The 121,896-nt window shown below is 40.1% G+C and overlaps 6 protein-coding genes across 11 annotated transcripts; all 6 read left to right on the forward strand.

Moving 5' to 3' along the window:
- Nucleotides 1-2,139: 2,139 nt before the first annotated feature.
- LOC128474525 (leukotriene B4 receptor 1-like) lies at nucleotides 2,140-4,727 on the forward strand. The gene is made up of 2 exons (XM_053456880.1): nucleotides 2,140-2,264; nucleotides 3,565-4,727. Exons 1-2 carry the CDS (start codon nucleotides 2,253-2,255, stop codon nucleotides 4,648-4,650), a joined length of 1,098 nt encoding a protein of 365 aa, XP_053312855.1. The 5' UTR covers nucleotides 2,140-2,252; the 3' UTR covers nucleotides 4,651-4,727.
- Nucleotides 4,728-6,792: 2,065 nt separating this feature from the next.
- On the forward strand, nucleotides 6,793-8,944 carry LOC128474537 (leukotriene B4 receptor 1-like). The gene is made up of 2 exons (XM_053456889.1): nucleotides 6,793-7,033; nucleotides 7,540-8,944. The coding sequence occupies exons 1-2, from the start codon at nucleotides 7,022-7,024 to the stop codon at nucleotides 8,632-8,634; spliced, it is 1,107 nt and encodes a 368-aa protein (XP_053312864.1). The 5' UTR covers nucleotides 6,793-7,021; the 3' UTR covers nucleotides 8,635-8,944.
- A 9,665-nt stretch (nucleotides 8,945-18,609) lies between these two features.
- On the forward strand, nucleotides 18,610-21,115 carry LOC128474547 (leukotriene B4 receptor 1-like). The gene is made up of 2 exons (XM_053456899.1): nucleotides 18,610-18,859; nucleotides 19,251-21,115. Exons 1-2 carry the CDS (start codon nucleotides 18,848-18,850, stop codon nucleotides 20,343-20,345), a joined length of 1,107 nt encoding a protein of 368 aa, XP_053312874.1. The 5' UTR covers nucleotides 18,610-18,847; the 3' UTR covers nucleotides 20,346-21,115.
- A 15,377-nt stretch (nucleotides 21,116-36,492) lies between these two features.
- NFATC4 (nuclear factor of activated T cells 4) lies at nucleotides 36,493-57,335 on the forward strand. Its single transcript, XM_053468491.1, has 11 exons — nucleotides 36,493-36,548; nucleotides 37,050-37,293; nucleotides 43,675-44,773; nucleotides 45,610-45,772; nucleotides 49,207-49,406; nucleotides 49,792-49,964; nucleotides 51,034-51,174; nucleotides 53,754-53,809; nucleotides 54,941-55,067; nucleotides 55,264-56,376; nucleotides 57,008-57,335. Exons 2-11 carry the CDS (start codon nucleotides 37,191-37,193, stop codon nucleotides 57,064-57,066), a joined length of 3,234 nt encoding a protein of 1,077 aa, XP_053324466.1. The 5' UTR covers nucleotides 36,493-36,548; nucleotides 37,050-37,190; the 3' UTR covers nucleotides 57,067-57,335.
- Nucleotides 57,336-60,984: 3,649 nt separating this feature from the next.
- Nucleotides 60,985-75,227, forward strand: RIPK3 (receptor interacting serine/threonine kinase 3). Its single transcript, XM_053447951.1, has 11 exons — nucleotides 60,985-61,101; nucleotides 64,696-64,857; nucleotides 66,582-66,903; nucleotides 67,749-67,894; nucleotides 68,405-68,454; nucleotides 71,187-71,345; nucleotides 72,998-73,080; nucleotides 73,349-73,472; nucleotides 74,057-74,163; nucleotides 74,331-74,355; nucleotides 74,755-75,227. Exons 2-11 carry the CDS (start codon nucleotides 64,724-64,726, stop codon nucleotides 75,225-75,227), a joined length of 1,623 nt encoding a protein of 540 aa, XP_053303926.1. The 5' UTR covers nucleotides 60,985-61,101; nucleotides 64,696-64,723.
- Nucleotides 75,228-90,609: 15,382 nt separating this feature from the next.
- ADCY4 (adenylate cyclase 4) lies at nucleotides 90,610-113,683 on the forward strand. Of its 6 annotated transcripts, XM_053468498.1 has the most exons (27): nucleotides 90,617-90,635; nucleotides 90,787-90,979; nucleotides 97,838-98,240; nucleotides 98,556-98,753; nucleotides 99,376-99,540; nucleotides 99,964-100,113; nucleotides 101,279-101,424; nucleotides 101,588-101,699; nucleotides 102,748-102,875; nucleotides 104,085-104,243; nucleotides 104,344-104,476; nucleotides 105,119-105,295; nucleotides 105,413-105,456; nucleotides 105,733-105,810; nucleotides 105,901-105,970; nucleotides 106,436-106,533; nucleotides 106,878-106,962; nucleotides 107,318-107,455; nucleotides 107,634-107,723; nucleotides 110,855-111,039; nucleotides 111,152-111,236; nucleotides 111,566-111,724; nucleotides 111,898-112,044; nucleotides 112,167-112,274; nucleotides 112,369-112,483; nucleotides 112,765-112,889; nucleotides 113,379-113,683. In XM_053468498.1, exons 3-27 carry the CDS (start codon nucleotides 98,058-98,060, stop codon nucleotides 113,529-113,531), a joined length of 3,231 nt encoding a protein of 1,076 aa, XP_053324473.1. In that variant the 5' UTR covers nucleotides 90,617-90,635; nucleotides 90,787-90,979; nucleotides 97,838-98,057; the 3' UTR covers nucleotides 113,532-113,683. The 6 variants fall into 6 exon arrangements, with proteins under 6 accessions (XP_053324467.1, XP_053324473.1, XP_053324468.1 ...); XM_053468492.1 differs by having other exon boundaries at nucleotides 90,610-90,635; nucleotides 105,119-105,456; XM_053468493.1 differs by lacking the exon at nucleotides 90,617-90,635 and having other exon boundaries at nucleotides 90,772-90,979; nucleotides 105,119-105,456.
- The last annotated feature ends 8,213 nt before the right edge of the window (nucleotides 113,684-121,896 follow it).

Here is a 121,896-nt window from a genome sequence, read left to right on the forward strand (position 1 = left end):
CATTACCCACTACTACTACTAAGCTGGTTTTGTTAACTGTAGGTAGGCTTCTGATAACATCTGTAAATTGATATCATTGATGTATCTCATTCATAGAAAATAATTTGATCACTTACATTGGGGTTTTATGAGAGAGACACTCTCTTATTTATTATTTACAGAAATGTATACATTGTATTGCAACCCATCTGCCCAAGTAAACACATCAGGTTTTCAATAAAACCACTTATTAAGGCAGGGATGTCCCCTGACACATTCCCAAAACACTATTAGACACATTCAAATTTACTTTTGACTGGCGAACAACCTATATATATTATCTAGGTCTTCTCATTTCTAGGGATTTAAGTAAAATGTATGATTATAATTTTGTAAGAATAAACGTAAATCAAGATCTACAAAAACTTATCTCACATGACTGGGTAGAATTGCAGCTATAACATTGTTGTTGTAATGTTAATTAACATGTAAACTATGTTTTCATATTTAATAAAAACTATGATTGAGAAAAATGCATTTGTTTTTATTTGCTTTTATTCGCCAACCTGCCCCCCCAGTTATGCACATTTGCCCCTAGACTTGCCACTCTGCCCCCCAGATATGCCCTATACCCCCTTATATACCACTCTGCCTCCCTGAAATGCCTTATACCCCCTTATAGGCTACTCTGCCCCAGAAATGCCTTATACCCGCTATATGCCGCTCTGCCCTTCAGATATGCCTTATACACCCTTATATGTCACTCTGCCCCAGAAATTCCTTACACCCCCTATATACTGTTCTGCCTCCCTAATATGCCACTCTGCCCCCAGATATGCCTTATACCCCTAGGTACCACTCTGCCCCAATATATGCCACTCTGCCCCAATATATGCCTTATACCCCCCTATATGCCACTCTTCCCCCCAGATATGCCTTATACCTCCCTATATGTCACTCTGCCCCCCAGAAATGCCTTATACCTACTATATGCTACTCTGTTGTCTAGTGGGGGCAGCCGGTGGACGTCTGTGTGATGCGCGTAGACAACCTCTGTTGCTACCCGGCTTCTATGACTGAGCACAGGAAGGACATGGGCTCCATCCAGGTCCCCTGCAGCGCTGCGGGGCATCCTCCTCTCTGGCAGCCGGGGAATGTCTGCGCTATGCGCACACACAACCTCCACTTCTGCCCACCACTTCTGCTGGGGCTTCTATGATGGAGCACCGGATGGTCATTTCATAGAAGCCCTAGAAAAAGACGTCCACCCACTGAGAGAGGCGGATCCAGGTCCCCTGCACCACCACCACGGGGGATCTGGATTTAGTCTTATATTCAGACCTCTATTCGAATGTAAGAAGGAGTATTTTCTCTGAAAAAAACCTTGTCTTGGATATGAGCAAATATGGTATTTTAAGAAATAATAATCTTTAAATAAAATAATGAAAAGTGTAAATGCAGCCGTTGTCACCAAAGTCAGTCATCCATGTCAACTATACTAGAATGATCACAGGCTTTTCTCCTTAAGATTGAGCTGCAGCCCCCCCCCCCCATAACAGGTAACAGGTGTCTGGAGCTAAATTTCTGCCCGTTTAGGTAAATATATATAGTTTAAACTCAATCCAGCTTGCGCATAGCACTGTGCATATCTGTAAGTGACATATTTGCCCCCAAACAACTTCTCACTTGCCAGTGTTATCTTTGTCCACAAACAGCTTATCAGTGCCATATTTATACCCACGCAACTTCCCAGCGCTATCTTTGTCTACAAACAGCTTATCTTTGTAGTTGAATCTTTTTAGTTAGTTTTACTATTTGTCTTGGAACTGATGGATAGATAATGTCAGGAAAATTACCTTTTTAGAGGGAGGGGTTGCATTTTTAATACACCCTCCCCCTCTAAAAAAAAATTCTGAACATTTTTTTTTCCTAGGAAAAGCGTAAGCTTTTTTTAAGGTTTCACAAAAAATATCTGTAGCAAAACTATGAAAATTGGATGAGCCTGCTACAGGGGAAAACTATGTACAGACCCCAACACTCAAAGGTTTGAAGTTCACATTGGTACAATTATTACAACATAAACTAACTTACTAGCAGGACGTATTTAGTCTTGTAACATACAGATTCAGTGCTTTGCAATATCCTGCCTGTGCTGTTGAGTAACTGTAAGCATTTGCAGGCAAAGCAACTAGAAATCCATTAGGTGCAGGCTTTTCAAGTGTTACCATTTGTTTGTGTTGATAATCACACCTCTGATAACGGACTGCAGCATCATGACTGAACTAGTAAGTATCTTCTATGTAATTAAAGTTCCTAGCACATTTCTTTACTGGGGTTGATATTTTGAGTAAACCTCTCGCTACCAGTATTTCAAGCAATCAGTGACAGTTTTCTAGATAGGTTGCTAGATTATTTGTACCTGACCTAAATGTATCATGTTTTACTTGTTTTTTAATTGCAGTGTATGGAACTGTTATTCTAATTAAAAAATCTTTAAAATACGTAGTTATATAACTACATACATTTTTTTAAAATCTATCAGCAAGTAAAAATCAAAGCTCTTATCTAATCAATCCATTAACACGTCATTAAGGTTTAATGTTTTAGGGTATTGCATTATATATACAGTACGATTCAAACGTTTGGGGTCACTTAGCAGTTTTTATTTATATTTCTAGCTGTGTAACATTATTGCAAAATTATAAATTATAAAATATAAATGTATAAATTATTGTAATTTATAATTATGAAATAATAGCCTTCCTTCTTTGAATATGATGTTTGCATATATAAGATCACTAAATTCCATGCTCATCATTTTATACTAAATGAGAGAAACTGTGAAATGTCTTACATGTATAACCTGTACACTACTAATTTCTGATATTTCTGCAGTCTGTTCCTCTGTTCTATTAAGTAGAAGTTTTTATATTCAAAGCACCCTTTCATTTGGCTTTCTTGTAATGTATAAAGTTAGACAAACATCACATAGAATGTTCTGTAAATGCACTATTTTATTTACACATCCTTAAATAATCAGGATCTGTGCAAATTATACTACATTGTTGTTGTAATACAGAACGACCTGTATACTTTTTATACAAATCTGTTAAAATTGTATTGATTCCTACAAATTAATTGGCAGAGTAGAAACATGAGGTAGACACAAGAATGAGGGCACACCAGGATTTGGAATACATTTACTTATATGCTGGGATACCTACAGAGACTCAATGTTTCAATCCTTTAAGACCTGAAGACTTTATCAAGAGCCAGACGTTGCATTGATATAAAACTTACTAGAGCTCCAATGCCAAAAAAAGTATAGGAGACCAAGGCCAGACCTATGTAATATATAAACCATAGCATAAGAAACCTGTTCTCTTACCATTGAGCTTTCCTAAAAAGTCTAGTGAAATTTAGATTATTTAAAAAAAATGTACAGGCCTTAATTTAGGGTCTATTTGCATTATAGATACATGGCACCATAATCAAATAACCTTCTTTTGAATGTGTTTATTGAAGTTGCTAATACTTTTCAAAACAATATTATTGTTCCTAATTGTCTTCTCTTTTCATACAAAGAATACAGTGGTTAGCCTGGTGAATACAGTAAATGCTTCCCTTGCAAACAACACTCAGGGGGAAACATCTGGATCTTCTCCTCGGCTTGGAATAGCCATCCTTTCCATAGCTTTCTTTATCGGCTTCCCAGGCAATGCCTTCATCATCTGGACTGTATTGACCCGCATTAAGAAACGAACAGTAACCTGCATCCTTATCTTACATTTGGCTATAGCAGACATTATTGTTATAATTACAGCACCATTCTTCATTCATCTTCTCAGCAATGGCTACTGGATGTTTGGACCTGTTATTTGTAAATCATGCCATTACATTGGATGCCTAAGCATGTATGCCAGTATTTTTCTCATCACATTCATGAGTCTGGATCGGTTCCTTGCTGTAGCTATACCTTTTTCTTCTCAGAAGATAAGAACTAAGAGGGTGGCCAACCGTTTGATTTTGGCAATATGGTTGCTAGCTGCAGTTTTAGCTATTCCCATGCCATTTTATCGTGTTATAATACTGTTAAAGAACAGGGCGCTCTGTATTCCCTATCACAGTAGTTCCAAACATATTGTCTTCCAATACCTGTTTGAGAGTTTGTTTGGATTTTTTATTCCATTTTCAATCATTGTATTTTGTTATGTATACATTGGCCTACGGTTACAGAGTGCACAGTTCCAGAGCAAGCGTAAAACAAGTCGGCTGGTCATTTTCATTATTGTAACATTTGCTCTGTTCTGGATTCCTTATCAGTCAGTTAATATCCTACAGGTATTAGGGGAGACATTATCAGACCCTAACACAAAACAAATGCTCAGAAGAGCAGCTTTATCTGCGCGTCCAAATGTTACAGCTCTAGCATTTCTCAGTAGTAGTGTGAACCCTATACTTTATGTATTTGCTGGTGGTTCTTTTATCAGATCTGCTGGGATAGGTTTTATGGCCAAGCTATTTGAGGGAACTGCATCGGAGGTGTCCAGCTTCCGAACAGTTTCTCAAGTCTTCCGTCAGAGGAGCAGAAATGAATCTGTAGAAATGGGAAAACGTGGGGAAGTTGCAGAGGAAAGCAAGACATTTTCCACCAATCCTACAGAGTATTAAAATACCAAAATACCTGCTGTATGAATATATGATTAGGTTGGATCAATTAAAGTGTTTAGAACTAGAGTATATATATATATATACATATATATATATATATATATATATATATATATATATATAAACTCTCTTCTGTTTTAATTACTTAAGGACATATTTCCATGCATGTATGGAATCTTATTTAACATCTATTTTAAAGAATGGTTGGCTATTTTTGGAAGGCATGATGATTACACAGAGTACCGTAAACCGGCTGCCACGCAGCACTATCTTCAAGGCAGTCCACATCCAGTAGCTGATTGGGGCATGTTAAATATTCATGGGCACATATTGCTTATCTCTGTATCTAATAGATTTTGTATTTTTATTTTGCTTAGACATGGATATTGGGGATGTTAAGATGGAGAAAAAGAAAATGTTGATTAAAATTGGGAATTACATAAAAAAGGGGGAAGGAGAGAGGTAGTCACATGAAAGGAAAACTATGAAAACTTAGCTGGAATCACAAGCAAAGGGAAGTTCACATCATCAACAAAGATGCCCCTGCTATCACTGGCAGCTTTACTCTATGGTATAGTTTGTTATTCAGTAAAAATGCAATACAGATTTAGTGCTTTACCAAAGTTTTTATCAAAACTAATTCGCTTTTCTCATGGATGATTTTCAAAATTAAAAAGTACCAAGATACTTATATTTGGGCTGTGTGTGATCCTCTATTGAGCTTCAAGCCTATAATGAAGGCATGGACAATCATGTCAAAAGTTGCTAGATACATACCACTACCTACAGATTTCCAGGGGGCTGCTTCGCAATTAACACAGTGCAGAAAAGTAGTGAAAATTAAGTAAACATAAAAGAAACAAAATGAAAAAGAAGAAAATGCAGAAATGTTTGAGTACAACAAAATTCTTTTTTTTTTTTTTTTACCAAGGTGCTCCTCAATGCGAACTACTAACTAGTTAGGTTCTTGTGTCAGTATCTATGCTAGTGAAATGTCCTAATTAAAGACACAGGTAGTAGCACAAAAAGAAAAGACTGCAGAGTTATAAGGCAGCATGGTTGTATATACTATACAGAAACCCTATTTAACCTAAACATACACAAGTTTAGTATTTTTTAACTGTGTAGGGGAGTATTTTTTATACAGGCTGTGATAAATCATATTCTAAAAGCTTGAAAAAAATGGAAGTTATGGCACAATGTTTTTATTGTTTTCTTTCTTGTACATGATTTACAAGTACATTGGATTTACGGGTGTGTGGTTTTGTAGAGACTTCAGGCTTCACCCTTGGCAACCATTGAATAAGGTACACACATAGACTTTACACAGATACACGTTTTTCACATGCTGTGGACCGACACATGTAAAGTATTACCCTCAGTATGTCGGACTTGTAACTAAGAAAGTGTTCTTTAAGTGCCACATACAACAGGATAGTACGTTCAATGGGTTAGATGTAAGACATCCCGCTTTCTAGGACAAGCACTTGCAGCACAGGTATAAACATTTGTTGATTTAATACTCATTATTGTGACTTTAAGAGCTGTAGTACATTCTAAACATCGTGAAAGAAATAATAGACTGAGGGGTGTGTATTCTAAAGACTGTCCTTAAGAGGGGCACATGGGAGGTATGTTATTGTGGTAAGTAAATCTTAAGTGATTTACATTCACCTCTATCAGTGCCACAAGTGCAATGATAGCTTAATTGCTGAGTGCAATTCACATTCCTTTAGTATTATTAGTACGTTTTTGGTCCTTTTGGCCACCAGCACACGAGGCAGTTGCCTGGCTATTTCTTCACCACTGCCCTTCTTACCTGCCCTAGTTATCTCTCATGAAGATTCTGCTTTAAATCTGCTGTAGAGTCAAGACCATCACAACTGCATAAATAAATGTATATGTTACGAGGAAGGGGCGTCATGGACTCTGTTCTTGGGTGTCTAAGAGCTGTAAATCAGGTCCTGTTTAAAAGATACAAATTGCATGTAAACTTTTCATCTAATTTGTATTTTTGAAAAGGTTCCCTTTTCTATTTCTAGTTTTTTCTATGTGTTATTTCTATATTGTTTGACCTAAATTCCACAGGCAAATCAGTATGGAAACTGAGCAAATGAGCGTACATATACGGTAAGTGGGTTCGATCTGGACCTGAAGCATCGGAACATTTAAAAATCAGCTTTGAAATCTGTGTTTATGCAACAAGTCGAGATTTCTACATTCTTTAAGATGCTGTGTGTCATACTTATGTAACTTGTTGCAATATCCTTCCTACCCCTTGTGCAACTGTATGGAAGAAACACTGGACTTCAAATAAATTATTGCTTGCTTTACATGCACAGTCCCATCTGAAGTACAAGTAGGAGGCATCATGACTGACAGAGTAAGTGCCATTTTTGCAAATAAATTTTTTACAGCTTACAGCCTTAATTGTTATACAGGTTAGGAAGCAATATCCATTTGCCAGCAACTCAGTTGACAAGTCACTTGTAATCAACCATGTAACTGCTGCATGATCGGATACTGCCTACTTTATGCATACACACACTTTCACCACTAAAGGTGCACACCCTTTAATAATATAAATAGAGGATCACAGTGATCACACTCCGGACTTGAAATAACTCAAAGGTCCAACCATAGTCCAGCACCTACACACTAATTGCACAGACAATTCACAATGACAGACAATTGACAAAGCGACAAGGCTTTTATACGAAGACTTTTTTTTGGCACTACTTTAAGTTAATTACTTCATGTATTAAGGCTGAATGCTGCCATTACTGCCAAAAAGAATGCAGACGACTATGATTTGATAACGAATTGTATGTGTTTCATGTGTTTTAATTAATGTCTTTCCCCTCTTTGTTTTTTTTTTTTTTTACACAGAATGCTATATCTATCCAGATAACTATAGGTAATTCCACTCCTGCAAACTTCACTCAGCAGGCAATGTTTCCTCCTGCATCTTCTCCACAGGTTGGAATAGCTCTCCTCTCCATAGCTTTCCTACTTGGCTTCCCAGGCAATGCCTTTATTATCTGGACTGTGTTGACCCACCTAAAGAAACGGACAGTAACCTGCATCCTTATTTTACATTTGGCTGTGGCAGATATCATTGTAATCCTAACGGGTCCCTTCTTCATTCATCTTCTGGCCACTGGCAGCTGGGCTTTTGGGAGTATTGTTTGCAAACTCTGCCATTATATTGGATGTCTGAGCATGTATGTCAGTATTTTCCTTATCACATTTATGAGTCTAGATCGCTTCCTGGCTGTAGCCATACCCTTTTCTTCTCAGAAGATAAGAACAAAGACTGCTGTCAGAACCTTGGTTTTGGTGATATGGTCAATAGCCTCAGTGTTGGCTATACCAATGCTAGTATACCGTACTTTACAGATCAAAAACAATAGACTCCAATGTCTACCCTCACACAGTGGTTCTGGGCACATTATCTTTCAGTACCTATTTGAGAGTCTCTTAGGATTTTTTATCCCATTCACAATTATTGTGTCCTGCTACCTCTACATATGCCTACGTTTACGTAGCCTGAAGTTTCAGAGTAAACAAAAGACTAGTCGGTTGGTCATTTGCATTGTTGTGACGTTTGCTCTGTTCTGGATTCCGTATCACACAGTTAATATTCTCCAGGTAATAGGAGAGACAGTCTCAGACTCTAGTACAAGAAAGATGCTCAAAAAAGCAGCTCAATTTGCTCGCCCTAATGTCACAGCTCTTATCTTTCTTAGTAGTAGTGTTAACCCTGTCCTTTATACATTTGCTGGTGGTTCATTCATAAAAACAGCAGGGCTAGGCTTCATGGCCAAGCTTTTTGAGGGTACTTCTTCTGAGGCCCCCAGTTTCCGGAAGGTCACTCAGGTCTTTAGACAGAAGAGCAGAAATGAGTCTGTAGAACTAGGGTGTCTTAGGGATGGAGAAGTTGAAGGGGAATGTAGAAAATTACCCATCAACCCAACACAATAAAATTAAGAAACAAATGTATCGTTTTGAGTAGCACAACTTTGTCTCAATATAATTATTAAAACATCTTCCTAGTTCATATATTTTACAGATGTAAATTTGGCAGCTTTAATTCTCTTTCGAGGGCATTAATGTCCAGTTATAAAGCAGCATAAAATATATCATGCTAAATAGCTAAGTTTCATATGCAGAGGTTAATCTTTGTCAAAATTCTCATGTAACAGGATTGCATGATATGTCTGTAATTACTACAACTGTCAATGTAAATTGATTCCTTGGTGTATCTGGTAAATTAAAAGGGGTTGCACATTAACACTGTCCCAATGTATTTCAATGCTTTCAATTAATTGTTCCATACTTTCCAATTTTAAATCAATTTGCATTGAACTAATAGAGAAGCTTGCAGCAATATTTTCGCCATGTTTGGTAAGTAAATGACAAAAATAGCTTTTTATGCACTTCTGTATAGGCAACCCTCCCCTGACAAAAATCAGGATTTAGATTGAGCCTAGTGTTATTATGCTGCATTTTCTTTGACTCCCCCATAACTAAAGCACTCACACCAGAGCCGGCCTTAGGTGTTCTGGCGCCCTGTGCGGACTACTCCTCTGGCGCCCCCCCATCCCAAAAAAAGAAAGGAATAAAAACTTGTAACAAAACCCCAATCACTATATACTACGCCAAACATTGATGTGGTGTAGGCCTACCACTTCATTGTCTGGCTTAGTAGTAGGGATGCACCAAAACGAATTCTGGACTGAAACCGAAAGTGCAGCATTTACCTGGCCAAAACCGAATATGACCCCCCCACACCATAAAGAAATCTAACACTTTTATTTAAAGTAAGTAACACACCAAAATAGGACAAAACAATTAAATAACAATATTATATATATATATATATATATATATATATATATATAGACTTGGCATGATAGGAGTATGATTGCCCTATCTACCCCTTCTCACTCCCTTCTGCCCTATCTACCCCTTCTCACTCCCTTCTCCCTATCTACCCCCTTTCCCCTGCCTCACTCCCTTCTCCCTATCTACCCCCTCCTAACTATCTACCCTTTCCCTCTTTGAAGTTCACTTACCTTTCAGGAGTACTGCGGTGGGGGTGCAAGGCCTCTGCCTCCCAGCTCTGCCACTGTATGGAACAGTATAGAGTGATGGGAGTTATGATGTACTTTTAGAGCATAATTAGATCATGAAAAAGACAATGGAAATGGTACAGCATAACACCCATCACTCTCACACACTTACCAATCCACACATACACAAATCCAGACGTATACCAATCCAGACGTATACACCAATCCACACATATACCAATCCACGCGTCTACCAATCCACGCGTCTACCAATCCACGCGTCTACCAATCCACACACATACACTAATCCACACACATACACTAATCCACACATATACACTAATCCACACACATACCAATCCACACATACCAAGCCACACGTATACCAATCCACACGTATACCAATCCACACGTATACCAATCCACACGTATACCAATCCACACATATATACCAATCCACACATATATACCAATTCACACATATATACCAATCCACACACATATATACCAATCCACACACATATATACCAATCCACACACATATATACCAATGCACACATACACCAATGCACACATACACACCAATGCACACATATACCAATCCACACATACTAATCCACACATACCAATCCACTCTCACTCTCACTGAAAGCTTTCCTACCTTTCCTCTTTTCTCCTTACAGCTTCTTTTCCTCCTCTTCTTCAGTTCTTCTGTCCTCTCTGTCTTCTTCCGGGTCAGAGGGCATGGACAGCGGTGGGCGCGGCTTCAGTGCTGTGCGCCGGGATCTGACAACAAACCCCGGCGCACAGCAGCTGTTGCCGCACGGATCACAAGGGAGCGATATCGGAGGTCTTTAACAGACCTCCGGCTCCCTTGAGCGATTTTAAGCCAGGTTCAAGGGAGATCCTTGAACCGGCTTAAAATCACTCAAGGGAGCCGGAGGTCTGTTAAAGACCTCCGATACCGCTCCCTTGCGAGCCTGCTCCTCCAGCGGCGGACATTACTGTCCGTCTCTGGAGGGGTGCCGGGTGCCCCCCCTGATGAGCGGCACCCGGTGCGGACCGCCCCCCCGCTAGGTACGCTACTGGCGGCGGCGGACCCCGCGGCGGCGCCCCCTGGAGTGTGGCGCCCTGTGCGGTCGCACAGGTCGCACACCCCATAGGCCGGCCCTGACTCACACATACTAACACACAAACTCACTTTAACACCCAATCACTCTAACACCATCAACCTACATATACATACACACACACTATCTCCTTCATCACACCACTGACCCTAGGACCATCTGACACTCTAACACTATATTCTGACACTCACCCTTACACCATACACTTAATCCAATATGCTAACATACACACAAAGTAACACCTTACACTAAAACAGTCACTCTAACTTTCTACACTACCACAGATATATGTTAACAACATATACTCACAGATGCTAACACTATACGCTCACACACACGTGTTAGCACTGTTAACACACGTGTTAACACTGTTAAAACATGCAAACTCTACTTACCCTCCCTTTTTCTTTATGTTTGTGTGCCTGTCTGTCTAGGTGTGATTGCGTATTATAGTGTGTCAATGTCAGCAAGAAATCTGACAACACCAGTTCAATGAGTTGAGTAAGCAAGAGCTTCTTTATTCAAGTGTGCACAGGGGAGAGTCCAGTTCGCAGACTTCTCTCCCCCTCCTTAATTTTCTAACAATATATAGGCAAAGAAGCACATACAGTTATTAGCATATTGTCTAGCCATCTGTTGGTATATTTGATTTAATTTGCTGACACACACGGTTTAAAGAGGTCAAGATATATATGTGAGTGTATGAGGAGGGAGGAAGACAAGAAGAACAAGAAGAGGCAAGAGAAGAAGTGGAGCTGTGAGAAAGTAGACAGGGAAACCTGTAATTTGTAAGAAATTATGACCCTCTTACAGGGATATTCCTTTAGGTAATGTGTGACGAATAAAGCACAAATACAAGCGTATAGAAAAATGTATATTGATATTGAATTAGGCCACTGTTACAGGTTATAAAACATATAACATACACAAAACATTTGCCAATAACACAAAACAAAAGGGATACTTAAGCACATTCTTGGGAAACCTCTCTCAGCTCACAGACTTCTCCCGAACGCCATCTTGCGCAGCTTCGTTCTGAGTCTCCTGGCCCAGGACACTTCTGTTCACTGCGCTCTCCTTTCTCAGACTCCTTTTTTTCCCGTCTCTTCTTTCTCCGACTCTCCTTTCTCCGACTCTCCTTTCTCTCTTACTCAGACTCTCTTTTGTCCCTCTCTCCTGACTATTGCAACCCCTAACTAGTCATCCCAGAATTCCTTGTACCTCCCAGAAAGTGGTTCACCCAACCCCTCTTTCCTGAGATTTCCTGTATGACCCAATTATGGAGGAGACAGGTAGTCTATGCAAACATGCACACAGTTATGTTAATATACATCGGCTTCAGTTGTCTGACCCCCTGAGGGGTATCCCACCTCTGTTGGAGCCTTTGTTCCAAATCCTTTGTAATGCATTACTATGCAAATTACCTGTAAGGTTTGTCTTACCAGAAGGAATCCGATATGCAGGACTGGAACACACTTGCTCAAAAACAGAACACACGCAAGGGGCCTGGTGAGGGTAACAGGGCACTTGGTGGTGTAACTGTAAGCACGAGTGGTCAGAGGGAAACCGTTTAGCAGACCAGGGTCGGGACGCCAGAGGTACACGTAGTCGGGTTGGATAGACAAGGTCAGGATGCCAGAGGTACACGTAGTCGGGTTGGATAGCCAAGGTCAGGATGCCAGAGGTACACGTAGTAGCAGGGAGAGCCAGGGTCAGGAAACCGTTTAGCAGACCAGGGTCGGATACCGGGAGAACAGGAACAAGGTAAATATATATATAGGATACGGGAGGAGCTCACGTAATACGGACAGAACCAGTATAACTGAGCACTGTGGATACTGTGCTCGAGGTTTAAATAGCCCGGGGGGGCGTTCCCCGACATCCGGGACGTGATCGCGTCCTGCGTCGCCATAGCGACGCAGCGGAATCCAGCCGGCGGTCAGCTTCATAAATATTCATGAAGCGGCCGCGTGCGCGAGCGGCTGCTTCAAGCTCCAGTCTGCGGTGCCGGCGTTTCTGCCGGGGAAGAGAAGAGGACGGCCGGGAGCTGCTTAAGGTAGGTGCCTTACATTACCTTACATTGTAAAACCAGATATCTCACCTTATAGAAACCCAAATCGTCCCCAAAACATTATGCAATAAATGTAATATCCCATTTTAAAGGCACCCTTCATTTCTTACAGCTGGTGGTTCTTTTATCAGATCTGCTGGGATAGGTTTTATGGCCAAGCTATTGGAGGGAGCTGCATCGGAGGTCTCCAGCTTCCGAAAAGTTTCTCAAGTCTTCCGTCAGAAGAGCAGAAATGAAAACTTGGGGACGTTGCAGAGGAAAGCAAGACATTTTCCACCAATCCTACAGAGTAACAAAATACCTGCTGTATGAATATATGATATCCAACCTAATCATATATGAATATATGATTAGGTTGGATCAATTAAAGTGTTTAGAGCTAAAGAATATATACCAAATGCTCTGAAAAATAACCATCGTCCTATATTTGAGGTCGTCTTCTAACCAGACCTCAAATAGAGGTCTGACTACAAGACTAAGATCCAGATCCCCCGCAGTGCTGCAGGGGATCTGGATCTTCCTCTCTGGCAGCCAGTGGAGGTCGGAGGTCTGTGCAATGAGCGCAGGCAATCTCCGCTGCTGCCAGCACTTCTGCTGGAGCTCCTATGACGGAGTGCCGGCATCACATGACCTTCCGGTGCTCATTTATAGAAGCCCCGGCAGACCACCACACCTCAAGGAATCTGAAGCATGGGGAGAAGTCTATGGAAGCACTGGTAAGTCGGGGGAGGGTAAAAGTGGCATATGGGGGGGGTATAAGGGCTTTCTGGAGGGAGAGTGGCATATAGGGGTTAAAATGAATATCAGGGAGGAAGACTGGCATATAGGGGGTTAAAAGGAATATCAGGGAGGCAGACTGGCATATAGGGGGTTAAAAGGAATATCAGGGAGGCAGACTGGCATATAAGGGAAGGCATATCAGGGAGGCAGAGTGGCATATAGGGGGTTAAAAGTAATATCAGGGAGGCAGAGTGGCATATAGAGGTTTAAAAGGAATATCAGGGAGGCAGAGTGGCATATAGGGGATTTAAAGGAATATCAGGGAGGCAGACTAACACAGGGGTGTCCAAGTTTTTTCTGCAGTGGGCCACTTCATCAGAAATGTATGTGTGCGTGGGCCGCACTCATTTTCCACTGAGAGAAAATATGGCCTTTTAGCCTTATAATGCATATTAATACAGGGTTAATTTGGCGATAGTTATAAAAACAGTGGAAAAGTTTTTTTATATGTCAGTGGCAGCCAGTGGAGGTCGGAGGTCTGTGCGATGTCTGTGCGATGCGCTCAGGCAACCTCCGCTGCTGCCGGCACTTCTGCTGGAGTGCCTATGATGGAGTGCCGGCATCACATGACCTTCCAGTGCTCATTTATAGAAGCCCTGGCAGACGACTACACCTTAAGGAATCTGAAGCATGGGGAGAAGTCTATGGAAGCACTGGTAAGTCGAGGGAGGGTAAAAGTGGCATATGGGGGGTATAAGGGCTTTCCAAGGTAGTATTCTCAGAGATACTACCTGTGCCATGAGCTACACCAGAAAGGCAGCGGCAGAATAGGCAGCTAAATGCCAGGCTGAAGTCTTGACATAAGAAGGAGGGCTTTGGGTTTTTAGAGCACCGGGCTAATTTTGCTTTGGGGTACAATCTCTATAGTCATGATGGATTGCACCTGAATGCAAGAGGGTTCAATGTGCTTGGGGAGAGAATGGCTAGGCGGTTGGAGGAGATTTTAAACTACGAATGGGGGGGGGATAAATACTGGGCTAGACAGTATAGAAAGGGACGGCGATTTACTTAGTAACCGGGTGGGTGGATCTGGGGGCTTGGTCTACAGATAATAGGGAGAAACATATATTTTGCCCCCCCAAAGCAAGGACAGAAAACGATTGCAGCATTAGTTTTAAATGACAAGCTAAAAGTCATGTCTACAAATGCTCGCAGTTTAGGGAATAAAATCCATGAACTTGTAACAGTTGTGGCAACTGAGAATGTTGATATAGTGGCTGTTACTGAGACATGGTATAATGAGAAAAATGACTGGGACATATCAATACCGGGGTACTCTTTATATAGAAGAGACAGAAAGGGCAGGAAAGGGGGAGGGGAGGCCCTATATGTGAAAAAATAACATAAAATCTAATTTAACACAAGTTGGTGAGGAGAACATAGAGTCGGTATGGGTTACAGTACAATTTGGCAAAAGTAACTCGCGTAGGTGTGATTTATAGACCCCCAGGACAAGTAGAAGAACTAGATCATTTACTAGTGGAGGAAATAGCTAAAATGACAGTGAAAGGGGATGTTATAATCATGGGTGACTTTAATCTCCCTGATGTGAACTGGAAAACGAAAGTAGCTGGTTGTACCTGGAGTGCGGATATTCTAAACTGGGATTATCTTTAAAACAAGTAGTTGAGGAACCAACTCGTAAGGAGGCCATATTGGATTTAGTGTTCACAAATGGAGATTTGTTAACAGATATTTCTGTAGGTGAAAGTTTGGGATCTAGTGATCATCAGTCTGTGTGGTTTAATATACGAACAGTGACTGATTCACACCACACAAAAACAAACGTTTTAGATTTTAGAAAAGCTGACTTTTCTAAAATGAGAATATGTGTAGAGGAGTCATTATCAGACTGTGGCAATTTAAATGGCTCCCAGAGAAATGGGATTATTTAAAAGTTGTATTATTGAAGATAACAGAAAATTGAAATATGTGAGTTTATCGAGGCAGAGGTTCTACTTCAGTTGTCTAAGGTAAAGACAAATAAGTCAATGGGGCCTGATGGGATACACCCCAAGTTATTAAAAGAGCTTGGGGTGTACTAGCTAAACCGTTAACTGATATATTTAACGAATCATTGGTAACGGGAGTTGTCCCAGGGGACTGGAAAGTAGCGAATGTTGTGCCCATTCACAAAAAAAGGCAGTAGGGAGGAGTTGGGCAACTACAGGCCAGTTAGTCTTACATCTGTAGTGGGGAAATTAATGGAAACAATGTTAAAGGAAAGGATTGTTGAACATCTGAAGTCACATGGGTTTCAAGATCAAAAACAACATGGGTTTACCTCAGGAAGATCATGACAAACAAATCTTATTGATTTTTTTGATTGGGTGACTAAAGTAATTGATCAAGGTGGTGCAGTAGACATTGCGTATCTAGATTTCAGTAAGGCCTTTGACACTGTCCCACATAGAAGACTTATAAATAAACTGCAATCTCTGAGTTTAGATCCCAATGTTGTTGAATGGATTAGGGAGTGGCAGACAACAGAGGGTTGTAGTCAATGGCCTGAGGTATCCAGTGGGATACCTCAGGGATCTGTACTTGGACCCATTCTCTTTAATATTTTTATCAGTGATATTGCAGATGGTCTATGTGCTGACGACACAAAAATTTGCAACAGGGTTGATGTTCCTGGAGGAAGAAGCCAAATGGAAAATGATTTAGGTAAACTAGAAAAATGGTCAGAGCCGTGGCAACTGGCATTTAATGCGGATAAATGCAAAGTAATGCATCTATGGCATATCTGGCATCAAGGTGGCATATCAGAGTGGCATATCAGGGGGTGTAAGACATTTCTGGGGGGGCAGAGTGGCATATAAAGGGTTTTAAGCCATATCTGGGGGCAGATGTGCATAACTGGGGGAAGGTTGGCAAATACAAGGAAATAAAAATGCATTTTTCTCAATCATAGTTTTTATTAAATATGAAAAAATAGTTTACATGTGAATTAATATTTACTAGTAATACTTTTTTCTTATAGGTCGTCTTATGATCAGGGTGTTTAAAGGCTATCTTGTACAGCGGGCAATTACTTTCAAGGGATCCATGTATAAAGTGGATATAGAGGCAAAAGGTGATTATTGATGACCTTATTTTCATGTGCCTACCCAGAATCCCTTGTGGTTGCGGCAGCACCATGAGACTCTCTTCTGTTTTAATTACTTAAGGACATATTTCAATAGAGAAAATGCATATATGGAATCTAATTTAACATCTGTTTTAAAGAATGGTTGACTATTATTGAAAGGCATTAAAATCATACTTGGAAAACTGAGGCGCTGCTGTTTGAAAAATGTTGGTTAGAATTGGGAATGACATGAAAAAGGGGGAAAGGAGAGAGCTAGACACATGAAAGGAAAACTTTGAAAACTTAGCTGGAATCACATCGCCACCATCAACAAAGATGCCCCTCCTATCACTTTACTCAGTTTTACTCTATGGTATAGTTTGTTATTCAGTAAAGATGCAATAGAGATTTAGTGCTTTACCAAAGTTTTTATCAAATCTAATTCGCTTTTCTCTGATATAAATTAAAAAGTACCAAGATACTTATATTTGGGCTGCGTGTGATCCTCGATTGAGCTTCAAGCCTATAATGAAGGCATGGGCAATCATGTCAAATGATGCTAGATACATACCACTACCTACAGATTTCCAGGGGGCTGCTTCGCAATTAACACAGTGCAGAAAAGTAGTGAAAATGAAGTAAACATAAAAGAAACAAAATGAAAAAAAAGAAAATGCAGAAATGTTTGAGTACAACAAAATTGTTTTTTTTTAACTTTTTACCAAGGTGCTCCTCAATGCGAACTACTAACTAGTTAGGTTCTTGTGTCAGTATCTATGCTAGTGAAATGTCCTAATTAAAGACACAGGAGGGCAGTAGCACAAAAAGAAAAGACTGCAGAGTTATAAGGCAGCATGGTTTATATACTATACAGAAACCCTATTTAACCTAAACATACACAAGTTTAGTATTTTTTAACTGTGTAGGCGAGTATTTTTGATACAGGCTGTGATAAATCATATTCTAAAAGCCTGGAAACAAAATGAGAGTTATGGCACAATGTTTTATTATTCCTAATGTCCTTAAGTTTGTGTGTACTGATCAACAGCATGGGGAGTGTATGAAATAACCACTTAAAAAGGATTGATTGTAAGATTCATATATAGAGGCAAGATGAGAATACAACAGGGTTGACAATAACAATCCATTTTAAGAAAGACATATTCTTCCATTTGAAAAGTACATTGGATTTATGGGTGTGTGGTTTTGTAGAGACTTCAGGCTTCACCCTTGGCAACCATTGAATAAGATTCCCACAGATACACGTTTTTCGCATGTAAAGTATTACCCTGAGTATGTCGGACTTGTAACTAAGAAAGTGTTCTTTAAGTGCCACATACAACAGGATAGTACTTTCAATGTGTTAGATGTAAGACATCCCGCTTTCTAGGACAAGCACTTGTAGCACATGTATAAACATTTGTTGATTTAATACTCATTGTAGGACACTCAGACCCAGCAAAGGTACTGAACTCCAGCGAAAAAAACATCCTAAAAGAAATAATAGACTGAGTGGTGTGTATTCTAAAGACTGTCCTTAAGAGGGGCACATGGGAGGTATGTTATTGTGGTAAGTAAATCTCAAGTGAATTACATTCACCTCTATCAGTGCCACAAGTGCAATGATAGCTTGATTGCTAAGTGCAATTGCAGATTTGTATTTGTATACAGCCATATACTAATAACAAATTACATGTAAACTTTTCATCTAATTTGTATCTTTGAAAAGCTTCCCTTTTCTATTTCTATTTTTTCCTATGTGTTATTCCTATATCGTTTGACTTAAATTCCACAGGCAAATCAGTATGGAAACAAATGAGCTCCTTCACATCAGTGGGTTGCATCTGGACCTGAAGCATCGGAACATTTAAAAATCAGCTTTGAAATCTGTGTTCGTTCAACAAGTCGAGATTTCTACATTCTTTAAGATGCTGTGTGTCATACTTATGTAACTTATGCAATATCCTGCCTACCCCCTTGTGCAACTGTATGGAAGAAACACTGGACTTCAAATAAATTTTTGCTTTGCTTTACATGCACAGTCCCATCTGAAGTACAAGTAGGAGCCATCATGACTGACAGAGTAAGTGCCATATTTGCTAATAAATGTTTTACAGCTCACAGCCTTAATTGTTATACAGGTTAGGAAGCAATATCCATTTGCCAGCCACTCAGTTGACAAGTCACTTGCCATCTACCAAGTAACTGCTCCATCATCGGATACTGCCTACTTTATGCATACACACACTCTCACCACTAAAGGTGATAAATAGATCACAGATTTTTTTGGCAAAAGACCCACACTGCTTCAAGTTAGTTACTTCACGTATTAAGGCTAAATGATGCCATTACTGCTAAAAAATAATGCACGCAACTATGATTTAATAACAAATTGTATATGTTTCGTGTATTTTTTTTAATATAAAGTGTATTTTCATTAATATGTCTTTCCCCTCTTTTTTTTTTTTACACAGAATGCTATATCTATCCAGATAACTATAGGTAATTCCACTCCTGCAAACTTCACTCAGCAGGCAATGTTTCCTCCTGCATCTTCTCCACAGGTTGGAATAGCTCTCCTCTCCATAGCTTTCCTACTTGGCTTCCCTGGCAATGCCTTCATTATCTGGACTGTCTTGACCCACCTAAAGAAACGGACAGTAACCTGCATCCTTATTTTACATTTGGCTGTGGCAGATATCATTGTAATCCTAACGGGTCCCTTCTTCATTCATCTTCTGGCCACTGGCAGCTGGGCTTTTGGGAGTATTGTTTGCAAACTCTGCCATTATATTGGATGTCTGAGCATGTATGTCAGTATTTTCCTTATCACATTTATGAGTCTAGATCGCTTCCTGGCTGTAGCCATACCCTTTTCTTCTCAGAAGATAAGAACAAAGACTGCTGTCAGAACCTTGGTTTTGGTGATATGGTCAATAGCCTCAGTGTTGGCTATACCAATGCTAGTATACCGTACTTTACAGATCAAAAACAACAGACTCCAATGTCTACCCTCACACAAAGGTTCTGGGCACATTGTCTTTCAGTACCTATTTGAGAGTCTCTTAGGATTTTTTATCCCATTCACAATTATTGTGTCCTGCTACCTCTACATATGCCTACGTTTACGTAGCCTGAAGTTTCAGAGTAAACAAAAGACAAGTCGGTTGGTCATTTGCATTATTGTGACGTTTGCTCTGTTCTGGATTCCTTATCACACAGTTAATATTCTCCAGGTAATAGGAGAGACAGTCTCAGACTCTAGTACAAGAAAGATGCTCAAAAAAGCAGCTCAATTTGCTCGTCCTAACGTCACAGCTCTTTTCTTTCTTAGTAGTAGTGTTAACCCTGTCCTTTATACATTTGCTGGTGGTTCCTTCATCAAAAAAGCGGGGATAGGCTTCATGGCCAAGCTTTTTGAGGGTACTTCTTCTGAGGCCCTCAGTTTCCGGAAGGTCACTCAAGTCTTCAGACATAAGAGCAGAAATGAGTCTGTAGAACTAGGGTGTCTTGGGGATGGAGAAGTTGAAGGGGAATGTAGAAAATTACCCACCAACCCAACACAATAAAATTAGTACCACAACTATGTCTCAATATAACTATTAAAAAATCTTCCTAGTTCAAATATTTTACAGACGTAAATTTGGCAGCTTTAATTCTCTTTGGAGGGCATTAAGCTTAAATGTCCAGTTATAAAGCAGCATAAAATATGTCATGCTAAATAGCTAAGTTTCATATGTAGAGGTTAATCTTCGCCAAAATTCTCATGTAACAGGATTGCATGATATGTCTGTAATTACTACAAATGTCAATGTAAATTGATTCCTTGGTGTATCCGGTAAATTAAAAGGGTTTGCACATTAACACTGTCCCAATGTATTTCAATGCTTTCAATTAATTGTTCCATACTTATCCTTTTTTTCCAATTTTAAATCAATTTGCATTGAACTAATAGAGAAGCTTGCAACAATATTTTCCCCATGTTTGGTAAGTAAATGCCAAAAATTGTTTTTTATGCACTTCTATACAGGCAACCCTCCCCTGACAAAAATCAGGATTTAGATTGAGCATAGTGTTATTATGCCGTATTTCTTTTGATTCCCCCATAACTAAAGCACTCACACATACTAACACACAAACTCACTTTAACACCCAATCACTCTAACACCATCAACCTACATATACATACACACACTATCTCCTTCATCACACCACTAACCCTAGGACCATCTGACACTCTAACACTATATTCTGACACTCACCCTTACACCATACACTTAATTCAATATTCTAACGTACACACACAGTAACACCATACACTAAAACACTCACTCTAACTTTCTACACTACCAGATATATGTTAACAACATATACTCACAGATGCTAACACCATACGCTCACACGCATGTTAACACTGTTGAAACATGAAAACTCTACTTTCACACAGTAACACACGCTGACCCTAATACCATACATTAACACACACAGTAGCACTCTAACGTACACATTCATACATACATTAATGAATGTATTATTGAAGGGGTTATTCACACCCCATTATACCATAAACAAACAGCAACTAATAGTTTGTGACAAGCTGAGAGTTTTCATCCTGTCCCTCTTGGCCAGTATCTAACAAAAAGTATCCATCCAAATAGGTAGCTCAAGAGAGCATAGTAGCATTCACTTCTAGATGATTGAAATAAGAGAATTCCACAGCAAATCTGGGGATTACTTGGTCAGATGCATTGGTACTTTTGATTCTGCCCAGCCCTTTATTAATGAAATTATAAACAAATTCTAGCCTTTTTTACAATCAGACCCTTTTTCTCTGTAAGGTTAGATTTTAAAAACGTTGATTTCATTGAGAAGAGGCTCTAATATTAAGAATAAGCTGGTTCATTTGTTATTTACACCTCCCCCAAGAAAAATGGAGTGGCTTTCACAAACGACAATAGCTTTATCCAACCTGCAAAACAATTCCAGAGTTCAAGTACTCTACAACATTCTATTAATGTATTAATTGCTCTATGATCGAGGTTGTGTATCTTATAACATGTACACTTACTGGCCACTTTATTAGGTACACCTGTTCAATTGCTTGTTAACACAAATAGCTAATCAGCCAATCACATGGCAGCAACAACTTGCTGAAGTTCAAACTGAGTATTAGAATGGGAACGAAAGAGGATTTAAGTGACTTTGAACATGTCATAGTTGTTGGTGCCAGACGGTCTGGTCTGAGTATTTCAGAAACTGCTCATCTACTGAGATTTTCACATACAACCCTCTTTAGAGTTTACAGAGAATGGTCCGAAAAAGAGAAAATATCAAGTGAGCAGCAGTTGTGTGGACTAAAATGGTCAGAGGAGAATGGGCAGACTGGTTCGAGATGACAGAAAGGCAACGGTAATTCAAATAACCACTCGTTACAACCAAGGTATGCAGAATACCTTCTGTGAATGCACAACATGTTGAACCTTGAAGCAGATGGGCTACAGCAGCATAAGACCCCACTGGGTGCCACTCCTGTCAGCTAAGAACAAAAATCTGAGGCTACAATTTTCACAGGATCACCACAATTGGACAATGGAAGACTGGAAGAACGTTACCTGGTCTGATGAGTCTCGATTCTAGCTGTGACATTCAGGTGGCAGGGTCAGAATTTGGTATAAGCAGCATGAAAGCATGGGTCCATCCTGCCTTGTATCTACAGTTCAGACTGGTGGTGGTGTAATAGTGTGGGGGACATTTTCCTGGCACACTTTGAGCCCCTTAGTACCAATTGACCATCGTGACAGCCTACCTGAGTATTGTTGCTGACCATGTCCATCCCTTTATGACCATAGGTCTTTGGGATGTGATGGAACGGGAGATTTGCATCATGGATGTGCAGCCGACAAATCTGCAGCAACTGCGTGATGCCATCATGTCTATATGAACCAAAATCACTGAGGAATGTTTCCAGCACCTTGTAGAAAGTATGCCACAAAGAATGAAGGCAGTTCTGAAGGCAAAAGTGGGTCCAACCCAGTACTAGCAATGTATACCTAATAGTATACTGTCCTGAAGAAGTCTCCTGGACGAAATGCGTTGATTCCTTTTGATCCTATTGAGCTTCCGTAGAGAGGTGTCAACCCACCTGTAACAAATCTAATCTGAAAGCACTACTGACCACCTGCTTCCATTACATACACTGGACGCTGTCTGTATGCCAGTTCATCTCACGCGGTGTGGACTCTATTCCCCTTGGACTACTACGTGAATAGCCCTGTCTTTTGTTCTACCAGCATTTGGACTGTTCCTACTGCAACATTAAACACCATTATTTTTACTGTTTAGTGTTCCTTGTCTGCCTTTAAGTTGCTCCATCTTTATTATTGGAGCCACACTTGGAGTGCATTTTCATTATTTTTATTTTACATTGTAATATATTACACTATTATAGTATTTTTATTTTATAGCTCTCTGTTGTTACTGCGTAATATTTACCGTATTTGCTCGATTATAAGAAAAATACCCCTCGTCTTATAATCGGGGTCGTCTTATAATCAGACCTCGACTAGGTCTGACTATGAGACTAAGATCCAGATCCCCCGCAGCGATGCAGGAGACCTGGATCCCTCTTCCCCCCCCCCCGCACTTACCGTTACTTCTGAGTCCCCGGTGCTTAGTCCGGGCAGCGTGTAGAGCTCTACGCGATTCGCGTACACAACTTCCGCTGCAGCCAGGAGGAGGTGCTGCTAGCAGCGGGGTTTGTCTGCGTCCATCGCGCAGACCTTCCCCGACTGTCAGAGCTCCCCGGCCTGCGCGATGGACGCACACAACCCCCGCTGCTAGCCTCACCTCCTCCCGGCTGCAGCGGAAGTTGTGTACGCGAATGGCGTGGAGCTCTGCACGCTACCCGGACTACGCACCGGGGACTCAGAAGCTCCGGTAAGTTTGGAGGAGGGAGGGGGAGAGAGTGTTAAATGGGGGGCATAAGGCATTTCTGGAGGCAGAGTGCTCTGTGAAATGCCTTTTAACCCCCTTAATGCCACTCTGCCTCCAGAAATGACTTTTAACCCTCTATACGCCACTCTGCCTCCTGAAATGCCTTATACCCCCCATATGCCACTCTGCCCCATAATATGCCTTTTAACCCCCTAAATGCCAGAGTGGCATATAGGGGTATAAGGCAATTCTGGAGGCAGAGTGGCACATTCTCGATTCTAGCTGTGACATTCAGATGGCAGGGTCAGAATTTGGTATAAGCAGCATGAAAGCATGGGTCCATCTTGCCTTGTATCTACAGTTCAGACTGGTGGTGGTGGTGGTGTAATAGTGTGGGGGACATTTTCCTGGCACACTTTGAGCCCCTTAGTACCAATTGACCATCGCAACAGCCTACCTGAGTATGTGTTAAGTAAGTGAGAGCGTGACAAAACATGAGCATGGTTTTGGTGTTTGTGGGGGCAGCATTTCATGCGTTGACCCATGCAGCACAATGTCTTGGGCTGGCCCTATCCTCCCGGCACTTGAAACGCAAGGTCTGTCTATGACTAAACTAAAGAATGAGTGTGGGGCATACTTTTAGCATAAGATTCTCCATTTGGGGCTAGGTGCCAGTTGGGGAGGAAGTATAAGCTTCATGTGTATGTGTGGGGTCATGTGTTCTTGAGGTTAATGTGTTCTTAAGGTGTGTGCCGCCAACCAAGAAGATCTGGAGACTGCTGTTGAGCAAAGGGAGAAAGAGGGTAAAGGGGATGGAGGAGACCACTTTGGGTGCAATCTAGGTGATGGGTAAATCCTGCGGATGCAATTTGGGAAAGTCCCATCTCTGTGTGTAATCTGGTTGCTGTGGCAAGTCCTTACATGTGCAATCTGGGTACTATAGCAATTCCTTAGGTGAGCAATATGGATGCTGGACAAGTCCTTATGTGTGCACGCTCAATGTTTGGGCATTCCTATATGTGCACTCCAGGTACTGGCCAAGTCCTCTGGGTGCAATCAGGGGGCTGGGCAAGTAAAATGACCACATTTGCCATGTGTCCTGGAGACGTATAATTTTTTCACATTGTTAAACAGCACAGATCAAGTGCTGGCCTGCAGTATGAGGGATGTATGGATTCATGCAAGGGAACCGATTAGTCAGTTATACATCCGACATACTGCAGGGCAGCACTTTTATCTGGGCTGCTCAGCTATATGAAAACATTATGCGTGTCCTGGAAAATATGGGGGATGTGGTCACCCTACAGGCAAATCCTATGAGTGCAATACGAGTGCCAGGACTGACCTCTGGGGGGTGTATATCCTTTTTCAATCAATAACTTCAATGCTGAGTTTGCTTGTGATTTTTCAGTTGATCTATACCTGAATGATGGGCTTCCATGTGGTGATCATTTGATCTTTACCTGAACTACATGTAGGGGAAAAGAGCTCTTGTACAGTGAAGGAAAGGCCAATGTTTGCAGTCTTTGTGGGGGGGGGGCATGTGTATGATGTGCTCACATGACTCCCATCCCAAGGGCCGGGCATAAAGGAGTGGGGCCAAGAGAGTGGCAAAAATCCTTGCACCGGCCCTGTGTACATCTTCTATGATAGCTCATCACACAGTCACACTAAATGTTGTTGCTACTGTTGGATAGCCCACAAAAGTATAGTGTCTTGTAATTTCATGGATGCTTGCATTAAAGGAAATGTGGACCTTACATGTTCAAGCACAGGTTCAGCTTTTCTTGGAGCAGCTAAAATACTGCTTGACTATAGATTGTGAACAATGCCCTTTTTATATTTAAACTGTAAAAAACATATTATCCTTGTTTATATCGCTCTCCAAGCTCTCTCCTCTGACATGGGCATCTGCCCCTCTTGCTCGCATCAAACACAATTTAGACATCAAACCCAATGGGGAATGCCAACACCACCAGCACATGTGTTTTCAGAATAACTAAGAAAACTCTATATTATAGCACCAGTTATTGCATAGATGTGACATTTACACATGGAAAAGGCTCCAGGCTGGTGTGGAAGTAATGTAGTTTTTTCTGTGACTTTTCTACCCTTTGAGCATGGCCAATCAGGATCAATCGCGACAGCTTAAGTGCTCTGGTAGTTCTATTGCCATGATTCAGGGAACTCACTTTAAAGAGGAACAAAAGGTTTTGGAGAAGCGTACATAATTATCTCCTGCTGATTAAGCAGTCACAACAAACTGTTATTTTATGAGCATGGGCAGAAACTGGAGAAGAACTTGGCGAGTGATCTCAGGCAGAGGCGAAGGCAGTTGCGCATTTTCTCGATTACAGACTCCAAAGGCCAGATGCATCCCGTGTCTTCTTGGATAGCTGAATATTTTTGTGATGTTTCAAAGGGGCTGTATAATCTCACATACTCCAGGGGCGGCAGGCTCGAAAGAGTTGGGTCAGAATATTAGGGAGTAGCTTGAGAAAAGTAGAATGCCTAGCCTGGGAAAGAAAGATGCCCAAGTTCTGGGCAATGCTATCTGAATTGATCAGTATGATTGGGCTATTAAGCAGCTGGTCATGGGTAACAGTCAAGACCATGATGGGTTTACCAAAGCCGGATAAAGATTCTCTCTAATGTGGGAATTATAGCCTTTTTTAAACAATTATATTAATATATCTTCAAAAATGTTGGCCCAGAGACTCATGCCCTGTTTGAGAGCATTGGTGGATGGTGACCAGGTTGGTTTTGTCTTTGAAAAAGAGGCCAGGGACACCCCCAGATCCCTTCATCTGGTACATGTGGCCCTTAACTTGGATGCCAAGAAGGTGTTTGACAGAATGAGCTTCAGTTTTGTAACTTTTCATTGGATAGGGTTATCCTCCAATATGATAGCTTGGATTGAGTCCTTGTATACGGCGCCACGTGCAAGCACAAGGATTAAAGGGTATCATCTTAAAGATTCACCTTGCCGGATGGAACCCATCAGGGTTGGGTGCTCTCCAAACCCTGACAGGCTCCAATAGAAATGAGAGCAGAGGATAGACGAAGATTGATAGATGATTGTAAAGTCTGGGTAGGAGTATATTTAGAGATCAGTGACGGAATATATGTATGGGAACTGCTATGAAGAGCTTTGAAAGTAAGAGTCAGGATTTTACATTGAATGGTATATCAGCAACCAGTGAAGAAACTGGCTGAGAAGGGAGTTGTAAGATAAGTGTCAGGGCCGGGTAATCAGGTTGGGTAGGAGCCTCATTGCAGGGGATACCTGGGGTTCTGGGGTTCTGTCTGCACACGGCGATGCATGGTAACCAAAGGATAAGACAGACAGGCACAAAGGAATACACCACAGGCAGAATTCCAGGTAATGCTATGCATTGTATATTACGACAAGACAAGCAAATGCAAGTTAAACAGTCTCTTAGCAAGAAAACATATGTATGGCAGGAAGCCCACTGGCAGGGCAGACGGCAGGAAGCCCACTGGACAGGCCACAAGGCAGGAAGCCCACTGGACAGGGCACAAGGCAGGAAGCCCACTGGACAGGGCTGAAGGCAGGAAGCCCACTTGGCAGGGCTGAAGGCAGGAAGCCCACTTGGCAGGGCTGAAGGCAGGAAGCCCACTTGGCAGGGCTGAAGGCAGGAAGCCCACTTGGCAGGGCTGAAGGTAGGAAGCCCACTTGGCAGGGCTGACGGTAGGAACAATACAGGATCAGGTACACAGGAAGCCAGGAACAAGTGAGGATCAGGTTCCGGGCCAGAGCCAGAGCAAAACGGTCCTATAACTTCAATGCAAAGGCACCTAACATAGGCTTCAGGTGAGGGAGGCAGGGTAATAAAGCCTGTTGGTTAGGTCAGGTGTGGTAATGACATAGGATTCAGGTGGGGGAGACAGATAGAGCATAACCAAACACAGCTGGACATAAATAAATACATAGCGAACGAAGGGTTAAACTTTAACTATCCTGCACTCATGATAAAATCCTGACAATAAGTCTGGCAGCAGCATTCATTATGGATTGTAAGTGGGCAAGAAGGGTATGATGGAGACCAGCCAAGACTTGCAAGTAGTCAAGACGGAAGATAATGAGGGCATAGAAAAGCTACATATTGCGTTAGGAATGGGAGTGAATGCTAGCATTGGTTTTAAAATGGCAGTTTTTTTGTGACAGACTGGATGTGTGGAATGAATGAGACGCCGGAGCCAAGGGTGGTACCAAGGCAGTGTGAGCGAGGGGATAGGGTGATAATTACACCATTAACATTGATATAAACTGTTGAGGGAATTTTAAAATTGCAAAGATGGAAGATAAGAAGTTCTGTCTCAAAGGGAAGGAGGTGCTGTTAGCAGCGTGGGTTGTCTGCGTCCATCGTGCAGACCTTCCCCAGATGTCAGAGAGGAGAGTTCCCTGCAGCGCTGCAGGGAATTCTCTCTTACAGCAGTGGCACATAGGGGGTCAAAAGGCATATCATGAGGCACAGTGGCATATAGAGGGTTAAAAGGCATATCATGGGGCACAGTGGCATTTAGAGGGTTAAAGGGCATATCATGGGGCACAGTGGCATAGGGGGTATAAGGCATTTCTGGGGTAGAGTGGCAAGCCTGGGGGCAGGTTGGAAAATAAAAGGAAATAAAAACAAACAAAATATTTTTTTCAATCATAGCTTTTATTAAAAAAATAGCTTACATAAATTAACATTTACTGGTAAAACTTTTTTCCTATAGGGTCATCTTATATTCAGGCTTTTTCTTTTTTCCTAAATTAATATTCAGATTTTGGGGGTTGTCTTATAATCGAGCAAATACAGTAGTTTGAGAGGGTACATTGAATTTACCAGATTCATAGATGTCCCAATTAGGACATGGGGCAGGATGACCAATTGTCAAAATTCCAATTTGAAACACTGAATTGCTCATGTCCCGAATGTGGCATTTTAGCCCCCGACACACGTATGCATGGGTGGTATCACTGTACAGGAAACTAAGCCTACAATTCCCACAGGATCACCAAAATTGGACAATGGAAGACTGGAAGAATGTTGCCGTATCTGATGAGTTTGGTGTAACACTTTGGTGTAAACAACATGAACATCAGAAAAGCTTTATCAAATGGGTGAAATCATCTCTTACCCGTACTGAAATAATAATGTCTGGGACCTCTCCCAGGTACAACCGCTCCGGTTCCCCTCTGGCAAGAATAAGCATAAAAAACGGCAGCATGAGCAGATAGTTTGCAGTGCACACCAGAAGGTAATGGTAGAGATCTATCTACACGAGTATACAATTTCAAATGAGCTTTATTGTTTCTCTTGAGTAGCCATAAAAACAAAGAAAAGAGTCCTCATCTTACGCGTTTCATCCTCTGCCCTTAATCATAGATTATGTACTCTCAAGGAGACAGTTATTTAAAATAAAACCAATCAGAATAGAGACAAAGTACCCCACCAACACTTAACTCCTTCAGTCTCCTATGGACATACCGGTACGTCCATAAAACGAATCCCAAGAAACCCCTATGGACATACCGGTACATCCATAAAACTCATCCCAAGAAACCCCTATGGACATTTGACAGCCTGGACTCCCCCCTGACAGCACAAGCCAGCATTGCTGCCCGATCTCCTGTAACAGCTACCGACGCGAACGCCGGAAAACTGTTACAGTTTTAAATGCCTGATCACGTGATCGGGTGTTCCCTTCCGGGTCGCGTCACTTCTGACGTCACCCGGAAGTTCACCAGAGGACAGGATATCCCCTGCAGGGTCTGTCTAGACCCTGCTGGGATGTCCGATCACTCCGATGAGGCACTGATCACAGACACTGTGGGGACTTGCATAGAGATCACAGTGTGATCGGTGCAGGGGATCGCAGGGAGGAGAGGGAGAAACCATGTTATCAGTGCAATTTTAAAAAAAAAATACAAAAAAATAATAAATAAATTATAAAAAGATAATAATAATAATAAAAGAAAAAACCTTTCATATAGTATATATATTACATTATGCAATAGGATGTTTCCTCACACAGTGCAATGAGCTGCAGGTCCGTGTTAGGCGGCCGTCGCGGCACTCCCCTGATGAGTGGCACCAGGGGCGGACCACCCTCTTGCCCCCCTTTAGATAAGCTACTGCACTTCCGTTATCGGTTTCCCACGCAATGCCTTCATTATCTGGACTATGTTGACCCACCTAAAGAAAAGAACATTAACCTGAATCCTTATCTTGGAGCATGTATATAAGAGTTTTCCTCATCACGTTAATGCGCCTAGATCACATTTTGTGGCTGTAGCTACACCCTTTTTGTCCCAGAAGATAAGAACAAAAACTGTTGTCAGAAGCTTGGTGTTGGCGATATGGTTGAGAGTCTTAGTACTACTGGCTATACCAATGGGGATTTAGCATACTCTACAGGCCAAACAAAGTCAACTCTAGTGTCTAACCTTGAACAAAAGTTCTGGACACATTTTCTTTCAATGTTTATAAAAAGGGCTTTTTTTATCCCATTCACAATTATTGTGTCCTGCTACATCTACATCTGCTCAAGGTTACTTAGGTAATTTAGGAGTAAACAAAAAACAAATCGGTTGGCTTTTTGCATTGTTGTAGCATTTGCTTTGATTTGGATAGGCAGGCTTAGACCTCACTAGAGCACAAAGACTTAAAAGATTAGTTCACTTGCACTGTTCTTCCTTAGTTGTAGTCCTAACCCTGTCCTTTATTATTATTATTGTCTTTTACTTATATAGTGCCAACAATTTATGCAGCGCTTCTAAAAATCTATATATTCAAGAGGATATGACAAGACTAGACTTGACAGACTAAGACAAACTGATACATTAGGTGGAGGGGACCCTGCTCACAAGCTTACAATCTTGAGTGAATGGGGTGAGGACAAACATAAGCAATAGAGAAAGGTGAGAGATAGTGTAGGGGTTGTATCAGTAGGTTTTGAGATTTTTCTTGAATGTTGGGTGGAAGAAAGCTAAAGGTTCTGTGGAAGTAGGTTCAAGAGGTATGGGGCACCAAGAGTGAAGTCTTGTAGATGGGAAAAGGAAGAGGTGATAAGTGATGAGGATAGCCTTAGCCCCAGGGCCGGACTGGCCCACCAGGATACCGGGGCAGACCAACATTCAAAGTGGCCGCCGTGCAGTCACAAAGTTCAAAACAGCCGCTGAGCGTCTGCGAGCGGGATTGAAAGAGGCCATCGCGCCGCAGTCAGGCCGCCTCCGCCTTATGAAATTGAACCGGGCGGTGTGTACGCACCGCACCACCCAATGGCCGTTCCTCAGCACTTCGTCCCACGTCTTAAAGGGGGTGAGACGAAGTGCTGTGGCACTGCCACTGGGCGGCGCGGTGCGTGCACGCCAGCCGCTTTAATTTCATTAGGCCGGTTTCAATCTAAAATAAAGTTCCCAGGTATGCTGAGCACCAACCAATAGTATTCTGAATAGAATACATTTTTGAAAATAAACAACCATGTTTTGGTTTTTTTAACTTTGGAAAAACTTTTTACAACTGTTTTGTCTTGTGTGAGTGTATTGCCACACTTGCAGCCATTTTTTTTTCAAATTATTAAATAAGAAAACACCCTCTAATATTTCAATCTGGCATGGAAGCCCTTAAAACAACTACCAATCTTCAGTCCTGGCAGAGAAAGGCAGGAAACACAGTAGTAACTTGAGTCTCTTCTGACACCCTTTTTTCTATACGCTCACCACTGCTTCTGGCAATAGGTTTTGGAGGCAGTGTGTGTGTGTGGGGGGGGGGTTACTGCTAGGAAATTGCATGCCAAGGAATCTTAGTACTTTTTCTGATTGTACATTTTCAGGGCAAGAAAACTTGAAATAAATTTAATTTGGAACATCTAAAAAAAAAGAAAACTTATTTCCTGCGAAATGTTTTTTTTATAGTACACAGAAATTTGGGCCAACATTTTAGGTACAATTTTTTTGGTACGCCACCCTCAGCTGCTGACCCAAGTAAACCAAATCTATCTCCCCCATATACTTGTATTAAACATTGCAGTGCAGTATGCTGATTGGATCACCTTCTTTCCTGCTAGGCACTGTTCCTTTGTTGTAAATGGTTGACAGAACATAAACATCCGTTCTGTCTGGGTAATGATAGGCTCACAGTTCCTGCTGAAGTAAGCCCTTTCTGTTTTTACAAACAGTGCCACACTTAAAGTACACATTTAAATAATTCAATACGGGCGTAATATGTCCCAATTGTGCCACTTGTACCTACAGAGTCAAGGCAGCCATGTTATATATGTGAGAGTGCTGCTTCCCAGGCCTCCAGGACACAGTTCTCTTTCTCCTGGGCCAGGAAATGGCGTTTAACCATGCCCACGCCTCATCCTGTAGTGTTTTTTACATAATTTATAGAAATTCACCCTTTTTTGCTTAGAAACCAGCAAACCCATGAATCCACCAGTGATTGCTGATGTTGTGATCTGGGGTGCACATCTTGGAAAACATTTCTTACATATAATTTTAAGTGTAAAAACCTAGAGTGTTTCATGGGCTAGCCTATAGATTGCTTTAATTATAATAGCCTGTTCATAGTGGCTTGGGGTTGCTAATGCTGAATTTTTGCTCCAGAATATGGTAGGTTTTTTTCCAATCCCACCCACAGATCTATGGGGTGCCAGCACTCACTAAATGTTGTGTTTAGGCAAGTTATTATATGTTGTATGACATATCTATTTGGCAAAATTATTTATTTTTAAAAAAAAAAAAAAAACAGCATTTAAAAAATGAACAAAATATATCGGCTCACAACCCTCAATGTCACAAGGGATGTCAGGAAATTGGAGAATTCCTGGGACCTCCATGTCAATGGGTACCCAAACTTCATCAACAGACAAGGGATTAGCGTGAAGGAGGACAACATGTTTAGCCGTTGTGACACTTGAAGCATCAGATATTTTGTTATCATATGATTATGTTGTCGTGCTATGTTCCAATATCGTAACCTCATTTACCAGTTTCTGCCAGTCTCAAATTCAAGGATGGAATATGCCTCCTCCTTAGAGTGCCATTGTGTAAAACTATAAAAAAAAGTTTTTAAAATGTTGTAAAATTACAAAAAAAAAGGGTCATCACATTTTCTGTAGGACATGCCATCACATCCCACGGCTACTTTGAACATGTTCTGTAGGGCTATATAGCACACTATGTATTGCAAGCTAGTTAAGGTCCTCAATAGTTATCAGATGCCAAAGACACAAAGCACACTGACCTCCCATCGCAAAAGATATTTACTGTGTTGCGTATCTCCCACGTGTGTATCAGGATTTGTTGTCAGTTGCTTTACAACAGACGTCCGAGTTAGATGTAACTGCCAGCACCCGTATTGTGGACACACTAGATTGGTGTCAAAATATGTCATTGGCTGTATTGTGGACACAGTAGGCATGGTGGGTAAGGGTGTAAGTGACTATATTATAGACACTCCAGCTACCTTATGCACTTCAAGGCATATGATAGCTGGAAGGTTTCTTTAATTGTTTGTGGTGTTTTAACAGTATACATGTATATCTGTATTGTATGCAAAATTGGTAGGCATTTCATTGTGTTGGTAGCTGGTCCCTTGCCCTCTTATCCCCTACTTCCTCCTTTCCATCCATGGAAAGTCCATTTACCCCAGATCATGTGCTGTTACAGGAGGAAATGATAATATTCCCCATGGAGGAAGAGATGTGAATGGCAGGGCAAAAGGGTAACAGTGCAGCTGTTCCACCTCTACAAGCTTTACATATTTCAATTTTTCCTTTTCTAATATCCTGAAATGTGCCTATCTCTACCATTTACAATTCACCTACCACTTTTATTAATGTCTAAAGCTGCTTTCTGACAGTCTGTAAGGTAATATACGTTATTGCTTGCTTAAACAATCTTGTTTACCAGCTACCAATTGATCAATTTATCAAATAGGGAAAAGGGGGGTTTCTTTTTATTATGAAGATTGCCCCTTTAGTAAGTGAATGAGTTAATAAAACTTGCATACCAGTGTCTGAGGTTTGTCTCTTCATGATGTGCCAGTTCCCAAAAAGTACACTCCCTTCCATTAGAGGATCGTCACCTCATCACTCACTAAGGAATGTGCTTGGGATTCCCACAACCCTCATTGAATCTCTGTGCCAGTAGGTAGCAGTGTAGTCCAGACTGTAAATATGCCAACACCAGAATTCTCTTAGATATACATTCATGAGGATAAACTGCAATCACGTGGTAGTCCTCCCTTGTACTATGCGTGTGGCCACTCACCAAAGATTATCACAACAGGTTTTAGACATAACAGAATTGAGGGAATACTTATTTCCCTTCATCGAAAGAAAGGTATTGAGTCATACTTGCACTCAGCTAATGTTGCATGAACCTTGTGCTTAGTCACTTTCTCATTCTGAACACCTATATTCAGCAGACAATGGGTCTCTGTACCTTCCAATCACCCCCATCCTAATACTTTTTGGTATCAAGCTACTTAGTGGGATATAAATATGCAAGAGGATAAACAAGACCTTCCTAGTTTGCCTGCAATCAGACTTGAACTAGAAAGTGGTATAGAAGGTTATGTTATGGTACTGTCTATTCACATTCCTGATTCTGACTTCTTGGCATGTGCAGTTTCCTTCTGGTTATCCTTACTCAATCTATTTAGAGAAAACAAAAAGTTAGTAATAGCCAGCCTACTAGCTTGTTCTGTTAAGACTAAGAATTTAACTGTCTACCCATTAAATCTATATGCTCTACCAGCATGTATGCCTTTAGGCAAGTAACGCCATCAGCCCTTTTGCCTCCCACACACACATATGCACTGGCACACATGTATAAACACTTACACAAACTTACACACTGACGCTAACACAAACTTATACTAACATACATGTACTTCTAATAAACACACACTCCCTCACACACTTACACCTTCTTACTCACACATACATGCTTACACACATACACATTCATGTTCACACACACATCCATGCTCACACACACCTACATATTCATGCTCAAACACACTTACACATGCTCACACAGTTGCACATTCTTGCTCATGCACAAACCCTTACCCATACATGATAACACAGACACATACACTCTCATGATAACATACATATATTCATTTATAAATACTCACTCCCACCATCATCCCTTAAGTAATGTGAGGTGACCCTGTTGCGTCCCTGTTTTCCTGGGCCAGCCTGCACATGTTGAAGGCCATATCTATTAATGGTGCCTGCTCCCAGACAGTCCCTTTGATGCTTTTTAATGCATCATGACTATATAAATGGAGTAATAAGTAGGACTGGTATTGGTATCTAGTGATCTAGATAAACGGTCTCTGTTGCAGTCGATGTAATAACGGTTGGACTTTTAGCGTGTTTAATTTCTTGGACATTCATAAAGTATATATATATATATATATATATATATATATATATATATATATATATATATATATATATATATATATGTAGTAGAAGCATTATTAAACACTCGTCTAGAGACACCAGACAAGCCAGAAGGCTTGTTTTTCCCTCAGAAATCTCATGGTGCTGCCACAACCACAGGGGATTCTGGGTAGGCACATGCAAATAAGGTTAAAAATTATCACCTTTTGCCTCTATCTTTACATCTATGTGGATATAGAGGCAAAAGGTGATAATTGTTAACCTTATTTGCATGCGCCTACCTAGAATCCCTTGTTTTCCCTCAGAAATCTCATGGTGCTGCCACAACCACAAGTCCATACCAGACAGAGATGGGTTTCTGTATCTATAGAAGATACAAATCAAGCATTAGGACTGTCACAGCAGGCCTGTAAATTTAAGGGGAATTAATAATAAATTTAAAGTAAAGCGTTGGCTTGAATTTTCTTTGCAGAAATGACAGGTAATCCTGGTAATAAGTTTCAGGGTTTTTCCCTGACTGTCCTGTGTTTATTTCTTCCATTAAATATATAGAAGCCAATCAGATAAGACAAGAGGGAGCCAATGATTATTCACTTCTGTGATCACATCCAGGTCTTGCTGGTTCCAGTCATTGGATGCATCAGGACCCAGACTACAGTCACGAGAGGAATAAATGAGAAATATGAAAACAAACAGGAGGCTGATCTACTTAGTCTGCAAAACATTTAAATGACAGTCTGTTAAATACCAGGGCATAGTTCTGTATTGTGAAGCAATCCCTTTGACTACCTAACCATACACCCCTAAACTACTGCCCACACTCCGTCACCTCTGTCATTGTGTTTATATCTCATTATCAATTATATAGCTAGAGAAACATACATGGGTAAACTCTACATGTTTGTTATTTGAACAACTGTTAATACCAATGTACCTTCACATCTAGAGAACATTTTGTATATTAACCATCTGCATAGCCTGTAACCTCTGTCTACAGTAATCAACCCATTGAGGTCCAGAAGGTTGATTGCAAGGTTTTCCATTAGAACACTTTCAAATCTAATGTACCATTACTTTACTAGCATTGACCTCGCTCTCCTTCAGTCACCGGAAGAGTTAAACAGCCTGCTGGGCCATTTACCAAAGCAAATTCTTACAGTCCTGCTTTAAAGGCATGGGCTTTCCTCCTTCCTTTATTGACAGATCGTGTATCCAATCAGGAAGGGGGCAGGGACCTGATCAGCCAACTAAAGGTCAGTCTGTCAGAAGCCTGAGTCTTTTTTAAAACAAACCTCTCTTCCAGTGACATTACTGTATTTTTAGAGAGAACAGAGGACATGGCTACAAAAAAGATTGGACTGATGTCAGGACAGGCTCCAGCCAATTGGAAATGTCAAGGGGAGGTGCTGGAAAAGTTTCTTTCTTCTTTTTGGGTTTTCCCTGCCCTGGAACAAAAAAAGCTATAATAAGTTTCCTAATAGAAAAAAAAGGCAGAGGGAAAATTTCTGGGAGTGAAGGAATGCTAAGGACACAGTAGTGAGGGGTGAATAACATCAGTAGAAGAGCTGGCGCTTCTGGGATCTGTTGGGAGAATAGTGATCTTGTGTCCCTGTACATATATTTATATATATATATATATATATTAATTTATTTATATATATATTTATATATATATATGTGTGTGTGTGTGTGTGTGTGTGCTTTGCCTAAAGTACCTTGCTTCCAAAGCAACTTCCAAGCTTTTTAATTTGTCCTAATTCCACTATTCCCTGCATTTCTGGTGCTTTGTAAACTTTATCACCTTTCTTCTGTTTTCTTTCATCATTCTTTTTTCCCATATCCATTCCCTTCTACACATTTAAGCTGCTCGCTCTCTCTTTTTGTCTCCTCTTTGTTCATCACAGCTCCAATTTGTTGTCCTTCTTTTCCTCATCCTCTCCTCTTTACCTATCACACTGAGTGTCCCATCTTCACCATCCCTCTGAACTCCAGTCCCCTCTGCCTCCCTTTTCTGTGCTCCCAGCCTGCTCCCTCTCACTCCACAGATGGGTGCAGCTGTATGTCAGGATGGAGATCTGGATTTCCGACTCATTTTTGGTGAGGAAGACTCTGAATGTCTTTCACCGAGGAATGCCCTGCACACAAACGGTGAGTAACCATGCAGCGCACTCAAGGGGACTTATGCCGCTGTCACTGACATTTAACTCTCTGACTGCCAAAACCCTTCAGAGAGCCTCTCTTCACATAGGTCTTACATCTCAATCCAGTAGTGGCACAATAACTAGTTATCCAGACTGTTTCATATAAAAAGCAATTGTTTTAACTAAACAGCTTTTCACGTAAACTGTACCTGTTGAGAATTAGGTTGGCTCCTGGCATGTATAAATATGCTTAACCCATTCAGTTCCAAGTCTGTAATATGTTGCCTTATACGACTATCAGGCACTCTTAGGGTTAACTAAGTACAGTACAACAGGAGGACATATTTGGGAGCTAAAAGAAGCGATCGTGGCTTGAAGATGGAGTTACAGAAATCTTTTACATCTCAAATCGTAGCATTCACATAGTATTATATGTAGTGTTTAAACAGAAAGCCTGAAATAAATCTTTATCCCGGGCGGCGCAAGAGATGGATTATATTTGTATTTAAAGGAGAATCTAGATCATAAAGGGAACTCTAGAGCGCCAGATTTTTCTTAAAGACCCCTAGAAGTTTTTAAGGATAATCACTTTTATTTATTTGTATGCTCTCTGCCTTGCCTCTCAGAATAGTGTTGTATTACGATATACCGTATATAAGTTTATATATATATATTTAATGTTAATGTTATTTAGTTAAAAGGTTCACAGGTAGGAAACAACCCTACGTGGTTAATAATAAAGAACAATTCTGGTGGAAAGTTTAGAAAGGGGTCTCATCTCCCTACCAACCAATGATTATTCCAAACCGAAGGATAATTCCCTTGGTTCCAAAGTGATTTGCTCTTTTTACCTAACCCTCTGTGTGTGTGTCTATAGTGGTAGCTTCATAAGCAGGATAATATCAGATCTTAAACCATACATTTATCAATGCAGAATAGTTGCAGCCATATTTGCTAGTCCTGATAACAACTGGTACTTAGGGGAAGGCTTTTTCCGGCTCAGGTGATGCAGGCACACAAATTCAACTGTTGGTTATCAAAGACTCTAGGAAAGAACGCAAGTATGTACTTAGGAGGGACACAATCTATTTGTTTTGTTGAGCTATGATTGTTAATCTATTTAAACACACAAACCTTAAAATGTTAGTTTGAAGATATTGTTGTATGTACACACCATGGGTGGTTATATATGATGAGCAGTGCTTATGCACAGTGCTAAAAGTGGTGCAATCTCCATGTCAACTAATGAAATGTTTCTGCTGACTGTTCTACGGTACCAGTACTGCTCGTTATACATAAAAAAAACACAAGCAATTTTATACATGAGGCTTAAGACAGTTCTATGTAACGTAAAGAAATTTTACTTCACTGAAGAGGTGATAGATAAGAGGAACATCCTTCAGGCATCAATGGTAGATATTAATACAGTGAAGGAATGTAAACATGCATGTGATAAGCATAAAGATATCCTAGATAGAACTTGAGGGTTTTCCTACATTAAAATGGCTTATTTGTTAAGATAAATTCCGTTTCTAAATAGGATTGTAATATTATAGCTTTACATTACAATTATGGTCCTATTTTGCACTCAGTGACATAATTATTAGCCTTCGTCATAAATGTTCAATCATTAGAAGCACAGGGTCAGTGGTACAGGTGTTTCCATCCATGATACAGTAACACAACATGACATCTGACCTAAGCTGGCTTCTGTTTCCTTCTGATGTGTGCTGTCTGGAATGACACAAGAACACATCACAACTACGCAATACTATTACTACAGAAACACTGCACTTATGCTTCTGTTAATATAGTTAACTAAAGAACACATAAACGTTTTATTACATTTATTTCTAGAATGCCTCCGAACTCTGTAGCGTTGTTACAGATTTGAGACACTGAACCATTAACAACATTAAAATACCTAGGGGATGAGAAAAGAGGCAAATACCTATGGGAACATTCTACAGAATCCCCCTATGCATTTTGTGGGACATGGGGACACCACATTAATTTAAAGGGACCGTGCAGCTATCATGTGCACTAAAGTGCATGCATTGATAATTTCTGGCGCTACTACTTATTTCTTTCAAATGCAGTTTGAATTACCTATATTGGTATGTCAGTATTCTAAAGCAGAACATTGAGAACCTTGTGTAGGTTAGGTATAAAGGGGCATACTGGTAATGATGAATTTGGTGAATTGCCAGAGCCAGTAGAAATGACTTTACTGATTGGTCTGCTGTCTGCATGTCATACCTTATATATATATAAACAGTATATCCCTATGTGTACAGTCAGCAGCACAGGTTATATTCAGCAAAACTAAGGCTATAGAGTATTAAATGTTGGCTAATTCACTGATTTTAGAGTAGCTCCCAGTCTGATGGCAATGGGGAAGTGGCTTAGTAGCCCAATCACAACTCCCAATTAGTGAGTATTAGCCCCACTCTAATTGTCCCCATGTCTTGTAAAGTGTTCCTTCCCTCACTCACATTTTTTGCATCATATACAATTTAAAGAGTAGTATGTCGGCACGCCAGAGTCCTAAATTAGAACACATTTCTCAATGAATTGCATATGAGCATGGTAGACGTCTAATCTTGCACTAAACTTTTGTAAGTGACTTCACTAGCATTCCCACTGTAACATCTCCTCCCAGTCTGTTGCGTGCAAACACTATTCCAAATCAAATAAAAGGCTAGTTGTTTATGCACATGGAAACAACAGAAACATAAAAACCATAAGGTTTTGTGTGCCACCAGCAGTAAAATAATGACACGCCTAGTAAAGGCAAAACAATTGAAATGTCTAATGTGATAGATTGGGGATATTCTGAAATGTTATTTTCTACAACCTGCTTTGATACATTGCTGAAGATCCCCATAAGAATTTATGAAGTATAAAAATCAGAAGCGGTGAACTTGCTGGCCACAAATTTCTTGTGAAAATGTAATTTTAAACAGATGCCAAAAATATGGCCATGAAATCAGAGTTACTGTCCAGTTTCAATATTCGGATTTTCCTACCTACTTTAAAATCCCAGACTTATATAAGCCTTGGCTGGGCTCCATGCTTTGAATAGTTCGGCATTGGCCTTGTGTCATGCTTAGGCTAGCAATCTGTCTATCCAAAAGCATTTTTTAATTGCCGTGAATTTCTTTCACAAGTGCTACTCCGTGTCCACAATCTTTTCCATTCCAAAGGAAAAGCACGCACATATATTATACTTCGCTGCACAGTCATGTAATAGTGGTATGTGTATGATGTGTCAAAACTTACACAAAGTGCTCAGACATTCTACTCCAAATAAATAACAAGCACTTCCCTTTCCAATGCAGCTGATATTGGGGCATTATGGTTGGAGGAATCAAAGGGGAATTAGACTGGCCAGTTATAGATAATGTCCTGTAGAAGGTCTACAGAGAGCATAATAGGGGCTAGGCTAAGTGTAGAGAGCAATTCTGCTGCAAAATGTAAAAAAAAATGGCCATAGCAAATACCAGAATGTTAATGCTGATCGTTCAATGTTGATCACAGGAGCAGGACTCCCGTTTACGAGGGACGTTTAATCAGCCGAACACCAAAAATGTCTGGGGGTGTCACTGCTTTTTAATTCTGTGTAATAATCAATTAACCTATCCTATCCCTATCCTTTCTCTGTCCCTCAATGCCTTCATTTTATTGATAAGGACATAAATTCCTTATTACTCTTCTCATTGGTGTGTCACGCTATGTTTATCGCATAGTTATTTTTCCCTCATTTTTTCCTCCTTTCTGTCTGCCTCCATTGTCTTTAAACCCTTTCTCTTTTTTCCTTTCTCACCTTCCCTCTTTTTCTGGCTTTCCCCCTCTTCCTCCCTCCCTCCCTCCCTCTGGCTTGTTTAGAATATCATTCTTATTTAGATATTCCAACATGTGGTACAACTTAGTCCCTCGGAGGTTTGGCAGGCTAGCGTTGCCGTGGTGACGGTGATTTCGGCTGGCGTAGTTTGGGCTGGCGGGGAAGTGGGGGGGGGTGTAATTAGGTGCACATGTCCCTGAACTTCTGGATAACTTTATGGGGCTGAGGGGGAGGGATCCCAGAGCTACATAGTGTCTGTGAGGAAAGATTTCTGCTTGCAATAAAGGTCACTGAGCTTCCAACGTCAGCACCCAGTGCTCCTTCCCATACACAGCTCGCTTCGACTGCTTGGCTCTCCAGCAGTGCTCCCCCAATACCAAACTTTCATTTTACTGCTCCCCACCACACCCTGTGCTCTTATTACACAATATTACCGTTTTTTACGGTTATTTCCCCATGCCATGCTCTCAAACACTTCTGTAAAACAAAATCATGTGTCTCGCTGCCGTATACGGCACCCAGGCCTCATATACATGCAGACAGACACATAGACAGAGTTCTAGATTTCCACAGGTTTAACTCTTGCCCCGATATCGGTTGGTCTTGATCTGTACCAAGCTTTGTACACGACGCAAACTCCTGTGTTATCCGTTTCGCTTTAAAATTGTGTGTGATGCACATTGTTGCAGCTACAGTATCTGTCTGGAACTGTTGCTGGTTAACAGCATTTGTCACAGCAGAAATGTGTTTTTTTTAAACGTTGTTATGCTCACAATGCTGCTATCCTCAAAACAACATTTCCCTACGCGAAAAGAATTAATAAGTAGAAGATATATTAGTTAAAAAAACCTTAGTTAAATGTTTTATGTTGTTTTTCATGCTGATTCAACTTTTTGTATTTGCACAGCTGTCGTGTCATTTTATTCCCCCAATTATTTCTCTCTTACCTACATGGTGCTGTCATAGTGTTGAAACAGGAAACATTGTATTTTTACAAGGCAAAGACAATAAGGATCTTTATTCTACATGGTCCCACGTGTTTCACAGTAGTCGCATGAAAACCTGAAGCCACTTTTCCAATAGCTCCAGAGTTCCCTTTGACTCTCTAGCCCTTGGTGTTTGTATCTATATAACATGCATAAAACCATTGTAGTATAACTTTAAGGTTGCTCTTTATGTAATAGTTTATTGCCATGTGACTTTCGGCAAGTACCATTTCTGATATTGGATTGTAGATGACCCACTCCATAAACCGTGGGTTCAAGTGAATTAATTCTTTAAATGAGAAGTGTCTGCTGAAATCGATTGTTTACTTTTGCTTACTAAATAATTCAGTTTTTAGTATCTCAACTCTAATTTTTTATTAGAGACACTGGATGTTTGCCCATTGATGTACCACACCGAAGTTGTCTACCAATAGTTTGTCATTTACACATTCTTTGTTCTTACAATACGACCCAAAGCCTATCCTACATTCACAGATTACCGTATATAAAGGAATTTTACATACATCTTGTATAACATTATATCTCTACACACATCTATGAATTCTTTGTCTCTTCATGAAAGCCATTATAATATTCCATTTCCTGTGAGCTTAATAGCTGTTTATCGCTATATGTCTACCCAGTCTGTTTATTTATTGTGTTGCACACAGGAAGCATTTGGGAAAACAGTAGTGCATGTGTGGAAAGATGAAGGTAGCTTTGCAACAAGAGATTCACAAGAGATGAAATTTGGAGATCTCATGAACTGGAGATCTCATCATCTATTTTTATTTTATTGTGGTATCACATGAAATAAAATTGGCGACATGTGGTTATACATCTCACATAGAATTCTTTGTCCTTAGACTTACATGAAATTTCCCATCCCCTGACTTCCATTCTACAAAGAGGCAATGATTTGTGAGAAAAGTATTTATATGTGAGAAAACTATTTCAATTTCCTATGTATTGCGGATAATACATACCACTAATATATTGCATTTATCACGCATTCCCTCATTGTATGGTATAAAATGAATCTTCAATGCATGTTACAGCTTTAGCATGGATGCATAAAAAGGAGAAAGAAATACATAATAGTGAAGTACTGTGGTAACAAATTAACCAACCTTTGTTATATTGAACTCACAGGAGTGAAGTATAACTCTTCAATGGTTAAACACTTCTCCTAATATGATTGATGTCCAATGTACTCCAATAAAAAAGAGCATGAATGATTAGAACATATCCAAATTTTAATTAAATAAAAGCTGTTACATATTAGTCTGTTAGATTGCACCAGGCGCACTTTATTACCTGTTTGTATAACAGAATTGTACATGGATGGTTTTGTGTGTGTGTGTGGAGGAATACACACAGATATTGAAGCTGCTGATGTGGGGAAAGGTGCTGGGTTTTTTTTACCAATTGTGTCTTTTGCCACTTTTAGTGATTTTTGGATAGTTCATAATAATTAAACCTGTCAAATATGTTTAGTATATTAAAAGGTGATTACTAATTTGCTTAAGTTGTCTTCTCTCCTGCCAAACTTTTGCAGATATTGAAGCTGAAGAACAATCTATATGCCATGAAGTTAATGCCGACACTACACTGTCCCTAAATACCTCAAGTAACTGTATAACTGGGGGTACAGGTGAAAGAATGGGATGTTTAACCAGAGCTGGCATGCACTCTCCTCCGCCTAGAAGAGCTTCAGAGAATGACTTAAATGGGACATTTCTCAGCCAACCTTCCCGTTTCATTCCTCTAGGGGGTTCACGCTTTATAGAGTGTCCTAGTATACGTATTACTAGTGACTCCCCTGGAAACAGTGATGGGGAACCAGAGGACCAAGGAAGGAATGACCTCTGGGATGAAAGGCCACAACGTGATCAGCTCTTCCTCCCTCCAGACCCATTCGGTTATCGGGATTCTTTCCTAAGCCCAAGCCCAGCAAGCAGCCATTCCTCCTGGAGCTTTCTGTCTTCCGAGGCATCTTCTTGTGACTCACTAGGGCAAATGTGTGAGGAGGTTGAAAGAGAACTTAATGAAGCTGCATCTCGATTCACCCTAGCCTCTCCCTTGGGCTCTCCTAGGGGCTCCCCAAAGCCTTGGGGAAGTATCAATGATGATTTGTGGCCTGCAAATACAATTTCAGGTCTTTCTTCCTCTCCCCGTGAAGAGTTGCTGTCACCTTACCCACAAGGCCAAGTGTCTCGACCTACTTCTCCCTGCGGCAAGAGGCGTTACTCAAACTCCAATGAAGAGGGGAACCATCAAGTTAGCTCTCCTTCCCCAGCACCATCACGTCGAGGAAGTTTGGGAGATGATAATCTAACATCAGAAAGAGCAGCCTCCCCAAAACCTAGCGAACACAATCAACAACCTACAACAACACCTTCTGTGGAGAGGGGAGACAACATTCCACAAAAGGCTAGAAGGACATCAGCAGAACAAACGGTTGCACCTGTTAGGAATGAGGAGTCCTCAAGTCCTGGGAAATCATTTGTCTGTGGACCCTCTGGGGTACTGGGTGAAGAAAACTCTGGAATGTTCACTCACAGCAGAAAGGAGAATGTAGGAATGGATTATTTAGCTGTACCTTCAGCATTGGCCTGGTCGAAAGCCAGGGTTGGAGGGCAGAGTCCTATATTCAGGTAATGGAGATAGTGTAGTGTGCTGAGGAGCTTTCAGTTATAGTTAAATAAACAACAAATTATTACAATTTGGAAATAAAGAATTTCACATCTGTGACTGGGTCAATTCAATAAATATCAATAACCACTAATACTAATATACAACAGGTCTGTGGTCTGTTTAAATTAAAGACACGGGTTTACATTTGGTTAATGTGTAGAAATATAGTTGTAAATAATAATTGGTATATACAGATTTATCTTTTTAGGGTCCAGGAAGGGACATATCCAACAAGTAAAGTATTGCAAGAGGTTAAGTGAAAGAAGTAAAAATATTAGGTCCATGACTCTCTAGCCCTTGGTGTTTGTATGTATATAACATGCATAAAACCATTGTAGTATAACTTTAAGGTGGCTCTTTATGTAATAGTTTATTGCCATGTGACTTTCGGCAAGTACCATTTCTGATATTGGATTGTAGATGACCCACTCCATAAACCGCGGGTTCAAGTGAACTTATTCTTTAAATGAGAAGTGTCTGCTGAAATTGATTGTTTACTTTTCCTTACTAAATGATTCAGGTGGTTTGTTTAGTGATTAATCAATAGATTAAATTCATATCTTCGAGATTAGCTCCTTAGTTTGGCTTAGTCATTGTTGGAGTAACCATGGACCAACAAATTTCCTGGTTCTGTTTACTTTCAAACATGATAGAAAAAAGAGGGTTTAGTTAAATTGTCATACATCATGTAATTGAAGGTTAAAAGTAAACATAATTATAGATTTCTTTTACACTTGCAGTTATAGCTTTTGCAAACATCAGTGTACCAAAGGTTCCCTTTGTTGTTCTCTTTAAGGTCTTCTTCACTTCCACCTCTGGACTGGCCTCTACCCTCCCAATTTGAGGGACTGGAGCTAAGGATAGAGGTGCAGCCAAGGACACATCATAGAGCTCACTATGAGACTGAAGGAAGCCGGGGGGCAGTGAAGGCTTCACCAGGAGGTCATCCTGTGGTAAAGGTAACACTTGAATTTACACAAATGTACATTATTCTTCTAGTTTGCCAGTATGAGACTGAAAGTATCCCATCATCTAAGCTGGACTATGCCAACCCTCCATACATATCAACTATATGTCAAAATGTATTGCCACTTACACTAAGGAAAGTGAAAACATTGCTTATCTTTGTCTTTTTTATGGAATGTCTGTTATTCATAGCGCAAAAGATAAATTTCAAGCCCAAAATGAGTGGTGTAGGACCAAACGTGTCGATGAGAGTCTAACAAAACTAGGTAGAAATTGTTATAATCCTATATGATTAAATATTTGCCTTTATGAGAATAACACTTCTTAAATTTATGTACAAAGTGACATATTACTGACGTTATTTACACCAATGCCTGTACAAATGTTATCATCATAGCCTTACTATTATTCACTGCTATTAAAGAAAGGCGGCAAAACATATTTTCATAAATTATTCATGTGTCAAACTGGATATTTCTAGATATATTAAGGAAGCCGCAAGCAAGTTGTACAACATATTTAAAAAGTTTGAGGTTCTCATTTCACTGTTTGTTGCCATTATACTTTGATGCATCTTGATAATTAAATCCTGAGAGCCCTGAAAACAACTCTTACACTCAGCACGAAGCATCATCAGATATTTGATCAAACTGTTAGGCTGTAAATTGGCAAAAGAAAAACATAGTTTATATAGAGTAATCGAACTCAGGGCATCCTGTAAAAGTTAATGGGAGTTTGCAGTAGCAGAAGCAAAGGATGGCTTTAATAATATTGACAGCAGCTTGCACAGTAATATTGACAGATTGTTTTCTGTAGAACTATCTGTATAACAAGATAACTTGCTGTTGTCTTCTAAGTGGATGGTTGTGATATTATTCACTGATGTTTATTATAGTGTGGAGCATCACTGACAGATAATTTGCTGTCACATTGGTGGATTGGGTTACTTAGCGGTAGCTTTCTGTAGTATAATTTGATGGTATTAAAAGGAGGTAGTTTGGCATTATGTTAGATTACTGTAGTATAGTTATGAGTTGTATTATTTACAGGTAGCTCACAGTATTGTAAGTAGTGGAGAGCCTTACTGACATATTATGTAGTACAAATAGTGAATAGTGTTATCTTAACTTGCATGATGATGTCACGGACGGAGGGCTTTAATGGGTGATGTCGTAGAAGGCTTCTAGAATGAATCAGTTTTAAAGCAGTATGTAATAGAAATCATCACTATGCAGTTATATTGGCATATTTGGCACTGAGCTGTTTATGGTGTTTTGAATGACTGGCACAAGCTGTGTATGGTATATTTAAAGAGTTTTTCTAGTATATTTAGCTTTTAGGGGCAGTGCTAGTCTCATTGGCAAGGAGCTTGCTGCACTGGAGATGCTTTCATTGGGTGACTAGATTATTTCCAGCTGTTTCTATGTCCTGTTGTTCCCACGCTCACTCTTCTGCGTCCAGTTCAGAACACAAGGACTTTAACATATACTAGTTGAGTCTGCATTCATATATCTTCAGCTTCATATATGTCTGCCTCCTCAGTCTGTCTGGGGGCTTCAAGTTCAGTAAACAAGAACAGTTTGCAAATACACCAACTCCTCGGAGGAAGACAATGGAATAAAAACGTTCAAATGACAGACATCTCCAAGAGAAGGAAATAGGAGATTGTGGGGGAGGAGGGAAAAGATGAAATCCAGACCCCACCTTCCATGTAAACACATTCAGAGCTTTTAATAGCGAGCTGGATCTCTGCTGGGTAATTTATTAGACCCAAAGTGATTGGTGTCTTTGCATACATCTGTATTTAAAGAGTGTATGTATACATATGTGTGAATGTCCAAGTGCATGTGTTTAAATGTGAAGTCAAGAGCTAAGGAAAGAAAATGTTTCTCCGGAATCCCACTTAATTGTTTTTACAAATCTTTTTAGTAAGCATATCTCTATGGAGGGTATTCACTAAACAAATACACAAGGGAGAAGAAATGTTAGGACATGAGGATGTAATTTAAAACTGGAAGGTCAGAGGCTTAGATGTAATGGTACATTAGAGGAACAGCCTCCGAACAGAAGTGCTAGAGGTTAATACAGTGGTGGAATGTAAACATCCATGGCATAGGTATATGGCGATGCTGAATCTAAGACAACACCAAGGACTGATTAAGATTTGAGTCCTTACATCAGCAAAAAATGACTGACCAGATGGGCTTAATGTTTGCTATCTGCTGTCGAACTCTGTTTACTTCCCCAACTTTAGCAGAAGCAAAACTCAAGAATTAACTTGCTGCAAAGATGCAAATAGTAACAGGGGAGGTTGGATTAATTGACATTAATTCACATATCCTGAGTTAATTCAGTTGTTGCAAATGCTGTCCCATTGATTTTAAAGGTTACTGAACACAACTTGCAGGACGTTATTGGCATGAAGTTGCCGCAAGTCTCCCAACCCTCTAAAATGGCATACATGCACAACTGAGTCAGACCCAGACGAGTTACATGTTCTGTCCTAGGCCCGACTAGAGTTGGTTAAAAGGGAGATCCCTAACCGGCTCATTAACGCTAACAGCGAGTCGGCATAGTCCTTCATAGGACTATAGGACCATTTCCTTCCACGCAATTAAAAGTAGGTTGGCGAGATATGAGGTCTGGGTCATCTAAGCTACAATAGGTGTTTCAGGAGCATTTCATTTACAATATAATCTCTCCTAATATAAACTACCAATCTTATTGCTATTGGCAACTTTCCAGTAATGTTAGCCCAACATTCCCCCTCGCTCTTAATTTAGGAGCCCACAAAGGACATGGGAAGGCTGAACGTAGGTAGGACTGCCAACATGTGGATGAGAATATGTGCATGATGTGCACAGATCTTATCACCACTCCAAACCAAGAGATCAAAATGACTGCGCCTCAGAGGTCTAGCAATCTCCTGCGGTATCTGAAGCATACAAGACAAATTGCATTTAAATCAGCATGATAAACATACAGTTATCGTTCTGATTAAATCCTCTGCTACTTGAGTCATAACCTTCTTAGCAGTTTGCTGAGAGGATTCCTGTATAACTGCCTTATCACATATCTTTCTGACATATTTAACCATGAACAGCAAGAGACATAAAATCTGAACTGAAAATGCAATTGCTTGAAAAAGCTGCAGATCTATTAATGAATACATATGCGAATACACATGATTATACATATACATGCAAAACATCATCTAACTAAATATTTCAATGTGTGTTATATTTTGCCTAGCTGACATACTGCAAGTTTTGCCCTGTGACATATTTAGCACTACCAACATGGTTGTATGCCTTATTGTTATCGGTTTTTGGTGAGGAAGTCCAGTGTCATCATTATAGTTCATTGAATGATTATAATATAGCCTAATCTCTGAAAGTAATTTTTAGCTTTCTTTTGTTCCCCCCAGCTTGTCGGCTATAATGAGAAGCCACTCACCTTACAGATGTTTATTGGGACAGCAGATGAGCGCAACCTCAGACCCCATGCATTTTACCAGGTTCACAGAATCACAGGAAAGATGGTGGCCACGCCAAGTTATGAGGCACTAGTAGGAAGCACCAAAGTTCTGGAGATGTCTTTACTCCCGGAGAACAATATGTGTGCTAAGTAAGTTGTATCAGGTACATGGAATATGCTGCACGCAAAGTAGGGTAAAAGGACACCCAGACTTAGGTGACCCAGACCAAAGGTGCACAAAATTGTCCAACCACAAATACGGCAAACAAGTTGTACAGGCCCATCAATAGTATGACAATGTGTTTAACTACAGAGTGACCAAAACAGCCATGTTTTAGCCTTTACGTGAGGTTTGATGTAGCCTTTTTCATGATGGTTTGGCGTAGCATGGTTGTGATTTTACTGGAGTATCAAATCATTTTTTCTTTCTAAGTAAATTGTTGACAATGACAAAAAATGCATGGTGACAATGACAGTCCATCACTATGGGAAACATCAAGTTAATATTATTCATTATTGTGCGTTAACATTTCAGTATAGACTGTGCTGGGATCTTAAAGCTTCGGAATTCAGACATTGAGCTCAGGAAGGGTGAGACAGATATTGGCCGTAAAAACACACGGGTTCGACTTGTGTTCCGAGTTCACGTCCCACAGGGAGCTGGCAAAGGCATCTCACTGCAAGTGGCATCTATACCAATTGAGTGCTGTGAGTAATTTGTATCTTGTTTCAAAGCAATGCCTTTTACATATGTAAATTAAGTTCATGTTGGAATACTGTGGTTAATAGCAGTGGTTATGCGACAACAGATACAAAAAAAACCAATAAACCTTGTAAAATATATTTTACATACATTTATGAATCCTTTTCATGGTTTATGTTAGTTGAGAATGTGTCAGCAAATAGCCATAAAGCAGGTAACCCCTCATATTGATATATGATGGGCACATGTCTAAAGACACTGGCAACAACAGGATGGATCTGGGAAAATAGGTTATAGTATAACTAGTTATAGTAACTAGTATAACCTATTTTTTTGTCTTCTAAACCCAAAATGAATTGTATAATATCTTATATTTTTATAATTATTTTTTTATTCCAATGTGTGGTCCTATCAATCTCGTGGCGTGGTACACCTTGCACTTCCTGTGCTAATAAGCAACTTCATTTGAATTTTCATATGATGTTTTCCTATCTGGCACCTAAGGGGGCAACATCACTATAGATGGGGTGGCACTTTTTTCATGCAGCAGCTCATGTGTGCACATATACAGTCTTTGTGGGAGATGTACGGGCTCTAATGCTTCCAGATGCTTGCAGCAGGGTTTCCGGATTAGGGTGACCACATCGGCTCTGTTTTTCAAGACACACATAATTTTCACATATTGCCAACCAGAACATATAAAATGCTACCCTCTAGTATGTGGGATGTATAAACTGATGGGAGGGAATCAGTCAGTTATACATCCAACAAGCTGCAAGCAATATGAGTAAATTATACGTGTCCTGGAAAACATGCCACATGTGGTCACCTTGTACTGGGTTGAACCCTGTCAGCTCCTTTCTGGCATAACCAGGCATAAAAAAACGTATTTATCTGTTTTACACTGTACCTCATTTTTACATAACTTGTGCAACTTTTTTAAGAGTAACTCAGCAACAAACCTAGAAACACACAGTAGGACTACGTAGAAAAAAGTTACTTGTTTGGCCGATAGCCGCGGTGCACGTAGTCTCTCTCACGTTACTCGTTGTTTATTCCTTGTCACTTCTTCAGCCCAGCGCTCAGCTCAGGAGCTCCCTCAGGTGGAGAATTACACTCTCAGCGCATGCTCCGTAAATGGGAGAGAGGAATTGCTGCTGTGTGGACATAACTTCCTTTCTGACTCGAAGGTGATTTTCCTTGAAAAAGGCCCAGGTAAGACTTTCTCAGGGCTGACACATGATTACTAATTCTGACTACCATGAACACAGAGTTCCAAAACCAGTGCTTCAAGCACACCTTTGTGGATAGGTGGAGTGAATCTGGTTCTTTATTCACAATTTGTTTTTATTATTATCCTCTTTTTATTTATTAAGCGCCAACAAATCATGCAGCACTGAACAATTGAAGTGGGGCAGTTAACGCATGTCGCAAATATACATTAATACATACAGACACATCAGGAGAACCCTGCCCGTCAGTTTGCCATCTAGCCTTGCAAAGTTGCAGTCAGGAATAGTGAGCTTTTGAGGGCCCCGTTCAAGAGCTTACAATCTAAGGGAATAGCATGGGTAACTAAAACAAAAAGAGGCTAGACAAAAATTCAGGAGAGCAAGAATGAAGGGGCGTCGCAGACTGGAGCCAGTAGAGTCAAAAGGGACGGGTTCATTCCTGGCATACAACCATCTTATACATCTCTATACTGTAGGTATTACGTTTGGCTTCCAATTCTATTAGCAAACTCTTTTATAGACAAATGATTCACGTATTAGATGCTTTCATCTGCACATTGTGAATAAACCGCCTTGAATTTCATTGCTAAACATCTGGTTATTGCAACTCCCAATGTGATTTTTGTTTATGCAAGCCTACATGATCAAGGCGACCTTGTCCTTAAATGTCTTCTTATATGTCAACTAGAGTTTAATTCCTAGATTTTCTTGTCCCATTTCTCCTGCATCACCACATACATGACTGGATTCAATTATCTGAGATATCAATCTTTGGAAAATGAATACCTATTATCCCACATATTTACAGAAAAAAATATGCTGAGATAAAAATCAATGATAATTTCTAAGTAAGGTAACTGTAGCCAGCCTGGAAAGTTTAATAAAACAATTTCTTGTTTGTCATGGCAAAGACAAAAGCCATGGTTCAGGGTGGACAACGCAGTGCAAACGTAGACAAAACCAGTAGTTCTAGTTAACACTTTTGAGTAAGTCTGTAACAAGTGCTTCTGTTATCCTTATTTATGGATCTGACTAGCGCCATCATATTTGGCAGAGCTGTACAAATAGTAAACAGGACTTACAGAAACAAAAGATCTAAAATGAGGTGAGGGATATATTATACAAGACAAACATTTGAAGTTGACCAATGACGCAACTGTATTCTAGTATAATTTTTTTTTTAAAATAAATGATATTACCAGACATATGTACAGTCTAAAAACACGGGTGTTCAGTGGGGAATTATAGTGCCATTTCACATAGTAAACCTGTGACCCCCCCATTTAAATCTCCAGAATGATCTTTATATATATATAGTTTACTGTAACTTTTGCAGTAAATTCCTGTTGCTCTTGCTGGGTCCCAACAGTTAATAGACCCATGTAGAATGGGAGGCAATCTACACTAGGGCATTTGACACGGTCCCACATAGAAGACTTATCAATAAACTGCAATCTTTTAGTTTAGATCCCAATATTGTCAGATGGATCATGCAGTGGCTGAGTGACAGACAACAGAGGGCTGTAGTCATTGGAGTATATTCGGAGCAAGGTCTTATTACCAGTGGGGTACCTCAGGGATCTGTACTTGGACCCATATATTTTAATTAGTGATATTACCGTCTTTTCGCTGAAGATTTGTAACAGGGGTTGATGTTCCTGAAATGATAAGTCAATTGGCAAATGATTTAAACTGGAAAAATGGTCAGAGCTGTGGCAACTGATGTTTAATGTAGATAAGTCCAAGACAATGCGCCCGGGGCATAAACTATAGACTATTTGATACAGTCCTAACCTCAACGTGTGAAGACTTAGGGGTAATTATTTCAGAGCAGTTAAGGGTAGGTAGACAATTCAGCAGAGCAGCAGGTAATGCTAGCAGAATGCTTGGTTGTATAGGGAGAAGTATTAGGGGTAGAAAGAGGGAAGTGCTCATGCCGTTGTACAGATCATTGGTGAGACCTCACTTGGAATATTGTGTACAGTACTGGAGACCGTATCCATAAATACTTTGGAGAACGTTCAAGGAAGGGCTACTAAAATGGTTCATGGATTGCAAGATAAAACTCATCAGGAAAGGTTAAGAGATTGTAACATATATAGCCTGGAAGAAGGATGTGACGGGGGAATATGATAAAAACATTTAAATACCTTAAGGGAATGAACATGATAAAGGAAGAGAGTTTATCAAAAAGAAGAAATACTACCACAACAAGAGGACATGGTCTTAAGCGAGAGGGGCAAAGTTTTAAAAGTAATATCAGGAAATATTACTTCACTGGGAGAGTGGTGAATGTATGGAATAGCCTTCCACCAGAAGTGGTAGAGGTTAATAAAGTGAAGGAGTTCAGGCAAGCCTGGGATAGGCATAAGTCTAAGCCAGATATAAGATAAGGCCAGGGACTAAGGAAAGTATTCTGAGGTTGGGCAGTCTAGATGGGCTGAATGGTTCTTATCTGCCGCCACTTTCTATGTTTCTACATTTTGAACAATGTGTAGAAACTGAATTCTGGTACTTACTGTGCTTATAAATAAAATGCCTATTTTGTTTTTCTAATAATAGATGGGAAACTGCAATGGGAGGAAGAAGCAAAAGTCAACAGACTAAAAAGCAATGAGGTAAACGACCTATTGGCATGACATATATTAGAGTGAGAATTTATACAAGCTTCAGTAGATCAAATAATTATTTTTGCTTACAAGGCTCAGGTAGAGGACCTGACTGTAGAACACATTATAAAGGGCTGGGATTACGGTAAAGAAAAATAATATTTTATCTGTTGGTGCATATTAGTAAATCATTTACTAAGGGCAAAAACTGGATTCCAATTAGACTGTTAGATCTACAAGCCATGGATCTCCTTTTCTAATATAGCCATAGATACACATACAAGCAAGAAGTGTAGCATGTCTCACGAGTGTGGAAATCATGCTGGTGGGGCTTAAAGGAAAGCCCATAGTGCCGTTTGCGGGGTATCATGTTGTATGCAAAGAGTAAAGGGGCTACCATATGATGGTTGTGTGCAGGAGCAAGTTGGAATTGCTGTATACTGTTGTGTGAAGGGTGGGGAGGGGCTACCAATAGTATTGTGGCAGATGAAGGGCTGCTGGACGGTGTTGTGTCTGGAAGGAGAAAGAATAAAAAAAAGATTGAGAGAGAAAAATGAAGCAGCTATAAGAAGAGAGAGAAGAAAGAAAGTGGGGGAAGAGAAGAAAGAAAAGCGAGTGAATGAGAAAGACAGAGAGAGATAGGGAAAAAAGAGTGAAGTAACAGAGTGCGGAGAGAAAGGAAGAAAGGTGAAGAGCGTAAAGTGGCAGTGAGAGAGAGAAGAGAAGGAAAGATTGAAAGAGAAAGGCAAATTTCAATGAGAGGCATATACGATAATTACCTATATATTATTGCTCCTATGGTCAATTGCTACTCTTTACTGCCATCTAATGGGAAAAAAAACAAGGCAATCATTTTTACTACCTGCATATAGCTTTTGACATTACTGGTCTTAAATCAAAGTACACTGAAATGAAAATACTGACCTCTGGAACATGTATAAATAAAATGTATTTGCACCTTGACCCCTTAGTTATGACCCATTCAAGGTCACATTTCCAATATATTTATTAAATAAAAGAAAGGTGCGCACACAAACACAACTGAATATGTAGATACATATCCACCACACACAACTTAATATTGTGATAAATGTGCCAGTAAATAAACAACAATATTTGTTTGTATTATTGTCTCCACAGTCAATGTTGTCCGTGCAAGTACCTGAATACTGTAATAAGGAGATAACACGACCCCTGCAGGTCTATTTCTACATATCCAATGGACGCAGAAAAAGAAGTCCAATGCAAAGCTTTCGTTACCTGCCCAGTAAGTCCTGATTACCTACTGTCATGCTACCAATTTTATCATGCACAGAGCCTGCAATGCTAATAAGCCACTTATTGATAGAGCATGATGTGCATACAGGGTTGATGACTAAAGATTAAGTAAGAAAAATATGAGACTGTGCTCCCCACATATGTCCTTTTATTCATTATTCCCTTTTTTACTCCTTTTCCTCCAGTTATATTTAAGGAGGAGCCTATCCAGGACCTGGGTTTGCAGAGGTTCTCATCTGTTCCTCTCCCTCCTGCATGCCATATTCCGTTAGATGTGGGCCAGATGGAGCTAAGCACATCCTATGTGCCCCCATTACCATCCAGCTTGTGTGACACCCCCATGGAGGTGTCTCCTTATTACACAACATCACACTCTGAACGCGGATATCCGAGTGGTCCTGACTGCAGCGTGGGCAGCAATTCTTTCTTGGGGTGCTACTTTAGTCCAGCATTGCCTCCTGAGTTGAAATGTCCACCATCTTACACTGAGAATGAAAGTGATGTGTCACTGGCTTTACCCTTCCAATCAAACACAAACCCTCAGCTGCCTCCTAGCCCTGTTCCTTGGTCCCCACAACCATGTTCATCCCATTCTGCGCCACCATCTCCATTTGGGGGTCCATTACTTCCGCACCTAACATTACCCAGCAAGCTGGACGAAAGAGGTGTAGGATCTCACCAGAGCTACCAACCTTCCCCAATGCTGACAAATTTAGAGTTAGATGTGAGTGCACATCAATTTACACAAGGGTATCAGCCATTCTCAACCTGTGCTCCCCCATCCTACACTACCCTAAGTAATGGTGAGAGGTTAGAAAAACTTCAACCAGAGCATACTGCAACCTCTCCAGAAGTGATCAGAATGGAGCACTCCACACACCACTTAAGCTCAAAAACAGAAACCGGAATAGTTGCACAACCAATATTCTCTGCTTCTACCACTTTGTCGCACTCAAAAGAAGATGGAGTAGCCCAAACATTGCCTTCCTACCAAAACTTGTCTTCCTGTAGTTCTGCTACCCTTAATTCCCTGTGCCCCTCATCCACCCCTTCTCCCTTTTCCTCACCATCATCCCCATGTTTCTCTACTGCTCCAAATCAAAGTATAGATGGGCCTCCAGATGTCACCCATGGTCTGTCATCAAATCAGAATGAGGACGATGCCTGTTACAGATCCTCCAGAGTGGAATACTCCAAGTCTGCTGACAATGAGGGACAGGATGCGGTGAAGGATGGCGGACAACATTTTGAAAGCCCTTTCCATCCCATTCCAATCCAGGGGATTACACTAGAAGAAGGTAAATTATTAGAGTGAAAGGGATATCATTTTAGAGAAGAGGGGAGTATAACATAGATACCTTACAATAAGTACACATACAATGAACAAAAGATCATGAACGGGACTGTTTTGAGCCTAGATTGAATGGTCCTAAAATAGAATTTCCATTAAATACCACTAGTGAGACTGTCATGTTCCACATTGTGGTCCTTGTCTAATTTCAATTCAGTTTATATATTTAGCCAGAAGATATCTCCTTATACTAGGAACTGCATATCGATGGTATTCTGCACACATGCTCATGCACCAGGAAAGCGCATGAACACTCTCCCAGGGCTTCATTTGGGTTCAGCAATAAAAATGTGGGTGCTGGGAGAAGATTTGCTATAGAAAAGTGTAGGACTAGGATTTAAAGGAACGGCTTTTCCATTGCATGCCTTTTTAGTACAGCAAGCAGTGCAATGAATAGGGACCAGGAAATTTCCGTTAGGCCACTCACCTTATGACAAAGTAAGAAAATGAAGCCCAAATTAAACCTTTTTCTTTCCTGACTAGTAAACAATTTTACTGACTGATAAAGCTTAACAATATTTTCCCAGGTTTGATGGTCACCATTAATCTCATGTTTCTTTGCATTTGTTGTCTCACAGTAAGTGAATTCATCGGTCAAGACCTTAGCAGATTTCCAGATGAACAGGAGGAAAATTAAAGCAAGATTTATAGCATGGACTGGGGACTGAGTTTGACTGAATATCCTACCAGTGTTAAAGGGATGTTCTGTGTTAAAATTGGACAAATCAGTGATCCCCGCTGAGATGAACGTGCTGGACATTTTTGTTTTAATAGTAACAATAGCTACAAGGTTGGCTATTCTGTCTTGTAAATCATCTTAAAACCTACGGTATCTTCTCCCCTCTTGTAGCCATTTCCTACTCATACAAAAATCACCCCAAATTTCAATTTCACCCCCTTTGGATTAACCCAATAATAAAACAATAAAAATACAAAAGGGACATACTGACTATTGATTTCTTTGCCAGTTGAGTTCTGAAAGTGGCGTGGGTCCTCTAGAGTGGAGGTTGAAGTTTACAATGCATTTGTGTCATGTTCTTAACATGTATCAGTGGAAGGTTCTGTTACCCCCACTAGTGCGCAGTGTTTCTTGATCTGGGCTACCTATGAGTTATTTAGCGATATTTGATACAAAGACAATTATAATAAGGGTTACTTAATGAAAATTTTAATATTTAGGATACTTATTGGAAAACGGGTTAAGAAACACTACTATAGCAGAAATCCTTCAGTGCGCTCACTTAACCAATGTTTTAGTGAAACAGCAAGAAAGTGTACCCATTTCATTCAATTGAGCACTAAAGTATAAAGGAGTGCCCGACGTCTCTTGACGAGAAATGATTTTTATATATATATATATTTATATATGTATTTTTAATATTTTTATATATGCCCATTGGCAATTTGTATGTTTGTATTTTGCAATCAAAATAATAAAAAAACCCAATGTTTAAAGCTCACATTTTGCACTGTTTCATTAGTCCTCATTCTGATTGGACGACAGTTTGGGTAGGAAAAACGTATGTATCTGACAGTATACAACTGCAGTCTTTGGGTAAGGTGGGAATCTGTTCCCCAAGGCTATTGGTCAGCTTAGTTTATGGGCGCAAGGAACTATGAAGATAAAAACTCCTGCAAGTCTCTAGTACTGATTTGTATAGATATTTATAGATTAATCATTTTGAGACTGGCAAATTAAAAAAAGGTTCTCTAAAATTTCAATGAATTGTCATTCCTAGTCTCGATGATAAATTATGATCATTCATTACAAATCAGTGTTGATTACAAAACAGTCCCACTGATTATTTATCCGATTGAATAGTGCTTATCTTTAGAGGAAACTTCTATAGATTACAAAACAGACACTTATTAGTAAATGGCGACACTGATTACTGTGGTGGCAAACTGCTAAAAAAACATGTGCACATGAAGAGCCATGTGTTTCAGAGAACTGAAAATGGTGAAACACAGAAAAATGAAATTATTGAACAGATAAAAGACAGGTGGTACTTATTCTGTATTATAAATCGCTAACTTTGATTTTGATTTTAATACAGGAAGCCCAAAGTCATGAACAATAGGAAACCAGCAAGTATTAAGTGTAGATCACCCAAGTACTGCTCACACAATAGTGATTGGGGGCACTTTCCCTTTCAAAAGATCTCTTGTTACGTTTCAATGCAGAATCTTCAGGGTTTTTTAGACAACCGTCATATAGGAGAAAATACAGAAAATAGTTCATAGTGTAGTAAGCGCACAATAAAATCTTGAATTTACAACTAGACAGTGGGCTCTTGCCTTAATCAGGAGCACTCTGTTGTCTGGCACACAGCATGGAAACAGGAAAGCGTTACTGGTTTGTACTAGCTTTTTATAAGGCTGTTATAAGGCTGTTTCAGTGATAAGACAAACACAGGTAGAGTCAGCCCAGATTGCTATTTTTGCAATCTTTCCAATGATAGATAACCATTCACTCATTCCTTATCCCTTATGTAGGATTTAAAATAAGGTCTAGAGAAAAAGATTGTTACGTTCATAGATTACTGTATTGATGACGTACTTGTAGGAATGTAATTCTTTTAAGCAGATTGGTTCACTTAGAAGGCAAGCCCGTTCATGTGAAGGAAGGGTAAATGAATATGTAAATCAAACCACAATGAGAAATATGGCTCAGTACGTCGCTCACAGTTAGAAAGCAGTAACACTAGATTGATCGTCTCATTAACAGGAAAAACTGATCATACAAAAAGCGATCAGTAAAACTCTGAAATAGACTGTTTGCACGCTTGCTTTTACAGCAATTAAACTTTATGAAAGATAAGTTTGCGGTCATAATCGTAAGAAACACTAAACTACAAAAGGCAGGCTTTACAATCACTGGAATTTACACACATGTAGAAGACTGACATAAATGGGGAAATACTGGTTCACTCAGAATGTAATCACATCCATGTTGTGGCAGTCACATTTATGAGAGTCCGTTGTATGTAAACATGAGAATTATGATGACCAGCATTAGCCATGGGAAGACCAATAATGTTCATGAGGCAGTCACAATCACTAGAAAATGAAAATGTGGCTTCATTATTAACCAAGGCCACCTTTAAACCCTTTATAACCAGTTGCTTTCCTCTATTTAATGTTTATTGTGCTTACACAATTTATATTTTGCTTTGATACCATTTTATATGAATAGTCCAAATATGAATAATGCATGGCACATTAAAAAAAAAACATTTTGTAAAAAAAAATAAAATTAGATTTCTAGTGGGAAGTGTATGAGGTGTTTGGCACCTACTTTTTTTGTTATTATTATTTTTAGATAATCACCAGGTTCTGGATAGACCCTCAGTGAACTTTTTATCTTTATTTGTTGTTTCCAGAGATGTCAGCACTGTCTGTAATAAAGCAGATCTGACAACTTGGCAAAAGTAGGTTTGCAACCTGTTTTGGAAGAACTTTTTACCCTGGTCCTCTGTATAGATAAGACATTTTAGAGAACAACGACAAGACTAAACACCAGTCTCCAGTTAATTTAGAAGGAGAACCCCATCACATCTTAGTCCTGTTCTAGTTTTCACTCCCAAACCTCCTGAGGAACCCGTGAAAGTTGGCATAGTACGGGGCCCACTCTCTGCAGCAGAACAGTCACGTAGGAGGAAAAACAACCTCTGTCTTTACTGCCGAGAACCTGGATATATGCTTAAGGATTGTCGGTCTAAACTGAAAACATCTGTTGGTAAGACTAATGATCCGGTTCTGACGGTCCATCCTTCCAGTTATGGTCCTTGTCCTTTACTCACTGTTCTTATCTCTCTGCAGTGGACTAATGGTTCCATCAGTCTACAAGCCATAATTGATTCTGGAGCAAGCAGGTGTTTCCTAGACTTGGCAATTGCTGAAGCATTCTAAATCCCTATGGTGTCTAAATCTCATCTGTTCTATTGGAACTGGTATTGGGTTCTGAGCATAATTTGTTTTTGTATTTGGTTTACAGTCTTATTGCTCCCTCTTCAGTATATAAGCCTGCCTGAACCAAGACTCTTTGCTCAGTTGTTCTGAAGCTCCTATACTTCAGTACTGGTGAAGATTTTTATCTTTTTTTGTCCTGCAACCTACCTTGGACTTCTGGACTAATTATTAACCTTGCTTTTGGATTTTCCTTTTAATACCTTGTCACAGGAATGTAATACCCTATACTCTGCATCCTGGACTCCATCCCCGAACTCAAGCTTAACAATATCATTATTATAGTTGCCAAAGAAATTTTTTGTTGTTGCATATAAAACTTTAGAACAAAATCATTAAGTGTAAGTATAAATACATAACATAATGCAAGCATCCAAAATGTTTTTGGCATTATCAAAGCATACTAGCTACATTTTTATGTCTGAAAAAACATTTGCAAACGAAACGTGACATTAAAAAAAGAAAACATTAACACTCACACTAGGTGGCATTCTAATTTCAACAAGGAAGTGTAGCTTAGTGTAAGTGAAACAGCTGAACAATACAGTGGAAAAACTTTTGCGAAAAAAACAGCTGTAAAAAGTTAAAAAGAGGAGGGGTAAGTAAATAGGCTGTTCCTTTTCATTCTTCCTGCCACAGCGAAGTGTACAGAGGCCCGTACACAACACAGAATCACCGGGTTAAACGAGTTACTGACTTCTAGGTAATGTCAACAATATTCGTAATATAAAACTAGAGGGTCAGAGGCTTAGATATAATATAAGGAAGTTTTACTTTACTGAGAGGGTCGCAGATAAATCGAACTGCCTCCAAGCTGACGTGGTAGATGCTCATACATTGAGGAAATCTAAACATGCATGGGATGGGCATAAAGCTATCAAGAACTGAATGAGGTCTGAGTCTTTTACATCAGGAAATTGGGCAGACTAGATGTGTCAAATCGCTCTTATGTGCCAACAAATTCTTTCTTTGACAAATATCTCTGCCTGGAACATCTCATTTCCTGATCTTGAATCTATGGAGTTGTATTCTAATATCTAGGTCACTAAGAACTATGTGAATTGCAGTCCAGCATTACAGTGATAGGGACCTGTCTAGCTAGCTTTATGATAATGACACCTTCCAGTTGGTGATACCTGCTGGAATATACCATGCATGACCATTTAAAATGCAAAAACGTAACATTTTGACATTTCCAGCCTTTTCAGTGATGTGTTATTAAATGACTAATGTTTTAATTTTATTTAAAAAAAAAAAAAAAAAACAGGTATCCTAATGAGGTCTATGTTGTTGACCATTTCAAGAGCACTCCAGTCTTTAATCAGTATATTCTATCTGATAAAAGGTTATCACTGTCATCTGTAACCCTAGGAGATATATTAGTTGAACAAACTGATTTATTGCAGTCGGCATAAAAGATCTCTAAACTCACGGTACAATCTCAAAATCTTATTTTAGAAATAATAGCATGTGTAAAATGGAACTAAAATTATTTTTAATTATACTTCTTACAAAGCGAGTGCTATTATTTTCTTAAATTCTTTTGAAAATGTGCATAAAATGGTTAATTATGGGTTTTTCTATTCGTACCCAAGTGGGTGAAAGAAAGCTCTCAAAACAGTCTAGTTGTAAAGAATGTTTCTGGAATTTATTGATTTGAGAGTTTTCTGGGAGGTAAAGAAATATTTTTACTAAAGGTATATCCGGCAAGCATTTCATTTTGCAACCATAAATATAATTCTACATACTCCTTGGTGTTGCCAACTGTAACACATTAGTTGTGTTTGGCTAAAGTCATGTCATGGTAAACCCCCTTCCCAACTTTTGCGCTAGTAAACAGGAAGTGGGTATGCCAGGCCACAAATCTAGGCCAATGTGTTTACATATCACAGTGTTTGGTACATTGAAATGGAGAGCTATGATCTGTCTGTTGATAATGGCGCTCTAACGCAATCTATATAATTAGACAACGCTGACATTAAGTCATAAGGAGAAAATTGTGAATTATGTATTTTCAGCTAAAAGTATGCACAAACAGGAAGTATTTCAGCATTATCCACCAGCAGGAAGTATTCTGTGTAATCCATCACCTGTGTAGCACAAAAAAACACTCTGTTATTGGTGATGTCATATAGGGCTTAGTCTCACCTTACCATAACTGGATTCGTAAACACTTTTTACAGCACTGGCCTGCAGTACTCATTAGGTATATTTAGAAAGTATTGCCCATTTTACCCTTTTTGTTCCAAACCTCCCAACCTCCCTATAGTATAGTATAGTATAACTGGGCTTTTCCAACCCATTGCAGGGCTAGCATTGCTCCCTGATTGCAGACTTAACACATGGAGCTGGGGGGAGAGCTCGGAGTTCCAGCATCCATGGTATGGTCATATGGTGATAGAAAACATGGGACACTCAATGTGTTTCCATGTTATTTTTCCAATAAAAATATAACTGATTTTATTCAATAAGGCAATTGTCACGACTGCCATACCCCAGGAGCACACGCCACTAACTTGCAGACACACTCTAACATACCCAAATCCACATGTTTACATATTAACATACACACACTTTCACTTAACATACCCAGATACAAATGCTAACATACCACACACATACGTCCCCAGACACTAGCATACCCAGACAGAATCATGTTCACTGTCAGGGTTCCACCCTACCAGCCTGGACTATGTGATTATTCATCGTCATGTCTACCAGCAGCCACTAGTGGCCACCCTTCCAATAACTAATTACTTGGGACAGCTGAACCCCTTTACTTGGGTTTAGCCCTACCCTTTTATACCTGCTCTGCCCTTCAGGCTGGACCTTTGCATTGTTTACTTCATTCTGATCTTCTGTGTATGACCTTGGCTACATTCACAATCCAGATATGTGTACCAGACTTACCTACCTGTCCAGCCGTTTCCAAGCTGTGCACCCTGTCTGAGGGCTTCCAAGCTGTGTGCCCTGCCATTCTGAGTTCCCCTGTCCTTGCTACAGTTTCCTTGTCCTTGCTACAGTTTCCATGTCCTTGCTACAGTTTCCCTGTCCTTGCTACAGTTTCCCTGTCCTTACTACAGTTCCCCTTTATTCTTCGTATTCCTGCTTTTCTGTCTGTCATGTGCCGATCCGACCTGCTGGCCCGGGTCCTGACATTCACACACTAACATACCCAGACACACATCCATACCCAGACAGAGACTAGCATACATGCCCAGACACACACTAAAACACTGTTGCAGACACATCATAATATATCCAGATAGACACTGGCATACAGACCTAGACAGATACTAACATACATACCTAGACAGATACTAACATACCCGGGCATAACAAGACACTTACATACTCAGATAGTATGTGCCTGGGTATGTACGCTACATACACACTAAAATACCTATAAACACAGCTCACTTACCCCAGAAAGACTCAGCCGTTCTCTGATGCAGTTCACCCTGCAAACTGCTGCACTACCACCACTGGGTACCGGGGAGTAGTGATTCCCCAATGTCAGCTGAGTGCCAGAATGATCGCAAGGAAGCAGTCAGATAGAGGTGACCCTGCGCTCCTTTTATTGAGTACCAGTTAGAGGGAGATCCATGATCTCCCCAACCTGCCCTGCTCCTCCAGCTGATCTACGTAGATACCATCTACGCAGATACCAACTGATACTCAATAAAAGTAGATCTGCTCTTTAGGCTGGCGCCTACCTTGCCTATAAGAAGTGCAAGCCCTGTACCAGTTTGTTATTGTGTGTGATTGTAAATTATTTTGCTGATCCTGTTGTAACAGCACTGTGGAATCTGCAGGCGCTATAAATGTAATGTAAGGTAATGGCTGGAGCTGCAATTAACATGAAGTGTAGGGCACCACAACCTCTACTCAAACTACAATTCCCAGAAGTTCAGCCAGCAGAACGGGTGCTGAATATTATTGTAGATGCAGTCAAGAACAGTTGGTGTTTGTACTACAGACTTATAGCAACCCCCCCAAACCAAATCCACAGCAGAATCATGACATGTGCTTTCCACAGCAGCTGCCAATCCTTAATTATAAAAACCTAACCTTTAATGCTCCAGTGGGACTCAATATCCAAAGATTCTTAACATACCTGACTGGCTGAGAGTCATGGGAGCTGAGGTATTAACTAATAGCTGCAATACATGTTTGAAGTAAAACTACCTTGTGTTTGCAGCAGGCAGAGACTGTTTGCAGGAGACTAGACCAAGTTAAATAAAAACTTTTTACCAGGTGTTGTTTTCTTTATTTTCCTTTATTATTCTTTGCCCAGGTGTAAAGGGCTAGTTCTGAGTTAAGTAATGAAGAAACTGGATCATGTGTCCTGCGACTCATTGTTAGACTGGACGCATCTGGGTAGTGGAACTTTTGGCTCTATATACAAAGCGAGGCACGTTGAATGGAATTTAGATGTAGCTGTGAAGACACTAAATAGGTAAGCCTGACTTTAAACCTCTGTATATGCCATCCAGTCAGTGTTCATTATTATGGAAACGTTGTATCTAGCACCGTCTACCTTTTTCCTTTCCTATGAATACATTTCTATCCTTGCTTTTATTCATTTCTAATTTTGTAAATTTTTTTTGTAAATCTTCTAATTGCATATATTGTTCTATATCAAGGTAGATTAATCATTATGCTTTTTCCACATATATATTATAGGTATATATTTGTATTTTTCTATTTAAATGGTATTTATTACAAAATATTTGGTACACCTACAAATATATATCTCAAAGATAATTTTAATTAGAATATATAAATGGAATTGTATGGGACAACATAGCCATGCAACGCTACAGAAAATGTTGCTAATTATCGTCAGTAGGTTATGGATTACATACAGATTTTAATGTATTTAAGATATTGTTCCTCCTAAATTGCAGAATTGAAAATCCGGCACTGTAGCACTATTGAATGTCAAGTGTTGTCTTCTTCTTAAGAATTAATTCTCAGGCACTGATAGACTTACTATTAAAAACTGTAAAAGCTTCTCAAACATGTGATTGTGTTTTCTATGTGATAAACCTTCAGATTAAAGAATAAAATGACAGATCTGTTAATGTTTACTAAATATGCTAGAGAGTTCAATAAATGGAGCAGCACCACTTAATCTAGATTGGGATGTTGATGTTTAGTTCTTAATATATCAATATACCAGGTCTTTGTATTGCCCACCTTGAGGACAGTCAACTCAAACAAGGCTGGACACAATTAAATTGCATTTAAAGGAGATATATACACAATTCTTTGTCTGTTTATGGCATTCGTGGTCAGTTTCACATCCTTAGGGTACACAGAAAACACCATCAGAATTTCTTAGTGTCGCTGATCTCAAATTCTACATGCAACAGCAGAAAAACCTGAATAATAGCTAGAGAGAAGAAATTAGACCTCCAAAATAATGGACAAGAAAAAACCTGTAGAATACGCGAGAAGGCAGGCAGAGGAAGAAAAGGTCAAATATTCTTCATTGTGCTAAGACTTGCAGGATTTTTAAAGCACCTTTATTACTGTATTATAATGTATCTATAATGTATTTTATAATGTATCTGGTGTAATCCTGTCCCTTGATGAAGACAGACTATGTATTGGGAATATCCTCTGTTAGCTAGTGTTAAGAAGATTCTGCACCATTAAAACTAATGGACTATTTTGTTTCAATAGCCAAATATTTTGTATAGCTAGCGGTATACACTGCCAATTTAGACTGTTCTTTAGTAACTATCCTTCATACTTCTCACCCTCCTAAAAGTTGACAGAACCTATAATATTCAACAACAAAAAAGTGAGATAACTTTGTGGGGAGCTATATCCATGGAAACCTCAAAAAGCATACAACTGGCTCATTATATTGGGCCTCAAAATACAGGATTTTAGAAGCTAACAGATACCCTTTAAATTATGATTTAATGATTTCATCTATAGTCATATGGTTTCAATTTAATATACCATGTTCCATATCACTTTTCTATTTTGTAGTATTTCTCCTTCTTTTTCTCTCTACGATAAATATTGTACATGATTTAACCTTCTACCGTTCTCTGTTTGTTGTATATAGTATATGTAGAGTTGACAGACAACAAAAATTGACAATACTCTCCATGAAATCATTATCCGTAATTCCACTGTTATATAGTGAACTGTTCATTCTTTCAGAAGTGTGCCCCATGATCTGCAGGATCTTATTTCTGAAGCACAAAAGATGTATGCTGCTTCCGCTAGCCAGCATGTTACCCGTTTGTTTGGGATTTTGGAGGATCCTTTGAAGGAGAAGCATGGTATTGTTATGGAGTACATGGAGAGGGACAGCCTCTACCACTTGATAAGTTATTATTACCCCATCCCTTGGGCACTAAAATTCCGCATCCTTCATGAGGTAGCATTGGGCATGAACTGGCTGCACTCTCTCTCCACGCCTCTCTTACACTTGGACCTCAAAACCAAAAATGTCCTCTTGAACACAGATCTGCATATAAAGGTGAGACACAGGGCCACATACATCAAATCCGCATTCATTCTATGTGATGCACTGACAAATGGAACTGCTCTGGATTACATTTCTTGTGAGATAAATCATTAAACCGTCCCTTTAACAGTAAATCCTGTATGTGTTGAAAAGACTGTCACACTGTAGCCACCATCAGAAAAGAACAATGTAGGTTGAGCCAAATGCATTTATTCAGCAAATGTTGTAATTTTGTAGTTTATATTGAGTAGTTTGGCTATGCAAACAAAATAATACAAAATGTATACACTGATCGTATAGTCATATTAAGTTTTCATTAAAGTACAAAATCTCACAACATAAAAAGTTGATGAAATATTGAAGATATTTAGGTTGTGTTGAGGAGAGGAAAAGGGAAGAAAACATGGGATATGGTGTTGGCAAAGTCGACCCAAAGTGCTAACCACATATATCATACATGGTGGCACTGTTTTTTTTTATTACAGATGAAAATTTTTTTTTTTGCATTTGTATCATTATAAAATTTGATGCACATTTTGCTTTAAACTAGGCATCTATGAATAGCTTAAACTTGGGGTTGAAGCTGTTTATACAGTTGTCAATAACTATAGCAAAACTATAGCAAAAATAGTTAGTCAGTAACTATAGCAAAACTAGGAAAACTGGCCTAGACTCCCAGAGGAAATGTATCGAACACACAAAGGGTTAAAGCTATTTGTATGGGGTGCAAGACATTTAATTCAAACATGTCATATGTAAGTGGACTTTGCCCTTTTTTTGCCCGTATTACTGTAACACTACACCTGAGAAGAAAAGTGTAAGTTTTGCTACCTACCTATATACTATTGTTTTTTCAGGTTTCAGACTTTGGGCTATCCAAATTTACTCACAATTCCCCTAACTGTGACACGGACTCTGAGTGTGTAGGTGGGACCCTAGAATACATGCCCCCCGAGGCATTTCAGGATGGTTATGTGCCAGACAAGTCAACTGATGTTTACAGGTAGCCCTCTCTTTTTTTTTTGCTTGCAATTATGATGGGTGAATTGGGATACATATTTCCACTTATTAAATGCAATGTGTACTTTAAGTTATTGGTAAAATTAACAGAAATACAATACAACAATAATTCTTGGTCTGTCCATTGAATGGGCTAAGTTAATAGCAAATGCAGAGGGAAAGAATGGTACCATGTTAGCAAGGAGAATCGACAGTAGTCTAAGTAGTTTTGTAATAAAGAAATCACAAAAGTGAAGAAAAAAGTATATGTTCAATGGCAACAGAAAACATAGTATCTAAAGCAAGCTTTCAGGTCACTGAGGTTCCTTCTTTATCTCTAAGGTTTGAAGCCAATGTCATAAATAATCTCTACGCCAACGTATGAATCACCACCACCCTTACGCAGTTAGTAGATCCTTACTTAGTATTAAGATGTGGCAAACCATGTCCTTAGTAAACTTGTGTGAATGCTATTGTGGTACTTTTTCAAATGTATTTGTCCGTTGTATTTCAGCTTTGCTATCTTGACCTCTGTGGTACTAACTGGAAATGAACCTTATCCAGGTAGGTAATATAACAGTAAAAATTCCCTGCTAGAAGGTAACTGCAAATTATGTTCTGATGGACTGTTTATCAGTGACATAAGTGATAATCTTTAAATCTGCGCATAAAAGTGCACCTATTACCAAACATAAATGTGACATTAATGGGTAGAGTACAAAAAAAGAAGTTTTCACATTATTTTTGCAATATTCACACTTACATTTCTTTGTAAACTTCTTTTAAATGGGTTCATAAAACAGAAAATAGAACGTAGAACTATGGGTTGACACCAGTCCTGTGCCACAATACTGAGGGGCACAGTGCTTGAGGATTGGGGTCTCCAGTGCACAGCTTCTTGACAGGCTGCTTGGAATCTCCCTTGTAAATGCCCCAATCATACTGTAGAGGTCTTTTCCCCCGCACCGCTTGTTTCTCTGTGACGGCACACCAAGATATGAAATCAGGTGCTGGCACACATCTGAAATCCATTTTTTCATACGGTATGTTAAAAATTTTGGCACAATATAAACATACCTTTAAACTTCCCAAGGTAGGCTTCCTGGAGGTTTCCTCATTCTGGAGGAGAGGCTTCACAAGGGGGGTGAGGCTAGACAAATGTGGGGCAGGGCTTGCCCCTTCAGAAACCCGAAAGTGTTCCAATGTGGACCCAGGGAGGCAGCACTACACCCAGAGGCTCTAGGTTATACCTGGAGAGTATACAGGTATAAATATAAAGACGCATAGGCATTTTTTTATGTGACAAGTTTATTTTAGCTGATCAAAATGACACAAATTTTGGAGATCGTGAAATCGTTGTTTTCACGATCTTGATATCACGATCAATATGTGAACTGGCATGTTTACCTAACTAACATTACATATTCACATTATAAACAACATCAAATGATATGCATCTCTCTCATACATGTATGCCTTATATAATATGAGCATAATATATGGTACACAAGTTTACTTACTGTATGAACAAATCTACACGTGTAGAAGCGAGGTTTCTAGGTAGAGGATTCCTTTTGACACGTAAGTTTGTTTTAATCTTATAGCCTGAGAATTGATGAAGACGAATTTATAAACAACTACCAGGTTTCCTTGGTGATATCCTATCTATTTGACTCAAATCAGTCTGAGTGAATCTGTCATCACTTGTGCTATTTCTTGCAGAACCGTGTTTGAATGGGATTCAGTAACTCAAACTTAATTGCACTTTGTTTATAGCTTTCTTATGGTGCTCAAAGTTTCTATCTGAGTATCTGTCTAGGTGCCCAGTTCATTCAAATAAGACCAAAGTCTGCTTTTTCCAACATTTCTTTCTTTGAGAGTTATTTATAGCCAGATGAATGCAATCACATAAGAATGATGAGAACTTGCAATCACTCTGCCTTTGAATAGCTCCAACACGGGTTCTGATTCGTCTTCAATGGCTTTAATTATGACATGTCTTTCTGCAATGCACTTTCTTTCATTTATTCTCCCATTTCTGTTAATTGCTGAATTTTTTTTTACCATATAATTTATATTTTTTAACATTTTTGCCGTCTTATCCCATACAGTTTACTAGAGTTTGTCTCTTAAAGGGGAAGTTTCACTGTAGTATTTTTAATATCCATTAACTCTCTAATGTGTTAACAGCAACAAACTATCAGTATCAATTATAAATGGGACAAACCTTTATGATACATTTCTAGAAAGAATTTGTTATAACATTTCTAATGAAATCATTTCTAATGATATATTTACTTGTACAATAGGGTAGGTGGAACAGCAGCTCTAATAAAATGCGTCAAATGCCCTGAAATTTGTTTCTTGCAGCGCTGTCACTAGTTCTAAATTAAGGGATTTGCGGGCCCCTCGCCTCCCCCTCGGCACTACAATAACCTACAACTATGAAAAACTAGGAGTAAGTCGGAAATTATTTCAGGAAAGAAGGGTACCAATGGGCCTGTTATTTGGACATGGGCCTGTAGTATTTTAACCCCTTAAGGACAATGGGCGGTATCAAAACCCATTGAAAACAATGCATTTTGAGCCCATACAGGTACGTTAACGTAAAAAAAACCCTGCCCTTAAAGCCATTCAACAAGTTGCACAGTGTGTATGAGTATCTTAAATGGATACATTTTGCCCAGACATTTTAAACCATCAAATCTTTCTTCTAACTTCCACTAGATCTGACTAAGCTAAATGGAGACACCATATAAGAACCAATAAACACACTGTACATGTGCAGACAAGGAAAAGAGAAGTCAGTGCAAGTCAGTCGGTCCTCTCAAGTGACAATCGCGCTGTTCCACTAGAAGTTTAAAATGTTTAGGTGGTTTGGCTGTTCTCATAGCACACTTTGTGGTGTGATTAGGTGAGAAGGTCGTTAACTGCTTACATCCATCTTGGCCGAGAATGGTCATTCATTTGCTTTTAATGGAGGAGTTTGAGTTGCTCCATACATGCTATGTGCAGAACCTATACAGCTGATTGTCAGAACTGCTCTGCCCTAATACTAGGAAAACCCCCCAATACTACAATGTTTCAGATACCTTTTAGACTAACATTCAACAAACAAATCCATATTGAAATGACTAGATATTTCAGTGGCCCCTTTTTGTGACATAAAAGACCAATTTTTTTCTCTTTAGTAATTATATTTTTTTTCCCCTCTGGGGTCTTAGTTGATTGCACTATTGCCAACTCTTCAACAGCAACTCACATTAGTGAACATGTTATTCACTTTTATTCCGTAGATGCCGAATCCTTTCTGATACGTTATCGTATACCTAGGGGAGACCGGCCAGAATTATGCTCTGAAGAAGAGAAGCAGTATGTAAAATGCCTTAGTGCAGCAACAGAGCTTACTAAACAATGTTGGCACGATGACAAACACAAAAGACCTCCTTTCAGCAGTAAGTATGATAGCAGTATGAGTACACGTGGTAAAAAAGCAAGCGTTGTTAGAGTAGAAGAACCATTACAAATATGCATTTAACAATTAAGTATTATTGTGGGGACCTTGAGGGAGACTCATTGGCATCAGTACTGTTAGCTGGTATCACAGTCAAAGCCCCAGTTGCCTACAGGACAGGCCAGTTGGAAAACTAGGCATAGGTCCTGTGTGGTGATTCTATATAGTCCCTCCCACGTACCTTTACTACCATCAGATGCCATCCTTTAGTGTGGAGATGAGGATTTTCATATTTTATACTCTCCTATCTCACAACCACCTAACATTTTCTGACCTATGCATCCACACTTCCCTCCCTACTTGCAGTGGCGGGTTGGGCCAGGGGGCAATTGCTCCCCAGGCCACCCTGAATCCGGGCCGGTGGGCCGGCCGGACGACAGGCAGATGAACATTCAAAGCAGCTGCAAAGTTCAAAACTAAGCGGCTGCGAGCGGGATTGAACGCGGCTGAGGCACGCCCATTGGGCGGCGCGGTGCGTGCACGCCGGCCGCTTTAATTTCATTAGGCGCCAGAGGAGTGACTGCCGCTTTCAATGTCGCTCGTAGCCGCTTTGGTGGTGCAATGGGCCACTTGACTAGACTTGCCCCCCATCCTTTAGGCTGCCAGCCCTCCCCTGTCTACTTGACACACATAAATGCCCTCAAAGCACATTCCACAGAATGAGAGCTATTATCGGTATGACTTAGCTGAAGAAAGTAAGTTTCATAAAAACATAAAAAAACCTGGAAATATTATTAACTTTGTTGTGCCAGTCTTTTAAAGTTGTTTTCTTGTTCATATTAGTTTCCTTTCATTCCCACCAAAGAAAAGCTCTGTTTCCAGGACCATTCTTTTTTTTAGGCAGATCTGAGTAGTTGTCCATATGCAAAAAGATAGATGACACACTGTAGAGTGTGCTTTCTTATCATCTGTTTTATTAATAATTACATCTTCAATAGATTAGTATTCAAACTGAAAGAAATTGTCCAGATTCAAATTCTTGTTCTTGGGTAGAACATTTTGTTCAACAAATTTATAAATGACCTGGCAATAGGTATTGAAAGTCATAAACAGGACTATGCATAGGACACGTGGTCATTCATTTAGAATGGAAGAAAGGAGATTTAGTCTAAGGCAGAGGAAAGGGTTTTTTACAGAATTCTCTGCCTACAGAGCTAGTATTATTAGACTCTGCACAGACATTTAAACAACTGGACAAATACTTGCAAAAACATAATATTCAGAGATATAATTTTTAGATTGCGGGGAAACAGCTTCTTTATCCAAGGAGAGATCTGACTGCCATTCCGGGGTCAAGAAGGAATTTTTTCCCCTAGCTTGTGCAAAATTGGAAAGAGCCACAACTGGGGTTTTTTTTGCTTTCTTTTGGATCAACAGCGAGAAATACAGATATGGGAAAGACTGAACTTGATGGACGCATGTCTTTTTTCAGTCTATCTAATAATTTGTTCCCTCTGTATATCGTTTTACTGGTTCTGTATGGAGTAATCTTATGGGACTGAGCCTTAAGAGGTCCACTATACAGGTTTCTGAAGTCTGCCCTTTTGTATTCGAACGTAGGTCATGCTGAAATATAGTTCTCTTTCTCTGCAGAATGCTGTAATCAGTGGGAACAGTTCTTTAGGGCTCATAAGAATGATATACTTATTGCAGTGCGGGAAGTGCAAGACAAGATGGTGAGTTTAAGGTACCAGGTATGCTTATGATACACAAATTATCCCAAGGCACCGTTAACCTGGAAATATAGAATTTAGAATATATTCTGCTGTTGTGAATTAAAGTGTAGATATAAAATTCCCTAAAAGGATAATAACATTGGGAACTTCCTGAGCCTCCCAGGGTACCACCTCCCACAAATACGTCTCCAGCTGCTGTCCATTCTGATAAGAAAATCAATTGAGACATTTCAAAGTATTCCTAACAATTGTTCTTTTGTTAATTAAGATGTCATCCACAGCAACGGTTTCAGAAACACCAAGTACGTCAACGATAACCAGCTGCGATATGACAGAAGCAATAAAGAGAATGGAGAACTTAAACATTACACAGGAACCATCAGTCCAGCAACGTGAGCAAGGCGTATAGGGCGCTTACCATCTACTAGTCACTCATCACATTATTTATATGTATACTAAAACATAGTTCTACCCGTTCTATGGAATAAATGTTAAAGTGGACCTGTCACATATGCAGCTCTCAAGCACTCATTCAGATTATATGTAGTTAAGGGATCTGGATATTTGCCTGATAAGTGGACTCTTAAGCTCAGGCAGTTCCAACCCTGTGTTATGCTCCAAGCTATGTATAAAGTGGTAGGCTTAGGTAAAAGAGGGAGCCCGTGTAAAAATGGGTAAAGAATCCAAAAATGACATACCTTTATCGGTACGTCTATGCCCAGAATTCCTAGAGTACTTTGGAATCTTGTTACTTTTGTGACTTCAAAGCAGTATTAGACATGAATATATTATCATATTTGTACTGTGTTGTGCTTATAATACACCAATAATCAATAAACACCTAGTGCTTCAGAACATATACTTATATGTACATACATCTTACATGAAGGTATATATATATATATATATATATATATATATATATATATATATATATATATATATATATATAAACTATCTTAAAAACTTCCTGCAGATGCGGTACCAATGATTAATAGACCAGGCAACATACGGGAAACCCAGCACAAACCTGCAAAGAGTGTGAAAAACAGCATACCCAATCCCAACCAGACAAGGCCAATGGTAAGAGGTTCATCCTTCAATATCTACAGAACAGGACAGGAAATGCATCTACAGATACTATTCTATTCTTTCCAAATATGTTATTGAAGAAAGAACTGTAGAAATTTACTACTTGTTGAACTGAAAGGAAAAACAAATGCAGATAAACTCTCTTCTTTTATTTGCAGCCTTCTTTTACACCTTCATTTCCATGTAAGTACAATATTTTTCTTGAGGTTTTGTTTTAGGCATACTTCTTATTATCTATTGAAGCTTACTTCAGCGCTTTGCGAACATATGGAACAGATCAGTGACCATTATCAGTGACCAAAGATACCACTTTTTCTTAAATCAGTTAATAAAAACTAGATTAATTTTGTGATTAAACTGTGTTTTAAATAAGCAAAAAAAAATTAAGTTTCCTTTGAACCCTTGATGCCCAAGAATGTGTTGCTTTACCAAATAACCCTAATATTACTGGGCTGTATTTATTATTTGGATGTAAAGTACCACATGAAGACTAATCACCAGAGGAATCAATCTAAAGCTGATATCTTATAACCTTTTATACACAGATGGTAGAATTAAACCTTTATCTGCTTTTTATTTCAGTTAATGCAATATATATTTATGGGGACACCAATGGAATACAGATTGGAAACAACAATGTAATGAATATAAAACACACACATGAAAAAACTTGTCAGCGGTATCACAGTAAGGGAAGTAAGGGACAGGCTCCTGGCCAGCCTCCCAAAACACAAACATCTGTGCAGAAGGCAGCAGATACACGCAATAATATACAACAATCCCCCGTAATACCTGGGGCAGTGCAAAGGAGCCATACCTCTCAAAGGAGCCATACCTTAATCACATCAAATATATCTAATGTTGCCAAGAATGACCCAAAACCCCTAGAGGGTCCTATTACAGGCAGCGGAAATACATCATCCCAACAAAATCAACATCACCGTGCAGAGCAGATCCAAGCTAAGCCACAGATTCAAATACAATGCCAGCCACCACCAAGCCAGCCAAGTACCCAACACGACAAAGATGCAGCTCCTATAGAGAATTCAACATAGAACAAAAAATTAATAAAGATGAAATGCTCTTATCGAACTGATTTTAAAGTGGTGAAACAAACTTTAAGGATGTTGCATCCCAAAATGCCAACTGTATGAAATTACTGTAACAACACAGTGTTGTTTAGCTTTTTTACCATTAAATTCATGTAAAATCTCACAATGTGTTATGATTTAATATATTTATATTATATATTTTCAATCAATATTATACTTGTCACAAGAAGTGAATTGGAAAGTGAGTGTCATGTGGACCAACTATGAATGTGTCTATGTATGGCCTTTAAGGAGATGGTATCTTTATGCCTTGTAATGTGGCACACTGTGCTCTAATTCTTCAGGATGTTTAGCAGCCATATCCTGATCAAACACCATCAAATCCTTATTCACACATTGGAAATAATACTACATGTACTGGGTCCTTCTAATAAAAAATCCAAAAACACATAAATTAAACAGTGCAATTGCAGTTACAACTTTATTCATGGACTTTTATTCCACCATAGCATATATACACCGTACAAGGCAGCCTGAACCTGACATCCTCACATCTATCTCAGTCTGGTGCAGAGAGGTCCTGTTACTGTAAGGAACATGGTAATGGTGAATAGAAAATAGTCTCCTATGAGACTCTTTTAATTTGCAGCTGCAGCCTGATTAAATCCAGTCCTAACATGGAGGGACATGTGAGAAAATGACTGTAGAAGGGCCAACTGTAGTCAATGTCTTCTGCAAGAAGGCCAGCTGGGCCCTGCATAGTAACTACCAATTCTCAGGTTTACTGTAAAACCTTGGGTATAATGAATGAAAGCGGAAGTAGAAAAAATAACATGATTAGAATAAGAAATGAAGACCCACTGTGTCAGGGGGCCTGACAGCAGGAGGCCCTTGCAGGCGACCAATAAAGCTGCTCGCACAGCCCTTTAACTCCTGAAGGCGAACCTATGGATTTTCGCTCGCGTTAACCCCTGCGATGCTGCGTAGATAAGGTAGGCTAGATGGGGAAAGGACCAGGGAGGTTAGTTAACGAAGATGAAAATAAACACGAAGATTCTTCGTGTTGTGTGTCTTCGTCTTTGTATACGGTTTGCCGCCGCCGCCGCCGCCATGTTCGTTTGTTCGGTATTCGGGCTGAATACCGTGTTCGTTTTCATGTTCCCCGAACACAAATGCACAAGTATAGTTTTAACTATACACACAATGCTCTGCCTTTTTTTCTCTTTATGAAGACATTGCCTACCACTTGATGTTCTGTAATCTGGAGCTAAGCCACATTGGCCACAAACTGCGACAAAATGATTCTTATACATAGAGCTGTGTGAACACCAGAGCTATGTATTGCTCTTGACAATTGTGAGATAAACACCTTGTGTAAAAAGACTACTTCACCAAGCAGAAAGCACTATTGTTTGTCATTATCTTTTTTCACATATCTCTCTAATTCACAATTGTTTTTTTGTCACTTATTGATTCTATATGCTTCTTTGTTTTAAAATAGGATATGGTGCATCTACTTGACTAAGTGAGCTGTATTCAAATATCTACACTTATTTTACTTGGCACCTTATGATCTTTTTTTTTTATAAAATAATTCATGGTATCGTCATACCTGGGAACTCTCAGAGTTTGCCTCTAAGTCTCAGAGTGAAGAGGTAGTTGTCAGGGTTAGGGTCACCCATGTAGGTGACTCAGTTAACTGTATCTCTAAATACAAAGTTGCAGTATTAGAGCCGTTAACACATTTGGCAAGAACCTGCATAGACACCAAAGGGTAAATATTTTGAGGGTCTCAGGGTAAGCTCATTGAGAAAGTTCCCAGGTATGGTTATCATATATCAGTTTATCACTTGGAATCTTGTGGAAACAGTAGATACACTTAACACAATAAAAATAATTGAGATGTTATTTATTGTTTCGCTTATTACATTAAAAGTCTTTTTCCACTTAGGCAAATCCTTAATTGTTCTACACTCATACTTTCAGTAACCTCAACAACTCTGTCACTAACATTTTCCTCCGAAGGTTTAATTGCATGAAAACAACATAGAAACTTTTAAGAAGCTTTTTGTGCATTTCTATGGCAACAACCTGCTTTCGTGTCCGACGACAATTATGTGTTTCCTGTTGCTTATAGTTAAAAAAGTGTTAACTAGTGGAACAGAACCTTTAAAGTATGCAGGCTCATAAAGGGGCTCCTGAAGACTAAAGAGCATTCTGGTTAGTACCCTACCTTGTGTAAGAGGAGTTACAGGAAAGGCACAGTTATAGCTGTAGAATCATGTAAAAAAATGAGTGATCCTTTGATAGATTAGCGTAAACCTGTTGTACACGCTGTCGAGTAACAAGATTTACCGCGGATAACTGTGTCTGTGGAATGTGTCTGGGGCACATAATTAGCAGTCTGATGGATGCACAAATGAAAGCATGTTGTACCTCAGCAGTGCCCACATCTGGACAAACACATGAACAACACTCTCCTTATTTTGGTGGTGGGCTCTTTCTCAGTCTTTTGGGGGGGGGGTTGCAGATGAAGAACATAGATGCTATTAAATCTGAATTTTGGAGAAAGATTCCATGGAAAATTATAATAGACTCTTTACATTCCCAAAGTAATGGAAAAGAAGTATACTAATTCTGTAGAAGAGGAAAAAAAAAAGAAATGTTAAATCAATTATTTATTTTTCATTTGTAAACAAAATAAACAAATAACGACAAAAGAAATATGAGCAGGATTGTCTCTTTAACCAAACACCTCCCTCCATAACATTTGAAATTCTGCCCCACCTCATTTTACCATTGATGTCAATATTACAGAGTTTGTTCACCTAAACAAGTGTTTGCAGGTAAGAGGCAGTGCAAGGCTGGCTCCAGTGAACATCTCCTTGAAAAGGGACTAGTTTAGCAGATATAATGTATATTTAAATCGGTGACATCTGGATTTCTGCAAAGCTACTTCACCTATTAAACTTTGTATTATGGAAGCAAAGGTCGGCCTTTCTTTCAGAAGTTTGCTAAGCATATTGCAGTGTGATCTTGGTGAGACGGGATGTATTAACCAGGCATAGGCAAAGTGTCCATACAAAGACACCAGTGTCCTTGGCAAGATTTATGAAGGCCCATAGAACATCAGTAAATTGTCCACCACAGACCCCAGTAAATGTCCACCATGAGCAATGCTGGTGCCTACCACTTGTATTAACTCAATAAAACAAGTGAACAAGTCTGAGATTAATTGAAACAAAATAATTTCAATGCTCTCATATAAATGAAATGTTGATATTAGAGTAGAAAACAACCATCACTATAAAACATATCTCTAAATTATTACAGATATTAGATAATTCCATCAGAGCACTATAATAAAAAAAAAACATATTGCCATATTCATCCATGAAAAAATAAAATCTGAAGAACAAACTCCTGAGGTCCCCGAACGATTATGTACCATTACATCTTTTTCTGTGTCAGCCAAATCAAAAAGGTATCAATTTGCCACCAAAATAACACAGAACCCTGCTGAAACGGACTACACCCAGTCTCACTCAAAAATACATTGTTTAATACAGTTTAATGGAGGTGTTTAATTTACATATGTAAATACCAAGCACTACAAAATAAATGTAATGGTCAGTCCCACAACCTTTTTTGAAACATGGAAACAATTCGGGAATTATATCTCCATCATTTTAAAATTGATTAAAATAATTAAAAGTTGTTGATAAGCTTAAAATAAGCATTGTCCTACAGTTGGCATTGAGGAGCACCTTCAAAGCACCTTACTGACTTCACATCCCGAGCCTGTTCTACAGGCTGTTACGTTGTCAGCTGTCAGCACAAAAGCAGCTTGCTGTATTCAGCTCAAAAACCCAGTCAAGTGGAATTATTACAATTGTGTGTGCAAACAGTCACAGTATTTATTCATGATATTGTTTTTTAAGCCTGTAACATCATAAAGGGTGACTCTTTCATCACTTGTAGGGACTTAGAAATAATGGTAAATTTGTCTACTCATTATCTTACTTGCTCGATTATAAGACAACCCCCAAATAAATTAAATGTTAATTTAGGAAAAAAAGAAAAAGCCTGAAAATGCATAGAAGGATTCCATAGAACCCCCATATGCATTTGCCTCTTTCACTGTCATCCAGCTCCCTAGCTTGCAGGCATATCTACTGCTAACAAAGCACATGTATGCTATACTCACTTCTAGCAAGCTTCCAAACTTTCACTAGCAAGTGTTTCAGTGAGTATAACGAAGCCCCTACACATGCACAGAAAATGTTCCCTTGCCTTCAATGGGAGCGCTTTCGTCACTGATTGGCTATTTCAAGCTCTGGAGCTGCAGCTTCTCCTAAAGTATTTTTTTATAAGTTTTTTTATAAGTTGAAAAATGCATACATTTAATGTATTTTAATATGAATTCTTTGTTGGTAGAGCAGCATCGTAAACTGAAGTGTGCCTTTAACCTTTATTGTGCCAGCTAGATATATTATACGTTGTTGTAAAAGTAGACCTCCACAGCCAGCTATGTATCTTGTAGAGATACTTTCCCCCTCTCCAGGCCAATCAGCGGCTTTTAGCTGCTGAAAACACTACCCTGAAAAAACCTGCATTATCGATGCTGCATGAGACCATCGTGCATCGCGCCACAATAGTGTCAATGATGAGATTGCAGCATTGAAGGGGTTAACTTGTGGGCACCCGATCACAATCAATGCAATGCCAATCATCGCTTCTGACCTGACCATCATAACAGCGACTGGATGACCCTTCCCCTTCACATAAGTGACAGTTGTCAGGGGGTAGTCGTCCAAGTCATACAGTAAAAATAATACTGTCTGAACACCATTTAGATCAGTCTCACTGTTCAAGGGGTATGCTTTTAGGGAATATATAGTCTGTGGGGGTTATTTTGAAGTTTAGGGGTAGTTATCATACCGGGGTGAAGCTGATGTCAGTGGGCAGTCCTGGCCGCGTTCCGCAAGGGAAGGCTCCGGAAAGCCGGAGCTCAGAAGTTCCACAGGTATGGTAGTTATCCCCATGAACACCTAATGCTAACTTACCATACTGTACCATACTGTATGTGGTATCTATGTGTTCAGGAGACATGGGATATATTTATTTGTGTTTTTTTCTTTGTTGTTCCAGGTAGACCATGGAATGGGGGGATACTGTTCTTGGAAGATTCCTGATTGCTGTGAGGTACCTAGAAAAGGCAAGTGAAGTGTCTTCAAAATATTCCAGGATTTGTGGCACTCTAACGGTTAAAATTGGTCACCATAGCAACCAGTGTAATAGTCCACATTTGAAACTTTGCACCCAAATTACGTGTTATACATAAGCTCCATATGCATCTGCTTAAATATATTTATTTTAGTATTTTTACAACAGACCCCACGTTTTATACCCCTCTCCTTACCCTCAAAATAAGCAGGAGGTTGTCAGGCATCCCCACTGGATTTTACCAAATATATTGTTCAATACCACTCCCTGCCACCAGGAGAAGTCAAAGGCACCATAAGAGCACAAGAGCTGTCCCTCACAGACTGTTATAGGAGCAACTCACTGGTACCATGTGTTTCCTTCTACTGTTATGTTGGGTTAAGTTGATCAGGCTGCACTACGCATGGTGCATTATGAAGTATATCACACATAGGGCCTGTTGATGTCATTCAGAATAATCTTATGCGTTATGAGCACACTTTTTGTTTTAACTGAGCAAATTGAAAACATGAAAAATGTAGATTTCCTTTCCATTAGCTGTCTGGATTTTATTAAAAAAATGCCATAATTTACTCATCTTTATTATAGAATATCATGGTAGTCACTTCCATCATTGTTTTTTTTTATTTAAAAAAAATCTTTTAAGAGTTTCAAAGTGAGCTCTAAATTTGGGTAAATAAATAAATAAATATGGCTTATATACATTGTGTATATGAAAATAAGGCAAAGCAATGCAGTGATAATTATATGCAACATAAACTAGTTGTTCTCACGAAATATACTACTATAGTCTATCTCTGCTTAATACTTTGCATTATTTACTTTTCTACTATATAATAATATCTTTATCTTATACTATTTAATGTTTATACATGTTAAATGCTGCTTGGTCTCATGAGATAATTAACATTTTACTGGACCATAAGAATGATAATGTTTAACCTTAAAAAATGGGTTTCTGCCACGGGGTGATACCCAGATATTGCATGACAAATTACTATTTAGAGGTCCATTCACATGAATGAAAATTATTATTATTAGCTTTATTATTATTAATTATTATTAATTATTATGTATTATAATTTATTAATATAGAGAAAGAAACAGAGATAGTGCCATAGAATGTAGACAATGAATCAGGTGCAAATAAGAAGGGGCTAACATGTATGCCTATACAAAAAAAAAACAAAGAAAATAAAGTGCTAAATGCAGAGAAATGGGCAGAAAAAAGTGGGTTGATTGCTGCTAATAGTCACAAAATGCTGACCTTTCAGCCCTTTCTTCAAGGCCAAAAAATATATACAGGCTTGCAGTATTATGGCATGGAAAAGTCCTTTATGGGTTAACAATTCAGAATTGCATAACTGTCAATAAACAATGTTTTGACAGCATTTACAAGATTCTGGAGTATGATTCTAGAGAGCTACAGAACCTTCAGTGATTTCGCACTAATATCAGCTAAATAAGTGATATCAGATATCCAATAATCTACTATCACTTCTCTATTGCGCACAGCGATACCAGCTATGAAATACTCTCCTTTCTTTTCTATGGGGCACGCAAAAGAAACATTACAAAGAAAACATTTCTTGTAAATTACAGCATTTCTTCCTTTAGAGTCCCAAAAACTACACCAATGGGTTTTTTTTAAAGTAGCTTGACCTAACCAGATCTGTTTCTAGGAAGGGTGTCATGGGATTAAAATGCTCGGAGGAGATGGATTTGTTAGGAAGAGTTGTGGATTAAATCCTTTGTAGTTAAGTGCTGCAAGGACTTTTCTGTTTGGAAGGATCCGATTAAATATGTGGTTAGTAACATTTGTAGATAAGAGGTACACAGCTACAAAGTGCAGGAGATAAGCGCTTAGAAAAGCCTAGACAGATATAATTCACAAATGTGCATTGTGGTTGACATTGTCAGCTTGCAGTGTGTACTGTGCTTTGATGCCAGTTTAGGTCTGCCCTAAAATGTGGGGGGGGGTTTATTTTAACCAGAGCATCAGAACAATTTTGGCATTTTAACCTTATAACTTTTCGCAGATAAGAACCATTTGGCCCATCTAGTCTGCTAATCCTTGCTGATATAAAGACTCAGACCTTAATCAGGTTTTGCTGCCGTGTTAGATTCAGGTTAGCTTTATGGCATCCGTCACTGTAGGATGCTCTACCACTTCTGTTGAGAGGGTGTTCCATTTATGTACCACCCTCACAGTGATGTAAAACTTCCTTATAATATATCCAAGCCTCTGACCTGCTTTCTTTTAACACAATTAGTATAGTATAGTAGGTTGAAAAAAAGAATTCAGTCCATCAACATACCTGGGAACTTCTCGGCTCCGGCTACCCGAAGCCTTCCCTTGCGGGACGTGGGACTGCACACTGACGTCGGTGGGTGGTCCCGCTGACGTTGATGGGCGGTCCCACTGATGTCGGCGGTGTTCCCACTGACGTCGAGGGCATTCCCGCTGACGTTGGGGGCATGTCAAGACCCCGCGACCTGGAGGATTCGGCGTTTGACCCAGAGAACCAGAGGAGCAGTGCTCACCCGGAATCTCTGGGTCAAACCAGAGAGTTCCCAGATATGTCCATCAAGTTCAACCTTTCACACATACCCACTTCCAAAGTTCCAAAATAATGCACAAAAAAACCTACTTGGAGCAATTACCAATTGTGCCACAACTGGGAAGAAATCCTTCTTGATTCCATAGTGTCCATCAGATTATTCCCTGGATCAACTTGCTAATACTACTGTTCGTTTAGCAATTTTAGCCCTTTATGTTATGCTTAACCAGAAAAGACCTTTCTTAAAAATATCAACAGAGTTAGATAATACAACATCCTCAGGCAGAGAGTTCCATATTCTTATTGTTCTTACTGTGAACCCTTTCCTATGCTGAAATCTCAACTGATGACCCCCCCGTGTCTTTTGTAGAGACCTCTTGGTGAATAGATCACTAGAGAGCTGTTTATACCGATCTTGTATGTATTTGTACGATGTGATCAGATCCCCTCTTAAACGTCTCTTTTCGAGTGGAAACAAGTTCAGTTTTTCTAGTCTTTCTTCATAACCAAAATTCTCAATTCCTCTAATTAACTTTGTAGCCTGCCTCTTCAGCTCTAAAACATCCTCAAGATGAGGCCTCGCCATTGCTTTATAAAGAGGTAAATTTATATTTTCGCTTTTAGTGCACAGATTGCGAAGTCGATTAATAGCCCTGCATGCTTTTAGAAATACAACATACACAAGATGTAGATTTTTTGCTATACTGCACCTATAATTGAAAAAGCTGTGACTGAACCTTAAGTCACCATGAAAGTTTATGTTTAAAAAAGCACCCAGAAACCCGCCGTAGTTTCACTAGATGCCTTTTTATGCTTATACATGATCACTAAAGCACCTGAGGGAGGCGGCTGAGATGAAAGGGACAAAAATGAATATAAGGAAGAGAAGACGGATAAAAAAGAATAAATAATACTATTGAAAAAGTTGCCACGGATGATCAGGTTTAAAGGTAAACTCATGCCTTTTTTGTACATTTCACTTCTTGTTGGGTGACACCCTTCCCTTCTGTTTCTTTAGCAAAGCATAATGTTAAACAATATGCTTTGTGTCCAAAACCCATCCTTTCCTGAACTGGGACCATAGCAGCTTGTACATGCGCAGATACATAACACTGCTGTTTTACTAAAGCCATAGAGCAATCGCTGGGTACGTGGACATGCAGTGTTTCTAATTGAAATGTTGCTCAGATTGCAAAGAAGCAGACTTTTCCCTGGCTGTACCTTTAAGTGCACCAATATACATTTGTTGAGACTCATCTTGCTCCTTGGTGGGCCACATTACATCTTTTGTTCCATTTTATAGACTGTGAGTAGGTTGGTCAGAGGTCTTAAGGGTTAACCCCATTATTACATTTACAAACCTCTCAGGTCACTTTCAAACAGTGATTCAAGCTGTTGTGTTTAAAGCCTACAGGTTGCATGTAGCATCACACTTCATATAGTGGGCCATTGGTAGGATTGTCTATGAGACAGCATACATCTGACTGTCTCAGTGCTCTATATAGAACACACACATATAACACACGCACACATACTGTCTCTGGTTGCCAAAACTTGTATCAAAGACAATCTTCCGTGCATGTCCTGGGGTTACAGTATGTTAACCAGTATGTTATATAAGCCACATGTAGAAACATGCCGTAAAAGACAGTATAACCTCAATGTAGAACAAACAGAAATACACTGAAAGCGCAAGCAGTGCTAGAGTTAATGAGTGCTGGCAGGGGAAGCGGCAGTGATGTAGGGACAGGCGTGTGCTGCTCGCAAACAATGAAAGGAAGGACACAGGACTCCATGTACCCCCTTCCTGTAGAAACATCATCAAGAAGGGGGGGGGGGCAAGCTACATCCTACACATTTAGCTGCAGACCATTGCTCTCCCATTAGGACACCATTTCAACCGCCCCAGGTTTTTATTCATAAGACCTAAAGTTTGCTGGTAAATTACACATTTCAACCTGATATCACCTATGCACTATGTATCAAACAGAGAGGGCTAAATTATCCCTGCACAATGTAAGGGTGCATTATATACCAACCCATCTTACAAAAGAAGCTGACCGGGGTTGTGATTTTTAACTAACCAACAAATTCTCAATTTAGTGAATATACCCTTTTCAACACACGTAGCATTGATTGAACTTTTATTAGGCATGATGTATAGCATCGCCTCTTTACACACATGGATAAGAAGCATGAGTACTTTCTAACAAGCACATCTTTGCTTAATCAGCATCTCCATCATTTAGATCCGTATCTGAATACTGCAGATGCAGAGCATTTGAGGGCCGAGCCAGCCTGAGAACAACAAAGTAAAGTTAAATCTCAGAGCATTTCTGATCAAGACCAACATAGCTTTCCCATTTTCCTACTAGAAGTCTGCCGGGCTTCGCATGCTTCCTGTTACAGGGAGACATGCAAAAATAGCCGCCTTTCTCTTCGTTTCTGCTGCAGCACTAATTTTAGGCTACAATTAAAATTATTATAAAAGTATTATAATTTATTCATTAAGCACTGATTTATTGTGTAACAGAGTACTTAGACTAAGCATTAAAGAACAAAAATGTATGAATTCCTGTAGACAACGTCAGCTTTACTGTTACTAATGATAAATAATAAAAAACATACTGCTATAGGGGGTCATAATATAATAGCACATAATGATCAGAAGTTTACTTTTTTTGTAGAATTTTGGAGCCATCCATATTTATTTCTTTTTTTGATAAGGAAAGGGAGTCTTAAATAAAACTCAATACCCTGGCTCAACCGTAGCTGGATTCCTGCCTTTTATCTAGGACTCAGTTATGGCTAATAGGGACATGAGAAACCTGCACCCCTTTATATCCAGCATTAGACTAGTACTTCCAGAAAAATAAAATCACATCACATCATACAGTCCTGCACTACATTTCCTGTTATAGGAACAGCCATAATATATATTTTTTAAATTTTCCCTTTACCGATTTTACTACCCCAGCATTTTTGGGTAAATAGCGCCAGTAACAAAATGTAATGCACTGATCCCTGAAGACCACTCGCGCCCCTTAGCTCCACTCGTTTAGTGGCTAGCATGCCACTTGGAGGGACAGACAGACCCTTCTGAGATCACTCACCCCAAAAGCCAGTGCAGAAGTGCGTAGGGCAGTACAACTGGCGGTGCTGCCTGCTGGCATGTGCGTTGCTTTGCTAATGCCTATAAAAATAAATAAATAAAAAAGGTATTACCGTATTGTCTCGATCATAGGCCGCACCAGATTATAGGCCGCACCCTAAAAGTTAGGTGCTTTTTTTAAAGAAAAATTTAGATTTTTTGAAAAAATACACATTCGTGGAATAGTAAAACAGTATTGTAACACACTGTATTTTAACATTTTTGGTATCTATTATCAACATATGTATATATGTATTTATGTATCATACATACATACAAACAGAAAACCAATAGCCATTTTAATGCACCTTACCTATAGATATGCCCCTCTGCCCCAAGATATGCCTCTCTGCTCCACTAGATATGCCACTCTGCCCCAACAGATATGCTGCCACTCTGCCCCATCCAGATATGCTGCCACCCTGCCTCCTCCAGATATGCTGCCACTCTGCCCCCCACAGATATGCTGCCATTCTGCCCCCTCCAGATATGCTGCTACCCTGCCCCCTCCAGATATGCTGCCACTCTGCCCCCCACAGATATGCTGCCATTCTGCCCCCTCCAGATATGCTGCTACCCTGCCCCCTCCAGATACGCTGCCACTCTGCCCCCAGATATGCTGCCACTCTGCCCCCTCCAGATATGCTGCCACTCTGCCCCCTCCAGATATGCTGCCACTCTGCCCCCCCTAGATATGCTGCCACTCTGCCCCCTCCAGATATGCTGCCACTCTGCTCCCTAGATATGCACCCCCCCCCCGTACTTACCAATGCAGACTCTCGGGTGTCTAGTGGGGCCGGCGGAGGACCTCTGTGCGATACGCATATACATCTTCCGGTGCTGGCACTTCCGCCGTGGTAAGTCCCTGCAAGGGATATTGTTAAAGCACATCGAGCAGACGTGCCGGCAGCAGAGGTTGGTTACGTGCATCGCCGCAGCCGGTGAACATCTGCGTGATATGCTTAGACAACCTCCTACGCTGGCGCGTCGCATAGATGTCCACGGCTGCCGGAGAGTAGGATCCAGGTCCCCTGAATCCGCTATACGAATTGCGCACTCCTGCGTTAAACCCTGATTAAAGGCCGCACCCCCACTTTAAAGTTTGGGGGGGAAGTGCGGCCTATATTCTGGCAAATACAGTACTTTTCCTTTAAGGGACCTGAAGTGTCACTCAAGTGCTGCAAGTTACACTATATGACCAATAGTACGTGAACACTTGACCACCACATCTATATGGTGGAATCCCATTACAAAACCATGGGCATTAATATGCCATCTCCCCACTTCCCACTTTATGGCTATAACAGCCTCCACACTTCTGGAAAAGGCTATCTACAAGATTTTTCTGTGGGAATTTGGGCCAATTCAGCCAAAAGAACAATTGTGAGGTCAGGCACAGATAATGGATGAGAAGGCCTGGCTCGGAATCAGAGTTTCAGTTCATCTCAAAGGTGTTTGATGGGATTAAGTGCAGGCTACTCAAATTCCTTCACACCTGGGACAACAGCCGCAGACCATTATCCCTCCTCCAACAAACTTAACAGTAGACCCTATGCATTCCGATAGGTAGTGTTCTCCTGGCATCAACCAAACCCAAATTAAAACACTTAAACTCAATAATTAGGAGGGTTGTCCACATGCGTTTGGTCAAATAGTATCTGTTTTCACCAAGTGCTTATCACCTTGGCCCCCTAAATGATTGTGACAAATCTTTTAGATATACCCTCTCCTGACTTAAAGATATATCTGTTTTTTTGCTTGTTTCTTTGTTTTTGCTGTTGGTATTTATGAGGGATTAAGGAGATTAAAAACATCAGTGATAAAGACCAGTCTGGTTGTGAGTGTGTTAAATACATCACAGCTGAATGCTAAACATGAGATCTCTTTTTTCTCCACAGTGCTGGCACCGGAAAAATGATGCCAATTATTCCAGTATTGTTCTGCAGATAGCAAGCCTGGCACCCTGATAATAGCTTGTACAAACACATTGTCTGTGTCCTCTTCATCACATCCCGCGTCTGAAGTTCCCTCAAACAGGAAAACACTCCACCCACCCTGAAATGGGCTTTAATTGCAGGGGCAGAGGTCAGCTTGCACCTTGAGCGGGAGAGTCCTTTATGAAATGGGTGACAATTAGACCGTCATTATGATATGGGTTTGAAAGAGGGTAAGTAAATAGTGAAAGTATAGAGGATATTTCCTGAATTATATGTAACGGACGCACGCCGAACGAAAATGACCCTGCCCTCCCACCTACCAGTCTAGAAATTATGTAAAAAAACCCAATTAGGTTATTATTACATTCCTTTTCCAATAGGGAAAACATAGCGCTTAACAGGTTTATAATATAGCAAACCAAGAGAACAGTACGACCCTATTGAAAAGTATTAATGTAACATTTTGTTTTTTTTCAAGCAGGTAACAGACTATTTTGTCTCTGCGTGTTACTATTGTCGTTCCCTCTTTGCAGCGTTAACCCCAGCCCACGGTAACTTTACGTCCTTGTTGCATCCTCTGCAATGCTTGCCACACACAGACACCGCTGTTCCCCTATTCATTAGCAGATGGAGGCAGAGCAGAGGTTTCTGGGAGGGAGCCCGGGCCTTGGAGCATGGAGGGGCTTTAATTAGTGACAGTTCCAGCAGTGAAAGGAAAAGAGTGGCAGACCCCTGTTGAGAAGGGAATGAAAACAGAAAATGGAAGTAGCTAAGAAGAATCCTATGCAGTTTTGATTAAAGGCTTTAAGAACCAGAGGGTTGTTTGTTTTAATAAATTTGGAAATCGTTGGGGTACTAGGAAGAGTTCCGCGTTTATGGAGCAATTGTGATTTGTATCTATATTACATTAGCTACGCTTGCTCAGACTTCCATCAAGAAAGTACTTTTTTGTACTGAAGCATCATCCAGTTTTATGTTCTGGTGGATGCTTTCTCTGGGCCGGGCTGGCGATGTGAAGGCGGCCCTGGCACCGTAAGCCCACATAGCGTGCGCTAGGGCATATTAACAGTTCGGGTGGGTTTGTGGCATTGTCAGGCACAGCTCAGCTTTCCTCAGTTGCTGCAATGTATACACTTATCTTCCTATTCTATTAGCCCATATTAATATTTCATTGAAGGATTCATTTTGGCAGACCAGGAGCACACTGAGAACATTATTTTTTTCTCTTAGCCAGAGTAATCAATTATCACATAATTGCAGTGGCCTACTTGCAGTAGAGACTCACAATCTGAAGTCCCCATGACTAGGGTGGTCAAGCCCTCTTAGTGAGGACGCTTGTAAAATAAAAATGATCATACTGTATTCCTGGCATATATACATATATGTACACACACACAGTATGTGTGTGTAACATCATCATTCTAGATTACGATGAGATCTGTTAACCCTTGCTTGACTGATGCCTTCAGAGTTTAAACCCCAGCCAAAGCGAGGTTCCCAATAAGGCAGAGGAATCTAGAAGAATTCTGGAGAATTTCACAATGTGAATTACGAGTTGGTTTGGCTTTGTGGAATATCCACCCATTCCTGGACAGTTTGTCACTTTTCATCTACACTTTGTCATTGTGGGGGTTGTTATATTAATCAGCACAGCACGCACATACCATGTGCAATAAAGTGAAAAATAAAACGTCACATCATTTTTTGTTTGTTCTTTAATAAAGTATTTTGCATTCTAACAGTGTTCAATGGAATACTTATTAGGGAGCCTTGAATACGATTGTATTTTCAATCAGTGGATGCAGTTTGTTTTAATGCAGACCGATTAACTCTTCTGTAGTACAAATACAATGTGTAGATTGCAAACCTCCTAAAAAATATCATATGCACAATAAAACTTAAAGAGTTGAGGGGAAGAAAAGAAAATCGTATTTAAACACAGTGGCATCAATTGCAGGGGCTCATGTTCCTCTTACATGCCCCATTCTCCACATGTAAACATAGATGTCGATGGCTGATAACCACCTGGCAAATCTAATCTTCGTTTCTAACCAGTTTAACGCTCCAGGCCATTTCATGCCGTTTTCTGCTTTGTCGGTTTCCCTGTATCCCATTCCTTGAATTCCTGGCTTCCCAAATGTATCAGCCTGCACTGATATCAAAGACACAACTCTTTTCATCAAAATGGCATTTAGAAAAATGGAAACAGATCTACTGCAGACACACAAAAAACATGTTTTTTTTCCCTTCACATTTATCTGCACATATCCTAGTTAATTAGGTTACCAACAGTCCAGCCTGATGTGCGAGCGCACAACATTTCTGATAAAATCCCATTAGTTAGCTGAAGCTTGCTTTCCCGATAAGTAGGTGTTTTTTTTTGCCAGCGTGCACACCCTTTTTATGGCAATCCTTGAAACGTGTGGTCTGTTTGCTCACTCATCCGTTGCAGCAGTGAATGTGTTAATTGTAGTCACAATGGTCTCACAATATCCCTGGTTTCACTTCATTGAAGAGGCTGCTCCTGTAACGCACGGTAATGCTACACCAACTGTTCCTTGTTGTTGCGCTACAACTGCTGACCTTTTCAGGGATTCCATTTGACTGAGAAAGGGTTAAAAATAGACACTAGAGAGGAGAAATGTTCTGTCTCCATTAAAGCAGTGACTGGTTTTACCTCATTCCAGAAGTCTCTGGCTGTCAGGTGTGGGGCGCATGTGTCGGGCAAATGATGATTTTTTGACACCCTAAAGTCCCAAATCCAGGCCGGCTCTTCTCCTCGTCTGTCTGTCTTCTTCCTGCCCAGGTGAGAGCTGAATCCATGATCTGGTACCTGAAGAGACAGGGAATGGTGAAAACCGGCTGAGGGCTGAGTTTCAGGTAGGTAATATGGGATCCTAGGAGTGTAAATGACAAATGGATGTGGGGTAGAGAAAGAGATGTGATAAGAGGAGTGTACTAATTGAGTACTGGGGAGTGTTAGAAGTTCTAATGAGGTTTCCAGAACAAGGCTGCTGTGGTATTCAAACTAATGGGAGCGTGAGAGTGTAAAACAAGCAGAGACATGACAAGGAAAGGAGGAAATACAGAAGAGGCTGGTGGGGGTAGCAAGACAGCAAGTAATAGGATTAACAGACAGTAGGGAGAGCGATAGGAGCTGATGTCATTTTCCTTTTGGGCTCCTTTCCAAATGAATCTGGTAATTAAAAATCAGCACAGATAAATTGGCAGCATCTGATGGAGCTAAGCCAGAACAGTCTCTTCACTGCATGTTTGCAATCATCACTCTCAGCTACCTGGTTCTTACCTACTCGCCTTTACGTGTGTCTCAAAATGTATTTTTATTGCGGAAATGTTGGTGCTTTTTTTTTTTCTGTGTGAGTTGACTTACTCGTCTACCTTCCTGCTTTGTGTTTCTCTTTGAAACTCTCTGCCCGTTTCCCAGCTCTCCATAACCTACCTGTGTCTTTGCCTTTTGAAGCTATGTCTTCTTCTCTCTTTCCGTGACATCTTTATTAAAATTGAATCATCTACAACACAGATGGGAATAATTACCGGGTGCTTACGAGGTACCTGCAGTGTATCGCAGCGTAATGACTTCCAGTATGTCGGCTGATAGTGTCTCGAGCCTCCCTCCTCTTATACTATCTGCCTACATTGTGTCTCTAATGGCCCTTTAATATAGCAGATCCTTGCTGACAATTGCTAGAAGAAACCTGTGAAATATGATTTGACCTCATTCCCCAGCCATTCTACCTAACATTTCTACTCGGATAGAAACCTAAAGGCAGCCACTCAGTAACCATCAAAATACCCCGCTTAACTCTGCATGTCATGGCGCTTAATATGGATTTTTCTTATTGCTTTCTCCTCCAGAGGTGCTTGCCACCGCAATTATTCAAGTACCCCTGGCACAGAGTTAGCATGCACACTGTGAGCAGGGTTACCAGGCATTCTGACACAATGTTCCCGTCCCAGCTTAACATCTGCTGACTCCTCATTGTGTGGACTCCAAACAACATAATTATTATTTGTGCCCCAATGCCCATACCTTTCATTCAACCAGCTTCTCTAAACATCAGCAGAACTTCATTAACAGTTCTGTGACAGACCACTCTGGAAGGGAGGTTAGTAACCAAGGCGTCTATAGGACTGGAATGATATTTTAAGCTTTTTAAAGAAAATCAGCAGACAAAATATGGAGGTTTGTTTTAAGTATCAGACGAAAACTATAACTCAGTGGTAGGGAGGCATACAGGAAAAGTAAATTATTGCTTACAAACTGAACACCTTTTGTGTATAAAAGAAATTAGAAGTAGCGTAGCATGGCAGGATGGGGTTATCATTCAGCGCTGGCATAGCTGACTATGGTGTGTGGAAGGAAGGAGGCGTCCATCAGCACAGAAATAGACTTTGGGACAGGATGGAGGTGCGTCTGGAACAGTTTGTGGACGGGTTAGTCCTGGAATAGCAAGACTGAGGTCCTGAAGCAGTGCGTAAAGGGTTAAGGGATACACAGGAAGCCATAGGGTGGACCTCATGCAACAAGAAGCAAAATATGGAACATACTAATAAACTGAGCTAATGACAAGTAATTATATGTGGACGGGAGTACAGAAGACAGAGAAGTGGTGAGACAAAGGCTAAAAGACGGACATGGTGGGGGGGACTCGGGCAATTCAAAAAGACATACAGGAAAGGAAAAGACAGTGCACACCCAGAGCTGTGTAACAGAGAGGGCTAGTGAGACAGAAGGAGGGATGAGTGCTGGGGAGGGACTCGGCTTTAAAGATTCCATCTGAGAGGTAACCTGGAGGTAGGCTCTGAGAAGAGACAGACTAGAACGAGAGAGTCTGAGACTATAGAATGCTTTCAAGACTGCGTGGAAAGGTCTGAGTAGATACTGTGGTTCGAGCTGCCACGGGGGATCAAACCAGAAGACTGGATATTAAAAACATTGAGGGAATTGTAGCTGATGCCTGTATACATCTGGTATTCCATGTAGCTGAAATTGAAGGCTCACACCTGAAGCTTGGATGCAAGTAATATTGGAAAGGCTCGAATACAATTTATATGGATGCAATCGTACAGGTGATAATAGGTGTATCACGCCTGATCGTTGGATGTAGCTGGTATTGGAAGGATCTGGCTAAACAGCCAATGTATTTTGTATACATATTAAGGGGTAATGAGCAGTGATTTCTAATGTCTTCTGAGAATCTCAACTGATAAAAGTGAACTGAGCACTGAACAAGCACCTCTAATAGTATAGGAAATCATTTTTTTGTATGAGGAATCTTACGAGCTGACCTAGGATAATACGAGAATGTGGCTTTAAGCAGGTTGACAGGGCAATTTTGAAAAACATTGTGCTGAAATAATTGGGAAAGGAACCTGGGGTCTTGTCTGGTGCTGGAGTTTCCAGCTAGTGGTTAAGGTAGGATACGTGTGAGAATGTCACACTGGTCTCAGGGACAGCTTTGTACAAGTGCTTGATGCAAAAATATAGCTTATGAAAGCATGCAGTGGAGCTTCTGTGGCTGGTATTACTGGATGATTCACAAGCACTGCTGCTGAAGTGGACTATCCCTTACCATTGGTATTGTTCATTTATCTGGCACAGGACCCTTCATTGGCGATATCATGTTACTGTAAGAGTTTTGTAAATTTGATTTGGCACAGGAATGCTCCTGTGGGAATATTAAGATGCTGAAAGACATTACTGTGTACTTTGTTGGAATGATTATCTGGTACAAGATATCTGATGGATATTATGTTATTTGTGTTTTATATGCTAGAACTGTTGTCCATGTGGCTTGGTTACCTGCCTACGCGAAATAGCCAAGACTTCTATATTGGTTGTAGTATTTTCCATCCTATTAACCTAAATGTCTGATTGTACATCCATCCTATACATTGGCAAAATAATTAGACATGGTTGGCCTTCACATAATGTATATAAAATATTTTGGTAGCCTAATCATCCTAGAAACCGATGGAATTGTGCTGATGAGTGCTGTGTTGGTAAAGCCAATCCATTTTCGCAAACACTAGGTATTACAAAGGATTTTATTCACTAAAGGGAGAGTTTGCATGAGAGTTGTGGTTTCAATTCCCTCGCTTCATTATTCATTATAAAGTGTCAACAACAATAGCAAGAAGTACTAAGCTGAACCTGCATAATTCAGTGGGAGAGGAGACTTAGAAGAAATTCCACAGAATTATCTATTTACTATACGGAGTAATCTAAGCCATTCTTGGAGAAGAACATTGCTGGGAATGCCTATTTATAATGCCAAGTCAGGGAGTTAAAACCACAATGCATCTGTTAGTGACTAAACATGTGTTCCCGGTACCAGGATGGCTCAATAAGAAGTTGGCCTGGTTTCAGACCATATAGACCTTATGTTCCAATTGGGGCCTTTGTGGGTTTGCTGAACGTACAGATTCCGAGCTTTATCTATCTACGTTTTGAAAATGGAATGTAATGTGATGAATTCTGGGGGTGGATAAATGCATGACTGCAAAATAAGTGAAGACCCAGAGCTTTAGTCCCATTAGCACTTTAATACTGTATCATATTGGTTCCACATGCTAAATAGTATATTTATGTATAACTGGCCTGGACTTTGAGGGTAAATGCCAGTGAATCCAGAAAAGGCCGTTATCCCCTTACATCAAAGTTTGGGTAACCACATGTCCCGGGTTGCCTGGGATGGTCCCGCAATGGGACTTTAAGTCCCTGGTCCCGGGCAGCCTCAATTTGGGACAATACATTGTCCCGGAATGAGACTTCTGAGTGAAGGACGTCTCAACCAATCAGGAGAGCATTTTCAGCTGGCTGAGAGTTCAGAAGCCTCTCATGATAGGTTGAGTCCACTGAGTTCAGTGTAAGTTGTCTGTTTGTGACTGTGTTTGTATCTTTGCGTGACTGTGTGTGTCTGGTAATAGAAGGGTTAATTCTCTGAAACTGCTCGTGTCTGTAATGATTGTATGTATATCATAATATAAATTATATTATTAAATCATGAATCAGTGTGTATGTGAGATATGTATAATATAAATATATAATATATGTATTTTATGTGTGTGCATATGTGAATCAGTGTAATATACGTCTGCGTGTAATCTCATCTGCATTGTAGAGTTTCCCTGAATGGCAGAAATAAAATGTGGTCACCCTATGTCCCAGCAGTTTTGAATAACATTTAAAATACTTAGGGTAACCATATTGGCCATTTTGTTCCAGGACAAATATATGCTTACTGAAGGGCAGCACCTTAATTAGCCCTTGATCTTTGGTTTGGGTAACCCTAGCCTATTCATGTTTCAGATTGCCTTACTGTTTTAACCTTTACCATTTCTGCTGGGAGGCTGTTCAACGTAGCTACCACTCTCTGTAAAGTAAAACTTCCTTACATTACATATAAGCATCTGACCCTCTACTTCTAGATTATGATCTCTAGTTCTAACATTTCTCCTCCTTTGAAATAAACTTGCCTGTATTTTGTTTAAACTCTTAATGTCTTTAAATGTTTCACATTTCCTTTCTCTCTTCTATTCTCCAATCTTTACATATGACATATTTTTCTGATTTTTATCCTGCAAACCATTCTCCATTTTGATAACCCTCCTCTGAGCTGCCTGAAGAATGTCAATATCCTTCCGGAGATGGAGTCTCCAGAACTGTACACAATACCTTTCACTTTCTGCTTCTTATTCCTCTTAACTTTACAACTCTGCACACTGCTTGCCTTTCTGATGCTTGCTTGCATTGACTGCTTACTTTTAAGTCCTCAGAAATACTCCCAAGCCCCTCTCTTCTGTTGCCGCTAACAGAACACTAATTTTGCCATTGGAACTTTATATTCCAAGTCTTCTAATTTACTTAAATAATTTTGCTTGTTCCACCCTATATGTCTACCCTGTCCCAGAACTCTGTCTGCAAAAATACCATACCTTTTGAGAGCTATTGCAATATTGTATTAAAAAGAAAGGGTCCCAGTACTTATCTGTTAAGGTACTCCACTAGTAACTAGGCCTTTCTTGGAATATACGCTGTTAATTAATTACTACCTTCTGTCCGCTGCCTCAGATGGCAAGTTCAGTCACAAATTTCAAACAAAACTCTTTTTTAAAAAGTACAGAGCTGGTTTTCATAGCCAAGATTTAGAAATCAGATTCAGAGGCCGTACAAAATTACTTCAATGAACTGCGATTTGGAACCAGAAACCTTGGGGCCCAATAAGACTGTGATTCAGAGTCTAGTACTGCTAGAAACGTAGCTCTGAAAGTCTGACCTTGGCACCTCCGAGTCTGCAGGAAATTGATATTCAAAGCCTGATAAATCTAGGGCAGCAGAGAGCTAGTATACTGAAACCAGCACTACTGGAGCTGAACAAAGGCAGGAAAAAGCTTAACTTCCTAAAAATACAGTACCCGTTACCAGCTTTAGAGTATTTATATTAGGAATGAGTACCATAAAAGAAAGGGAACACGGAGAGCCTTTGATCTTTGTTTTCTCTTGTTCTTTAAGGTAATTCTGTCCTTTTTTTTTTATTATTATTTTTTTGTCATTTTCATATCTCATTTCAGTCACAGCCTCATTATTCTCTCCCTTTGCACTCTACCAACCCCTAGGAGTCTCAGATCAAAGTTCCCTTCCGTTTTAGTATCTCCATGTACCTGTTCGCCTGCAAAACACAGATCTTTTCCCCACCCGCACTTTGAACCCTGGTGTTAGAGCCTCCTGCAGACTAATGGCATACAGAATTTCCTTGGAAAAAAAACATTGGCGTCCACTGATATTTTCAATTTGTTACAGGCTACCTGGCAGGGAGATGTCTCGTGTACTATAACTGAACATGCTGTAATGGAAAATATGTCTGCGTAGTGGATGATAGATCTGAGTACTCGATTGATTCTGACTTGGTGTTTCATAAGGTTTATCTTATCACTTAGAGAACTATCCTAGTTATTAATAAGCTCAAACAACTACAGAGAGGGCAGACGGCTGTATGCTATATTGCCTAAGAAGAGAGTAGTTTGAAGGCTGTTTGAATTAAGGGATCTAAGGGGACTCTCGGAGAGTTTGTTTTGAGTGGTCTTGAGAGTGAAAAGGTGGAGGTAGAAAAAAGAAGGTATGTAAGAAGAGATGCATGGAGCTAATTGTCAAGAAAGGGTTAGGATTTGATTTAGCGGGAAATGGATATTGCTGTGGTCAGGAGGTGGGTGTATTAGGCATATATAGTGGAACACAAAATAAGATGTGTGGGGTGTCAGGTTATGACAGGAAGTGTAAGATTAGGAGTGCTGAGGCATAATGACAACTAGGGTGGATATAACAGAAGGTGAGGTCATATCGGATGGCAGTGTCACAGACAGTGGGTCTGAAGTTATGGATGGGAAGGGTGACCATAACAGTAAGCGAGTGTAATGTATTGGCTGTAACTGTCGGCAATTGATTTGTGAAAGGCGGTTCCAACAGAATGTGAGTATGTGGGGGGGATAATGGTATGTGTGTGTGTGTGTGTGCGCGCAAATGAGTGTATGCAGTGGAAATGTGCAATGAAGTAACTTTTGCAAAGAAAGACTATCTAGGGATGTCTTCAACTTAGGACTGTGGACTCTAAACGTGGATGGAATGGAGTAGAAACAGTAGACAAAAGTAAACTCGCTGTAAGAGGACTTTATATTGATGTATATTGATTTATATTGACCGGCATTTTTCTTATACAGATCCTGTTTTTCTCTGGAAGCCCCGCTGTCCTGAATTGTCAAGAGCATCATGACCTGTCCCCCCAGATCGTGTGTCTTGGTACCAGGGCCTTTGTGATGGGCTCAGTATTTCCTTCCATGCTGTTCCCTTTCCAGTGTGTGGTAGGAGCCCTTGTACCAGTACCTCACACAGCTTTCTCCCACACATCTCAAGACCAGAAGATACAGCCAGTGAGTACAGATGCACGAAAACACAAGAGCTAATCTGGGACGCTATCCGCAGAGATGTGTCAACGAGAAAGATGGTCTCCTTTATGAGACCTACTATCGTGTGAGCCAGCAGTACCCAGTTATCCTTCTCCTGCTCTTCATTGTCGTGGCAATATGCGGTGCACTTGTAGCTATCACGTTTGGCACTGGCCGGGTGAGTGGGAACAAAATCTGTGCATGGTTGTAGAATCTAGTAGAGTGGTTTTTGACTATAAAATGCACACTTACGCCCCAGTCGTTTTTATGTTCTTGTTTTTCTCAGTCTGGTAAAAGTACTGAAACGTTTATCCTGTATACAAAATTGTAAAAATAATTTGCCGTGATAACAGCATACAATTAATGGCCTGTTGTTTTGTATATGCGGCCAAAGGGTCAAAATGACTTTCCGGAGCTTTTAAGGGTTCCAGCTTAATCTGTACTGTTCTATAATTATAAGTGACTGCATATACTGACACATATGCTTCTTTAGACCTTTTCAGACAACCTGGGTTTCCTGGTGAGCGTTTTCTGTGCTGCGGGGGTGTTTGTCATCTTGTTTATCCTGGTATATACGGAAGAGTTGCTGCAGAGGTGCATGAAGATACTTGCTGTCATTATCTGGGGCTGCCTAGTGGCCATGGGCTACACCTTCATCTTCACTAGCGGCATTGTCACTCCATGGGACCAGGTAAGACTAAGCAGATACCCTGGGGAGGATGTGACAATACAGATGTGCTTTTTTGCTGCTACGCTTGCCAAATGCAAGCGTTGCAAAATGAGAACTTTTTATTGTTTATATGCCAAATATTCTAAATTTAGTGACACTGCAAACATTCCTCCTGTACAAGGATGGAGTGTAATTCTTGTGCTAAGTGATGTATGCAGATTTGCTCTATACATCTCTTGCATGAAATTTAAATCTTGTCACCAGAGACTTCTGTCTTTCAGTCATATATTTTAATTAGCTCTTCTCATACACCCCCCTTCTGGCACCACAGAATATTCACATATTGTGTTTAGCTGTGGCAGACCTACATGGTATCAATGTTTTGATCTTTTTATTATAAATGGTTTTGTGTAATATTTTTTGTCATGAAAGTTGTCGGTTCTTAATATTGCTAATATCAGCTGACCTGAGTAACACATGGGAACCTGTGGCCTGCCTTCTCTGCCTTCTGCTTCTGTTCTTCGATATCCAGATACCTCTTACAATTAATTTGTAACCTGGTTGCTGTGGTACTAGTGGCTTCTAAGTGTTCTATCTAGGTGTACATGTAATTAATGATTCAAATGTTATCTATTGTGCATAGGTTTACTGGACACTATTTGTGATCATCAGCTTGTACACCATGCTTCCTCTGTGTATGAAAGGGGCTATCGTTGCTGGGATCTGCTGTTCCGTGTCCCATATAATTGTCCTCGGTGTCTATGTGTCTTTGACACGTCACCTGCCTGCAGGGGACATTGCCACACAGGTATGACATGTTTCATAGCCATCAGATTACAGTCCATTTAGCAGTCCTTGTGTGTTTTTTTTTTTTTTTTTTTGCTTTTTTTTTTTGAACATACAAATACGCATAGATCATGCCACCTTTTAACAAAATAAAAGTACTGATTGCCCCCAAAGTTCTTGTGAGAATCCTTGTAAATAAAAACCAACTCTTAACAAAACTCTTTTACTTGTGCCATTGATATCTTAAAGAATTAAATTACAAAACAGAATTACTTATCTTCCTGCATGTCTTCTCTCTGTTAGATAGACAAACAGAGTCCACAGTGCAGGTGCCAGCAGTGTCTATAAAGTACTGCTGGATTTATGCTGTCGGCTTATTGATGACTTAAAAAAAACCCTTTGTTGGCATTTTAAGGCTTTTTTCCCCACTTACCCTTTGCAACAGATGCTAGCTGATGTGGTCATCCTTCTCTGTGGAAATGTTGTCGGCGGGTTTCACAAGCGTGCCACAGAAAGTGCCTTGAAGGAGACCTACCATGAGGCCATCAACTTTATTCACTCTCGACGGAAACTGGACTCCCAAGAAAGACAGCAGGTGAGGTAGAAAACCGTCTACTGGGTGACACGGGTGTGAAAAGGAAGATAAAGGAAACAAGTGATTCATGGTTATCTCATTACGAAAAAGAATCAATGATCACATTAAAGTTTTCAGTGGGTACTTCCCGTCAGAGAAACCGGCAATGTCAAAAGCATTGATAATAATTGCTTAATTTTTGAAAACATATTGTTTAAACCACACATTACACAGTATAGTGACCCATTGACAGCTGTTATATCTCCATAATGACCTTATTTGAAGTTTTGTGGGGGGGGGGGTTTTATATGTAATTGTTGACATTATGTTCTTAATGAGGCACCTATTGTCATTTAACCAGTACAGTGAACTCCCAAACTAGGAATAACTAATTCATCTCCCAATCCTAGCAACAGGCCCTGTTATTCCTTAATGTGTTTTATCTGTTATGTTTAAATCGATTCAATAACCTCGCAAAATGGAATACCAGCTGGCAGTAATAACAGGCCCTTTTATGAGCAACTTCTTTATTTATACTGTTCCCTTGAAATTGGTACTCCAGGATATTGCTTCTTTTGCATGATGGAGAATGTAATGGGAGCTATGGTTTTCTATCTTTAACTTCCTTATACATTATGAAGCTACATCCCCCAATACGTTTCTACTTAAGAACTTTGGTGGCCCTGTAAAACTTATATAGTTAACCCTTTAAGGACAATGGGCGGTCCTTAAACCCATTGAAAACAATGAATTTTGAGCCCGTTTTCTTGGCTTTTTCTGTGAATTTTAAAGTCCAGCCATATAGTAATGTTATATGTAAGGATCAGTTTAAGTGACTTTTTAAGCAGGGTCAAAGATATATAGCTGTAAACACTACCAGTTTAAAATGAAAACCATATGTACCGTGTTGTAAATGTACACTGCTACCTATCATACAACTTTAGTTAAAAGCTAGTTGACAGCATTTGAGTAATTCTAATGATCGCGCCTGTAGGGGTTTATTGGGGAACACATAACTCTGGTAGGACAGGCAGAACAATCCCCGCTAATACGATTTCTATTGGAACCTCTAAAAGAATAATCATACCATGTGTGGTATCATGCCACACAACATGGCACATTTACGTTATAGATTTTTAATGGCTCCTTTATTGTCACATTATTTGTTCATTTTATTACATTTTAGGAACAATTGCTGCTATCAATCCTTCCTGAATACATTGCAACAGAAATGAAGGCAGAGATCATAGAGCGGCTAAAAGAAAAGAGACCTCAGCCCGAAAGTACTAACAACTTTCATAATCTGTACATCAAAAGACACAAAGACGTAAGGTAAGCGACGGTAAAGCAAAAACCTGTAGCATTTGTGTCTTTTGCTTTGCGATGTAAAACCCCTACAGCTGCATGATGGCGGGGAGTTGTTATTGTAGTATTTCTTTGTTGCTAGGTTTAAAGTCAAGTTACACTGCTTCATTATGGTGTTGTTGCTTTGCAGCATTCTTTATGCAGATATTGTGGGCTTCACTCTACTCTCCAGCGAATGCTCTCCCAAGGAGCTGGTCCTCATGTTAAATGAACTCTTTGGCAAGTTTGACCAGATTGCAAAAGTAAGAGACTACAGAAAAAACAAACCCATCCTACTGGTGCACTAGTACCTGAGCCAATGCAAAGTTGGGTAGGAGTCTTTGATGACCAAAGCATTTATTGTATAATCTATATCTTTGTTTTGCTGCTCCCTCCGTGGTTTTAATGATGGTGATTTATTCAACGCTATTTAATCCTGCTGCCAAGCCAGAAGAACTGGCCCTGCAGGTCACCGGGAGAGTGTTATTCATAGGCTTATGGCATTCAGTCACTTGAAATGCAGTTGAGTCTGTGCACTCTTAGTGTAAAGCAGCAACATAAATATAGTTACTAAGTTGCATAAAGGGTTGGCTGAAATTAATGAAGTTAATAAATTGAGTGTTTAGCTTTAGTGTGAGACTGTTCTCAAGAATTTTCAATAAAAACGTCGGTAGTAATGAGTTAGACGCTATAGCGTATTGGTGTAAATTATTTTTGTGTAAAAATATTTTATTTTGGTGCATGAGAGCTTTCCTGTGATTGTATTTCACGTGATCATTTGGCCTTTGTTGGTTTCCTTAAATAAGAAGAATAGAAGATAACTAACTTTATGGAAAGTGGGTTTTCATCTGTACAGCATAGGTCTATAGCTCTCCGGGCATATGTGCTCTCAGTAAATTAAAGGGCTACATAAATCAGTGCATCCAACTATTTTTTACTTTTCAATACATTTTTGAGCATTTTCAAAATAATATGTATTACAGTACACACGTGCGCCTCATTAGTATATGACCAAAGGTCTTTAAGTAGGTTTTTTTGTAATTTTTCTATGTGGGCATACAAACTGTGTCAGTTGACCCTCAACCTTGCTCCTGGTCAGGCAGTGACATAAAGTTTAAATAAATTGCATCAGAGAGACAAAAAAAGAAGAAAGGTCGGGCTGAGAATGGAGAAGGGTTTGAGTTGCTAACATTATAGATCACTATCGCTATGTCCTTGCCGCTAATGGACATGCTCATTTTAACCCATTACTTTTTTGTTATATTTGTGTGCCCTGTTCATCTATTTGCTACTTTCCTTATTTTGCAACAGGAGAATCAGTGCATGCGCATTAAGATCCTGGGAGACTGTTATTACTGTGTGTCTGGTTTGCCTGAATACCTACCAAATCATGCCAAGAACTGTGTGCAGATGGGATTGGACATGTGTCAAGCAATCCGGTAAGCATTCACTTCAGTCTCCTCAATGCATTGATTTACTAAGAAATAAAACAGATTGTCAGGGGTCAATGCACCAATTTGGAAAACTAGTTTTCACATCTTGATAGACCTGCCCTTAAAACACTGGTTCATTTGGTGTGCTGATATTGCCCTCTTATGGATATTAGTATTACATGGGCTACCATCTCCTTTATGCATTTTGCTATTCATATGTAAATTCAGTGAATGAGATCCATGGTACCTGCTCTTGTGGGCTGCTGTGTCTTTGTGGCAAGGTTGGAATATGGTGATCGGCCTACAAGGGAGCAGGGAAAAAGTGGTGCAGAGCTAATGTTTCCCCTGCTATATAACAAGAAGAGGGAGGATCTTGAGAATCGTAAGACTCAATGCCCATTCTCGACTGTACCCACTATGACCTCTACATATCTAAATGCGCACGTTAAAAGTAAACCATGAACTGTAATAAATGTATACTCCAATCCTCATATGTACGTTAATGCATATGATAGTTGAGCGTTACTTGAGAATTGTGGAGTTCTTTGCATCTTAGTGCATAAAGAGGTTACTAAGAATCTCCTCTATACGTTTTGCGTGTCCCCTTCTTCTTTCCCGACTCTTGTCTCGTACAGGCAAGCATGTGAACAGCTCAAGGAATGGCTTCATGAAGGTGCAGGGCTAGCCACACAAAGTGTCAGAGCTACCCCCATACAGCCTTTAATGGGTTGTTCGTGGGCATGGCCGAATACCTGTCCCCTACCTGGAGAATCTGATCTCAAGGGCTTTGCCAATGGATTACATGGCAAGCACAGAATGTTCTTTGTCGGTACTGCACCTGCACAAGATGCTAGCCTCCATCTGGCACCAGCATTCAGTCTAGTGAGACCCCCAGCTTGTATGTGCATTTGCCCCCTCCTTGATTGTGATTGACTGCAAGCAGCAGCTGAATCGTGGAAAGTTGAGGGGGCAATCCTGGGCAGCTCTGCAACTGCAATGTTAGAAGCCCTATAGGTTTTATGAAGAAAGAAACTACTTGGATTTGCACATATTACTTAGTGCTGTCATGTGCATTGATGTTTGATCATGCTGTTTTGGGGCAGTAGACTGTACCTTTAAGTAAAAATACGTGGGATTTAATTGTCCCTGTTTCGCTGATGTATCTTAATGTGCAGAAACATAAAGGCATCTTCTGTTCCTTTTATTTTTCTCCAGAAAGTTGCGGAAAGCCACCGGAGTGGATATTAACATGCGTGTCGGAGTGCATTCTGGAAATGTTCTCTGTGGGGTAATAGGGCTCCAGAAATGGCAATATGATGTTTGGTCGCATGATGTAACCCTGGCCAATCATATGGAAGCTGGAGGGGTCCCAGGGTAAGAGAGTGAGTGTGTATTCCGAAAGTATCAGATCTGCACATCCCCTCTGGCCTGTGCTCCACTGAGACTAAGCTTACTCTTCCACCATACCCTGTAGGAGAGTCCATATCACAAAGGCTACTCTATTACACCTTGGAAAGGAATATGAGGTGGAAGAAGTAACGTCGGCACAAAGAGATCCCTATCTGAGAGAAAATAACATTAAGACGTATCTGGTCATTGACCCTAGGGTAAGTACCTAGTAGTTTCTAAAACATATGTTCTCCAAGGCATGTTAATACTACCCTCAAAAATAAAAATAGATTTTCTAGATTTACAGCGGAATTCTATAGTGTGTCCATGAATATGCCAACATCATGTGGGTTCCTGTGGCATTTTTTTGTATGTTCTGGAGGACACTGGAAGAAAAAAAAAACTTGCTGTGGGGTTGGTAACCTTGCATTTTTTAGTCTGTTTGTAATGCCACTTGTATATCAAGCCAAAATAAACATATCATATTCTTTAAAAGGGTTCTTGCACACATCCTGCCACAGGAACACATGGCAATCCAATAGTCCATGAGTGGCGCCTCAATGTTATGTGTGAAGGAATGGTGAGACATAGACTTTCTTGTTCCACTACCTCTGTGGGTATTATTGATGGGTATGGGTCATGTAGTGCTGCTTGTTTCCTTAGCACAGCAACAAACACTTTATTTTTCTACAACTGTAATGAAACATATTTGCTAATTGGCAATAATAATATTTTGTTTCCTAGGTGCTCATGTGCTTTGTACGTGAGCCACACTTTTTTGCAGCAGTCCTGTTCCTAAGAGAATCTTTCTGAATTGCTGTTCAATGATAAATACCAGTTCCTCATGTCTCATTTGACAGGCTATTGATGGTGAAACTGATGACATCTTTCCCTCCAAATCTGCTGAGGTCCCCAAGATGAGAGCATCTGTCCGGATGACACGTTATCTGGAATCCTGGGGAGCAGCTAAGCCTTTTGCTCACCTCAACCACAGAGACAGCTTGGCCCCAGAGCCAATGAATGGCTCCAACAGTATGGTAAAAGACCTAGGTGTCCGCATGTCAAGTACTATGCACTTATCTCACAATTTTACGTTGTACATTTTTTGTTTATCTATTATGATCTACTCACACATTTTTCCCCCCACTCTCCAGGACCTCCAAATGTCACATCTACCCTCATCAGGCATCCAGGACAAGTAGGGAGATAAAAGTGGTTTCCTCCACTTCCTATATGCTCTATACTTGCTGCCTCATGGTCCCTCTCTGGCCCCCTTTCTCTGTTTTTTTTGTCAAACCCCCTGTGACAGTGGACATGTGTTTTGTGTCTGTGGCTTCCTGTGTGCATCTTAAGAGCTGTGTGTTCACATCCTCCTCCTCTCTAATAGTCAGTGCTTTGTAAACATAACTATCCCTTCAGTCTTATTATTACTGTTATGTTTTCTATCTGAGTCCTCTTTCTCAAACCCAAACAGGGCACGCCCTCCCAAAGAAAATAATGAGCCATTGAATGATGACCCATTCCATATATTAGAGCAGCTCGACGCACAAAGGTATCAACTGGACATAAGAGGAAGTACATCTCCAATTCTGCATTTCCATATTGAAAGTAATGGCCATTCCATTGTTCTTGTTTTTCTCAGGCAGTGGAAAAAGTCTGATGACTTTAACCCTATCACCCTATATTTTAAAGAACCAGCCACAGAGAAAGAGGTAAGATATTTTGGGCAAGTATAGCGCTACTGCTTGACAGGCATGTTGATGCTCTGGCTTATGAGTTCGTTGATGAGTACACTTGTTTCCTCAATGAGCCATTCTTTTTTCCTGTTCGTTCTGAGCTGTATTATTGAGAAGTAGCACATCTGCAGTATGGACTAATAGGAGGATTAATGGTGTTTTGGCAACAGGGGGATTGTGGGGCTTTATTCACTAACTTGTAAGTTGCAATATTTCACCTGTGAGACTTCAGTATCCATCGTGAAAGACCAGCCTTGCAAGAATAGGTGCGCTGGCTTATAAAACATAGTTAAAGGACGTAAGCTGTTTCCTATGCGGACCTTTTTATAAATATATATAGGGTGGTAGAATATGTAGGAGGCTGTAAGAAGTGAAAAGAAAGTATAAGGGTCAGTGCATCAGTCCATAATCATATATGTTCTGGCATGGTTATTTCCGCAGTATCGACTCTCAGATCTACCATCCTTTAAGTATTACACCGCGTGCTGCTTCTTCATCTTCACTTGCAACTTTGTTATCCAGATGCTGGTGTCTCCCAAGTAAGTGGAACCTAACTAAGCCATCACCTGTGGTACCTAATTTAAATATTAACATAAATTAGAAAATGTATACTGTATCGAGCAAACTTTTGGGAGGTGTTTTATAATGGCCTAGCTCAGTAATTGATACAGTGGGGGGTTACGCTACCTTTGAAAAGTTGTCTTATCACAGCAGCAAATTAAACAGCTCAATCTGCAGACCTATTCTGTTGCTTAGAGTGACAACACCACTAATCAAGCATTAGGCCAGAATCATCTATTTTGTTATTTACTGGAAACGCTTTTCGTGTTTGTGTCACACGGAGCTCTCCTCTCAAGTGTCCTAAACTGTTTTATGTGTTTAGAAATGCTGCTCTAGGGATCTCGTACGGCATCTCATTCTTCTTCTTCCTGTTGTTCCTCTTCACCTGTTTTGCTGGAAGCCTAGCGGTAAGTAGTGTCTATCGCCCCACTTCAGCCCAAGGCTTGACCCAATCTCACTGCCCAAGCTATCCTGTATAGATTTCGTTTTCTTGCCCTTGCCCCTATTATTATTTATTTTATATAGCACCATGAGGGTATTATCTGTAAATATTATTGTTAATAAAAAGGTTTTGTTGTTATCCAGGCAAAACCACCTGTTAGATGGACTTAACCCAACCCTTTATAAAAATGAATCCAGTTTATAGGAATATTGTTCAGGGACATGGCAAGCTATTTAGGCGAATTGGTAAATGGGAACCATGACTGTGTGTAAACAGGATAAATTATTTGTAGTTGCTATGTGGCCTGTGTTTTCTTACAGCGGTGTATACTCAAAGGACCTCAGCTTCTGCATTGGGTGCCCTCTCTTTCTGCAGCTATCTCCAGCCGGCCCTGTCTCAGAGTTCCCCTTGGTGTCGTCGTTATTATCAGCGTGTTGGTTATGGCGGTATTTAACATGGTAAATGTTTTGTAGCTTCTCTAGAACATTGAGATCTGTTATTTGTTTGAATTGTTATCTTTTGATATTACTTCTATATTTTGTCTTTGTTTTCCTGTTGACTGTCTATGTTCTGATCGCTGATTACTGTGCTGTTATAAAGTTATTCTGACATCTGAATTTAAATTTCTCCTTTTAGTTTTTTGTGCCACCTGACTCCTGCCCAGAAGTTAGCCTGAACATGTCCCTGTCTTCGTTTCCAGAACCTCAGGAGCTGTACAGCCTGCCAGTAAGTAGCAATGTTTAAGACTTGTATGCATATGGTCATGGTAAATATTCACATTTTGGCCAATAATGACCATCTAGCAAACTGGGCAAATGTCTGTAATCAATTGTTTGTTTTAAAATTACCTCCTGATATGAAGAGTAGATGCCTTAATTGATTTTGTCAAAAGTAGTGTTTGGAGTTGTGAAAACTTGAGCTTGTCTTTATCCTAGGTCTAAAGTTTTGTTCTCAATTGTATGACATACATGAGTGTACGCAACATCCAATTATAAACCAGTGTGTGTAAATCTATTTAATTTACTGGATTTTTATTGCATCAATGTCTGCATTATTCTAATCATTTTAATGTCAAGGGAGGATGGACCAATTTTTGTATTTCTGCTATAGCTATACTTGGTTGAACACTATATGAACTGCTTACACTTAAGGAAACGGTTATTTTTTAAGACCAGTTAAGTTACAAATACACAAGAGTTCAGCGACTACCAGTCAAAAGACACCTGTTTAAGGCATAAATATTAGGGATTTTGTTACATTATACGGCCATATATGACTTAGCCTGCCACCACAGGCTAAATACCCAGTTAAAGATTAACCATTCACCACATCTAATGTAGTCATATTTATTTTTCGCAGTGTATACCAAACCCAGAGCTGGCCCTTAGATGAGTCCTGGTGGGTCTATGGGACCCAAGCAGCTCGTTATAGATATGTGGAGAGTTTTTCTCCACCTCTCTTTCACTGTAAATCTATCGGAATTATTCTTGCCTCTTGGTGCACTTCTGTAAAAGTGCAGGGCCACTGGGATAGCCTCTTCCCTGTTCCTCCAATCGTGGAGAAGCAATTCCGCAGCTGCAGAAAAGAAGACTGGGAGACGGAGGCAGTACAGTAGGAAGACCTTGAGAGAGCTTGATTGAGAGTGTGAGAGAGCATGAATGAGTGATAGTGTGAGAGCAGGGCTGCCTTCAGACAATTTGGGACAAATATGGCACAGACTGGGGGTACTGGCGAGCTGTTTGGGGGCAAAGATGGTACATGCAAGTTGTTTGGGGACAAATATGGCACAGACAAGCTGGTGACAAAGTTCGCACAGACAACCTGGTGGCAAAAGATGGCACTGAAAAGCTGTTTGGAGACAAATATGGCACAGGCAGGCTGTTTGGGGTACTGATAAGAGATGGCACAGACAATCTGAGGGCACTGACAAGCTGTAGGGGCAAGGAAGGCACTGACAGGCTTTTAGGGGACAGATGGCCCAGGCAGGCTGTTTTGGGGTACTGACAGGCTGTTTAATTGCAAAGATGGCACAGGCAATCTGGAGCAATGGCAAGCTGTTTGGGGACAAAGGTGGCACAGACAGGCTGTTTGTCCCCAAACAGGTTGTTGGTGCCCTCAGCTTGCTGTGCCACCTTTGTCCCCAGACAGCTGGTCAGTGCCCCCAAAGATGGCACAGGCAAGCTGTTTGGGGCACAGGCAAGCAATTTAGGGACAAAGATGGCACGACAAGCTGACACTGGGCTCTCATTACTAATTGTAATGATTTCTTTTTCGAGAATGTACCTTACCTTACCTTATTTGCAGCATGTTTCAACCACCTTCCTTCTGTGGGTGACTAGTGACACTGTGCCAGTGAAGGCTTCTCCTCCAGCCCCCTCTAATTGCTGTAGTATTGCAATCTCCCCGAGCTGGGCCCCCCAGGACAGCTGGGCCTCTCACAACTGTAATTATTTTCCCCCTGATGGCAGCCTGTGTGAGAGAGCATGAGAGTGAGTTTATCAATCAAGGCATAGCATAATGGATGTGGGTGATGCATTTCATCCTGGGAACCAGGCAGCACAATGTCTTGTGCTGGCCCTGACCAAATCAAATGAGCTAGGTAACAAAACTGAAGTATTTCTCTTTTAAGGTCTAACCACGCAAATTTATCAATAATGTGGTTCTACACACAAGCAGGTTGCATACAGTGCTTATATTGAACACATTTAGGACTATGTAGAGGACATTACCTTTTGATGTTTGTGAAAGAGACACAATCTAGGCTTAAAATATGCATTTTCACAAATGCACATGCTTTTCCCGGTAATGGTCATGGAGGTGCAGCCCACATGGGCTCATCTGCCAATTTTAGAACTAATAATAACTAATTTTACTGAATCAGCAAATATATTTTTTTAAAAAACCAACAAGGTTACCCTGCTCTCACAGTATCTTAACAAAAAAATAAGGTTCATGCCTAACAATGAGAGAATTAGAGTTGCAGCTCTATTCAGTCATTTGCCTTAAAGGTGCTCATTAACATGTTCTGCTTACTTTAAAAGTTTTATAGGTAAATATAGCATTAGACACATTTTCCTGGTATTGATGAACCCAGACAGGGCAGGCCTTAGGGGTGTGCAACAGGGGCGCCTGCCCGGGACTTAAATTAAAACATAGGGGTTTTTTTTGTTTGTTTTTTTTACTTTATTTAACATCCTCCATGTTAAATAAAGTTTTTTTTAACTTTATTTAACACGGAGGATGTTACATAAAGTGAAAACAAAAAACAAAATTATGTTTCAATTTAAGTCCCGGGCAGGGGCGCCGAGCGGTCGCTTGTGAAGTTTTCAGCAACCGCTCGGCGCCCCTCACTCTCCGGAATTATTCTGGCGCTCAGCTGTGAAGCGCACACCGCGGCAGAGCGGGAAGACGGACGCCTCCCGCTCCCACCGCAGGACTCCGGCAGCGAGGTAAGTAAGGATAGGGAGAGGGGGTAGATAGTGAGAAGGGGCAGGGGGGGCAGGGGGGGGCAGTGAGAAGGGGCAGGGGGGCAGTGAGAAGGGGCAGGGGGGAAGGCAGTGAGAAGGGGCAGGGGGGAAGGCAGTGAGAAGGGGCAGAGGGGATGGGGGGCGCCAGAGGAGTAGTCCGCACAGGGTGCTAGAACACTTAAGGCCGGCTCTGAACCCAGAAACCCTTCAAAGAAATAGTTTTTCAGGGAAAGCTTACTTGTCATATGATACAAAAACAGTCACTGATATGCTTTATATGGTCATAATCTTTCAATATTTTGGCTGCGATTATCCCTTAAAAAGTTGCGGGGTTTTGACTTCACTTATGTTTTTCATGTGATTATTGATTTCATTGTTTTCACTTTTCAGTATTACATGTACTGTTGTATTCTGGGACTCCTGGCCTGCTCTGCTTTCCTGTTTATGAACTTTGAAGTGAAGCTGATCCTCCTTACTGTCGCATTGGTGATATACAATGTGATCTTCTTGTACACGCACACCTGGCTCTCAGACTGTTACATGGAGTGGCTGTATGTTAACCAGAGTCTTCCTAGGTGTGTTACTGCACAGACATCCATTAGGTTTTCTTTTCATGCATCCCAGTAACCATCATGATTATTTACATCTGCTTGTGTTGTGGTAATTGATTGATTTCTCTCTCATTAGACCTGCAGTCCTAAAAGAACCAAAACTCATGGGTAGCATCTCATTATTCATTTTCTTCTTCACCCTCCTGGCACTAGCTAGACAGGTGAGTGACAGGCATGGAGTAAGAGGCCCTTTGGAGAGAAATAATAATGTAAACTTTAAGTGGATGTCTCAGCAGGTGTAGTTAGATGACATCACAGCTGCTGGAAGCTGTCATTACCTACGATATGTATAATGTTTTAGCTTTTTTTTGCAATAGTTTCCATTAAGCATTTTACGATCAGCCTTCTGATTATCATCAGTGTTACAATTTGTATATTGAAGTTGATTGATCTACCAGAAGTCAGTACCTAGCAGTCAACTGAAGGAATACACCCCACAAAGGGTCAGCATACTGTAAACTGATGAGTATTTTTTACCTGCTCTTTACAGAATGAGTATTATTGCCGTTTGGACTTTTTGTGGAAGAAGAAGTTTAAGGTGGAACGAGAGAACATTGAAACAATGGAAAATCTAAATCGTGTCTTGTTAGAAAACGTCCTACCAGCTGACGTAGCACAGCAATTCATCGGACAGAACCTTAGAAATGAGGTAACACAAGCAACTCCCGTGGGTGCATTGATTAAACAACTGCCCTTGCTTATAACAAATGGTAGAGGAATGTATAGTCTTAAAAGAATCTGGGCTCTTCAACTTTTGTTTACAACTTTGCTGTTGCGCATCATTGAGACATTTATAGATCTACCACACCCTGTGTCTTTCAGGACCTGTACCACCAGTCATATGACTGTGTTTGTGTTTTGTTTGCCTCCATCCCCGATTTCAAGGAATTTTACACTGAATGTGATGAGAATCACGAGGGCCTGGAGTGTCTACGGCTACTCAATGAGATTATAGCAGACTTTGATGAGGTACACAGTGAAGTCTACTTGCTATGTATTATCGTGTCCCTGGTCTACTGAATAAATGGGTATACGTGCATAGGTTGGCTAGCAGGGTTAGTGGTTGAAGTCATATCACTGTTTTTTGGCAGCTTCTTTCAAAACCTAAATTCAGCAGTGTGGAAAAAATCAAGACCATCGGAAGCGCGTATATGGCTGCAACAGGATTAAATGCCACATCTGGCCAAGAAAACCCCCAGGTATCTTTTTTTATAATGTTCACATTTTCTGTAGCTTTTTATGTCAGCTCAGGTGCAACACAACTTTATTCTGGCACTCGCTTTTTACTTGCAGGATGGAGATAGGAATTACAATCATGTTGGCATCATGGTGGAGTTTGCAATAGCTTTGATTGGAAAGTTGGATGTCATCAATAAACACTCATTTAACAATTTTAAACTCCGCATAGGTAAGTCACTCTGTGGAGTCTATGCACAGCTTTATTTTCATTGTTTTGTTTTTTCCTTCATTTCTATCTTCGTACTTTTAATTGATACAATATGCATAACTGGTCCGGAAGTGACAAAGAATTATACCTCTGATGCAGGGGTGAGGCATGCTTTAGATTCATTGACACTTATCCTCGCTCAGGGAGTAAAACAGCTATTTGTGAAGTTCTGGGAAAATGTCCTGCTTTAATCTTTCCAACTACTACAGGTATATGATACAGTTCTCTCTCTTTCCTTATAGGTATTAATCATGGTCCTGTTGTGGCTGGAGTTATAGGTGCACAGAAACCCCAGTATGATATCTGGGGAAACACTGTAAATGTTGCAAGTCGGATGGACAGCACAGGAGTTCTGGGTAAAATCCAGGTAACATCCACTACCGTAGATATGTTAAGTTTCCGTTATTTAAGCAGAGGGGAAAATCTACAAAAACAAAAACCTGTAAACAAATTTATATTGCTTGGAGAGCTGTGAAATGCTGCTAGTACTGTATATCCCCTGAGCACCCATATTTAAAAAAAAAATCTTTCCTCCTCCTAGCCTAGCTTGCATTGGTACATAGAATCCAAAAATGTAGTATTCAATAAGTTACTGGAACAGCTGTTTTGTGAGGTTTCCCTATTGATTTTAGTTTCAGCTGAACCTGGGTGTGCAGTTGTTATGAATTCAGCTGCTCTTGAACTTGTTCAATGGTCAATCCACCAAGTTCAAATAAAAGTCCACCATAGTTTCAACTTGGTGAATACCGTGTACCAGCAGGAAGTGAAAAATAATGATGGCTAAGTCTTCAATAATTAGACCCCTTAGCCATCTCTTCGAATGATATATAATTTATAAAACTGTATTCATCCACAGGTCACGGAAGAAACCAGCAAGGTCCTACAAAAACTTGGATATACTTGTGAACGACGAGGAGTCATAAAAGTCAAAGGGAAAGGTCAACTCTGCACCTATTTTGTTTCCACTGACATGGCACGTTCTGGTTCTCAAGGCAATGTTCTAAATTAGACCACAGAAAGAGCACTACAGAGTAAAGAGAGTCTTCCGAAACGGACAAGCGGAAAACTGAACTACACCGACTGGGTCAGCGAGGCCTCACTATGCAGAACAATCAAACAGCTTTTGACCTTGCCTGAAAGAGTGGAATGACTCAAGCAAAATTATCCCGTTTGGATAGATAAAGGTTTAATGTGGCTAGTCTGCAAAGTGAACACAGCTTATCGTCCCGCTGTTTCATGGATGGCCACATTAAGACATTGATGTGACATAAACCCATGGAGTGCTAAGGCAGGCCAAAGAGAAGTGCTTGCAAGACACATCTAGTCCATGGGGCCTCCCATCAGCCACCTCTACCATACATAAACAAGGAAACATATTTCATTCAAGGTGCTTCAAAGACATCACATCTTGAGAAAAATGACTGTTTACCACTGTTAGGCATTAGATTTATTGTGATGTACCCTCTGGTCAAGACATAAGTCCAAGTGGTAATGATAAAGTCACCTTGATTACACGAAGGAATGTTTAAGAGAAGCATACTCATGTGAATATTATGACACTGTGTAACCATCATAATTGTGTCACGGACTCAACAACAGATGTAAGGCAAAATGTTTAAACGTAGTGTTATGATTTTCCGTGACCAGTTGTGCGCTGCATATCAGTTCTATTTTAGCCTGTACATGAATATATACACCTATAAATAGGTGACTTTCTAAAAGTAGAAGCAAGCAAGCTGGGACAGCCACACATGCCAGAAAGGGAAAGGAAGATGTTAAATAAACATGAGGTATCTCAGCACTGCACATATTGTAATATATATTTATATATATACATACATCAATGCCACTCCCATTGTATTTATTCATCATAATAAACTCTTGTTATTAATTTTTTTTATATATATATAATAGCAGCTTGGACTTTACAGGCGGATTAACAATGGGGCCCCCCATTTGTTACTTACTCGATGCTCTGTGATTTATATATTTGCCTGTTCCCCAAAGCAGAATGCTGGTTGTGTTGTGTAATGTTGTAGCTCACGTGGTGCATGGAGCCTTCTCTTGCAGCAAGGTTATTTGCAGAGACACACTTACTCCATTTCTGGAGTATGATAAGTGATGACAGAGGGAGCTTTTACTACTTCCTGTCATGTGACAGGATCAGCCAGACGTATATAATAGTATGCAAACCTGATAATGCTCCATGTTTGACCCAGAGTCACTTTGCTCTTTCTCCAGCAGGGCAGCAGTGGTTAGCTAAGCACACTTTTCTTCAGCCCAGTCATTGTACTCAAAGACTGTCTAGCACTAGTCTGGATAACTATGCGGCACTATACCAGCCCAACACACTGTTAACACTGTTGATTAGTGCAGGGCTAGTCCAGTTAGCCCCATGCTTCATAAAGCCACTCCCTCCGAACTCTAGATAGCCTCACGTGGGAAGTTCCCAAGTATGGTAAACTATTATGTGTCTATAATGAAACACTTGATTTTTGGCCACAAAACTAAATAATGATGTGTATATATTTGTTTAGAAATTAGCGATACATGTTTTTGTACTGTTACCATCTGATAAAATATGCTATTCACATACACCTAGATACATGTACATACAGGGCTGTCCTTTTGTACAGGGCAAAACCGGGTGGAGGCAGAGGGCCCCATGTTCCCACCTCTCCCACTCTCGGGCACCACTGTAAGGCTAGGTTTCCATTTGGTTTTTTTTTGCTAAAAACGCCCATAAAAACGCCAATAGCGCCACCTGGCGTTTTTTTGTGAAAAACGGCTGCAGCCAGATGTTAGGTGTAATTCAATAGGAAATCGCAAAATGCCATTTCCACTTGGCGTTTTTCTGTTTGGCGTTTTTTCAGTCCTCTTTGGCGTTTTTCTGCTTTTTTTGGGCTCTGTGGCAGTTTTTCAAAATCGCAGCATGTTGACACTGGCGTTTTTTGCAAGGAAATCTTGGCGTTTTTCTCCAATAGAAGTCTATGGGAGAGAAAAAACGCCATGAAAAAGCCATGTGGGTGTATTGCCTTGGCGTTTTTTATGGCGTTTTTTCCACAGTTACAATGCAGAGGATGGACCCAGTATCTGTGTGTCCTACGAGAAATAGGCTGAAAACAAACAGTTTCACACAAAACAAAGTCCTGGACTGGTTCATATTGAATATTACACCATTTGGAACAAACATGCCATTACAAACAAACATACGCGACTGGATCCTGCGTGCCAAAAGCAACAGCAAACAATTTGCACCATCATTTGGGGCCAATCTTCCCAGAGGAGCAGACATTCGAAATAAAGCATGCCTTACAAACCACAGAAAAGAGACAAAAGGGTCTACCAAGTAAATGACATCAGGAGAGGGCAGATACTTGCCATTTATCCTAATCCCTTTTAGCTGGGTGAAACTTCTAACTTGTAAAGGCTGGAAAAACTGCCTAAGGTCAAAAAAAGCAATTTCCACAGAAAGGCTAAAACGCCAGAAAAAACGCCAAAACGCAGGTAAATGCAGTGGCAGTTTTCTTGGCGTTTTTCCTGGCGTTTTTCATCAAGAAAAAAACGCAGGACAAAAACCCAAGTGGAAACCTAGCCTAAGAGAGGTGCCCAGCGAGGTCAAATAAGACATGTCGGTAACCCTGCAATAAAAGTGCAGCAGCTTGCAGAGACGGGTGAGCTAAACTTAAGGTTTTGGATGCACAACGTTCAGGAGGAAGTTTAGACCGTTCTTCTCACGGCTTAAGCTCAGCCATATTCCTAGGATGTCTGGTGTGATCAGCTCTCTCAAGGTATTTCCACAGCATCTCTCGTGAGTTAAGGTCAAGGCATTTTTTTTATTTATTTATAAAAAGCATTCTGTAGTACATTTACTTTAATGTTTAGAGTCATTGCCCTACTGCGTTACACAACTTCTACTGAGCTTCAGCTGGGGGAGAGCCACTCGGACATTATCCTGTATGATACCTTGATAAACATGGGAATTCGTTGTTCCTTCAATGATGCAAAGCTGTACAGGCCAAAGGCAGCAAAACAGCCCCAAATCATGTCTCCCTCCACCTTACTTCACCATTGGGATGGTGTTTTCACGGGACTACGCTGCACCCTTTGTACACCATACGTAGTGCTTGCGTGTTCTTCCCATGCAATTCACCCTTGGTTTCATGAGTCAAAAAAAAAAAATTGCCCAGTAGTGTTCTGGCAAATTCCAGGTGAACAGCAATGTTTTGTGTTTTGGAGAGCAGCGGCTTTCTCTGTGTCCTACCATGGACGTCATACCAGTTTAATGTTTTGCATATGGTAGACTAATGAACAGATGTTAACCAATTCTAATGATTCCATCAAGTCTTTAGCTGTTACTCTAGGGTTCTTTTTTTATCTCATTGAGCATTATGTGCTGTGCCCTTGGAGTAATCTTGGCTGGGCACCCACTTTTTCCAACCGACACTGAATCTTTGGATGATGTATTCAATATGGAAAAGAACAATACAATAATGCACCTGTTATTAGTTAAAACAAGTTTGTAACTTAGATGAAGATCATATTGAGATGAATTTATTTATAAGTGCTGCGAATTCCAAAGGGTGTTGCATTGATCATCTCCATTCCTTCTGTTCTTAGCAGCAGATTTATTTTTACAATTTATACATTTACAATGAGTTTCCAGCACATTTACAAATGGCAATCTGATACAAAAAACACACTCATATATAACATTTACTTTATTACACCTAAACCATTAAATATTTATTCATTGGAATAACACAAATTGTGTAATAAAATATCCCCCACGGCAGTTTTATTTCGAGATGGAACTTCCTCTTTCATTTTAGCCAATACCATGCTTTTATGACATCCATGCTTCTACAGGGTTTCCACAACCATTAATCATTTGTAGTTTTTTAATCAATGTGTATGGTGGTATCCTGATATCCTGCATTTCCTTTAAACCAATTCAGATGTATTAGATTGACCCATTAGTAGTGTAATAGTTATTAAAATAAGGAGCACGGCCAAAACATGATTGCAACCTTCCTTTTTATTTTAATTTTCGTGCTCAGCAAGGTTTCTATAGTAAACACATCCAGGTATATAGTAATATTTGGCTTTCTAAAACCAGATATATCTGATTCATCTATTAGTGTCAAAACATTCACACTTGTGGAAATTCAAACATGTCTTAATAATTGTATCCACACCCGTCTCATTAAATGTTACAAGGCAATGAGTTCATCGCGCCATGTACAGGAGTACCAGATCAATGTGATTTGTATAAACAGGTGCTTTCCACGTGAGATAAAAAAATATGTGAATTCTAAAACAGTTAAAACTGTATTAAGACATTAGGCAAACTATTTGATTTTCTTCAAATGTTTAAATGTGGGGGGAAATTTCTCGCAATATCATTGCTTAAACCAAACTCAATTATTTCTACCTATATCATAAAAAGTGCCATTTTCAAAGCCTTTATTTTGACCTTTAAAATGCTACAAAACAATACTAGTGGGAGGCAGACTTTTGTCTCTTATTTTGAGATTATGCAAATACATGACTATAATAAGCATGGTGATTTCCTTGGTTTCTCTGCATGGGAACAAAGTTCACAGCTTAAAGAGGAAGAGGAAGTATAGTTGATTTATAAATACTTTCTTCTTGATTAGGCTATAGAGTATGTTACAGTATCTCACAAAAGTGAGTACACCCCTCACATTTATTGTAAATATTTTATATCTTTTCATGTGACAACACTGAAGAAATGACACTCTGCTACAATGTAAAGTAGTGAGTCAACACACAGCCATTACTGTCTAAACCTTGGCAACAAAAGTGAGTACACCCCAAAGTGTCAATATTTTGTGCGGCAAAGTGTCCAGCACTGCTTCAGTATGTCAAAGTACATGTTGGCATTCATTGATCCCTCAATGAACTGTAGCTCCCCAGTGCCGGCAGCACTCATGCAGGCCCAGACCATGACACTCCCACCTCCAAGCTTGACTGTAGGCAAGGCACACATATCTTTGTACTCCTCACCTGGTTGCCGCCACACAAAAGCGATAATACAGGACTTAGATGATCCCAACAGTGAGGAGGCCTCCGTGAAGGGAGAATGTAACTTTGCAAGGTGAAACAGAAATATGAGGAATACCAACAGATCAGAACAGAACAGATCAGAAGAATGGTCAGGGCAGCCAGATCGGTAACAAAGCAGGTAGTCAGACAAGCCGAGGTTCACAACACGAGGAGGTAGTCAGGGAAGCCGGGTCGGTACACAGGAATAACGGGCAGAGGTACAGAATCAAAGAGTAGTCAGGAAATGCAAGGGTCAATACACCGATAAATTGCAGCAATCACACGGGAACACAAGAATAGACCACAACAGGGTGTCTGAGAGTAGCACGGACTGTTTTTTAAATCTGGCGCCACTCTCAAGCCCCACCTCCAACTGACATCATGGCCACGCCTCCAGCCGTCCATCAATTCCCCGGGTCCTGCCTTGCCGCACAGCTGCGCCCCTAGAGGAGTGACGGACGACCGGAGGAGAGGTAAGTGCAACTGTCTGGGAACTCTTGAGCCATTCCCCAAACCGCTCCTCCTTCTCCCGGGAACGGTGGGACGCCGCAGCCCACGGAACCTGGGGTGATAGTATCGGGTGTCCATGAACTGCGGACGGACCTCCGTCCGCTGGCGACAGGACCCGTGGTGGTGACACCAGTGACCAGTATGAGAGAGTGTGAGAGCGACAACACCAAATTTAACACACCTGCTCCCCATTCACACCAGAGACCTTGTACCATTAACGAGTCACATGACACTGGGGAGGGGAAATTGCTAATTGGGCCCAATTTGGACATTTCCAACTCACTTTTGTTGCCACGGTTTAGACATTAATGGCTGTGTGTTGAGTTTTTTTGAGGGGACAGCAAATTTACACTGTTATACAGGCTGTACACTCACTACTTTATGTTGTAGCAGAGTGTAATTTCTTCAGTGTTGTCACATGAAAATAAATAAAATATTTATCAAAATGTAAGGGGTGTACACACTTTTGTGAGATACTGTATCTATATACTTCTGCTCCATATTTGATCATCAGATCTAAGCTGTGTCTTACTACTGGCTCAAAGGGTAACTGTCACCTTCACAGCTTTTAACTAACCTCAGCTGGTACTTTCTGCTTTGCCGTTAGCTTAGTTGTTAATGGCAATATTTAGTGTAAATGTAAGGACATCTATTAGCAGAAGCAAACCTAGATCAGTGACGAATCTAGTCACATTTCCTTACACTGAGGAATGGAATTGTAACAACTACATGAGGCTGTTGCAGTGTATAAAGATCAACGGAGTGTGTTCTGCTTATGATTACCATTATTAACGGGGGGGGGGGCATTCAAAAGAACTTTAAACTGAGTTTCCCTTGCAGAAGGGTCAGATTAAGCCTTCACATAGCATAGTAAATTGAGCAAAATAAAATTTTGTGTGAGATAAGTCTGTTGAGAGCTTGGCTTCTTGGTCTACGTACCAACATAGAATCAGCTTTATTTGATTAATCATAAAACAGTTGACACATCCATTTTGTTCTGCATGACCCACCTCTATACAGACATCATACATATAGTCATTTATTTTACGTGTAACATTTTTGAAATGACTACTCTGATCTAATGACACCAAACCCTGCAAGCGTAAAAGCAAATATCCTGTAATTTATTTTCTGGCCCTATTAAGGTCTCTTCCAATTTGTTTGGTAACAGATTTGGAAGCTCATTTGGAATCAGGTAATGTGATATTTATGCAAAATACTTCTGGAATATGTTTATGTTAAACAAATGTATTTCTAGGTTGAATTTCTATGCGATTTCCACATTGTACAAATGGACATTTTTATCATCTGTTTAGCAATAGAAAAGTTAATTCCAGCTGATCCGATCATGTCATTTTCTTTATCATTGCAGGACCAATGAAGGAGGGGTAGTCTTGGACTTATTCTTCAGTTGGAATAATAGGTCTGAAAAAAGCAATGATATCTACTAGATGGGTGTTGGTCTCCAAATATACAACACTGGCCACTGTATTAGGTACAACTTAAATGACCACTCGTTACAACCAAGGTGTGCAGAATACCATCTCTGAACGCACAACACGTCAAACCTTGAAGCAGATGGGCAACACCACACTGGGTGCCACTCCTGTCTAGGAACTGGTGCTAAGAACTGGAAACCAAGGCTACAATTTGCACAGGCTCACCAAAATTGTACAATGGAAGACTGGAAGAACATTGCCTGGTCTGGTGAGTCTCGATTCTAGCTGTGACATTCAGATGACAGGCTCAGACTTTGACGTTAACAACATGAAACTATGGATCTATCCTGCCTTGTATCAACGGTTCAGGCTGGTGGTGTAATAGTGTGGAGGACATTTTCTTGGCACACTTTGGGGCCCTTAATACCAATTGAGCATTGCTTAAACGCAACAGCCTACCTGAGTATTGTTGCTGACAATGTCCATCCCTTTATGACCACAGTGTACCCATCTTCTGATGGCTACTTCCAGCAGGATAATGCACCATGTCACAAAGCTCACATCATCTCAAACTGGTTTCTTGAACATGACAACAAGTTCACTGTACTCCAAAGGCCTCCACAGTCACTAGATCTCAATCAAATAGAGCACCTTTGGGATGTGGTGGAACGGGAGATTCGCATCATGAATGTGCAGCTGTACCTAATAAAGTGTCCAGTGAGTGTAAGTGAAGCCACTCAGATAATTTGCAGATGGTTGTCATTAGATGAGGAGGACCTGTAGAACTTGGATTTCCTTGAGGCCCTCCTGCCCACTGCCAGGCTGATTGCTGCATTCATAAGACCATTATGTTTACAAACAAGTGAGAGTAACAACTGATGCAGTGTGGAATTTAGATTTATTTTGAGAGATTTGAGGAAGAGCTCATATGTGGTCATTCTGGGATCCAGGGTAGATGTGATTTACATACCCAGGAGAGGTGGCCTCAGAAACTGTAGGTCAGTAAATAATATGGAGCTCATAGTAATTCCAGAGGATGATAAAGGGAAATTTTTCATTAAACATTTGAGAAGCCAAAGATACCAGCTATTTTAAAATCACTGCTGTTTTGTCTTTGTATCTGATATGGGTATGGGCAACAACAACCTCCAGTATGTACAAGCAAAAATTTTACTGTATGGATATCTATGGGGGCTGGTTACTCAGCAGCATCAGAATTAAAAAAACCAGAGAAAGAGCAAGAAAAAAGAGGGGGGGATAAAACGTAAAACATGGAAATAAAAAAACAGTGAAAGGCCACCATATGGTGTGCATAGCTGTGTTGTCTGTTGTGGATTAGGTGTTACCGACGCATCA

Source organism: Spea bombifrons, chromosome 1 (genome assembly GCF_027358695.1).
Source record: "Spea bombifrons isolate aSpeBom1 chromosome 1, aSpeBom1.2.pri, whole genome shotgun sequence".
NCBI classification, from domain to species: Eukaryota; Metazoa; Chordata; class Amphibia; order Anura; family Pelobatidae; genus Spea; species Spea bombifrons.

What these genes read in the sequence shown, in the direction of transcription:
- RIPK3 (XM_053447951.1), top strand. Translation starts at nt 64,724, where the DNA reads ATGAAGAAACTGGATCATGTGTCCTGCGACTCATTGTTAGACTGGACG. An exon ending in GCTGTGAAGACACTAAATAG is followed by an intron (nt 64,858 to 66,581) that starts GTAAGCCTGACT and finishes TCATTCTTTCAG; the next exon opens with AAGTGTGCCCCATGATCTGC. An exon ending in AAGTCAACTGATGTTTACAG is followed by an intron (nt 67,895 to 68,404) that starts GTAGCCCTCTCT and finishes GTTGTATTTCAG; the next exon opens with CTTTGCTATCTTGACCTCTG.
- NFATC4 (XM_053468491.1), top strand. Translation starts at nt 37,191, where the DNA reads ATGGGTGCAGCTGTATGTCAGGATGGAGATCTGGATTTCCGACTCATT. An exon ending in ATCTATACCAATTGAGTGCT is followed by an intron (nt 49,965 to 51,033) that starts GTGAGTAATTTG and finishes TCACTTCTTCAG; the next exon opens with CCCAGCGCTCAGCTCAGGAG. An exon ending in AAGCTTTCGTTACCTGCCCA is followed by an intron (nt 55,068 to 55,263) that starts GTAAGTCCTGAT and finishes CTTTTCCTCCAG; the next exon opens with TTATATTTAAGGAGGAGCCT.
- ADCY4 (XM_053468492.1), top strand. Translation starts at nt 98,058, where the DNA reads ATGCACGAAAACACAAGAGCTAATCTGGGACGCTATCCGCAGAGATGT. An exon ending in CAGGGGACATTGCCACACAG is followed by an intron (nt 99,541 to 99,963) that starts GTATGACATGTT and finishes CCTTTGCAACAG; the next exon opens with ATGCTAGCTGATGTGGTCAT. An exon ending in GAAGCTGGAGGGGTCCCAGG is followed by an intron (nt 104,244 to 104,343) that starts GTAAGAGAGTGA and finishes CATACCCTGTAG; the next exon opens with GAGAGTCCATATCACAAAGG.